Below are 144,179 nucleotides of genomic sequence, written 5' to 3' on the forward strand. Positions count from 1 at the left end.
TGGTAAGAGGATTAAATATTTATTGTGAAAATGTCAGGTCCAGGGTGTGTCACCTAATCAGAAAGCCTTGTTATCAATAGCCCTGTCAAACGTTTAGATAAACTGGAAAATTTCCGGTCTCACAAAGTTCCCAAAACATTGTGCATGCTTTGGGTGAAGTCAAATAATGAGAGAGATGGTTATGTTGTTTAATACGGATATATGAATCAACCTTTGTTTCTAATTCAGAGCATCAGAACCAAGCAGAGCAGAAAACAAACGTGAAATAAGAAAGATAAAAGGATGCTGATTTGGGCAGGGAAGAGGGAGGAAGCAGCAGCAGCAAACAGCCTTGCACAGATACCATCATGACCATCTGGCTTAGAGTTTCCCATGCTGCTTTGCAAACGGCCACGATAAATAAACACAGAGGCTGCACATTGGGGTCACTGATCTTGGCCCTTCTAATAGTCAAAGGAATCAAAGCTTTGAACTGGAGTAACCAAGGCAAGAAAAAGAAATATCAATTTTCAGTCCATGCAGTGCTCTCTGCTATAATTGAATCCTTGTTATCATCAGTTGGGAGCTGGGGGTGGAGGGTGGGGCGAGGAGAAGGAAAACTGGCAAGCAAAAGAGAAAAATCCTCTTGAATGTTCAATGCGTTTTTGTCACTGTTTGCCACAATCCACACAGATGTGTATATCCTTTTCCTCTGTCCACGTAACTACTATTTTCTCTCTCATAGGAACATAGGAATTGCCTTACTGGATCAGCCCAGACTCTCTCTCTCTCTCTCTCTCATAGCAGAGACAGATAAAGTGCCTTTTAAATCAATGGAGCTGTGCTGATTTACTGTTGCTGGGCATCTGGCCCATGGTATGTGGTGCAATGATTGATATATGATATGAATCTGTCTAAACATTTTCTGGGTTGGATTTTCACATGTGCTTAGCATTGTCCAGCACTGCATGCATGTGAACATTCCACCTGGACAGACGTATGTATTTATTTTGATTTATAAAATGTGTTCTATTGCTGGACACACGTATGAAAAAAATAATAGAACATTCAGCTTTTAAAGCCAAAGAGTCAAAGAAACATCCCCCCTCACCTAAATACCCTGCCCTAATGAAATTACTCACAGCTTCTCCCACTGCCGTCCCCAGCCAAAGCCAGTGACAAGTCCGCATGCCATAACCCAAATCCAACGCCAGGATTGCTCTGTCCAGTTCTAGTGTTACTGGGATTGCCGTTCTGCCTGGAAGGGGCCTAACAAGACTGTTGCAGGGAACCCCTGCCCCGGGGGATGTGTGGGGAACTGCCTCAATGTTTTTGCACGCTATTCGAGTCCACGCAGCAGTTTGTCTTGGACCCCGAAGAGTTCAGTCACAGGGATAGGCGGGAGAGATGAGACAGTCCAGCCCCTGTCACTGTGTATGTTTACAGAGGAGTCGGATATTCACAGATCCTCTCCGATAGATGTTCATCAGGATTTTTGCACGAGACTTCAGTTAAGCGTTCTGCACAACATAAATGGACATCAGTGCTGTGTTGTGGAGAAAGCACTTGACTTTTGGGGTTTTATCCTGTCATGTGAACAGGCATGAAGTGAAAGAATGGAACCCAAACTTCGTGTGATTAGATGTGCTGGAAAGTAGTGCTACTCTTAATTACAAGGCACTGAATCCTAGCCCAAACGATGACAGACGATGATCAAGACACAAGCACTGCAAACACAGTGTCAGACGCGCAGACCTCGAATCATAAAGAAGAGCAAATGAGAGATTTTCAAGTATATGTAGGTGCTACAATTTCTTCGCAGACTGTATACATCTAAGTGTTCTTACCACAGATCTGTCCTGGAACTGATAGATAGCTAGTTGGTGAAAGCATAATTCACTATGTTTACTTATTTACTTCAAAGTAAGTGGTACTCTTAGGCTCCAGGGACCTAACTGCACAATTACTGCAGCATTTAAGATCTTCAATAGAAAATGTCAATTACCCGGCTCCCAGTCTGCCTCCTAAAAGCAACAACACCAATCCATCAGGGGTGAGTGAGATAGGAAAGGATGGTTACTCCCATTATATAGAAGGGGACCGGAGGTACAGACAGAAGAAGTGACTCTCTCAAGGTCACAATGTCTTGTCGCAGCGCCAGGAATTAAACTCATGTCATCCTGCAGCCCAGGTTCCTGCCCTTACCACAAGCCATACTGCAAACACTAATGGTGAGGAATTTTGCTGTGTATGCAGTGATTGCGTATTACCCACTTGCCTTGAAATCAGCCCTTCTTATAAAAATAGATATTCCTGTCTTTAGCACAATTAATGCAAACCATACATCGTCTAAAAGCAAAGCATGGAACTGCAATCATTTGGAAGGGATCCATCTGAATATGCCGCTGTTCATAAAAATGAATAATGAATTTGCCACCAACTCTGTATTTTGGAAGCTCCCTTAAGATCCGCAGAACTAACCCAGCCCCAGTTCCTTCTAGGTATTATAACACCATCTCTTATAGATGAAAAAGCAGGTTGTACGTCACCACTTGCCAGGGATTCACCTTCAGATGATAATTCCTGTGTTGGGGAAATAAAAACTAAATGAAAACATGGGTGCTTAGACCTAGAGACTTGCTTGTCAGTTAACTAGAACCTGCCTGCTTTCTCTCCATCTGTCCACAATGCAAATTACAGGCTACACTCTTCTACATGTCTCCTTCCCTTCCTCACTGCCTCCAAGAGAAGGAAGAAATTAAAACTGTAGAGCTAGCATGCTGAAGGTCTCATTTATCAAAGTAGACCTTAAGGTAAAGGGTAGGAGAACTTTGATTGTTACACATTTTAAATCTTTGCCTAAGGCCTCCCTTGCAGCCATAGATTTTTAGCTGGCACCCATTTCACGTCACCTCATTGATTTCTTCTTCCTCTGAATAGCTGGTCCATTGGTGTTGTGTTGTAAACTCTCTAATGATCTATCTGGTAATCTGTTCTTCCTGCTCCAGCTTTTGCAGGGAAGCATGTTTCCCAAGAGCTGTGATTAGGAAATGTCACCGTGGTAACAGTTTGAATACTCTGACTCTCTATTCCCCCCCACCCCCACCCAACCTCTTAGTTTCTAAAGCCTTGTTTTCTACATCGGAATAGAAACTGCAAAGGAAGATGGTTTGTGCTGTACATCATATTGTGACAAAAGCAGATGCCTCAAAAGATCCCCATAATCATGAATAACTCCTTGGGCATTTGCTGTGTAATAACACCAGTCCTGCTGAACTCAACGGGATATTACTGTGGCTATCAGAAGCCCTTCTTGTCTTGAACAGCCAAGCAAGCCAAGTACTGCAAAATGGTGTTATAAAGAGGTTTTGATGCAGTGGGGAACCAAGGCTACCAGTGCAACAGCTATTCTCAAAAGAGAGCCTCCGAACCAAAGTATAATTCTTAGACTCAATCCAATGCAGTTTTAACCACCGATCTCCCATTAGTGCTATAATGAGAGTGTAATGTATACACATGTCTTGGCTTTCCCTCTCGTATTCCACCAGCCAAAGCTGTGTTTTCAGAGGAGGATTTGACTTTTTTTAGGCTTATGTTAATAAGAGAGAGCTTCTCCCTTATCATGATTTCTGCCACACATTGCAAAAGGTCAGAGCTGTCCATCCGAGACCTGAAAAGCCAATTTGCTTTGGATCTGACGCAAGGCATCTCACAGTTCTCAGAATTTACAATGCTCCTGGAAGAGCCATTTCTTATTTATTTTATTTGAGTTCAGCAATGCAGGAGAGATCTGAGCCATTTCAGAGAGGGGCTGCTTTGCAGTCTCAGTCTCTTCTAGGAAAAATGCAAGCAGACCCCAGGGAACTAGGAACCAGAGGAGTGATATAGACTGGACATCTCCCTTTGATGTAGGGAGTCACTGGGGTTTCAGAATCACTTAGGAGATTTAAACACTATTTCTCATGTGTCACCCAAATCCCATCACTAGCTTTGAAAATATCAGGCAACAAGGCTTTGGGGCTGTAAAAATGAGCCCGAGCAGGTGAGAATCTCACCCACCCATTGGCTTTCAACTGGGGGCCAAAACTGATGAGAAATGTTTTGGGAAAATGTGTAAGCTTTGAAGAAATTTCAAATTTTTGAAAAATGTCAACCCATTCTATTGAGCAGCTCCACTTCTTCCCCCAGACATCCTTGTACACGTTGCTGAGACTTAAAGGACAGAATGGGCCCCAGGAAGCCAGATGCTTCTCCCGAGAATTATAACCAGACCTCTAGAAGGCCCTGCAGAGTGGGCAGGCATAAATTCCTCCTTCTGCAGCTGCTCTGGGACTGAAAGAAACTGAGTGTACCTGCCTTATGACTGTGTTACCTTGAACAAACCCTTTAAGGTAACTGTAAGAAAGGCTTGTCAGAAGTGAGAGTCCTGAGAGGCCTCTTAAGCACAGAAGCCCGAGGCTGGCACTTTGTAATACATGGGCCAATTTCTATTTTAACCATTTATTTTCCTGGGCCACATGTTTGGGCTGCATGAAGTGGTGCATACAGATTGTGACTCAGGGCTGGGTGGCTGCTTGCCGGGACTCAAAACACAAATCCCAAGAAGATGCTTTTTTGTCTCCCCAGAAATCATCTCTGTTTGTCAGGCGTGCACACTCCATAATGTTATCTAGTGCCGTTGTAATTCTGGATAATAGGTTCACCTCAGAAAAAAGACATTTTTTCTTTTAGGTCAGTCGCCGACATTGATATTTACAAATTATCACTCAGCCCCATCACTCCATCAATTATGACCCAATACCAGGCTTCAGTGACATAAAAAACTCTTAAGACAGATGTTCAGATGTCTCCTAGCATCCTCATATGTACAATAAGCAATAGGAATTGCCAGACTTCCTCATCAGAATTGTTAATGTCTTGGTCATCCTAGAGCTTTCTCTAATTCAAGGCTTAATAACAGCACCACAGAGATGCTTATATTCAAATAGCTTTTCTGCTTCAGATTTCCTTTCAGTTATGTGGAAAGGTAACTCAGCATTCAAGCCTGCTTGTCCCTTTAACTGAACCCCAGCAGAATTAATAATGATACTTTGCACTTATTCTGCATAGCGCTTCTCATGCAGGGATCTTGAAAACGTTTCACAAAGATGGGCAAATATTATCATCTCCATTTTACAGATGGACAATCAGAGGCTTGCAGAGATGGAGTGACTTGCTCAAAGTCACTCAGGAAGACAGTGGAAAAGCTTGGAACAGAACCTAGGCTGCTTCCGTCACAATGGGCTGACCCTCCACGGGTCTTACTTGGCCCCATAGGTAAGAGGGAGGGAAGCATCCCTTTCTCCTGGGTTTGGGTCCATAGATTGTGCCTGAGGGTGCGGTGGGAAGAGAAGGAACTATTCACCCAATACTCCCTGCTGTGAGCAAGTGGTTGGGGAAAGGGCTGGGAGTAGCTGGAGCCCTGGCTCTTTTTCTTGCAGCTCACGGGCCAGCAGGGATGGGTGAGTTGGGCAGTGTGGTCACCCTGGGCGCCAACTTCCAGGGGATGCTGTGCCACTGGATTTTTTTTTTCTTTTCATTCCACTCTGATTCGCTGAACTTTTAATTTTTGGCTCCACCACTGGGGCGGGTGAGAATGGCTGGGCACATTCCAGCTGGCCAGAGTAGCTAGCTGGGTACACAAGGGGGAGTTTGTTGCCTCATGAAAAGGGATGAAGCTGCTTACTCCCTTCCCAAAACAAGATGGAGAACAGGGGAGGAGTGGTGACCAAGTCATAATTTGTTCTCTGCTGTGGTCCTGGGGCAGGGCAGCCATGCGCCCACCCTGACTCCAGGCAGATTGTCAGGGTATGAGCTAGTGCTGTGAAGTAAGCGAGCCATAAGCACTTAGATCAATGCCAATTCCCCATTCCAGGAGCCAGCCGTCTCCACCCTGACTCCAGTAAGATGAGGAACCAAAACAATTTTTCCTTCATCTTGACTCAATTATGCTATCTATTTTTAAGGCTAACTTTGTTCTTCACCAAAACCATGATTTTCCCAGGATCTCCATGCTTAAAAAAATACATCTCAACCATCGTTAACATTTCGGGCCTTTTTCACATGGGTGGGTGGGTGTGAGGATGCTCTAACAGCTAAACTGGTTACACAGAGAACTTTGAGAGCAGCCGACATGAGCTGCACGAGCAATTGAGCCGGAACAGGAACCCAGAATTAGGGCTAGTGGTTCGTCACAGGGATCATGGATTTCTGATGTGCTTGAGTGGCTCCTTCTAGCTTTGTAGAAATTGACGACAGGAAGAAGCGTTGACCGGCAGCGAGCAGCGCTCTTGCCATCACACTCCTGCACTGCTGCTCCAGGATTGAAAAGGCCAGCATTGACACTGCTGTTTTAAAGGTTATTAAATGGGTTAAGCTGTTTTCGGGGCGTGGTGGAGGATACGTACGTTTCACATGACCCATGACTTTGGGCATTTTTCTCTACTATAATTTCAGGATTTTTGCCTTTTCTCCCAGAACCAAATTCTGGCTTTTCATATAACCTACCCTGCTGAATCCCCGGCTCTGATTACTGGGCCCGATTCTCCTCTTACTTACATTAGTGTGAATCAGGACTAACTCCACTCAAGCCAGCGAAGCTACACCCATGTAAAGCAAGTTTGACTGAGAGGAGAACCAAGTCTATTCGAGTCTTTACAGACATTATTTAATATCGGAGGCTGTCATGGGACACATCACTCACTCCTTGTGGCGCATCTCGCTGGTCAGTCTGGGATTAGCTCATTCAGTTGACACCTTCTTCCACAGTTCGCACACCATCACTCTAACTGTCTGGCCTGCAGCCCCCTCTCCGTTTCAGGAACTGTAGCATCCTCTCCATGACTCAGCCCTCCAACTAGGTCAGTCAAAGTTCCCCCTTCTGGGGTACAGTTCCTCTGCAGTCCTAGGCAGTCTTCCCACTCACTACCTCAGCACCACTTGCTGGAAGGGGAACCTCGGCCCGCCCTCTTCTCCAGGTTCCAGCCCAGAGACCCTGAGCTCAGGAGTCTGGGCTTTCTTTCTCTAGTCTTACTGCTCTTTCTCTGGGTTGCTTCTTACCAGTGGTTCCCCTTTTCTTGAAGGGTCTACCAGTTCCAAAACCTCCTCCCTCTTCTGAGCCAACACACCCTGTGGTCTCCAAACACTCCTCCCCTTCTCCTGGGAGTGTCTGCCCTTTCCCAGTGGCTCTCACTGCTTCCAATTTCCTATCTTTATATGTCCTTCCCAGCTCATTCCTCCACAGCTGGGCAATCTCACCCACTCAGGGGATTACTTGCCTGCCTGATTCCCCTCAGCTGTGGCCTGTAGGTTAATTTGCCTCCTTCTTGGCCCTCATTAACCCTAGCAGTGAGTGTGTGTGTGGGAACACCCCATCACAGAGGAATACCAGGCACCCACGCAATGCCAGTGCCAGTCAGTGCCGTCTTCACAACGCTCACTATCTGCTCTATCTCACTGCTGCCATCTGTTGATAAAATAATCATACCCGAGCCTGTCTGTTAAATGGACCAACCTTCTTTCCTGTCCACCTCCAGCCTCACTGTTCCTTCTTTAGCTGACGATGACAGGACATGGTACTTGCCCAGCATTAAACATTATTTAGGTAACTAGTCCTGCTATTCTGGATTGCTAGCCACTTCCACAATGCACTGCATTTTTTCCTTCCTTTGCATCTATTTCCCATCCGGTTATTATTATTGATGTGCATTGCAGTAAAGCCTAGAGGCGCCAGTTGAGTTGGGGGCTGGATGGTGCTAGGTGTTGTATCTGCAATAATCAGAGACAGTCCATGCCCTGAAGATTGCACAATCGAAACAGACAAGACAGACAAAAGGTGGCACAGATAGTGACCTGTCCAAAGTCACACTGGCAGAACTGGTAATAGGTTCCTGTTTCCTCCTCAAGTACCCTGTGCAATGGACCATGGTGCCTCTTTTCCCATTGCTATACAGTTACAAAACTAAATTAACATCAGTCTCCTTTCTTGACCGGCTCTTTGCTACATTTTAAAGACTTTGAGGTGAAAGTGTATGTAAGTGCCTGAGAACACTTTCAAATACTGTCTAGAACTGATTGACAATTTTCTGTCAAAAGTGTAATTTGACAGAAAACTGGATTTTTGACTAAAGATGTCTTTGGCAGAAAATTTCAACTTGGGGTTGAACTACAAATTTGTTTTTTGTCATAAAAAGTCTATTTTTTACCCCAGGGAACACAGATACATTCCATGACAACTGAGAACATTTTGGCTGAAAGTAGCTAACTTTTTGGTGTTTGATTGAAAATCTTCAGTCTGACATTTTTGGATGAAAAGTCCAAATTTGCTGCAGAAACCCCCATTTTGCAACCAGTTGTCGTATTTTCTATCAGTTGCGGGGACAGAGCAGCCCTTCTGGAAAATAGTGTTATTTTTCCCTATACCTGGACGTCCCCATCAGTCTTGGGCTAGAGGAAGTAGAGTGCTACACTCCTGCTTAAAAATGATACCTTTAAAGGAAAGGACCATCTTTCCCAGAATTCTCAATAACTACCCCTTTCCTCAGCTCCTAGGATGAAACCCTTTAAAGCAGAAATTTGTATGCAAATTTGGAGTCCCCTAAACCAGTATCGGCCTAGCTATGGAGCTGAGGTCCAAACTAAACACTGTATTTATATAGGCAACACATCTAGGCGCACAGAACGACTGCACACATATATCCATGCAGGCATAGCACTACAAGTGAGGGTTGCCAAAGTAACATCTAAATAATCTTGTAACCACAACAACAGGCAGACACCAGCATGCCCACAGTTCAACGCCTTGTAAAAAAAACATTAGTAGAAGAGCCTAAGGTAAGCCTTCTCTCCATGTGCCAAAAAAGGGAATCCTGGGGGGACAAAATCACAACTCTTCATTCTATGAAGATGAATCAAGCAGCTTCTCAGCCCAGCACTGATGGTATCAGAGGGGACTGTTCACCAGGACTTGTTATTTTTTCTTTAAATGGAATACCTGATTTTTCCTGGAGGCTTTTTTAATTTTAACATTCATCTTAATAACCTCAAAGAGGTGGCCGCTTTTTTTTATACACCCCCAATCCATCCGTTAAGTAACAATTGTGTTTGAGGAATGACAGTCACTTTCCTGGGCACAAAACAAAACCTTCTGATTTGAATGTCAATGTTGTAAGAATGATTAAATGAGGGATTCACTTTTACATTCCCCAGCTGCAAAATAAGTTGTACAGTTCAATTAGTTTGCCACGCTGTTGCTAACATAATCCTCCCCCGTCCCCATGGACGGTTGCTATGGCGATGAGGCTAATTAGAACTGGGATGATTCTGGGGTTGGTCCTTTTGAATGCCTCTAACTGTGGGCTGCCAGTGAGGCTGAAACAACATGAAGACTCAGACCCAAGAAGCTTAAATAGTTAAAGGGATCAGAACATTTTTAACTGAATGGGGCTGTGGGTGGACGATTCAGGCAATGAAAGGCTCCAGTTAGAAAGGTGTACAGCCACACCTTGGGAAATATGAACTGAGAGCTTTGGTTTTTTCATTTAGTCTTTGACTGACCGGTCATTTTGCATACAGCTCTTCCGTTGATGCAATTCAGAATGATCACACATAGTGAATATGTCCTTAGCTGGGTGCTCTAGGAACTAAGTGTGTGTGTGTGTGTGTTGGGGGCGGGAGGGGGGGGATCTCCTGGGCATGCTTCGTGTGTGTGATTCTTTTAAAGGCATAATATTTGGTTACATCAAACCCAGTTTACTTCAAAACACACAAAGCAAAAGTGGAGGCTCTGGCATTGGGGTACTTTGATCAGTGCTCCACTCAAAAAAGGAGGATTCAGTCTATAAGAGAAGTACCTTCATCCCAGCTCTGTGCACCATTCACAGCTGTTGATACAGGGGAATGGCTCTTCCAGTTGAAAGATCAATGTGGGAACAGCAGTTCTGATGTCCCAGACCATACAGAGAAAATTCCAGTATGGGGCCATCAGACCACAGGGCTTCATGAACAGCTGTCAGGAAAGCATGGAGTAGTGCTTTCCAAATTCCCTTTCATAACGACCCATCCAATTCCTATTGACTTACAGACTTTCCCCTTGACATCAGTGGGAGCACATGGTGAACTACAGTGCTCCACCTCAATATGTTTTATCAAGAAGATATTAGTAGGGTTTTTCATCAACGTTATTATACAGTTTTGTGTACTATCAGTCCACAAGTCAAGGATAGATCAGGCAATGAATGGACAATGAACAATATTTTTTACCCCTAAAGGAGCTTCCTCCAGAATAAGGCTGAGGGATAGTGGTGCGGAAGTTTGGGAGAACCTTGAAGCTGGCAATGCCTTTTGAAGGTCTCAGGAAGAAGTATGTTATTGTGATAAAGGCACTGAACTGAGCCTCAAAAAGTCTGAATCCTACATGCACCTTAGGTACAGGCTGTTGGCATGACATTGAGCGAAAGACCTCTTTATAAAAAACTGGGCTATTACTTCCCTGTCTCCTCAGGGTGCTGTGAGGAAATGTTCACCAATGGTTGTGAGGCACTTTACGACTCTGGTAGATGGAATTTGCATACACACTCACGCGTCTGGTGCTGTCATTCGGGTGCTGCTTCTTAGGACGTAGGTAGATGCTAAATCTCTTTGCTGAACTGGGGCGTGGTTTCACTTTAAAACATTTTTTAAAAGGTACTGCTGAAAGTACAATGATGCTGAAGCTTGTAGTATGAAAAATAAAGAAACTTATTGAGTATTGTTTTGAAAAAGTGGCTATCCCTATGTTTATAAAATCAAAAGCTTTTTCATTTGAGTTTCTTGGTGACACGAGTAGGTTCTCACCATAACGCAGGCAGATTGCTTGCTATATGGGTTTCCATCTACCTACTAATCCATCTCTTCAAGAACTGGTGTCTGTTACATTTGTCAGTTGGAAAAGAAGCAATGCACAAGAGAAAGACCTCGCCAAAGGGTGGCGTTTCCACTTGTGAACCCTGCAGTAAGATGGGTGCTGTTGCTGCTGTTAAACATCGAGAGAACTGATTTAAAAATAAAAAAGCCCATTGCTATGGCTGCTACTCCGTATTTTTTAGTGCCTCTTGTTCTTCTTGGCAAATATAGTGGCGAATATAGTGCCAATCTATAAAATGGGAAATAAGAACAACCCGGGGAATTACAGACCTGTCACCTTAACTTCTGTACCCAGAAAGATAATGGAGCAAATAATTAAGCAATCAATTTGCAAACATCTAGAAAATAATAAGGTGATCAGTAACAGTCAGCATGGATTTGTCAAGAGCAAATCTTGTCAAACTAATCTGATAGCTTTCTTTAACAAGCGTGGTGGATGGGGGGAAGCGGTAGACATGGTATATCTTGACTTTAATAAAGCTTTTGATACTGTCTCACATGACCTTCTCATAAACAAAGTAGGGAAATGCAATTTAGATGCAGCTACTATAAGATGAGTGTATAACTGGTTGGAAAACCATTCCCAGAAAGTAGTTATCAGTGGTTCAGTCATGCTGGAAGGGCATAATGAGTGGGGTCCGACATGGATCAGTTCTGTTCCATTTCTGCATCAACGATTTAGATAATGGCACAGAGAGTACACTTATAAAGTTTGCAGATGATACCAAGCTGGGAAGGGTTGCAAATGCTTTGGCGAATAGGATTATAATTCAAAATGATCTGGACAAACCAGAAAAATGGTCTGAAGTAAACAGGATGAAATTCAATATGGACAAAAGCCACTTAGGAAGGAACAATCGGTTGCGCACATACAAAATGGGAAATGACTGGCTAGGAAAGAGTCCTGCAGCAAGGGATCTGGGGGTCATAGTGGATCACAAGCTAAATATGAGACAACAGTGTAACACTGTTGCAAAAAAAGCAGACATCATTCTGGGATGTATGGTCAGGAGTGTTGTAAGCAAGACAGAAGAAGCAATTCTTCCGCTCTACTCCACGCTGATTAGGCCTCAACTGGAGTATTGTGTCCAGTTCTGGGTGCCACATTTCAGGAAAGATGTGGACAAATTGGAGAAAGTCCAGAGAAGAGCAACAAAAATGATTAAAGGTCTAGAAAACATGACCTATGAAGGAAGTTTGAAAAAATTGGGTTTGTTTAGTCTGGAAAAGAGAAGACTGAAAGGGGACATGATAACAGTTCTTATTTACAATGTCACCTGAAAGTGAGAACAGGTGTTCTCAGGGCACTGTTGTATCCGTTGTTGCAAGATATTTACTTGCCAGATGCGCTAAAGATTCATATGTCCCTTCATGCTTCAACCACCATTGCAGAGGACATGTGTCCACCCTGATGATGGGTTCTTCTAAATAACGATCCAGAGCAGTGCAGATCAATGCATGTTCATTTTTATCATCTGAGTTAGATGTCACCAGCAGAAGGTTGATTTTCGTTTTTGGTGGTTCGGGTCCTGTAGTTTCTGCATTGGAGTGTTATTCTTTTAAGGCTTCTGAAATCACGCTCTGCACCCTATCCTGATCAGATTTTGGAAGGTAAAAAACACACAGCTGGAGACATACAGTTCTCCCACCAGGAGTTCAGTCACAAATTTAATTAATGCATTATTTTTTAAAGGAGTGTCATCAGCATTGAAGCATGCCCTCGGTGGGGAAGGGATAGCTAAGTGGTTTGAGCATTGGCCTGCTAAACCCAGGGTGGTGAGTTCAATCCTTGAGGGGGCCATTTAGGGATCTGGGGCAGAAATTGGGGATTGGTCCTGCTTTGAGCAGGGGGTTGGACTAGATGACCTCCTGAGGTCCCTTCCAACCCTGATATTCTATGATTCTATGAATGGTGGCCAAAGCATGAAGGGGCATACGAGTATTTGGCATATCTGGCATGTAAATACCTTGCAATGCCTGAGACAAAAGTGCCATACAAACGCCTGTTCTCACTTTCAGGTGACATAAATAAGAAGTGGGCAGCTTTATCTCCCATAAATGTAAACAAACTTGTTTCTCTTAGCGATTGGCTGAACAAGAAGTAGACTGAGTGGACTTCTAGGCTCTAAAGTTTTACATTGTTTTGTTTTTGAGTTCAGTTATGTAAAAAAAATGTACATTCGTAAATTGTGCTTTCACGATAAAGAGATTGCACTACAGTACTTGTATGAGGTGAACTGAAGAATTCTATTTCTTTTGTTTATCATTTTTACAGTGCAAATATTTGTAATAAAAATAATATAAAGTGGGTACTGTATTCTGTGTTGTAATTGAAATCAATATATTTGAAAATGTAGAAAAACATCCAAAATATTTAATACATTGCAATTGGTATTCTGTTGTTTAACAGTGTGATTAAAACTGTGATTAATCATGATTAATTTTTTTGAGTTAATCACATGAGTTAACTGCGATTAATTGACAGCCCTACCTTAAATCACACTAATAAGTTCTCAAGTAGTGTTTGTCTTACTTTGCTTCTGTACATTTCTTTTATCAGTGATAGAAGTGTTTTGTAATCAGTTTTGTAATCAAACCTAGTTCTAATCCTACCAGTCTAGGTATATTCACAGGTGCACGTGGAATGAGTCTCCGACCAATCTTAGCATTCGTGCTAATATTGTTTTAGATATGAATTTTTCTGCCATGGCTCAAGGGTTCAGAAAATCTTCTGGACAAACACACTTAAAACAGCCCTTCATTTTCTGCTACTTTCAACCAGCCACTTCCTTTGTTTCCCTAGGAGAACAAAAAAATAATCATCCAGAAAACCCAGCTCCGTGCCTATTTGAGAACCACATGGTCTTGCCAGACTGTACTCTATCAGGGAAATTTTTATTTTAATGTTCTACACTTGATAAATGTGAGAAAGAACAAGCACATGTGAGACTGATGTACTCCTCCTTGAGACAGATTGCTCGCCCAGAAAAGCCTCATTTGTCTGTTTGCCTTTTTACATTGTATAGTCTTGTCTTTTCTTTCTAACTTAATTCCATGGCCCCTACCCTCAACTGAGCCCAATATGTACAGGATTCAGGCTGGAATAGAAGAAAATGGGGTAGATGCACAGAGGTGAGTTACAGTGTTCTGATCCTTGGTTCTAAGTCACATCAGTCTGTAGCATAATTTAGAGTAGGTTCTGGGCTGCTCTATGCAATTTTGGATGGCTGTTGCAAAGGGGTTTGCCAGAGCATGGTCATGCCCTAGCCAGACTAGTTGTTCTAGGTTTGGGGTAGGGACAGAGTAGAAATGGATATCTTGGCTCTTTGCTGGATGAGAATTCATGCTAGGAGAAAGGCCAGGTGGTTGTATCCATTAGGTGGTTGTATCCACTAGGTTTCTGGCAACTCTAACACAGCACTACAAAAAACATCCAAGGATCTTGGCTGACACTCTAGAGAAAAAGGAGGGTGGATGACTCTGCTGTATTCACAGATAAACTATCCCTGTAAAGCAGTCTCTCCTCCTTTTTCTTCTTATTAAATATGAAAGCAGTGTTAAAATTCATGTTGACTCACATGTATCTGGAACAAGCATGAATCTATCTAGACTTCTGTGTGATATGCTCTGTGTCCAGCAACTCGCCCATCTGTACCTGATTATGACAGCTATTTGGAGACCCCAAAGCAGCAATGCAGCAGGGATATAAGTTGTTTCCCATAGTGCCTATGACATCTTGTGTGTTTTATTTTAAGTGACTGCATTATGATTATAGAAGATCCACAGGAGTCTAGGGCCATCAGGCCCCCACCCGCCTCCCCCTGAGTCCCTGGCAATGTGGTTCTATTAAAGCCATGCTGGCAAGGGTTCTTTCAGTCCACCACTTTCCCATCTACTCCCAGCTGCTGACCATGTATTGCCCTACTGTCTGCAGTTCCTAGAATGGAACCTATTTTATTATACAGTCTGGATGGAATAAAGGAGGAAGGGTGTAATGTCTGATATTGACTAGACCGGTGGTTAACACAAATTGAAACCTTATGAGTGGGAAGGGAGCATGTTTTAATGGCTAGCGAATGAATGAGGAGAGCTGAGTTCTATTCCCAATTCTGTCTCTGATCTGCTGCATGACCTGGGGCAAATCACTTCACTTGTCAGTGCTTCTGTTTCCCCTCTTACCCTTTGTTAGTCTTGTCTATTAGACTACACGCTCTCGGGGACAGGGACAGTCTCCTACAGTTCCTAGCACAATGGGGCCCTGATCTCAGTCAGACAGCTAAATGCTTCTATAATGTTGATTCAGACATTTTTAGGCCAGAAGGGACAATTATGACCATCTAACCTGATCTCCTTCATAACACCCACCATGGAATTTCTCCCAGTGGTTCCAGCATCAAGACCATAAGTTGTGCTTGAGATAGAGTCTTATCTTTTGGAAAGAGACATGTGAGCTTGATTTAACAACTTCAAGTATTATAAATAATAGAAGTATATCTATGCAACTTCAGCCATAACCTATCCAGACCATATCTATTAATATGCCATTGCATCAGCTGCAGCAAAGAAATATGTATGAGAAAACCCGAACAAAATCCACTGTTTGGTATGTACAGGGAAATTACTGTTTTGCAAGAAAACAGATTTCAGTTGTAAGCTCACAAAGGGCTGCTCTCAATAATAGTCAGAAAATAAATCATTGGAAGAGGCCTTGACACATTGTTCCTTTAATTTTCTTGGTTTTGTGTGTTTCAAAATGGCTCCAGACTGTGCTCTCAGTTCCACTGTTATAAATCCAGAGCAACACCACTGAAATCAACAATTATTGTTTCTCATGAGTTCTACGTTGCTGCTACTGATTCAAAAAGGGATTTTGAAGTGTATGAAGTTACTAATAGAATTGAGAATAGAATCTGGATCACAGTGTAGGGTTTAACCCACTTCTCCATTATCCCTGTTAGGGGGCTTATTCCTTCACCTGCTTCCTTCCCTGGTCCTTCTCGCATGAACAGAGAGCAACAATACCCGAAGTCCAAAGGTGCAAACAATTCAATGTTTATTGGGGTGAACTTCCAGCAAGCATGATTCCAGTTTCCTTCCTTAGTGTCCTCCTTCCCAGCTCTGACACCACAGAGCCTTACACCTGTGTCCTTGTTCCCATTCCTGCCCTTAGCCAAACATGATTCCAATTTCCTTACCCACATTCCCTGTTCCCACCTCCCCCTTTAGCAAAACATGATTCCAATTTGCTTACCCACATTCCCTGTTCCCATCCCCCCCTTTAGCAAAACATGATTCCAATTTCTTTACCCACATTCCCTGTTCCCATCTTCCCCATCCACACACCCACCCCCTCACTTCCTGATTGACTGCAGACTATATAGTAAAACTTGAGTTCCGCTTAGCTATACCTTAACTAATCATTTTCCTGAAATTTAACTAACCAATCCTAACATATTGTAACATGATTATGTAACCAATTATATCCCACCACCTTAATTAGTTTACACCCAGCAAAATTAATTATACAGCAGACAGGAACAATCACAGAACCAGACAGAGATTATACAGACAAACCAATAGTAAAGTGGGAACTATAATGACAAAACAATACAGAAGTGAGGATTTCACATCCCAGCTATTGATAAGTGAGTTTTTGCCAGACAGGATGCTATCAAACTAAGTTTCCTTTTACATTTTCTAGGCACTTCCCTTTCTCTGGAGGTGATAGGAATACAGTCCTGTCCTGATAGTGCCTAGCTGCCCAATAGCACCTTATTTCAATGTGACTAATTTGGAATGTGAGGAGATGACCCTTCACTTCCCAGCTTATGGCTGCCTCTGTTGCTTAGCCAAAGGCCTTAATCTAAGAACAGGGCCTCAGACTGTCACAATAAGAGAAGTTTCAGAGTAACAGCCGTGTTAGTCTGTATTCACAAAAAGAAAAGGAGTACTTGTGGCACCTTAGAGACTAACCAATTTATTTGAGCATAAGCTACGAAAGCTTATGCTCAAATAAATTGGTTAGTCTCTCAGGTGCCACAGTAAGAGAAGGAACTTACACTGGCAGACAGTGATTTTGATTCTTTCTTTTATACCTCTAACTAGCCAAGTGATAAGAATACACCTAAATTCTTCGAGTACAGGCCTTTACCGACAGGCCTAAATATCTATATCCTAACAATCCCCTTAGCCTTTCTCCTTCAGATGAGACACGTTTTATTCAAGGGTCTTGCCATTATATGCAACCATCAAAGGCAAGTGGCCTCTTCTGGAACTGGAGGATTGCTTTAGAATGGTGCCAACTTCCAATGACCACAAAGTGTCATCATGGCAATGCTTCCAAACCCTAAGCCACTCACGTGGGAACACAAAGCACTTCCCAAACTCCAAATCTACCATCTATAACTCTCCACTCTTAGAATTATAATCACACTAGGGTAGTATAATGTGATGCCTAGAACAATGGCATTAAGAATTATAAAAATAGATTTTTGGCATTTATATAGGTTGTTTGTGTATTTCCACGGGTGTTGCACTGTAATTTAGTCTGAGATAATCAACTCCTATTAAACAAAATGAGACAACCAAGAAAGGTTCATTGAAATTCCCTCTTTGCCCAAGAAAACATCCCATCATCCTGTATCTGGCGCTCAGCTGCAATAAGCATGGAGCCTAATGAATCAATTTGGTATAATTTACAGTTAGTTAATGATCACTTATGTTGATATGTTACCCATTAGTCTCCAGGTGAAACTTGCACTGGGTATGAATCTCAGCCTGAAACATCTACCTTCAGCCCAACTTATCATGCCTTCACCACTCCCCTCTGTGATTTGGTTATACATGAACTAGACATGCTGTAGGTTTCACCCCATCCCTCTCCCAAGAGTGCATTTGATTCTCTTCTCTAGTGTAGACAATGCCTAATTCAATATGATCTACCTACTTATTTCTTCTTTTCCTACATCCATCACTGGTTTTTAGGCACTGTGTGCCCAATTCAGACCCAAATGAAGTCAACAGGAACCTTCCCATTGACTTGAGTGGGAGCTGGATTAGTACTTATATATTCAAACTAAGCAGCATAAACCCCACCTACATTTTTGCCATTATTTATGCTGTCTCTGCTGGGGTTTGTCTTGCTGCTTAGACTTCAGTAATTGTTAGACTTGGGTAACCCAGGAAGGATGAAGGAGATGTTGTCATGTCAAGCGGCCAGCCTATCCTGATCATGTCCACCTGCATCCTCCTAGTGCCTCAGCCCCTGCTGGCCAAGTTTAGTTCTGCTGAAGCCTGCTTCAGTTTCTCCTTCACTCAATCTCCCTTAAAAAGTCACCACAGGCCAGACATTCAAACCATTCCTCCTTGTGGAGTCCAATTTATTACATCTACCACGACATCTTCTAAAAGAAAACTCAAACCTTCAAAGTCTTCATCCCAGTTTCAGCTGGGTCTAGGCCTCAGGGAGGAGGATCTGTCTGCCTGCTCCCCCAGCACCTCTTGCCAGGAATTTGGCCACCTCCACTGGCCCTCCAGAGGTTGCGTTGCCTGACTCAGGGCCCTGCAGGAGTCTCCCCACTCCCTGCAATATCTGCAGCTACCTGCCAGCCACCTGCAGCAGTCTCCCCTTTTCCAAGGCCAGATGCCTTTTTTAAGGCCCAAGGGGGCAACAGCTACTTGTCTGGGTGCATTGGCCCCTGCTTCCTTTCTTGCAGGAGCCAGTCACTCCGTGGCATGGACAAGGCTGTGGAATCAGCATTTCCCATTCCATGCCCACAGCCCAAGTTCACTCTCAGAAGACAAGAGCTGATCTAGCCCAAAGCCTACAGGCTCGGAATTTAAGTATCACCCGGTGGGATTATAAAGCACTGAGAGAACATTTTCTATATTCTAAATGGAAATCAGCAGTCATAATTTTTCTGCACCACCCCAATAATATCATAGCAGCTCCCCCTGGTGGTTCTGCAGCAGTAATTCACAGCTCAGACAACATTTCAGGACCGTGAACATTCCTGCTGAGTCTGATAACATCGAAGATGCTAGTGTAAATCCAAGGGAGTAAACAAAAAAGGGGGTGTTAATTTGTATCCCTCAGAGGCAAGGGAAAGGGAAATGACAGGTGCGCCAAATGACGAAGCAAAGGAGAAAAAAAATCACTTCCTAGCTTCCTGGATTCCTAACTTCTTGGATACCTATCAGAAAGTAAACACAACATACTGAAGCGTTATTGCAAAAGTAGTTCATGATGTCCTTTTAATGTGGCCGCTTGTTCCATGCTTTGAGCTAGGGAAAGAATAAACAGGCTGAGGCAAAATATTTGCTAAAAATATGTATAACCTTTTTTATATATAAGGCACCTGCTGTTACATAAGCAATTATTTGTGTTTTAAGAACGAAAGGCAGTTATTCTGTCAGCAGGGAAGAGCTGCGTTAAACCCTGTTTTTGAAAACTACGGACGAAAACGTAGTGTGAAATAAAGAGAAAAGAGACACTTCCAAGCCAGATATTGGCTTTGAAATTGAATGGTGATCTTCCAATTATCCCACTTTCATCAGTGACATTGTAGAGGACTAGCATGCTCCAGCAGGAGGTTTTGTAGGAATTGCTGTTGCACACCGTGTGTTTGCTCAAATAAAGCACGTCTCTATTGTTCCCTGTTCATTTGAGGTGATCTTCGGGGTTGGAGAGGTATGGCACACCCCAGCTTTCCTCAAGGTTGACTACTTTGCGCCAGATTCTGTCACTTTTGTATGACACAAGCAGGGTCTTCCAGGGCACAAGTCTGTATAACTGGAGCTAAGGGTCCTGGTTCTATAGCTGAGGGCTGTAGCAGACTCTCATCCTCGATGGATCAGTCACAGAGGGTGACACGTAGGATGTTATAGTTCTATGATTCTATGTCAACCCTGCAATTAAAAACCCATGGCTGGCCCATGCAGCTGACTTGGGCTCGCAAGGCTCGTGCTAAGGGACTGTTTAGCTGTGGTGTAGATGTTCAAGCTTGGACTGGATCCCAGGCTTGACACTCTTACCCCAAGTCCCAGGAGTCTGAGTCAGCGGGCACGGGCCAGTCGCAGGTGACAAAAGTGTAGTTTAGATATACTCGTGGGTTACAGTTGCTAATGGTGTACATTATTCCTCAAGTAGTAGTACTGATTTCAGGGGGACTACTCAAAGAGTAAGGCACTCCTCCACATGAGAAAGCATATCAGAATCAGATGCACTGTTTTAATAAAAAGAAACCCTAGCTAAATCAGGGATTCTGAACCCCTTACAATGAATAGTTCCTCACACCATGATTAGTCCTCTGGAGGTCAATGGGAATATGCATGGAGTAAGGTGCTACACAACATAAGTAAGGGCATCAGAATTTGGTCTTCAGTTTAGCTCCTTAGGAAGTTCCTTCCCTATCCTCCCCCTCATTTATGGGAAGAAGAGGAAACTGGAATTGTATGAAAATAGCAAGTGAATTTTGCTTATTTTTAAAGGGACAGTGTCTGCATGGTTTATTATGAAACAGCCCCTAAACTAGACCTTGCAGATTACCAACACCACATGCAACAGGCAACCTTCACATCCTTTTAAAAAATGAAGCTTCTTGCAATTTCATTTAGATTTCATAAGACAGTTACAGTGGATTAAATACCAACCTGACTAAAAATGCATATTAAATGAGGGGTGACAGCAATGTAATGTATGCAGATTATACACAGTTGCTAATCCCAAACTGTTTTCAGTAATAAATTATTGCTTTAAGATAAATCAGATTTAATTTATTGTAAGTGTGTGTACAGAAGTGTTGATTTTTAAAGTGGTGTCACTATCTAAACCTTGGCAAAACTGTCATGTGGACTGACAACAGTTCCTTCAAACTGGATCTTGCATTGTTTAAAATACCAGGCCTGAGTCATTCAAAGGATCAATATATGGTATTTATATCCTAGCATCTCACAATCTTTAATGTATTTCTCCTCACAATACCCTGGTGATGAAGGGTAGTGCTACTATCCCTATTGTACAGAGGGGAAACTGAGGCACAGACCGGCAAATTTACCTGACCAAGGTAACACAGGAAATCTGTGACTAAGCAGGGAACTGAACCCAGATCTTCCAACTGCTATGTGAGGGCCCTAACCATTGAATCATCCTCCCACTCTTCCTCTTGACTTCCCAAGTGCATGGTCCACAACCTACCGAAGTCAATGGAAAGCTTACCAATGACTTTAGATGGCTTTGTATCAGATCCTGAAGCCTTGGCCAACATAGTAGTGACTTAAAAGTTTCACTGCTAGTCGGTGACCTCTGTGAAATGAACTAGTTCAGTCCAATTCCTAACAGCATGCATCATGAGACCCAGAAGAACTGAATGAGTAGTGGGGAATACAGTCTATGAATGTATCATTTTGAATCCCAAAGCCAATACTGAAGGGGCAGCCATGTTCCTGGCCCTTTTGTGCTCATTTTCTGTATGCATTCAGTATTTATTAGCAAAATACTTGTGAAAAGTAGACTTGAAGCTGAAATGCTCAGACCTTTGTTGAAAATGACTTTAGAATTATTTGTTCATTTTTTAAAATTTGCCATTCACAGTCTATTCTATATAGCGTCTTATACCTTGCTATCACTGTGGTATCTGAATGCCTTCTGGCAGTGCATTAAGCAATGTGACTACACATGTTGTTGGTTAGTTACAAAGGTTTTCCAATCAAGGAAGAGAAACATAACATGCGACTTATGTAACTGAAGCTCAAATCCTACAACTGGACCTCTGTGGGTGTACCTTTGAACTTACATGGAGCTCTGTTGAAGTCACTTCAGGATCGGGCTCTATCAATAATTTTATAATGGACTGGTCATGACCCACATGAATAAATGTGAGACTTTTACCAGCTGCCCATGAAGAATTTGCAGACAGAGAAAAAGACAAAAATTGAGGGTTGGAGCTTTAGGGCTGGTCAGCAAGAGGAAACTTGCATTCCTACTGATGGCAATACTATGGTGATGCATAGGGAATAAGAACCCATGTAGAATAGAATAGCTACTTTCCCACACTGTGTGCTTGTTCTGTGCAGGAATAGAGTTTCATTTTCCAGGGCTCTCAGTGTCGCTCCTTAACCAACATTGAAGTCACTTTGAAAGGAAAAAGAACTCAAAACAAAACAGCAAGGGTGACATACAGTTTCTCTGGATTACAGGTGGTTAAAAAGGAATGTAAATGAATCCTCTTAGGGTTTACAGTCTTATTTTTATCCATTCACAATGCAAAACTTTGTTAAACTGTAAAAAACCTTTCAAATGCAGGATTTCACTGCAAATATGTCTATTCCTGCAGTAGATAACCATGAAGAAAGAGCTCCATGCTGCTAGGAAATGTGTTTTGGATCCACACACATGAAATGCGTTCATTTAACAGCCCTTTTTCTTTAACGGATCACCGCTTTGCTGCTTTTAGGTTTTATTTTATTTTATCATCAGAGATTCATTGGAAAGAGCTTTGTTCCATTTCTCTTTCTATTGTGTTTGGTAAACCAAGCAGCTATTCTTTTAACAGATTTGCTTCTTTTGCTGGTCTTTGTCCGATCCCTCTTTTATCTCCAGGTGGTGGTATATTTCACAGCAGCCCAGTCATTCTGCTTATCCTTCTGGAGCCCTCTCCAAGTCTGGATGAGCACTCCCTCTCGTGCTGCAGGGGAAAGGGAGACCAGATGGAAGTACTGCACAGTCCTCAGGCAGTTGCACCTGCCAAGCTGCCTTGCATTTGCAGAAGGCATGTCCTTCATGGGAAAGGGGGTCAGACCGGGTGGGGAAGGCAATGTTTTCAGCCCCACATGTGAGAATTGGAGACAGGAACCGATCACAATAACCATCTGTCTTTGTAACAGATCAGTAGTTATCTAAGACTTCAGAGATATTGCCATATTGTACACCATAGCCGTTGGTGACACGAGAAAAACCTCTGAAACCACAGGCTGCTTTGGCTATTGGAGAATCTCCAGTATTGGGCTCTATGACACACAGCTGAGCAGTTCTGCTTGCATACAGTAGAGGGCAAAGGTACACATAAACACTAGCCATTTCCTTTCCTTGCACCGTACTCACAATTAGTTACATCAAACACCAGGATGATTGCTTTTAAGACAATTTAAGGAAGTCTTTGGTCTACACACTAAAGTCATACCTCCATTTTAGAGGTATGACTTTCATGTATAAATCAATCCATACTGGCTACTGCTGTGACATTTTTCCCTGTGCAGTACCACTTTAAGGGAAATACTTCTGAAAATCATCCACTGTGCCAGTAACAGACCTCACTAATTAATAGGTATCTAAACTAAATACCCAAGTTATGTCTCCGACCTTGGTGGATGTAGTGCTCGGCCATGATCTCTTAGTGAAACACCAGCTCTACTTGGAACTTCTGGTTGGAGTAGGGCAAATTAGCTAAATCTGGCCCTAAATCCCCAGGAATGAATAACAAAGTTTAGATCCAGGTCCAAACTTCCCCAAAGTTAGCAAGGACTCGGAGACCTAAAGTTTTGCTTTAATCCCCTGTCTAATTCTTATTATTGATGGATATTCATGCAGTGCCTTTCGTCCAACTATTAAAAAGATCTCTGCAAGACGATTCACAAACTACAATAAACAGAGAGATTCTTTCATCCACCACCGAAGGACGATTGGGGAATAATGGCTGTTTAACAATGCACTGTAACATTACACAAGAGGTCTGGATGGAGCTATAGCTCCTTGTTATATAATGTTTCATAGATCACTTTAGTGAGGGTGTAGCTGGGAGTGTGATTTTAACAAAGGACTGAGATGGTTCCATTTTCTCCTATGTTCTGAATCAGAGAAACAAAGAGGGGAAAATTAAAGAAGAGGTGTGAGAGGCAAGGGGGTGGGAAAATATAGTACAAGATGAGAAATCAGGTTTTCTATTGGGTGATTTGAGAGGCAGCTGCAGTTAGAAATTGACTTGGGAGTCATAGAAACCTGGCACAGAGCATGAATGCTTTTGTTTGATTTCCTGAGAACCCATGCTTGCCAATAAAGAGCCTGGCAAAAAGCACTTGGGGCATTTGACCTTTGAGTGCTACTGGCAACTTGAGCAAGAAAACCAGATCAAATCAAAAAAGAAAACAACCCAGTGGCAAGATGTCCACCTGCTTTCAAACCAGAGGGAGAGCACAGGGTGCAAAGGGCTTGCCAGTCTAGAACCAAGCACAGGGTTATTATCAGCTTGCACAATGGGCGTTCCATCTAGTTTCTTTAAGTATCTGATTCCAAAATGCTGCTGTCTCTCTCACCATGCTGGAAGGGAAGCCAACCTCACACCAGGTCTCATGCAGGTGTGGGAACAAGTCACAAGGTATGCAGGACAAAATCACATGAACATTTCAGGATAGAATAACTTCCCCCCATCTCCTGAAAGTCCAGAAACAAGCTACTGCAGTCAGTGATTCATTTTTCTGTCTCTCGTGTCTGTTTTTCCTCCAGTTCACTTAACTCATTATTTTATTTTTTAGGTTTGATTTAAAAAAAAAGTCATTATGCTTTGGGGATGAATTAATTCCAGAATTTAGAGAAGTCAAAGAGAAGAAGATGGGAGGGGACATGTAATTAAATACTTATTCTTTCCCAACGATTGCTTTAGAAAACATCCCAGCTACATGCTTTGCCAGAGGGCTGATCTAGACGAAGAAGCTGGATGTTAAAATGAAGCACATTGCAGCAAGGATGCACATCCAACAAGGAGGAAAAAGCCTAGGTTAAAGGGGAAGCTTGAGCGCTGGTGACACAGCTCATGAGGCGCTCATTCAATGATCGAATCCTGAAATGCTGACCAGATTTTGTGGAAACTGAAATTGCCATTTTGGCCACATTTGGTTAAATTTTGCTCCCTTTTGTCACTGGCCAGACTACCGAGTTTTGCTAAGAGCTAAATTATCACAGCTTTTCCTCTGCTGTGCAAGGGAAGAAGGGAGAGGACACACACCCTTTACCCCTTCCTCCCCCCAACCATTTCCCCTGTTCAGATTGTCTCTCCATCTGCAAGGGGGTGAACTGGAGCTGCAAGCATGCAGTGAGAGGCCACTGAAGGATGGGAGTGGAAAGAGCCCTTGGCTCCTCCCTTACACACACACTCTCCTTGGTCAAAGTACCTGGCTAGGAGTTCAGTAGGGAATAAACTATTCCACAGAATGGGGTGAAATAACTTATGTCTGGCTTAAATAACTTACTGGCTCCCCAGCACAAGTGGGGGGCAGAGGATGAATGGCGACTCTGAGTCGCCACTGCTCATTCTCTGACCTGCTCCTACTAGCAGAGCTCGTATTAAACATGTTCCATTCATTTCAGAAATCCCAGGCATGACTGTGAGTCATCTTGGCTGTAATATCCAGAATCCAATGGAAGATTCATGTCTGGGAGTACTGTCATGTGCACGTTTTCCAGCATTACAAATCAACTCTTGTAGGAATATCTTTCAAATAGCCTTGGAGCTCTGCACCATCCCACGGGATGTACAGTAAATATTCAATGTGTGTAGACACTGCACACCAAAAATTCTGCTGGATGATCAAGTATGATTTATGAATAAGAATGTGTCAGAAAAATTATATTTCATAGGCTGTGCCTACATGGGGCCTGATTCTCCTCCCTTATACTGGTGTAAAACAGGTGTAACTCCACAAAAGTCAATGCACATAGGTGGTGTAAAAACAAGAAGAGGATCAGACCCCAGTTAGTCAATATACATATTTCTAGAGCACATGGGCCCAAAGTCTCTGCTCTGTTAAACCTCTGTAACCAGGTGGCAAGTATCTAGTGAAGACCAGTTAAGCCTAGGAAAAGTTAGCTTTTCTGTAGTTTCCAGTTTCAGTTTTATTCCTTTTTTTACTCATCACATCCTAGGTAGAAGCGAAGAAGTTGTTCTGAATAGTCACTAGAAGTTGTACAACCATGGTACTGTCCCATCGTTAGCTCTGAGTGCTCACCAAACACTTTTTTAAGGCCTTGCCTACATAAGGAAGCTGCGCGGGTTTAATCTAAATCAGTTTTTAAACAGATGTATTCAAATTGGTGCAAACCCCTCTGTGGACAGTCTTATTTCAGTGTAGCTTAAACCTGTCCCCAGCTGAACTGATATAAGCCTGGTTCAAACAGTCAAAGCTGCCAGGAGTCAGCAGTCTCATGCTTGTTAAGCCTTGACTGGGCTTTTTGGGTCAGGACCAGAGAGTAAAGCTGCTTTTCCAGCCTCATCCAGCATTCCTCCTGAGGAGAAGCAGGCACACTTTCTTATATTGCCTAGTGGGTCCTGATTTGCTGCTACTTCCTGGCCCTTCTAGCTGCAGGAGGACCAAGTCTTGTTGGTTCCACCAGTACCATAGCCTGAGTAGCTTCTGTAGGCAGTGATCGGAGATCTAAACTTGCTGCCTCACTTTCCCAGGTGATACTTTTCCTTTGGGTAGGTGTGTCGGGGTGGCAACACTCCAGTTGGGGCAGAGAAGGCCTGGTACACCCTGTCACAGAAATCAAAGTAGAAAAAGACTCAAGAGCATTAAAAATACAGGAACAAAAATACACTTTTTAAAATTGTTAGGTCCCACAGGAAATGAAATCACTTCATTGCAAAAATTCCCGTAGCAACTTTACAATAAAAAAATGAGCAGGAGATCAGACTAAAAAAAAACCCACTGTGTTAAAACAAGCCTTTTTCTAGGTAAACAAAACATTTTTCCAGGTTGATACAAGCTTCTGCCAGGCTTCCAGACTAAATACATTCTTACAAGATTGGTACAGGTCTCTGCCTAAGCCAGCTTCCCAAGCTAACTAACTCTTGCTCTACACACAGCATTTTGTATCAGGATAGCTATTTCAGTTAGGGTGTCATTTATTTTTTTTACCCAAACAGTTATCCCAGTCCAACTCCTAGTGTGGATGCAGTTAGTCTGGCATGAAGGTGTCTTATACTAGTATAGCATATTTCCCTTTCCATATAGGAATAAAGTATACTGGTATAAGGACTTTCATCCTGGTATAACTGCATCCACCATGGGGGCAGGGGACTGTACCACTTTAGCCATATTGGTATAGGTAAACCAGGATGACTTATGGGCATAGCCAAGGCCAAAGCTGGAGCACACCTCTGCCTGAGCTAACCTCCTGTGCTGACAACTGTATTTTTCAAGACCGGAGCAGGCTTTGGCTCCTTCCCTAGTAGGCTTTGGCCAATCAAGCTCCTCCTGACTCCCAATGGAGTGTCCCCACTAGCAGCAAACACTGCAGCCCCTCTCAGGTCCAGGAGGACTCCTTGGGTGAAATCCTGGCTCCACTGAAGTTAATGGGAGTTTTGTCAATAAGGTCAAAGGAGCCAGGATTTCACCCCCGTGAAATGTGTGTGGTGTACAGGTCCTCCAAAAGAAAAGTGTTAGCTTACAAGAGCACGTGCTGAAGCTGGCTTCTACCTTCTCACTTCCCTTGGAACTTAAAAGGCATTAACACCAGTTACGCATCTAGCCTTGTGCCCACAAACCCCCGGGGACTCCCCACTGCCAGTCACAGTCAACTCCATCACAGGCAGTATGGCTAACACTCTTCTTTTATGGTAATGTGACCTTTTGCTCAGTAAATGTCCGGCCTTCATAGCTGAAAAGCAGCGACGCACATTGGATATCTTGTGATTCAGTTCAATAACCCTAGAGATCATCCTTGCAGCCACTTATCTGCTCTGTGGGTGTGATCCAACATCACTGGGGCTTGGATTGAGCCCTTGGCTTTTCTCACATGGTTAAAATTGAAGCAAAGCTTGTCTAATGTACCTAAGACCTCATTACCTCCTATTCATTGTGAAGAAAACTCCGAGAGATTACATTAAGGCAGTGGGCAAAGCAATGGATAAAAGTGAGCCCAGAAATCCTGAGTATCTTTATTACATTGTTGTCTGCAGTAAAGAAGCAATAAATGACACCTTCCAAAGTGATCCACACTTAAAACAGACATTCCAGTGCAACTGGACCCCAGCCCTGATTGCTGGAGGCCTCTGAATGCTACTGTAACATAAATATAAAATAATAATAATGATGTGGCGCTCAGCCATTTTTAATATTGCATTTTGCTGCCAGCATAAGCAATCGTGGTGGCATTTATTGCTGATGCCAGTCCTTAAAGCGGTGCTCGAAATATGTATGCCCTCCCCCTGAAAGCTAGCACGATCTACCTTAAGAAAAAACTATGCAATTGTTCGGCTGGTTGTTCACACATCGGTGGTGAAACTTATTGCTTTTCTCTCTGTTTCTCTGAGTGTATGCCTCTGTTGATGTGTAAGCTATCATGCTACAAAGCACAGTAAAGATGGAGGAGGATTTTCTGCTTGGGAGAGAATAGGCTGATGCAGTATGTTCCAAGAACCTTTGAAAGCCAATATTCTCAACAATAGAGAATGGCAACAGATCAAAAGCACTTGTGTCTGCTACTTTCTGGTTGGGAGATTAGGCTATTTGCTGACTTTTAATTTGTTTTTCTTTTAAAAGGCAGAAGGAAGGGAGGTACAGAGTGATACTGACAACAGTGTGAGGAACAAACATATCCATGTATATTAAAATGGAAGTATATTTCTGTAAATGTCCATCTACAGAGATTCATCCATTTTGCTCTCACATTCATCCAATAAATTCATCATTCTAATAAAAAGATTAAGATTGCCAATTCACCCAACCCAGGACACCAACCTACAATATTCAAGATTCTTGTTGATTTCCATTTTTGCAGTATCATCCTTTTAACACCAGCTGTTTTGCACATAAGGAAATAGTTTTGTGGTCCATTTATATCCCAAATGCACTAACTAGTATCCAAAATGTCTCTAGGGGTATCAGTTGCAAAACAGCAACAAAACTCAAACAAGCCAACATTTAGGGCCAGGTTTTCAACTTAACCTTAACATGCCCTCCATGTATGCACCTTCAGTTGTGAAAACATCCCATGCCTCCTGACTCTCAGTCTTATGTTATAAGTCACAAGATTCATTCCACTCTCCGAAGGCAATAACAACTCCAAATTTCCAACAATTGCCATCATCTTAGGTTTCTTTTCGTTTTTAAACATTCTAGTGGTGGTCATGCCCTGAAGAGAATTTTTTCCTGGATAAATTCCATCTTGAGATCATGGCAGGATGTATTTTTGCTAACATCTCTTGTCCCAGTGTTGCTATCAATGTACAACTTGTATGGATGAATGGATACCATGGTGTCAGTTTTGCCGACCTTGCTGTGACAAAACTAGTGGCTACAGAGGAAGTTTTGTCTGAGTAAGGACTGCAGGATTGGGCCCCCTTGTTGGGTCACAACTAGTCATTCCAAAGATCCTCGGTTGAACATCTATTTTGAGGACCCAGGGGCTTATTAAGAACATATAAAAAACCAGAGAGGGGTGACTGATGATATGATCTGCTTGGTGCTTACTGACTGGCTCATCGATGTCTCATTTGTAAATACTGCCAGTAATTTTCTTTCTAAATTAAAGGATTCTCTGACCTCTAAGAAGGAAGGTCTACCCTCCTGAAAGGGACTATTTTATCTCCTTCTGGGGAAGCTCATGTAAACTAAGGTCTGATTTACACTACGGACCTATATCAGTTTAACTACATTACTGCATTAGTGCAGCTGTTCTGATGCAGCATTTTAAGTGTAGGCTTCCCCTAAATTGTCTCAGCCATCTCATGCCTGGAGCTGCTGCACAAGTCAGTACAATAGGAGTAGTGACATAATTAATGCTTAGTGCCAGTGACAAGAGCACTGGATGCTCATAGGAAGCACATGATATTTGCACTGGCTGCCATCCTACTTGGGGATGAAGCCATGGTATTCTTTCTGACCGATGTACACGTGAATGGTCTGGGTCCCACCTATTTGAGAGATTACGTGTCTCCCAGCACAAGAAGACCGTGGCAGTTGCAATAATCTGAGATGCTCTAGCCAGCAGCCCCCTGGTTGAAGAGGAGAAGGTTGCCAGCGGGGCACTCTCAGTAAGGGGTCCTGAGTTCCATCTCCTTTGGTTCCATTCAATGCATCCGATAAAGTGGGCTGTAGCTCACGAAAGCTTATGCTCTAATGAATTTGTTAGTCTCTAAGGTGCCACAAGTACTCCTGTTTTTTTTTAAACCACTGAATTGTGATGCAAAGCAGGATTTCTTCCTCCGCTAGCCCCTTTACTCTTCTCTGACAGCCCAGGCACTGCTTGGTTGCCATTCTGCGGTGGGAATCGGAGAAATACCATCCAAAAGAAAGTGGAGCCAAGTGTTTGATTTGGATGCTGAGGCACAGCATGTCTCATCAGAGCGGTGGTGCTCTCATAACTAGTTTTGTTCCATCAACCTATGTGCATTTTGCAATGAACACCAACAACATGCCATGGATCAACAGGGGCACTGACAGGAGAGACCTCAGGCAGCTCTGGTTGAGTGCTTCAGTGATTAATTCCCTCAGGAGTTTGAGCTTAGAGTGGTTTTCTTGCCAGGGTGAAGATAAATCGAACTCTGACGTTACATACTATGACCAGTTCCCTTGGGATAATCTCCCAGGGAAATGCAAGACATACTCCCACTTGGGATATTTAAACCCACACCAGACATGTTATTGGAAAACAAACTAGGAAACGAGGGAACTGGACTGGACAATGGACCTGGAGCTTTTATCGCGATTGCCTTTGATCTTCTGAAGAGTCAAGGGAGTTGGATTCCAGAAGGTTGCCATACAAATAACCCAGAAACTAACCATTTAAAAAAATAAACCTTACATACAGTGCATTTTGTCAAACACAATTTCAACATTTATGGCCTATGACACCCACAGCTAGACATCAGCAAGGATAGAGCCTATGACATTTAATTCCAAAGCCCAGGCCTCTACCTTGAGCTAATGAAATAATCCTATTAGCTGGTAGCAGTAGTAGTCTCTTATCCTCTATGTGCTCCAGCTGCTAGGGAGGAACATGGCAGATATAGCCAGTATGCTGCTTATTCTGGAATCACTGTAATCACTGCTGAAGTGCAAACAACTCTGGAGTGAAATGAAGCGAGTGTTAAATGTGCACAGCAACATTGGAAAACCACCTAGGACAGGAATTAAAGAAGAATACTGTATCCACTCAAATCTATGCAGGGAACTTATTTGTCCCGTTTAACACCCCCGCCCCACCCCCACCCCCCACACATACACATGGAGCCAGATTCTGGGCTGCTCCAGAGACTGGTGTTGTTCCTGATGTAAATAAGAGGAGCTTTTTGTTAAAGACATAAAACAAGAAATCCTGATGTGTTGTTATTTCATTTGGCAGTGCTGGGCGGCAGACAATGCAGGGCCAGCAACCAGGAAAAGCTGGAGAAAGTACTCTTCAGTCACTAATTACATTGGCAGTATCCTGCTCTCCAAAGATCAGCTCAGCTCAAACATACATCACCAGAGTTCTAGCCTTCACAGACAGGGCTAATCAGAGTGGGGGCCAAGAAGGTCATTTGGCCTGGGCTTCAAGCTCAAAGGGTGCCTCAAATTTAGACACTTGTTAATTCTGGGGCTTTTAATAAGTTTCACAACTTGTTTTTATGCGCATCCCTATCGGACCAAAATGTGACACCCACTTTCAGCTTAGAGCTGCAAATTTAAGCAAATAAGAGATGTGATTTGGTAAAAGACATTTTTTTTTTGTTAACTGATATAGATTTTGTCATATTAAAGAGTTTAAAAGTTCATAAATATTAATAAAAATATATCGGTTCTGATGGCACAAGATTAGACCATGTGTTGTCATTTTTTATTTTTATTATGGCTAGGAACCTCAAAAGCTGGATGTGGCCCAGGACTCTTGGACCTCTGAGAGGGCCTGTTCACAGACAGCACAACCAATGCAATTCACTGCAGCACTAAGAAGACTATGTCTCATCTTTTTCTCTGATTTTTAATGGACTTGTGATCTGACTGCACAAGATAAAAATCCCCTACCTGATCAAAGAGGTGAGCACCATGAGTTGTCGTCTGAAGTGAAAATTATCAGCCAATATATTTTTCATTGGCTTGTTGTTACATATCCCGGCTTCCCCTCCACCCCGCAAAATGATAGGGAAATAAGTCTGAATCTGTAAAGTTCTGAGTCCCCTATGGCAACACGTGAGTTGTTAAAGTTGTTAGATGTTAACTGGCACAGTACAAGAAAGTCAGAGAGTGGTGGCCTTTCTTTGTGGTAGAGAAGGATGCTTTGGGGCAGTTTTGTAATTAATGTCTGTTTCTTTCTTTCCCTTCCAAACCAGAGTTTGAAAAGGCAGCGGGTTCTCTCTGAATGGCAGATAATGGGCAAGATCCTGCATAATGCCCTGGCTGCATTGTGCCACTCCAGAGGCGCAAAGCAGCTCCAAACCTCACTTACCTGGTTACTTTGAAATTCCCTTGGCCTCTGCTCAGGGGAAAGCTTGGAGGGTATAAAATTATCCTTAGAGCTCCTATGACCCCTTCCTCTCCTGACTCCCCAGGCGGTGGGTGTGAATACATCTGTGCAGACTACCTAGGAACTGACTTGGGGTCTAGCACTTACGTTTCAGGGGTCTGTGTGGGTTTCTTTCAAACACTTTTCATAGACTTGTTGGATGCCTGTGGGGTTTGGAGTGAAATTCATTTTGCCCACGCAATGCTCATGCCATCAGGGTGCTGCAGAGGAAGTGCATGGCTGAGCTGTGAAGGTGAAATCTACTCTCCAGCCCAGCTCTAAGGCATACTGCAGCTGCACCATCTGGCTGGAATAGTGGCTGCTGTCAACCCCAGACCATTTGCACAGTGCATCAGAGCCACTGGCTTTGTGAGTAGATGGAGCCTTCCCCTGGCTCTACCCTCATTTGCCTGTAACACCACCCCCCACAATGGCTTATTCAGGCCCGGCAAAGCCCCCATCCATGGGCACCAGAGATGCACCATGCACAGCTCCAGCATGTAACTTATGATGGATTAGGTCCTGTCCATGAGGGCAAATTTTCTCCTTTCAGCAGAAGTGTCCTGTTGCGGCCCGAAGAAACACTGCAAAGCAACTGAAGGCCTTTCCCAAGTGACCATGTCACAGCTTTCCTTGTTTGTTCCTTAGAAGAAAATATATTTTATATTTTTTTAAAATGGCAATTTTGCTGGTAATAGTCAGATTTGTCAAGGTGCTAGCAGGAGGCTTTACAACCAGCTTGACAAATCTCTGCAAAAATAATTACCTCTGCCTGCTGGTATAAACTGCTGCAGCCACATATTTAAATGGGGAAAATCAAACACAGGAATAACCTAGTAATGGTAGATTGGTCTTCATGGAAACAAACTCCTCTGTTATTTTTGGCTTTGCTGTGGTCCTGCATGGGCTAAAGCTATAAGTGGCTAATGTATGTGGCACAAAGGCCAGGGAAGTAGTTTGGAAATTGGCCTTTTCCCTTCCAGTTCCCCATTCCCAACCCCCGAGCAGTGTATCTCCCCAATTATTATTAAGGTGCATTTTCTTGCACAGTAAAAAACAGCGTCATTGTTTTAAGATAAATTTATCTGAAATGGCAGAAATCCAGCACTGACGCCTAAAAAACGAAAAATGACATCAAAATGTGATGTGTTCACCCCAACAACAGACAAAATATTCTGAATATCGGGGAGCTGTTCAATTTCAATGATTACGTGCAATTCTCTACCTATTTGCTGCCGGTCATTTGGAGGTGTGGTGGTTCTGCTGAGATAGTGTTCTTGGGGGGTGGACCAGCAGACCTGCCAAGTTCACCTCCTATCTCCAAGGTAGGAAGCATGAGAATCCACTCCAGTCAGCATCCCTCCCCATTTCCTAGAGTGAAGTGTATCCCCTTCTCCTGGTCAGCCTACCCCATCCACTCCTGTGTTTTGGAGAGGTGTGACATTCCCTCCTCCAATGAGAGCATTAGGTTGACCAGGGGATCATCTTTGTCATTGACTCCTGGACCACAGCTGTGAAAATGTGCACAGATCATCTCCCCCCACCCCTCACCATGCTTCACCCCAGCTCAGGATTCCTGGCTGCATTTGCTCAGGAGGCTGCAGGCAGAGAGGCCCTTGTGTAATACGCTGATGGAACAAAGCCACTGCATGCTGCTGTCATTAACTCCCATTGTTCCTGAAGGGTGTGAGCACAAATTCCTCTAGTTATATCAAGCAGCAAACAAGTGACTGGAGATGCGGATCTATTATTTGGTCTGAAAGTTACCCCCGTATTGCTCACGCATCCCTGCCTTTCCAGGGAAAGGAAGGAATGACTGTGCTGCTGGCCTTGTTCATGAGATCCCAGCAATTTGGCTAGGGGGACGACTTGTGAGGATGCTGCAGGATCACTGAGGGACTCACGTGAAGGCTGCTGTGTGAGGGCTAACAAGAAATGGCATGAGCTTGCGCATTGGAGAAACAGAGAGCACATCTCTTAACATTGCAAGGGAACCTGCTTATAATCAAGATCTGCCTTGAGAATTAGAGCTGTTAAAAGAATACCTATCTCCAGAGAAAAGCTACAAATATTGGGTCTGGCAGGTCTTCACTATTCCATATGCCTGATATAAGACAAGCCCAATATAGTCCCATAGAATGGTGGCAATGGAGCTGGGGTGACTTCATTTCTCACAATGGGGACAACCCTTGTGACCCCTCTGCAGCTGCTGCCCCTTTCTACAAGTTTTAAAAGTTGGGAGTGAATTGAGGGCCTGATGCGAACCTATTGGGAGTCTTTCCATTGACCTCAATGGGCTTTGGACCAGGCCTTTAGGGCTTATGACAATGAGAGGCTGATAGTAATGGCTACAGCTAGGCATGGTATGGATTACTGCTATTCATGTCTCCGATGGACACTTAGGCCATGCCCTTGTAGTACCCTGGCTGTTCTGGAGCGAGGCTCCTGGACAGCTTTGTCAGTGCATCTCAGTACTGCCCAGTAGTATCCTTGTCCTGCCACCTTTGGACCTCTCCTAAACAGCAGTTAGCATTTACATTCAGTTCTTCCAAATTCCGTGGTGGTTTTGTGATGTGCAGCAGTGAAGACTAGGATAATGAGACACCCCACTAATTCCATGTGCAAGTTCTGAGTTAATTCAGAATCTGAACCCAGATCTCCAAAGCTGAATGGCTAGTGCATTCATTCATTGCGTGACACAGCCCCTCAGTGGCTTCTCAAGTTGAATTTGCTTTTGCTGGATATTCTGTTGAACCATCTCTGTTCACGGCCACTGCATTCATTTTAATTGCTGCTACTTTCACTGCAATCTAAGTGTGAAACCTGGGACAACCAGTGGAGACACAAAGAAACGATGAGATCATATTGGTCAGCATGATAAGCAGTGGTCTCAGCACACCATCTGCCTTGCTATTGTTAAGGCTTTTGTAGTCATCATGGCAAATGAAAGTTTTAAAGGAGACATTTGAAAGAGAACAATGAGGTCTGTGGATATTTATGAGGTGCTCCTATATATATATATCAGTTCATTGTCACTAGTAATATTTGGATACTATATTACATATGGATACCCCCATTCTCTTCAGTGAATGAACAGTTGACTCTTCAGGACACTCTGAATTTAAGGACTCTATGTTCTATGGATTCCTGTTAAATAGCATTGCTTTTTATTATTACAAATGGGCATGAATCAGAATCATATAACCAAATGTTCCTGAACTATGGAGAAGTTCAGATCTCTAATCCAGAGCTTTCTTTCTTAGACTCATCTCTCTCTTTCTCTCATCTACTTCATAGTAAAGACTTTAGATTCAGCTGAGAAATTGGTGTGCACTGCGGTGGGCACAGATGGGGATTTTCTATTCTGTCAATTCAGCTGCTCACTTTCCAGCCATGTGTGCCAATGTGCCAAGTATATTGGGTCTCTAGGAGATGTATGTTGTCTATATGATTGTCCTGATTGACCCAGATGCATTTCATCAGTGCACCACTGAAAGAGTGAGGTCAGGACTCTTAATTCCACTGTACTTGTTAGGTGTTAACTTGGTAGGTAAAGATGGGTAGCGGATGCTGGCTGATGGATTTCTCAGTGCCCTCTGCTCCTAGACATCTTGGGTTGGAGATTAGGAACATGACAGTCTCAGCAGCTGGAGATGGATTTGAAAAGCAGGATAAAGTGAAACTGGAAGGCCAGAAATGACAGAGAAAGCACTGTTCAAAGTCTTGATGCATGGGGGATCAGACCAGAAAGGACTTAGACAGTCCATTAAAGAATCAATCTTTCTGATTTCAGAAAGAACACTTGTAAATAAGACACATAGATTTGCTGCAGAAATAGATTTGTTTCACAGTATGCCCACCATTTATAATACTGATCATATCATTATTCACATCGCCTTCCCTGGATGATCAAATATACATGTATTTTGAAATATGGATTCAGAGAACATTGCTCCATAAATCTCTTGGAAAGGAAACATCCAGTTTCTGATCTGAAACTGAGAAGTTCCTCCTGATCTGTTATTTTCAGGATTTTAAGGTCATTAAGAAGTGCAGAGAAGAAGCTGGCACAAGAGGTAAATTATATTTATGACAGGACATCTGGACTAATACAATGATGAATTAATGGAAGACGAGTGCTTCTGTGAATCCTTTTTAAGAGTCCAAAAAGACAAAGTAATTTGTTTTGTTACTGTCTACTTTTATTAGGAGATTAATTGAGTTTGAGTTAAGGAAGGTCATTAGAAGGCAACGGAGAAATGAACAGAATGCATTTGTGTTGGCAAGAAAAGCAAGAAGCAAACTGTGAGCAAGGTTAATGTGCTAAAAATACACCAGAACAAAGGATCAGACCATCCCTACAGTTTCTCTTTCTTTGTTGCATCAGGTTTGTCTTTATGCAAACTTAGTTATCTCCTTCATTACTTCTTTGTTTACACAACAAAATATGGGCTATTTGGGCTGATCACCTGAACAATCTAAAGGAGTTTGATAATTCAATCAACCCTCTCAAAAATTACAGGAAGTTTCCCCTCCCAGTTACCAGTAATCTCACCGACACACTTATTCCACAAGAGGGTTGAATCCTAGAATGGAGTGAGTAAATAATCACTCAGATTGCCAGAGTATGAAATCTTGGGAGACCTGGTGATCACAATGCATGGCATATTCATGCCTGGACAGAAACCAAGGAGTTGGAAAGTAGAGAGAAGATACCTGTAGTAAATGCATATAATGTAGAGAAGGGCTAACGCAGTTCAATGAACGTTGGTAGTTCCCAACCAAGCAGAGGGTAGGTTTGGTTATATTGCTGTTGAGACTAATCTAAATGATTCCAAGTTAAGGAGAGTTTCCATGTGTAAATACAAGACTTCCTATTACCTCATGGACAGTTTTAGCCACCCCCTCTATAGAAGCATCTCTCTCTCTCTGCACACGCACATACACACACACATTCTTCCCAATATTTCTTCCATCATTCTTTGTTAGAGAGGATATTTATATGAAAACAAACAGCATTCTCAAGAGCTCATCTGCCCCTGCCAAGGAAGATACACCTACCATTGAGACCCACTGCATGGGTAAGTACAGCTAGTTTATAGGACTTGTGAAAGCACAGATCTTCGAAACAAAGTTCCAGTGTGAGGAGGGGGATGGGGAATAGCGTACATTTCCAAGGCATCCCAGGAGGCATTCAGCCTCAGCAGGTTTTATCATTCACAAATGCTGATGACTAAGAACATTTTTACATTTAAGCTCCTGTCTGCTAAGGACCCAAGAGATTTGTCATTAGTGATCTTGATCTCTTTATTTCTTCACAGGTTTCCTTTGCCCTGACTTCAGGGCTCTAAGTGTGTTGGGCCAAATCCTGCTTTCCTTACCCAGACAAAATTCACACTGAAACCAATGTGTGTTTTGTCTGCATAAGTATTGTGACAAGGCTCAAGGATATGGCCCACTGGATAACATTTGAAGAGCTGAAATTTTAATTATGCCCACTGAATATTAATAATGACTTGAAGAGCAGCTCAGACCCTACGGAAATCTCTGAAACACATTTTATTGAGAAAGCATTTCTTCCTATTTTAACAATTAATTCCAGTTCACTTTCCTCTTTCTTTATTGATAAAGATCTTTGTTAAGAGTTCATCTGGTTGTCCATCACTGAACCTTTGGACTAAATTGATAGACTCATAGATGTCAAAGCCAGAAGGGATCATTATTACCAACTTGTCTGACCTCCTGCATAACGCAGGCCAGGGAACTTCACTCGTCATCTCCGCACTGAGACCAATAACTTGTGGTTGAGCTAGGGCATAGCCTTGAGACAGAGAAATCCAGTCTTGATGCAAAGACTCCAAGAGATGATGGGTGAAATCCTGACGCAACTGGAACCTTGCCTTTGACCTCAATAGGGCCAGGATTTCACCTGATGAATTTTCTGCATTCCTTGGGAAGCTGTTCCAATGGTTAATTACCCTCAAATGTTAAATATTTGCATCTTAATTTCAGTCTGATTTTTTCAAACTTCAGTTTCCAGCCATTAGTGCTCATGCCATTGTGTGCTTGATTAAAGAGCCCTCTAGCATCAACTAACAAGTGTGGTGCAGTGGTGTGGTTGTTAGCCTGGGACTCACAAGACTGGTTCAATTCTCTACTGTGCCACAGGCTTCCTGTGTGACTGTAGCCAAGTCACACTCTCTGTGACTCATTTGCCCACCTGTACAATGGTATTACTGCTTCCCCATCTCACAGGGGTGTGGACAGGACAGTAACATTAAAGACTGTGAGGCACTCCGATGCTATGGTAGCAGGGGCTACCTAAGGTAGTGATCAAGTCACTTCTTAACACCACCCAATACCGGAAACCTACTGACCACTATGCTTATCTACATGCCTCAAGCTTTCATCCAGACCACACCACACGATCCATTGTCTACAGCCAAGCTCTATGATACAACTGCATTTGCCCCAACCCCTCAGACAGAGACAAACACCTACAAGATCTCTATCAAGCGTTCTTACAACTACAATACCCACCTGCTGAAGTGAAGAAACAGATTGACAGAGCCAGAAGAGTACCCAGAAGTTACCTGCTACAGGACAGGCACAACAAAGAAAATAACAGAACGCCACTAGCCATCACCTTCAGCCCCCAAATAAAACCCCTCCAATGCATTATTAAGGATCTACAACCTATCCTGAAGGATGACCCAACTCTCTCACAAATCTTGGGAGACAGGCCAGTCCTTGCCTATAGACAGGCCCCCAACCTGAAGCAAATACTCACCACCAACCACATACCACACAACAGAACCACTTACCCAGGAACCTATCCTTGCAACAAAGCCTGTTGCCAGCTGTGTCTGCATATCTATTCAGGGGACACCATCACAGGGCCTAATCACATCAGCCACACGATCAGAGGCTTGTTCACCTGCACATCTACCAATGTGATATATGCCATCATGTACCAGCAATGCCCCTCTGCCATGTACATTGGCCAAACTGGATAGTCTCTACGTAAAAAAATAAATGGACACAAATCAGACGTCAAGAATTATAACATTCATAAACCAGTCGGAGAACACTTCAATCTCACTCGATTACAGACCTAAAAGTGGCAATTCTTCAACAGAAAAACTTCAGAAACAGACTCCAACGAAAGACTGCTGAATTGGAATTAATTTGTAAACTGGACACAATTAATTTAGGCTCGAATAAAGACCGGGAGTGGATGGGTCATTACACAAAGTAAAACTATTTCCCCATGTTTATTCCCCCTTGCCCCATACTGTTCCTCACAGGCTCTTGTCAACTGCTGGAAATGGCCCATCTTGGTTATCACTACAAAAGTTTTTTTTTCTCTCCTGCTGGTAATAGCTCACCTTACCTGATCACTCTCATTACAGTGTGTATGGTAACACCCATTGTTTCATGTTCTCTGTGTATATAAAATCTCCCCACTGTATTTTCTACCGCATGCATCGGATGAAGTGAGCTATAGCTCACGAAAGCTTATGCTCAAATAAATTTGCTAGTCTCTAAGGTGCCACAAGTCCTCCTTTTCTTTTTGCTAAATGTAGTTTCGCACCAGTGCCATATAAGGCAGTTATCCCACCTCCCTACTCCTACTTCATCTTTCCCTGCTTTGCTATGGGGACATCTCTTCACCCCCTTCTTCCTCATGGGGGAGATCTGGAATCTTTCATGAGTAACTTGCTTTCTACTAAACTTCTATAAATCCTGCCTGAATGATTAAAAACTGCTTTATACACATGCACACGCACCCAAATCTGCTATTCAAACTGTAAAAAGCTTCATGGACAATTTTGTTTTAAAATCTGCTAAAAGTTAGACTTGGTCAAATAACAATGAAATAAAAACCAGGGCTGTGAATTAATTCCTGAACAAACCCAGCTTGAATTTGAATTGATGTCATTCGTGAGGGTCACATGCTGCTTGTTAATCATGAATATTCAAGTGGCTAATAGGTTTTTATGCAACATTCCCAGATCCTGAATGCTTCATGGATTTGTCCTGGAAGCGAGCTATTATATCTCTCCTGTTTGAAAGGCTGATGCAACTGGGGACTTCATCCACATGTATCACACTCTTTAAGTACAAATCTTTCAGATGCTGTGATGCTGAATGTGTTCACCTTTCAGTGCATTTGTATCAATTAGCTCATCATTTCAATCAATGTTTAAGAGGATTCCTCAACTGTAAAAATCCATAAAGGCTTGTTAAGCTTTTCCTGGAGCTTAGTAACCTATGGAAGTTTCTGATGCCTTAGGAAAGTGCTACGAATAATATTTCGCCCCGGGGGAGGTGGGGCAGGGGGGAATGATAGTAGAAAAGCCATACATTATGGCATCCCATTAAGCAGAGCAAACAATCTGAGGGTTTCAATGCCAGAATGGGATGATGAGCCCATAGTCTGAGGTCTAGGATGGAATCACGCTTGAATGAATGAATGAATGAATGGACATATCCACTAGTAAAAGGCAAGGAGGGTACCGGGGAAGATTACGAAACACCATTATTTCTTACAAGAACTCCTTGGTAAAAAAGATCTCCTGACTCCCTTCCACACACACAGATTTTTATCATCATCATTTATATTGTGGTAGTGGTTGGCAGCCCCAGTCATGGATCGGGAATCCACTGTGCTAGGTGCTGTACAAACACAGAACAAAAGGACAGACCTTGCCCCAGCAAGCTTACAGCCTAAGTATCCCAAAGAATCCTCTCTCCTACCCTCTTCAAAATCCTTGAGCAGGCCTGGTGCATACTGGTGAGGCAATGGCGAGCAGGAATCCATTATGTTTTGGCGTGGGGCCAAAGAAAAAGCATTTCACACGTAAGCCAGCCCTGTCTCTGTTCCACACAACTTCCCTGAAGCTTTGAAAATGTCCTCTTGCCTCTCCCCTACATTCATACTACGGGCGGCACTTGCTATCTCTCAGAGTACCTTACCTGACTGTCATGATGGGGCCAGATCTTCAAAGCAGCTCAGCTTGTTGGAAAATCCAACCAGAGGATGACAATAGGCAGGGCTGGGTGCTGAGCTCTTAATATGACCCCAGATTCTCAGGTGCTTACTGGCAGCTAAACTCTTTGGAATATCTAGTCCTAATTGTGGGTGCTAGGCAACAGAAAATCTGGGCCTTGGTGACTTTCTGATTTATCTTTATAAAACAGTAAGAGACCTTTAAAACAAAAGGATAATGTGCTCTTCTATTAATGACCTATGTGTAGTCATTAGAAAATAGTTTGCATTGCACTGAAGTTTTCCATCAGTATTGCTCACTATGGGTTTGAATTGTGCTTCTCATATGTACATAAGCTAGTCTGACCTTAAATTGGGTGCAGAGTCATTAACATACATTTATCACTTTAGACCTCAATAGCATTCAGATCTGCTACTCTCTGTGCAAAAGTAAAAACAGTGTTGCATAGAATTTTGCTGGGCAACTTGTAAACACAGTCACGGCGGCTGTTTCATTACGATCAAACAATGCTACTCTAAGTGCTACAAAATCAAGCGTTGCAAAAATCTTACCGCCCTGGCTTCTTCTATGGCACCTGGTACAGAATCACTCATGAGTCATTGCATTGCAAACACAATTTTGTTTTGAGGAGTTTTACTTATATAGCTCTCTAAGAGGCCTAACTGAGGCTTTGTACCACGTCCCCTGTTGTCTTTTGGTCTCTTGCTGTATATAGTGTAGCAAAGACTTCCGTGAGTCTCCTAATAAGCCTTTGGACTCTAGGCTGTTCAGCAGAATCAAGCCTCAAGCACAATTACTGGTATTCTGAGAATAACCAAATAAAATAACAATAGTGAGAAGAACAGGCAGTTCTAGATTTCAGCCCATTGTCCATTGTGCTGAGTAGTTAGACCTGACTGTGTAAAATGACCAATTTTGCGGTGGAGTGGGGGGAATTGCACTGCCACGCACCTGCTGTGGGACTTTGGGCAAGTTTCGGTGCTTCTCCCAGCCTTTGTAAGTCTTGTCCACATAGATGATTAAGCTCTTCAGGGCAGGGATTGTCTCTTACTCTGTTTGCTCAGTGCCCATACAGTGAGGCCATGAGCTCAGCTTGGGATTCTAGGTGCTATTATAATAAATAATAACCGAGCTCCTAATTATGGATTAAAATGAGGTAAAACCCTGTGAACAGTTATGTCTCAAGGCCACCCCTTGTGGTGAAGGCAGGTATTTCACTTACCTCAAACATCGTTCCCGGGCAACGGCAGTCCTGGAGTCTGGGGGATAGCTTTCCCTCTATACTTCTTAATGAGTCCGCACTCACACACGCACCGCACCCTTCTGGGGAGGAGGATATAAAACAGTCCAGACAAAAAAGAAAGTAGTTCCAGGGCCCAGAAGGGGCTGGGCCCCCTCCCACACACAAAGGAGGGAAGCAGTCTCTCAGGCTTCGCAGGAAATGCCGGCCCCCACCCTCCGCGTGGCTAAATGCCAAGAGTTAGACCTGGGCTTTTAAACCAAAGAAACAAACCAGCTCACCTTCTTTCCTTGGAGGGCTCAGGCCAGCGGCACTCCCAAGCTGTTCCTCAGCACATGAGCCTGAGCCCTGGTCCAGGAGCTCTAGCTCTGCTTGTCCCAGGGTGCCACCTGAATTGGGCTGGGCCCCTCCCTTGTGAGGGCCCAGCCCCAGGTCTGACAAGCCACACAGGTGCAGCGGGGTGGGGCGGATTGTGACCACAGGAGTTCTTTAGCCTTTTCTTGACTGGTTGTGAAGGGTTATCTGCCCCACAACACCCCTTAAAGTCAAGGGACAAATTCATCTGTGGTGTACCTGCATTGACTTCCATAGAGTACATTGCGGTTGAATTTGGCCTGTTGTATGGACATGTTAATTTTTTGGGGAGCCACTTTACTACAGAGTTCTTTAGACCAAAATATACTCCACAAGGGAAACAGCATCTTCTCTGGGATATCTGGTCCACTTTAGTAATTCCCCATCTGTAGCTGCATTGAGCTGTGCAGTTCCTAGGGGAAGCCATAGTTTCTGCCCCCAGGGTATTTTTCCTTAGGGCTGCTCATCTCCCAACTGTGAGAAACATTTTGTGAAATTTTGGGTGACAGTTTTCTTTTAATCCGTTTTTGCACCCCCAAAATTTTGCATTTTCATGAAATGGCACAAAACCCAGCCATTTAGATGTGAAAACAAATAAAAGCTGGATAATTTTGCCTTGAAAATAATTCCACTCAACACTTGACCCATTTTAGCACAAAAATGCAAGAGTAAATCAGGAGTAACTCTTATTTCATGTTTCAGAGGAACAGCCGTGTTAGTCTGTATTCGCAAAAAGAAAAGGAGTACTTGTGGCACCTTAGAGACTAACCAATTTATTTGAGCATGAGCTTTCGGCTCACGAAAGCTCATGCTCAAATAAATTGGTTAGTCTCTAAGGTGCCACAAGTACTCCTTTTCTTATTTCATGGGCATTATACCAATATAAACCTGGCATAAGCTAGATCACAATCAGTCCCTTGTGTATAGGGTGATTTGTTTGTCTGTTTGCTTTTCCCAAATAAATATGTGCTTAACCATACACCTGAATGTATAGAAATCAAGAGAGATGTTATAACATAAGTCCTTTTTATCTTACTCTCTGACTTCATTACCCATTACTTCAAACCCTTTTCAGCAAATGAGATTACACAAAAGCCATTGTCTTTGTGAGTTTTGTGCAGTGTAGGAACACAGGGACAAGTATAGTGCTGAATGCTCTGTTTATTTTGTACATCTGATGCTGGCATTACCATCAGAGACAGGGGTATAAGCTTTTTTGTGTGTTTTTTAACAATACAAAAGTAAGATAGCACTGGCTATTTATATCCGTTCTGTTGGAAGTGGTGGCAGGTGTAATTACAGAGGAGAAATTACAGGGCTTATTTCAGAGGCATTTCTTCTGCTGTCCCAGGGAAGATAAAAGATTGAAAGAGTTCCTGACATATCTCCAAAGCGACAATGCTTCAGTGCACAATTTGGGCTATTTTCAGGTTGATTAAAAGCTGCCTCGTCCAACCCTTAGTGGGAGCAAGTTTGCAAAAGGCTTGCCTGTTGACTCCATCATCTGTGGGACCCTGCTGAAAGCAAACATGGAGCTTCTTTGCTCTTTTGGCTCTGGCAGAAAACCAGGAAAGCAGGCATCACCTGAAGCATTCCCTGCTTTGTCAGTACAACCTCAGCTCTGGCCTCCAGCATACTTCCTCGGCCCCTAACATTGGAAACATGGGTTCTGCCCAGACTGCCTAAGGCCAGGCACAGCTGTGCGGTTGCATCTCAGCAATGACAACAGCCCTTTCTGAGCTGCACCTACACTGAGCCAGCACTGGCAGCTGTGTGATGATGACTTTGTGGCCTGGAGGGAAGTCCTCTGGGCATTAGCATGAGTCTACCAACACACTGACACATAAGAGCCAAGCTAGAATGATCCAGGTGCCCAGGGGCAAAATCTGATGTTATAACCCAGTGTAATTTCCCAGCTGCCAAACAGCTAGCTGACTTTGGATGATTCCAGAGCTAAACACTCCAGGACGGTTCTGCGAGTCCTCTGATATCCCAAACTGCAGCACTTCCAAACATTGAACCAGCTGCTTCCAGAGTGACTGCTCCAGAACTCCTACTATACCATGGAAGACCAAACATAGGCTCCCATTTGAAATACAACCAAAAACCCGCCTCCTAATTGAAATAAATTAAAGAGGCTTTTAACAGCTGTGTCTATTCCCTGATCTTTCGACGCAACAATAGCTCAGTTGTTTCACTTACTCCCTGTTGATTGGACTGTTTCAAATAATGTTGGCTTGTTACCTAGCAACATAGATTTCTTATTGCTGAGCTAGTTACAACCTAATTCTCATTTGTCATAATTTGTGTAATCAGAGCTGATCATAAATAAAACCTGAATACAATCAACTGACTTATGACTGCAATTAGAATCAATCTGAATCAGAGGAGGATGTTAACTGCTCACTACTTGATAGTGGATGACTTATTCCTACACTTATACTTTCATGTCTTTATTTACCAGGTTATCCTTTGCCAAAATATCTAGTTAAGGCTGCATATGTTTCCTTTAGCAAACCATCCACCTCTCAATAGTACAAGTTAGTTAAGCAGTACCAGTGCAGATATCTGCAGGCACATCTCACTGCGGTGCTCCATTCACCTTCCCAGCTAAGGTGGTTGTCTTATATAGTCTATTATCAACACCAGTGGGTGATTCATGCCCTTCTAATAACATATTCTGTTCTTCTTTCTCTCTCACATGTCAGTTTCCATCGTTAGAGAGAGTCTGGGCTAGATCCTCAGCTGGATGTAAATCAGCATGGTTCCATTGAAGAAACTTGGCTGCAGCTATGCTGATTTACACCAGCTAAAGCCTTGGCCCTGTGTCTGACAGATAGCCCCCAGTTTAGAGTCATGAATGTTTTCAAGGACATACGGGGGTATGACTTATGTGGCATCAGTGTGCCCCTACGATTGAACAAGATTATTATTATTTATTATTTGTATTACCATAGCGCCTGGGAGCCCTAGTCAGGGACTAGGGTCCCATTGTGGTAGGTGCTGTACAGACACACAACAAAAAGATGACCCCTTCCCAAGGGCTTTACAATTTAAATATAAGACAAGAGACAACAGATGGATAAGGACAGACAGAAGGGGGAGCACAAGGAAACAACGAGACAATATTGGTCAGCATGGTAAGTAATGGTCTCAGCACACCAACTGTCCAATCCGTGTCAAGGTTTTTGTGGGCATCACGGAAAAGGGGAGTTTTGAAGAGGGGTTTGAAGGAGGAGAATGAGGTAGCTTTGTGGAGGTTTATGGGGAGAGCCTCCCAAGCATGAGGGACATGATGGGAGAAAGCACAAAGGTACTTGTGTGGAAATATAGCAAGTGGGCGAAGGAGACTGGCTTCATGGGCCGATCAGAGGAGAGTCGATATCTCAGTAGCGAATGAGAGATGATATGTAGGGTGTGACGATTACTCAAGGGGCAGTCCCGGGTGTACAATAAAGGTCCTAGTGGATTCAAATGAATGATATATATATATATATATATATATATATATATGAACCCTGGGGAATTCTGATTGGTTGACGAGTTGTCTAGGATGTATTTGGTCAGCGACTGTATTATTAGATTGAGATTCCCTGCTTGAGGACACGCACTGTGTCCTTACTCTGTACGGCACAGACCCCCCTGTTGGGATCAATAAGCATTATCACTATGATTTATTATTTGTATTGCAGTGCATCTAGAGGCTCAGTCAGGGACAGAGCCCCCTTGTGCTGGGTGCTGTTGACAGGTATATAACTAAACAACGGTTCCTTTCCGAAGAGCTAACAGTCTAAGGGCTGGCCTTGAGTAAGGGGCAGGGTGTGGCTCCATTACCCCAGCAGTGGGCCAGGGAGCACATTGCCACTCAACATCACAATCTGGTCTTTGGTCCCTGGCTTGCCGAAGGGGAGGAACTGATCCCTGCCAGCCCTATCCGAGGTCTAGCTCTCTTCCCTCAATTGTGCCGGCTGAGGTATTGAGTGGAGGTCCTCCCAGGAGGAACAGACTGAAGGCTACACCCACCTGCACAGGATGGAAAGAGCAGAGTCAAGCATAGAGGCTGTTGTGACCTGACATAGAGGCTGTTGTGACCTGTGACCTGTTGTGACCCGTAGCCTATGCAGGGCAGTAAGAGTGCACCTGGCACCCCCCATACTGACGTGGGTGGACATGTATAGAGACCCACCACCCCTGTAAATATATATTTGTTTTCTTCTTGGAGGATCATTCCATAATAACAAGGGTGTTCTTTCCCTTAAAATAATAAAAAGGACTCTTCGGAGGAAAGTCTCTTTGCAATAAAAGAGAGTGAGTGATTTACAGTACAATAAATTAATTCATATACCCCTTATGGCAGAAGAGTCTTGTCTTGTTCTCACAGTGTGATTGCCAGAATCACTTAACTTCAGAAGCTCCCTGTCACACCGAGTATTCAGGAGACTTCAGGCATATTCCATAAAACGTATTCCCTGCTTCCACTCCTCTCCCTCTCCAATGCTGTTGTTTAAATGGATAAACCATGGCCCCCATTGCTAAATACAGGCATGTGCAATCACATGAATAAAAACATAAGAGGACTAAATTAGCTAGTGGGGAAGTCAGTTTTCTGCCAGTGCTGAAATATCCAATTACAGTTTTGGGTGGTGCTATGCTCCTGCAGAGCTAGTTAAACTGAGGTCCTGTTGGGTTAAACCCAGGCACTTGTGATCTGTTATGTTAGTCTGTGACAAACTGAATACAATCCTTGTCACTGGAAGAAGCCACTTGGGGTGGGCTGTACTTGATTGTTTGTGGCACAGGGAATTTATTAAGGGTTAGATTGTAACTTTGCAACCTGCCCTGAGTCAGGGGCAGCGTGTAGCTGCCCTGCCCCAGGAACAGAGACCCAACCAGGACTTGGTGGTGAGTCATCACTTCTCCCTTGCTCCAGGGCGGGAGTTAGTTACTTCACCCCTTCTAGTGGAGCAGCTTACTCCCCAGCTGGCTGACAAGAAGGAGAGGAGAGCGGAGCCAGGACTCTTCCTTGCCCCCTCTGCCCATTGGAGCACAATGGGTTGTATTGGGTGAGTTGCCCCTGCTCTCCTCCGCAAGGCTGGAGTCACACATTGGGTGTGTGAGTGAGTGGTGGCCTTGTCCTCCCTCACCCCTCCTTTGCAGAGCCAAGTAAAGGCTGCAACACAATCTACCCACAAAGCGGATAATTGTCCGTGGTCTTTTGCTTTATAATATAGGAACAGGGCTCATACACCCGAACTCCCCTTTGGACTGTCGTAAGTCAGAGGGGCCTTGCTAATGTCTTTCCATCTCAGTGGACACATTAACACAAGAGGCCTCAAAATAGCTTGCCTCTTATAACACAGACATTCTCTTCCCCCTTTTGGCTGCCTCGGAATGGTGCTTGTAAACTCTAGCAATCATAACGACTTATAAAACAGTTAGAAGTGTGCCGATACCCCACATGACGTTGCTAGAGGCGAAAAAATAAAACATAACTGATGGTGGGTCTACTCTTGTGACTGCGGGCATGGCCTACAAGCAGAATTCATAAGCCTCACCAGAGCTGTGTGAAAACGGAACAAGCCACGGTCTGAAAAATTAAACATCTGCGATAACCTAACAACAAACACGGTGGTCATGTAACGTGTAATTACAAGGAATGTTATTTCAGAGCCTCTCTCTTCCTCCTCCTTTCTGGATGCACTTACTCAGCTGTTTGAAAGCCAGCAGCAAATATAGCAGCACTGCTTTTGGAAATGACTGCAACATACGGTCTCCTGATGTGAAAAATATGGGATACTTGGGAGCGGTAGCAAACGCCATCGTTCCCTATAGCAGTTGCCAGGCGCCATTCCAAAGAGCGCTATGCTCTCTCCATAGTCATCCCTGTCTGCCGCGATTCATAGGGTTAGCAGCAGTCTCCCCTCCCACAAAATATAATACGTATATAATGGAATGAGTCCCTCTTGTTTCCGGGTCTGGTAGCTTTTTTCATTTTTTTTAAATGGAATATTCATGGCAAGAGGCTGGAGAAGAAGTGGAGGGGGAGCTGAGTCCGACTGTGGCATTGTTTCACAGATGATGCCTATCTTCACTGCACTTAAACCTGTTTCCTTGTGTCTTTTTGGAATGGCTTCTGTTCTCACATGTAATTGTGGAGGTGGAGAGCTGTAATAGGTAGTTTTGGCTTTTTCAAGTGTGTTCAGTTGCCAATCAGAAAATGCCTTGATGGGTATAATGTCCTGGAGATACAGGACTAGATACAGGACTTTGGAAAGTAGAGACAACTGCTAAAGAATTCAGGTGCAGAGTGGGCATTGGACTGGGAGTCAGGAGACCTCAGGGCCAGTCCTGGTTCTGCCATTGACTTATGAAGCACTTAAATCTTAATTTAGGATTCAGGTGTTACGTAGGTCTTGAGCTGGGCCTCTGTAAAGGGTTGAATTTCACTTAGTACACATGAGGACATATTTGAAGGCACCCTTTATTCAATATGGTGTTGCCAACTCACAAGATTTTATTGTTGGTTTCATTGATGTATTCTGTAAGCCCCAGCTCACAGATTCAAGCAGTTATGGGAGAATCTCTGCTTTGGTGAAAAAACAAATTTTCTACCTCTCATGGTTGTGAGGAAACGTCTGAAAACATGACCCTAGCACACCTTAACGGCTCAGACACCAGGAAGCAAATAAAACAATACCCCAAATGTTTCTGGCTTAAAAACCAAGAGATTTAAAAAAATAAAACCTCATGATTTTTGCTGGCCTGACTCATGAGTTGTGAACACCTGGTACTGGCAGTACTATAATGATACAGTAAATGTGTATGTTGTGACTCCTATTCTGTAAGCCAAGACTCTCCTCCCACTGACTGCCAGGATTGTGTGTCCCTGGGGAGGATGGGGGAAGAAAATATGAAGTAACTACAAATCCCTTCCTTGCTGAGAATTTCTGTTTATTTAAAAAATTAGAAGAAGCCAGGAATTGATATATATCTGCATGCTTCAGGGCATCAGCTGACCTCTAACTTGGGAGGTCAGGAGGAAATTATCTCTAGGGGCAGGTTATCACATCCCTTCCCACACAAGGTTTTCTTGCACCTTCCTCTGAACCGCCAAGCTGTGGCTAATCTCAGAGACAGGATATTTAACTAGCTGGACCCCTGTGTGGCAATTCCTACGTGATGCAAAATGGACTGAATCCATGACGGATGGAACCCCAGCGAAGTCAGCAGAGTTAGACCAGGGATGAATTTGACCCTTTGTCTTTCTGATTTCAAGAGAGATTTGGCTGGGTTAAACCCACCAGCTATCTTGGCACTTTGGAGGAGTGAACGCTAAACCACACTCTGGGACATTTGCTGCATGGTAGAAGGGTCCACGTGGCAAGTCAGAGCACTGTAGATTCACACTCTGGCTTGCCCTGCAGTAACTCATTGTGTGGCAGAGCCCTAAGTCTCCCTGAAAGTCAGTAGCACTTGTGCTCCTAAGGGACAGATTTTTAAAGGTATTTAGATGCCTAAAGATGCAGCTAAACACCTAGTGAGATTTTCAGATGTGCCTAAGCAGGTTAGATGCCTAAATACTTTTGAAAATCTGCTCCTAAATACTTGGCTGCTCTGGCTAAGTGTGGGGGGGCTTTTATAATAATTATTTTAATGAATTTCAGAAAGGTGCTTCCCGTCCTTCCTACAGTCTCATGAAATGGTGGTGAAATGCTGCAGAGAGAGGGTGAAAAAAGAACATTCACCTTTTAAAAGATTCATAATGAGCTAAAGGCCAAGGCTAAATCAATTTATTATTCACTAAAGTCTCAGGTTCCCTGCGTGTTTTGTTCTCCTGAATAAAACATACCATCAGCAGTGCAAAGCCTGCCTGGAACAGTAGGGAGAAGGTGAGCTAACAGAGTAATATATATTTACATATTTATTTTTAAAAAATCAAGCAGATAGCGGATGAACAGATCCTATTTCCAGGCTTCTTTTTTCCTTAGGGTTTGTGTTGTGTTTGTATTTGGAGATTAATCCTGAAAGAATGGACTTGACTTGGGTCAGAGTTAAGGGTATTCTGCTGTGACATATTATGCATTTAGGGTAACATTTTCAAAAATGCCTTAGTGACCCAAGTCCTATTGAAAGACAATAGCACTTAGGCTATGTCTATACTAGGAGAGCTTTCCTGGTACAGCTATACTAATATACTGTACTAACAAAGCACTCCTAGTGTGGATGCTGCTTATATCAACAAAGTTGTGCTTTTTCTTGTGTACCTTATTCCACACCACCCCTGAACAAACCAAGCTGTATTGGTAAAAGTGCAGTTTTCCTATTATAGCTGTGTCTTTGCTAGGGGATTCTGCTGGCACAGCTATGCCAGTCAGGGATCACACTTCTTTGCATCCCTGACTGAGCCATGTCAGCAGAAGTCTGCAATGTAGACATAGTCTTAAGCCCCTAAATGACTTAAGCCTTGCAAAAGCTGCACTGCTTTAACTATACAGGTATAGGCAAAGGGGTACAATCTCCCCAGTATGAATGCAATAATACCAGTATATACGAGTTTCTGAGTAACAGCCGTGTTAGTCTGTATTCGCAAAAAGAAAAGGAGTACTTGTGGCACCTTAGAGACTAACCAATTTATTTGAGCATGAGCTTTCGTGAGCTACAGCTCACTTCATATACGAGCTTATACTACTTATCATGCGGTCTGGAGTGGCTCACGACCATGAGTGCCAATCTCAGGGCAGACTGTCAAGAAGCAGGGCAGAAACGCCAAACTGGTTGTATATTCTATCATTAGGCTTCACTAACCCAGTAACAAGTGTGAACTCCTAAAGCACTGTAGCAATCTTACCATGGAGTCACAGATAGTCCCCTTGGGCATTCCAGAGTATCTTGCCACCCAGGCACGCCTGCCTTTGTGTGAGTTCGTCACTTACACCAAAAATCACATCCATATTCGGGTTACTCCTAGTCCCAAAGGACCAGTCAATTTATGCCAGGTCAGCTGTACTCAAGTCTCAAACCAAAGACAACACTTGTAGCCAATCCTGTAATAAACTAACTAAAGGTTTACTAATGAGGAAAAGGAAATGGGAGTTATTTACCAGGTTAAAGCAGGTAAACAATCATGCACAAGAGGTACAACCTTAAATTAAAAAGGTAACAGAAGCTTCTACAATAAGTAAGCTTTTATATCCTTCCGGGCTAAACCAAGCCAAACAGCATGGGGATCTCTTGCTTATGTTTGGGAATCTTGGCCCCTCAAAGTCCAGATAGCATAAAGATATCAATTTCTCCTTAAAAGGCATTTTTATTCCCTTCCCCTGCATTCAAACTGTGATGGGATGTGGGCCTGTGAATGTACCCTCTTCAGAGTTGTAGGGGTAGTCCTCAACAAAGCCTATTGATCACAAGGGGTTGTCTGATGTCTGTAGATCTTCTTTGGTTGAGGAGACGATAACAATGCTTATCATAAACTAGCATTTCACACTGGGTAATTCTCCCCTCACTGCGGAGAATTTAGTCTTAGCAAACGTTTGTATAGTTATAGAGCAAACATTTATACGTTACCTTATAACATGGGATACAGATATTATAAGTAGGATTAATACATGCAGCATCCTACAAGGGGTCCATAAAGTCTAAACATAATCTTATAACTCTAATATCTATTTCAACAATACCAACTCACAGGTAAGCCAGACTGGTTTCCAGTTTATTCCCATATGGGAAGGTGATAGAGTTAAAATTGCTATAAGGCACTTTTAAGACAAGTATAATTGCATCTCCATGAGAGGTGGTACAGGGATAGCTATAGTGATAACAAAAAATCACATCCTTAATCAACACAGTTATACTGGTACAAAATCTGTGTGTTGAGCAGGCCTCAGGCACTTTGGAAAGTGGGACTTAGGTGCCTAGGTCACGTAATGAAAATGTCACCCTACTTGATAAGAATGTGTATTAGAAGGAGCGTGTAAGATTTTTGATGTTCTTTGCTCTCCACTTCCTTCTTTTAAGTGCTTGAGTTTAGTATGTGATGTGGTAGGTAAAGAGAGTGTTGTCACTGAACATCCTTATCTGTTTATAGACAGGAAGGTTTCATAACAACATAAAATCTCTCTGTTGAAATGACATTTTATTTCTGACTTGCTTCTTAAGTTTAAGCCTCATACATAATGCCACTAGTCACCCTGCTGGAGTGAGGTTTCCTCTACACTCTGCAAGTTATCATTGTGTATCCCTGGTATCAGATAAAGAATAGAAAGGAGAAAACTTTCCTCTCCTTCTGTCCCTAACACACGCACATGTGCATAACTCAGAATTCAACACCAGTGTTTTTGTCAGCTTTGCTGATTACAAGCATTGCTTCTGAACCAACTACATGTCCGTTCTGACTAGCAGATCTGCTTAAGGAAATATATACAGATTGAAACCGAAACCACGTAGTTTTCACTGTATCCAGAAAATGGTTTTACTAAACATACTTTTTACCAAATATGGATACATTTTTTTTTCAGGTATCGACACAGCTACAAGATAGATCTCTGAAAACAAACCTGATCCGTACACACACACACACAAACACACATCGTCTTGTAGAAATTGCTGCCACCACCGGAATACATTTAACTAAACCAATGAATTTTTCAGCTGCTCTTCATGGAAATCGCTTAAATCAATTCAGTCTTCTTGCTAAACCAACGCATATCAAGTAAAACCAATCCCTTGCCTGTCTGCATTTAGCTCTGCTGTCATTTAAACTGATGGAGTTTCGTATCCTAAGCAGGGTATTTTTTATTCATAAAGACACATTTTAATCCAATCAATGTATATTAACTGCAACTAATATAAGTGTCGTTTTTGCAGTGTAGAAGGAAAACATTTTTTTTTTATTTACTGAAAGTGGTAGAATTTTTCTTTTAAAAACTCATACGTATTTGATAGCAATAACTTTTCAACCCCATTTAATAGAACGGAGCAGAGATCTAGAACATTTCTGAGCTATTGTTTCAGGCTGTCTTGACTGACATCAGCAGATGGGTGCCACATCAGTTCACATTTTTCATAGTTATTTTCGCAGCCATGAAGGCTGGAGAGAGAATTGTTTGCCTAAACGAAAGCTTAGATTCTAGGGCACAATTCTGCTTCAGGGAGTGACATCTGCCTCAGATTCCTGTGGCTGTGGAATCAATGAATATTTAAGGGTCTGGTTATAAGACCTAATCTTGCAAACACTGACTTCCAAGTGTAGTGCTTAATATTGTGAGTTGCCCCACTGGAATCAATGAGAAGGAAGAGGAGGAAAGGACATGTGGGTAGTCATAGGGAAAGCTAGAACTGGAACATGAAGTACTAGAAATATGAACTACGGGTAAGAAGTGTGGCAGCATCACCAGAGAGAGGTTACTGAGCACAGATGTGCTGCAGAGAAGGTGTTATATAAAGAGTGCTATTGTCAATGGCTCTAGGTGGATGGGTGGAGGACATGCTGGCTCAGAATGATACCAACAACACTGACGTTTTACATGGTGCTTGCTAACACAATCCTTCTGCTGCTTCTGGGGCTTGATTCAGTGGGATTCTTTCTATTGACCTCAATTGGTTTTAGATCAAGCCAATACAATAGATCTATTGATGAGAAGTGCTAGATATTATTGTTTTTGATGACGATGTTGATGATGCTGTAACCCACTGGGGAAAGAGTTGTTTCATATTTCAAAGGTAGAGGGATTGTGCAGCTATTTCAGTTATCCAAAATGGATGGGAGATGTATCTTCGGAAAATGGTCCAAATGACACCACCTTCAAGAATGAGTAGATTTTCTGACCAGCAATAATTTTCACTGTTATCTGGTCCCACCTCACCAGCAGATGCTGCAGTGATGCTTGTCTTACTCTTTCCAGTTTCCCTAATCAGAAAGGGAAGCCATGATGGGCAGAAGACTGACCTTTGTGTGCTCCAAGTTCCCAGGTCTGTAAGATGTTTTTATCTTTGCTTTAAGAACACGAAAGGTATTTTACACGCATCTCAGAAGGTGTTGATCCAGTAGAAGTTTCAGATCGAGGCAGTCCATTAGCGCATTGCAATTCCCAGTTTGGTTTAAACTAGAGATATCAAACTAAAATGGGCAGTGGAATAGTGTACAAATATACTGCACAATCATCAGTTTGTACATTGGATTTTTCCAGTACTGGGAATGGGGGGAAGGGTAATGGGTGAAACGCCTCTTTGTTTCTTAAAAGACCCAGTGTAGCCATCACAAAGGTTAATCTTTTTCAAATGTGTGTCTTTCAAAGTGCTTAATTAAGTGCTAGCTGTCAGAAGTACTTAGAAGAGAGCAACACAGGATCACTCAACCAAATCACTGTTTATAAACCTTCCCAGCTTATAAGTATTTAAACCGAAGCAGGTCTCCAGAGGTATTTAAGCTTCCATGAATCCTTGAAGTTTGAAAGAAAACACTTTTGTTTGAGAATGTTCTGCTTCATTTCACCATAAGCTGTTTTCTTAAACAATAAAGTATTTGCACGTTATTCTTCTTCCCTTTCCCCCACCGATCTTAACTGAATGCTCAAGAAAGGTGCCAGCTTAATAAACGTAGAAAAGGAAATAGAAAGAAAGCTGCACTGATAATTTCTCCACATCTCCCCTCCATCATATCCTAGAGTGACTGAGAGGAAAGATCAAGGGCCTTTCAGTTCTTGGCATCTCTAATGAAACAAAAAGAAAAGGAGGACTTGTGGCACCTTAGAGACTAACAAATTTATTTGGCACCTTAGAGACTAACAAATTTATTTGAGCATAAGCTTTCGTGAGCTACAGCTCACTTCATCGGATGCATTCAGTGGAAAATACAGTTGTAGCTCACGAAAGCTTATGCTCAAATAAATTTGTTAGTCTCTAAGGTGCCACAAGTACTTCTTTTCTTTTTGCGAATACAGACTAACACGGCTGCTACTCTGAAACCTGTCTAATGAAACAGTCAGTGCAGGATGTAGAACTGGTGGTGGCTCTTTATGTTTTGTGGAGAGGAAAAATATAATTGTCCTGCCAGCCCGGGACTTGGGATACCCAGGTTCAGTTCCCTTCTGCACCGCAGGCTTCCTGAGCGACCTTGAGCAAGTTCCTTACCCCACTCTGTGCCTCAGCTCCCTATTGATAAAATGGAGATAATTGTAATTCCCTACCTCACTGGTTTGTGAGGTTAAATACTTTTCAGATTGAGAGGCCCTCAGATACTGCAGAAATAGGGGTCATTTCAGTACCCTAGGTAGATATGTTGCAATCATGTGTCATCGGGGGACTGACTGGGAATAGCAAGACCTTTTGTACAGGCTACTGAGCATATATTGGAGGGTAATGACTATTTTCACCTATCATGATTCTTATTAATCATTTTCTGTAGGGCTGACAATGTGTGGGCAGAGGTTATTCAGATCCTACAGTAGTCAACGCCAAACACTGCATGCCTAGGTGTGTTTGTGTGTTTGAAAAATATCAGTGACGTTAAAGCGCAAAATGTCAGTGACGTTAAAGTTGTGGCCTGCCTTGCTAGGAACATGGGGCATTTTAGACGCAGCATGATGCATACCCTACAGTGGTGACGGATGAGTGGAAACCTCCTCCTATGGCGCTCAAACTATCTTTTTTGATCACACTTTGAGTAACACTGATGTACTCTGCAGTGAGCTCCAGCCAGCCATCTGCAGCGAGATGTGGGTCATTGCAACATTCTGTAAAGCCTTCCTAGGATGCTGCAGGGAAAGAAAAGTGAAAGAATTTGTGGGGTCAAGAGGTTATCTCCAATACATCCTGTTTTTAAAGGATTAACAACTGTTTGATACTTTCAGCCGTGAATTACTCTGACCTGTAACGTGTCAGTAACTCAACTCTCAATACCACAAATGACCCCGCTCCTGGACTTCCAGCAGTTAGAATTCTATTATTTGCACTTGCAAGTGACTGCACTAGTACAAATGTGCCTGTAAATAATTACAAATGCAAATGTAGAAGCAGGTTCCGGCCCAGATGAAAATATGGCCCTTAGTGTATGTCACAATGTATTAGATGCTCTGAGCCAAACGCTTCTCTCCTTTACATCTGTGGCTGTGGCCTTTGCATCTGTTACACAGTTAAATTCTCAGCAAATGTGCTTTAGTAATCAATTGCTGTTTATCTAATCGCATCTCCTAGTCCTAGAAAATCTACAGTAAAAAGTTGATTTAATTTCATTCAAAGCCCTTACTTCAGTTCTGTAGCCTTCAGCATTATAATTTTCTGCTGTTATTAATCAAACCATATGATATGGCACATAGATCCATCGCTCATTGGAGTCTGTTGCATCCGATGAAGTGAGCTGTAGCTCACGAAAGCTTATGCTCAAATAAATTGGTTAGTCTCTAAGGTGCCACAAGTCCTCCTTTTCTTTTTGCGAATACAGACTAATACGGCTGCTACTCTGAAACCTCTCTAAAAACTGATTCACGTTAGTCCAAATGGATTTGTTTTACCTTGCAAAGATTTCTGACCAGTGCTTGACTCTGACAACAGACTCTAAGACAAATGCTTGCCAGGTGACAGAGTTTAGTCCAGGTGGAGAAAAAATGACCCCTACTCCACCCCAACAACCAATACCTCCCACAACAAAGACACTGTCGGCAGTATGTTCCCCTTTTAATGATCTTCGTTTGCTACCTCCACTTCCCTGCCCACCTGGGAACTGTCTGTTGTTAGTTCTGCAGGGTCTTGGCACGGTCAAGGTAAGCCAGTCCTGAAATGAGTCAGTGTGTTTAGAAGGTCTCAGTTGGATTGAGCTAACACTTCCTGACCTTCTGAAAGCTTGTCCAGTCTGGGGGTTTTCTTTGTATCACCTGCAAAATTTGAAACCTCATTGCTCACTCCTCTTTCCAGATTCTTGATAAATATTTTAAATAACACTGATCCCAGCATAGGTCCTTGTGGCACCCTGTCATTAAACCTTTGTCAAGTTCAACATTTAACATTTATTCCCACTGTTTTTCTTAGACAGTTTCTAATCCACAGCAAAACTCTACCTTCTGCCTGACTAGTTTCCTAATAGCTTTTCGTGAAGGACTTTTTTAGAAAAAGCTTTTTGGAATTGCCAAATTAATTATACCAATTATTTTACTGATCTGCTCAGAGAATTCTAGCATATTGGGGAGGTCTGATTTTTTTCACTATCCACACTGGTTTGTCCCTATCACATCATGCTCATCTCACTGTTTTAGAACTCTGTCTTTAAATATCATTTCTAACAACTTTCCTGGCACTTAATTAAGGTCTTGCAGATCCATAATTCCCCAGATCACCCCCTAGAAAATTTTCAAGGACATATACAAATTTCATTCATTTAGCAATGATAATCCACACATTACAGCTGTTATTGAGTTCTGGGTGTTAGTATTTATCTTTCCCCCTTTGCGAGGAGACATTAGAGAATGCTCTGAAAGAAGACTCCATGGTTTGTGCATCTAGTAGCAGTTGGAGAGCATGGGGCCTCGTTCATAGATTCCTGGATTTCAAGGCCAAAAGAGACCATTATGATCATCTAGTCTGACCTCCTGAGAACTTCCTAATATAATTCCTAGAGCAGTTCTTTTGGAAAAAATCCAATATTGATTTTAAAATTGCCAGTGATGGAGGATCAACCATGACCCTGGGTAAATTGTTGCAATGGGTTAATCACCCTCACTGTTAACCATTTACTCCTTATTTCCAGTCTGAATTTATCTAGCTTCAACTTCCCGCCATTGGCTAGTGTTATACCTTACTCTGATAGGCAGAAGAACCCATTATCAAATATGTCTTCCCCATATAGGTACTATAATCAAATGACCCCTAACCTTCTCTTTGCTAAGCTAAATAGATTGAGCTCCTTGAGTCTATCACTATAAAGGCAGGTTTTCTAATCCTTTAATAATTCTCAGGCATCTCCTCAGAACCCTTTCTAATTTATCAACATCCTTCTTGAGTTGTGGGCATCAGAACTGGACACAATATTCCAGCAGCAGTCACTCCACTGCTAAATACAGACACAAAACCTTCTGATTCCTACTCCAGATCCCCCTGTTTATGCATCCAAGGATTACATTAGCCCTTTTGGAACAGTGTCATATTCAGAGCTCATGATCAGCTGATTATCCACCATAATCCCCAAATCTTTTTCAGAATCACTGCCTCCTAGCATAGAGTCCCCCATCAGTAAATATGACCTCCATTCTTTGTTCCTAGATGTACACATTTACATTTAACCATATTAAAACACACATTGTTTGCTTGAGCCCAGTTTACCAAGTGACCTAGATCGCTCTGTAGCACCGACCTGTCCTCTTCATTATTTACCGCTCCCAAAATTTGTGTGTCATCTGTTATCAGGGATGATTTTATGATTTCTTCTAGCTTGTTTAAAAAATATTAAATGGTCTGTGTTTGAAACTTATATCAGTATAAGTATGTCAGTTAGGGGGTGTGATGGGGTGTCTTCCCCACACTGGCAGAAAATGGGGTTAAAAGCAGCCCTAGGGAGGCTGCGCAGGAGGCAGCCAATCGGGGCTGGGCTGGCCCATATAAGAAAAGCTGCAGAACAGAGCAGGGTCAGTCACTCCATGGAGCTTGAGGTGGGAGGTGGACTGGCCACTTTGCAGGCAGAGGGCAGCAAGCACTCTGGACAGAGCAGTGCTGCAGGCAGAGACCCAGGGAGCTAAAGGCAGCTCCTGGCAGGCTGCAGGAATCTGCAGACTGAAGCCCTGACACAAGGGCAAAAAGGGTGATGGAGCCACGTAGGAAGTGGCTGGACAGTAAACTGCAGGTTCCTCTGGAATTGGGGCGGGGGGCATAGGGTGTAGCACGGACATAGGGCAGTGTAACTAAAGAAGATGCTGTGGTCCTAGGAGTGATGTGGGTCCAGGAACCGAGATGACAGCGAGTGAGACACCACCAGAAGAGGGTGCAGTGCTAATTCCCCAGACAGCCAGCAGAAGGCACCGCAGTGGTGAGTCACACCCTGTCACCGGGGGTATAATTTTTATTGTAACAAATTTATTTATACCAGTACAAGCCCTTCTGTGGGTGCAGTTATGCCAGTATACAGGTGCATTATATACCAATAAAGTTGCCCATGTGTAAAGCACCTTTATACTGGTACAATTGCAACCACACCTGAGAGGTTGTACTGCTTGAACTATACCGGTATAGTTAAAGCTGTACAACTTTCTAGTGTAGACAAGGCCTAGATCACAATATTTAATGACATTTCAGGACCTGCCTCATGTTGAATCCTATTGAATAAAATGACAGATTATGGAAGGGCAGACCTCCAAGCAAGATGGGACTTTCCACAGTGACCTTTCAAGCTTTACCCTTTCCCATAGACAGTCTAGACCTAATCCAAAGCCATTGGGAATCTTTCGATTGGTGTCAGTGGGTTTTGGTTAAGGCTCTTAGTAACCATGCTGGATATATTTGCTGAAGATTAATTTTCACCACATTGGAAAATCAGCAAATGTTGATTTACAGCAATTATTTATAACAAGAGGCAAGCAGCGTTGCTTGCTCACAGAGGACATCCAGAGTGTGAATATAATATAACAGAATATATGGCCAGGCTCTTGAGCTGAAGTGCCGATGCTAAAACCAACAGTGTTGCAGCATGTTCTGGAATCTCGCTATATAACATAGGACATCGCTTTCAGCTGAACAGTTCCCGTTCAGAGCAGGATCCGGGTTTTATGTGGAATTAGAGGCAAGAGCTAATCCAGTTTCCTTTAGGGAGGGGCACCCACCCCATGCATGAGTATTCCAAAGGGACCTAGCTACTGAGCCAAAAGTGTAATGGGGGAGAGCACCCAACCAAGAGCTACAGGGGCCCTTGCGGAAGGGAGGTGGTTTGGTTGAGGGTGTGAACTGGTGGCATGGGCCATCTTGAAGAGCATGGCTTGGGGCTATTGCTTCTGTTGCCCCTGCCTAGATCCAATCCTGTTGCAAATAACCACTGTAATATTTTTAGGGCTGTCAAACTATTAAAAAGATCATCGCCATTAATTGTAAGATTAAAAAAACCTCACAATTAATCACAGTTTTAATCACACTGTTAATAACAGAATTGAAATTTATTATAAATATTTTTGGATGTTTTTCTACATTTTCAAATATATTGATTTCAATTACAATGCAGAATACAGTGTACAGTGTTTACTTTATATGATTATTTTCATTACACATTTGCACTGGAAAACACAAACAAAAGAAATTGTATTTTTCAGTTCACCTCATACAAGTCCACTTAGTCCGACTTCTTATTCAGCCAATCGCTAAAACAAACAAGTTTGTCTACATTTATGGGAGATAATGCTACCTGAAAGTGAGAACAGACGTTCACATGGCACTGTTGTAGCTGGCATTGCAAGGTATTTACCTGCCAGATATGCTAAACATTCGTATGCTCCTTCATGCTTCAACTTATTGATATTTGATGGCTCACATCAGTCAGTGGACCAAAGCCTTTAGACTGTTTAGGCTTTAGACAGTATTGATGAGTTTCCAACTTTAAAAGATAAGCAACATTATGTTCAAATGTTGCACTTAGGCTTTGGACAGCGTTTCACCTCAAATCCACTGGAAAACACTGGGGGAAAAGAGTCGTATCCTTGACACAGTCTTCCGTTATTTTGTATGCCAGTGCTACAAGTCTTCCCTGGAGTATCTGATAGTCCACCCTTCTCTGATCCCTGGGGCAGATGGAAGCTGGCACAGCAGCCTCAAGGCTGGTGGTGTTGGCTGGAGTACAGCAATGGCTCAGAATGCCCCCTCTGTTTGGAGTGGTGTGGACGTGAGTGGGCGGACCAAAACTAGGTACTTTGGCTTTACACTATCTGGGGATTTCCCTGCATAATAGGAATTCCCAGTGCCTCCATTTAAGGCAGCTGTAAATCTCCTTTGTGCTTCTGGAGTTTTCAAAGTGAATTTAGCTTGGGTCAGAATTTGGTCCATGATGCTCATTGTATTTCAACCCTTTAATGGAATTAAGGATTATCTAAGTATGCAGAAAGAGAAAGGAGTAAAGAAAATGTCCCATGTTGTACAGGGGGTCAGACTAGAATATCATAATGATCTCTTCTGCCTTTAAAATCTACAAATTTTTGAAAAAAGAAGAGGAGAAATAAAGGGTGGTATTTGTTCATTTTTCTTCTCTCTCCTTCTTAGTGGAAAGGTAGCGAGAAGGGGAGTTGGTGTGCTGGGTTTTCTTTATCTGCTTTTATGATCATTTTTCATTTTTGGACATAGTTCACAAGCACGTTAAAACTTCTAAATAAAAGTATGGAAAGGAGAGGAAGAAGAAATATGGAGCTGAAAGGGAGTTGACATTTGCCAGAGGGATAAGTAATAAATCAGTAGGGAAATGACTTTTCTTTGCAAGTCTCTAAGGAAAATCTATTAACAAGGTTGGCTGAATGGATACAATATTGTGTGCCAATTCAAAGGGTTAATGTGTTTGAATTTATTTCCTTTCACTTAACAAGAATCTTGACATATCTAGTTAAATATCAGTGTACCCTATTAGCTTTATTTACAGCAGCATCAACCTGTCTGGCACTAGGGAGCAATAAGCAATCACCTCTACGTCCTTTCCAAAATGGGTTTAATTCAAGTAGTGTTCTCCTAGAAAATAATTGTTTCTGCCCTTCCCATTTTTTATGCATAGCTCTACTTCTAGGGATGATTTGTCAAGTATCATCTTCCACTAGTTGAAAGATCCTCCATATTTTAATGACTGGGGACTCCATTTGCTGTGCTTTCTAATGTACTCATACAATAGTAATACTTAACATTACAAAGGAGTCTTCCATCTAAGAATCTTCAAGCAACTCCCATACAATGTTGCAGAGATTCTTTTGCTTTCTGGTATATTTGTGGGTATAGTAGATAGACACTTTGCTATGGGTTAACAATCACAATAGGGGTGACCTTTAAAAGCAATTCCTTTGGTCAACCTTGAAGACATTTCATTGAGGAATCCATACATCTCTATCCCACCTTACTTTTCATCTTCTAAGGGTTATTTGGAATGTTCATGGCAACCTATTCATCAGTAAGAGAAGGGGAAAAAAAAGGTCTATCATCTGTGTTGAGCAAAGTATCTTGTCAAAGTCCATTGCCTCCAATTTATCTGCTGAAAGTGGAAGAGTTCCACTTTCTCCAGCTGGAACGCATATAGTTCACCTGGGATGGAAGGCAGAAATTATGGAACCAACCTTTTCTTCCATCCGCCATTACACTCTGAATTGTGAGAAGGTCACCTGAGATGAAGTAGAGCGTACATATGTCAGAGCTTGATTAGGAAATACTGTTATAAAGCCTGAAAGACTTAAAGGTAGAGTTCACTGGGGATTTTTTGTTGTAGTTGTTGGTTCCTTTGTTTTCATCAAAATTTGCCAAGGTTTCCATCAACAACTTTCTTCAAAAGCTCTTTGGGTTTTCACAAAACAAACTAACCCAAAAGCAGATTTGTGTCTCCATTTTCAGCAACTGAAAACAGAAAAAATTCAGCCATATTTTTTTTCTTCAGATGAAATGTTCTAGGCTTTGTTGGCCAAAATATATATTTCAAAAATCAGTTGCCAAATAATGAAAAAAAATCCATTTTGGGTTTGTTTTTTGAAAAACCTAATTTTTTTTCAAAGTGGATATTTCCATAGGAAATGTCCGCTCTCAATTAAAGCTATTTTTCATATAATAAAATGAAACAAAAACACTTGACCAGTGCTAATAATAGGAAATAGATCCATTCGCCACTGAGGGTCTGATTCAGCTACAGACCAGGTTGATAATGACTTTAGGGCACTGCCATCTGATTAGAGGGTATGCCAATCAGTGTTGCTTCTCATATACAGGTATCTACACACACACACACACCCTGCCTGCCGAAACCTCCCCCCCCATGAACATTGGCCGTCCTTTTTGACAATCTCAGTAGACAGTCCAATGCTTTGAAGGGAGAATGAACTTACCCTTTACCCTCTTACCCCAAATATTTCTCTTGATTACACTGATGTCACAGAATATAAGGGTTGGAAGGGACCTCAGGAGGTCATCTAGTCCAACCCCCTGCTCAAAGCAGGACCAATCCCCAATTTTTGCCCCAGATCCCTAAATGGCCCCCTCAAGGATTGAACTCACAACCCTGGGTTTAGCAGGCCAATGCGCAAACCACTGAGCTATCCCTCCCCAAAGCTAGCCTTTTCACCATGTTCACTCTTGTGTACATTAAAGCAGAACTTGTATATTAAAACTGCTTCCTGCAGCCCCCATTGGCCTGGAGCAGCGAACCACGGCCAGTGGGAGCTGCAATCGGCTGAACCTGCAGACGCTGCAGGTAAACAAACCCTCCCAGCCCGCCAGCAGTTTTCCCTGAAGGGTCGCATGCCAGAGGTTGCCGATCCCTGATACAGATGCTGAATAAACAAAACCCTGTAAAGTAACTTAGCCTGTAAATTCTTCAGGGCGGGAAGCCTCTCTATGTGTTTGTACAGCACCCAACACAATGGGGACCCCAGTCTGAGATCAATATTCATGACTGATAAAGAGAATTGCCCTTCCATAGTGAAAATAGAGGTCTCCACTGTCTACTCAGCCAAGCTGGCACCTTTTTTGAATGCTAATAACTTTAAGAAAGAGGAGAGGAGTGTATGCAAAATTGCTGTGGCGGAGTGAGCCCTGGGATTACTGGTGTTTAATAATTGTGAGAATACTCTCTTCAAATACTGACAAGATGATAAAGGAACAAGAGAGGAACATTCTTTCTTTTCTTCTCCTTTAATTCATTTTCAGACATTCAGAGTTTAGTTTTCCAGCTGCTGATACTGTAAAAATGTTGCTTGGCAACATGGTAATGGCGTGGGGGGAAATCCTTTAAAACATTAGGGGGGTTTGTCTTCAGAAATGTACTAGTTCAGCACATCCAACCTCCCATGGCTCAATTTAAGAGCAAAAGAGACACAATGAATAATTTTCTCTGAGCTGATTCTAGCAGCCTTTAATGAGCAGCTTTCAGAAAGGCGAGGCATGAGGAGAAGCTCTGGCACACTGCGGGGGGGAGGGGCACATGGTTTTAGGGACAACAGGCTGGAGGATTGTGCACTTACCTTCATTATGCCCTCGGTAGTGGGTGGGCGGGCAGAGAAATAAAGTGGGGAATGTACAATCCAATCCTCAGCATTCTTACAGTGTCTCCTCTTAGCCAAGGCGTCCGAATACCAAGTGGAGCAGAGGGATGCAGAGTATCAGAAATGTGAGGCACGTACAGGTTGCTGAAGGCTCTGCAAACCTAGGGCTTGATCCTGCGAACAACTATTATTGGTAGCCTCACAGTCTTCAGTGGGCCTACTTACAGGAGTAAGGGTTAGCGCTCCCTGATCACTCTGAATTCCCACTGAAGGGGATGGGAGTTGAGGTGAACCTCACCACACAGCTCATCCATGGGGAGCTATTCTGAAGTGCATTGGTCTGACTCTCCTCTTTTATACCAATGTCAAGCTAGCACATCACTGCTTTCAACAGAGTTATTCCTGATTTACACCAATGAATCAAGCTCCATGCATTTACCATCTGGAAGTCAGTGCCCTGATTTACCTGGGCTAAGATTATCTAGTTCATTCAAAACAAAAAGTAATTTATGTACTGTGAGGTGCACAGAGATTGGGGGTGGGGGGCAGATTTTCCTGTATTTTTCAGGAGTCCCACTGAGAACCCTCCTTTATTTAGCGTAAGTTAAACAATGGGGACCAAACTTGGGGAGTTAGCCTAAAAAAACGACCAATATACTTCAGGATTGTATGTGCTCATACTTGCTGAGATCAGGAGTCTCGATGACAAGTCTCTGATGAGATAAAAGTCAAAAAGGCCTCCAAAATTTGAAGAGCTCATGAGAATGTCAGCCATCAAATTGAGATGAGCTGCACTGAGAAGGAACAGATTGTTCCTAAACCAGAAAAGGGACTTGCTCAAAAGGAAGATATCCCAGAAGAGCTGGAAGCAGTAGAAAAGTCTGATTCTGGGGTAAATCTGATTAAGGATAGCAGTATAGAAAGAAAGCCACACTTAAAGGAAACAACATGGGCCTGATTCTGCTCTCACAGCGGAGTAAATCAAGAGTAACTCTGTTGAAGTCAATGGAGTTGAACTGGTGTAAAACTATTGTGAGAGGAGAATTGGGCCAGATGCATTTAGGCTGGGGAGTAATTCTGCACCCTGCTAGGCGCTATAAAAACACGGGGGGAAACGCACTTCCAAGGGAAGATCCTTGAATTCAGACAACTCGGCAAGTTTCTCCTGCTGCAGGGCCTCCGCACAAATTGAACTAATGTGTTTAATTGTTGAGAGATATGCAAGAAGATTATTCAGCTGCTTCTTCCTTTCTTACTACTCAGTGCATTACTTTGCATGAGGCTCAGAAAGCAAGATGAATGAGTATAGTAGCTCTGTCTCGTCTGTGCTAGAGGAGGGGAATCACACCCAGTAATCTGACTTTGATATACTGTCTTGTTTTTACAGTTTATATAAATATCCATGTGTGTGCTAGTGAAAGCTAATGAACTGAATGGCTGCAAAATGAAGTCTGCCAGTGTCTCCTCACGTCACATAGACTTGCACCAATACTCTCCGCTCCTGCTAGCTATGCCATGAAATACGGCCAAAGCTAGGGCTGCAAATTAGATCAGTCCTGTGAATGCTCAGTACTGGACTGGGTCTGAACAAATTAAGCCTCTGATCCCACCCATACCCACTTCCCAACACTTCCAAGTGCTCAATGAGCTTCCCAGCCTGGCTAAACAGATTTCACTGAAACAGCCTAATTTGCTGGGCTCTCTAAATAATAACGCTATGAGCCTTCAACCATGTGGCAGCATGTATAAAGTTAGCCTGGGCTCTTACTTGGGTGTTGCCTCTGATTCCCCCTGCTGTCCACACGCAAAAACCTCTAACCTGAGATAAGTGATGCTTTTAACCTGGGTTAGCTGCCCTTGCTGTCTGTATGGATTGGAGCTCAGTTTCCGCTTTCCCTCAGGCTCCCAATCCACTCACTTTGCAGTGAGGATGCATGCTAAACCACTTGAGTGCAGGTATTCCTCCAGTGCTTTCCCACAATTCCTCCCATGTGCTCATTAGGACAGACAAGTTCTCCCACAATTCACTGGGAAAGAATCATAGAGTTGGCTTAGCTTATTGCAGCCAAAGAAACCCGGGCTGTGTTCCCAGACATCCTAACAACACCCAGGGAGGACAACAGCACCAATGAGGACACACTAACTTGGGTAGGGCTTTGTGGTGTGGCTGCTCACACCTGGCTAGGCTAACCCCGGGAGTTCAGACCCAGGTGCTGATTACCTGGGCTAACTCCACAGTGAAGACATTCGCTAAGAATGAGTGAGCTGAATTCTAGTCCTTTTAGTGTATCAACATAATAGAGTGCTAAGAACTAACCTTCACAAGTCTGCTCAAGACTATGGGCTTGTACAGGGGACAGTAAGGGTCTGATCTGAAGACACGAGAAGTTGCACAAGTGTACCTCAGGCCTAATTTACCCTTTATCACTTGTGATGATGGCCAAGGGAGGAAGAACCCAGCTTGATTCTTGGGCCCTGATTTTCAAAATGGCTCAGTTCTCTTGGAGAAGAGTGGGAGCTACTGGGGGATTAAACACTTCCGAAAAACTGACTAATTTGTTGAGGCCCCCAAATATGAACTGCAATGTTTCGAAATTCTGGCCCTTAGTACCCAGGCTAAGTTTGGAGTGTTGGCAGTTTGGGTTGGCAGAGTCCATTATTTAGATGAAAAACTCTTTGAACAGGGATGGTCTTTTACTATTTGTTTGTACAAGACCCAGCACAAAGGGGTCCTTATCACAGTTGAGGTCTCTAAGCACCGCTTTAATATAAATAATAAAGTAAACTGAACACATTTGATCTGGAAGTGACTGAGGGATGAGAAACACTGTATCCAATGATCTTTATACCAAGCCACTTTTCAGAGTAGAAACGATACTTAAAAAAAAAAATACAGAATTCTGTGAAGCCTAAGTTTTCTGGTCTATACCTCATGGGGATTTGCTTATCAAATTGCTCAGTGTTTGACCCTTAAATAATTAGATGAATAGCAAATTATTCTCATCAGTGGTTATTGTCCTCATTGAATAGTAAATAATTTCAAATGTTTCTTATTCTTTTCACAGTGTAAAGTTTGGCGTTGTTAGCAGATGCATATTGCCCTCTGAGGAATCAAACTACTTTGCCTGGTCATTCCACTGATTTCTTATTATTATTTTTAATTTCCTACTCATGTAAATGAGGGAAATCTTCCATGAACTGTAATCCAGCAGAACGTGGGTGGGTATGACACAAAAGAACCTTGCCACTGCATCTGAATTCTGACCTATAAGACACACAGTGGTTGAAATCCTGGCCCTATTGAAGTCAGTGGGAGTTTTGGCATTGTTTTGAGTGGGGCCTGAGTTTCACCTATGGTATATGAGCTTTGGGCCCCTCTGTAACTCTGTTAATACAACCACTCCTAATTTGCAACATTCCCGCTCCCTTTCCAGTCTTCACCCTCCTCTGAATAGTGATTCTACATTATTGTATGAGTTGATTTCATAAAAGCTCGGAGGTAAGTTTTCCCTGCAGTTATATCCTTGCAACCCCACTGTGGAGCAGAATTTGCCTCTCAGATGACAACCCACCAAAGAAGTTATCTGTGACAGGAATCAGGATTTGAACCCACATCTTTAGCTGTGAAGGAATCCTGCAATAACCCCCTGTACCATGAAAGACATATGCACGGCACCTGACTCATTGTTAAAGGGAACTAACTGGTTATACTGTGGGTAACATTTATAGATTCTATGGAAGTAAAACTAACTTTGGCGTTAGCCCTCTTGTGATACCAAGTCTCAATATGATTAGATTCAGCGATGAGCTGCCAAAATCTTAACAATGGGTTCCCTCTTCACCCCACGAGGGGGTCGTTGCTCACCCCCGCTCCCTGGGACTCCTGCCCCATCCAACCCCCTGCATTCCTTGAACCGGGCAGGAGGGTCTCGTGGGCCACCGTAGTGGGTGCCCACCCCACCCCTAAGAGCCAGAGGGACCTGCCGGGGGGCGAGGTGCGGAGTCCTGGCGGTGCTTACCTGGGGCAGCTCCCAGGAAGCATCCGGCAGGTCCCTCTGGCTCCTATGGGCGGGGGGCGTAGCTAGAGGGGGGAGCAGGGGGAGCGGCCGCTCCCCCACTGATCACATCAAAAGTGGCGCCTTAGGCACTGACTCTGGGGGTGCTCCGGGGCTGGAGCACTGCCCCCCCCCCGGCTTCCTGTGAATCAGCTGTTCGGTGGGAAGCCTGGGAGGGCTGAGAAGCAAGCAGCAGCTTTGCCCTCAGGCCAAGGGTGGCGGAGGTGAGCTGGGGCGGGGAGCGGTTCCCCTGTGTGCCCCCCGGGTTACCTGCTGCAGCGCGGGCGGCCCTCCTCACGCCCCCCCTGCCCCCCAGCTCACCTCTGCCTCTCTGGGCCTGAGTGTGAAGCCGCCGCCCGCTTCTCAGCCCTCCCCGGCTTTCCGCCGAACAGCTGATTCGCGGGAAGCCGGGGGGGGGGGAACGGGGGCAGAGAAGCAGAGCGGGGCGGCCCATTCAGGGGAGGAGGAGGAGGTGAGCTGGGGCGGGGAGCTGCCGGTGGGTGCTCTGCACCCACCAAATTTTCCCCCTGGGTGCTCCAAGGCTGGAGCACCCATGGAGTCGGCACCTAAAGCGCCACTTTTGGCTGGTTAAATTTAGCCCTTGCGGAACAACTGGTTCTAAAAGGGCTTCTAAATTTAACAACCGGTTCTAGCGAACCGGTGCGAACCGACTCCAGCTCACCACTGAATTCCATCCATGCTATAAAAGTTAACCATAATGCAGCTAAGCCAAGGGCCCTGATATAGTTATGTTTGTAGTGGACATGAAGCATTAAGTAGTCTCATTTTAAAAAACAACTTATAAATAAAATTGTGCCCTCAGCTGTACCTATGCAACCCATCTGTGGCCAAATTTTCCCTCTGTGGAGTCAGGCTAATGACCTAACTATAAACAACTTCCTAAGGATGTTCGCTTCAAGAATCTCAGAAAAGAGACTACTTCGGTTAAGTCAACTGCTGAATGTTACACACAGAGGTAAATACACACACACCACCCCCTCATGGGTTCTAGAACACTTTAATCTTAATTTTCCAGCATTGTGTTAGTACAGAGTTTTTTTAATCAAACAATTTATAGCTCCAATTTCTGCTGTTCTAAGATTTATTGGCAGATATAAAATTGATTCAGACACATACAGCTTTTAAAACACAAAAGGAAAACATCTTCTTCTTCATGAATATTTGTGTTTAATTTGCAAATGGAGCCTGAGCGATTCCCCAGGTAAAAATAATAAGAATTGCCTTTAGTGTCTTATTTAATTAAGCATAGAAGTTCTGATGCAGTTTCAAATACACGTGTTCCAGAATGTGACTTCACCAAATTATTAAAGAATATTATCTTATGCTGTGGAGTTATTTTGCACCGAGTTGTCAAACTGCTTCTGTGTTCTACCATCGAGACGGCTGCATTATACTACTGCGTGAAGTGACTCACATATACAGCTAACTAAGAGTGCAATTTTATGCTGCACATTTTAGAGGCAAAAGTCATATCCCTTTATCACTTTAAAGCCATCTTTGGGCCTTCCTGATTCTGGGCTGCTATGCTCTGGCAGTCCAACCAGGCTGCTTGTGAGCAGCTATTGCACCACAGATGCAACCCCACTGTGCACTAGATAGCACTAGGAAGTATGGCCCCACTCTCTCCAGCCCCCCCAGCACACTCCCTACTCTAGGCTCAATAGGCAGACTTGTAGAGCAGCCTGTACTGCCTAACAGAGCATCTGTACTGTATGGAACTTGAAGGACAGGTTGCAGGGAGGAAGAATTTGGAGAAGGCACCAGGAAACCCATTGGGGAGCACATGGCTCGAATGTTGTGCGTAGTTGCAGCATCTCTGTAACCAGGTCTCTTCATAAAGAGTCAGTGTAGTTTTATAAGCATTGGGTCCTTTCCGGTTATTAACCAGCATGGGCTACAAAGAAACGCTCTCTGGCTTGTTCTGGGGCTGCAACAAGTGTACAGGGGCCATAGTAGGGCTCAAAATTGCCTCCCCAATCTTCGTTGATGGTGCTGTATTTGTGGAGAAGCTGTATTTGGAAGATGTAAAGAGAACAGAAATGCGGTTCACACTTCTACAGGGACGGGGTTGGCGACTGGTGAAATGGGGCCTGGAGCTGTGCTTGTTTTATTACACGGGAGGGTCAGCGGAAGCAAGCCCCTTTCCTGTGCATTCTAAACCACGAAGTAACCATTTGACTTGTATATCTGCCAAGTTAGCAGCCTACACACTATGGTGTGTTGTTTTGTTTTTTAAACTATCACGCTGTTACACATCCACTGCCTGCATGGAATGGTGTCCATGAGAATGGAGCTACTGGTCTCTCTTTAGTAATGTTGATGTCCAGGGTAGGACACCCAACTGAATAGCGAGTCTGTTTTAACTAACCATTGGAGACAATTTTAGGTCTAAAATCTACACCTGGATGGAGCCTGTTGAATGATTAGATGAATATATATTGTTATGAGAGAAGTGTTAATGGTTTGCACCTCGGGTCTTTAATCAGCGTTGTTAGGAGTGAGGTCTCTGCTAGAGCAACCTACTTTGGCAGTAAAAAAAACTCTGAACTTCCTTTATGTTTCGAGAAGCTTGAATAATATTTTTCTTGGGATGAAATGTGTAACAGAAGTCTCCAGTGGCTGCCCAAATGCAATGTAAAGATCCCACAGCCCTTGGCAGCAACAAAGTCCTCTGGCCTGTGTTATACAATGTCAGACTAGATCACCACAATGGCCCTTTCTGGTCTGTGAATCTACGACAAATGGAACCAGGGTCCTGTCTGATATGCCCTCTCTTAATAAAATAGTTTCTAGTGTCCAGGACTATGGATGAGCCACTGTCAGACACATCACAGCTGTCACCTTTGTCCACACAGTTGCTTCTCCTAGCAGTATATTGTGCTTTGTGATATCCAGAGTGTGAAGGCGGGCATACAGCTTGTTCTACATCAGGAATCACACCTAACAGGTGCCTTTTTGTCAGAAGAGCAGCAAAGCAGCTGGTAAGCAGTTAATTTATGACATGCACTAAAAAATGGATGGCTATGGTGAGAATTACCCTGTAAGATGAGCTATAGAGAAAATAATGCTAAAATCTTTATAAAGATGGTTTGTTCCAGAAAGCGTTAAGAATGATGTCCACCCCCCACCATGACACCTATTTCGAGTTTTCATTTATTTTTCCAAATGTAAAGTTTGTGTCTTCTCCCTCTTTTCCCTCATCCCCTTTACAGTTTTGATGGCATCATCAACTTTCTCCAAGCTGTTTCACAAGGCAAAAATGGAGTTGGTGAGCTATTCAGATGCTCTTTTTAATATTCATGGCATAGCACAGTTGAACTAGGAAGTTGATTATTATTCTGCTAGAACAAAGACAGTTTGGACAGCTAGATTGGCGCTGTTAAAAACAAAACAAAAATCTGCAGTGGAGAAACGAAGAATAGCTTCTGCTAGGTCAGCTTCTGTGCATCGCCTCAGCTGCTTGCCTTGGGGAAAGTAGCTGGCTCTGTTGATCTTGCCGTCTTTGTTCCTTGACTTTGGAGAAAAGCACTAGGATGAAACTGTGGACATTTTCACTTCAAGGAAGTTTCACTTTTCAATCTGGTGTCTGTGCAACAGGTTCCTTCTGAACTCTCATTTACTTCTGATCTTCAGTAGTGGAGTGTTTGCCTTTTAATTCTCAGCAGCCAAATTAGGCATGTAAATTCTTGAGGGGGTGCAGGGCAACCAATGTGAAATTAATTCCTTGAGCTGCTTTAAAAAGGAAGAGTATGCACATAAGGACAGGTTTCTGAGCATCTTCCATCTACTGCTTAGCATCTGGGTCATAAAAATAACTTGAGTCTGGTGACCTAACAGCTCAGTTCTATTTAGACTCAAATCAGTTTCTCGCAGCCAACTTCTCTTTCTGGAGGCTTGTGACAGAGTGCTGGGCAAACTGCAGCTGGACCAGCACTCTGATCACTGGATCAACAATTAAATTGCCCCAGAATAAATCTGAGGGCCAGACCTGTACCTAACTGAAAGATTGGGATGGGCTGAGGAGAGCCCCAAAGGTTAATTAGAGCATTAGCCCAAAAAGTAGAAAAAACACAGGAAGGAAGTGCTTGGTGGGGAAGGAAGAGAGAGATAAGACAGGACGGGATAAGATAGGCAGGCTTTTGAGAGTCAGAGCCAGATGAGCTCTCTTAGGGGGAAAATAGCCAAGGAAAAGGGAGACAGAAGGTGAGTGAGCTAAGGACTATATGCTTCTAAATAGAGAGCCGCACACATTTCTAAAGGTGTGGGGGAGAACACTACATAAATTGCACAAGGAGTTTCACCGGAAGAAAGTCTCAGACGGGACAATGCCCTGTCCCTGAGGCATATGATTAAGTTGTAATATTTAAATAAAAGATGCTGATTTCCACAACTTATGGACATCACACTTTTTGATATACTGCTACCTACTGGTAAGAATAGCAAAGTATCAGAGGAGCAACTAACAAGATGTGCCTTTGATGGCTCAGAACATTTAACAGTTCTCACATATAAAACCAGAGCAGGACTCCAGTCCTATGTTCTATAGTCACAGCAGGCCAGGACCCCCTAGATTGCGAACCAATTTTCCTACCAAAGTGCCCTGAAAGGAGCGCAATCATGGCCATATATAGCTCATGGTTCCCTCTGCCAACAGATGTCTGCATCTCTATGAATTGCTGCCAATCTTTTAAGTTCTCACAGTGGGCCATTTGAGTTACTGAGTTCCTTACTGGCACAGCATGATTTGCCTTGTTTAATTCTTATCAGACATTAACAGCCGGTAGCTTTTTCAGAATGTCTCTAGTTACCCAATGGAGAAAGAGATAATGTCTTCAACCAGTCTTTCACATTGCAAAAATCTAACATGATGGGTACAGTCATATTAATTTTATCTGATCTAGTATCATGGGAACAGAGTTCTGGACACATCAATAGTGTATTTAAAAATGGCTAACATATCTGATAAATAACTTCTTCCCCTCACCTGCCCTACAGTTTTATGGGGAAGGAAAGCAAATTGATAGAATATGACTAATACAGAAACCATGGACTCTCACATTGTAGCGTATGTAAGAAATGTAAACTGGGCTTTTTCTCTTTCCTGATTTATCATATTTATTCAAGTTGTATTTTCACTGGGTTAGTTAAATAATTATCCTTGTGGTTGAATGTTTTTCCAAGATTAATACAACAGAGTCTGTGGACATTCTGGATTGATTCAGCCTGGATCAAAAGTGCCTCCTATATCAGAATAATCCTCCCCCTGTAACTTGGACATCACAGAATTTCACTATACCACAGTCAAACCTCAACCCAGACCCCAAGAGCCAGGCAGAAACCAGTGTTGCCATACTGTGATGGGGTCGCCACCCACCTCTCACAAGCTCCCCCTCTGGTTGGGTGTGTCTACATTCTTTCAGTAAGTAGTCCTAGCCCTGGTATGGAGCGGTATCCCCACAGATCAGTTCCTACTCAGTCTCTGCAGCCAGCCAAGAGCTCCCTCAATGCTCCCTTGGTTCCTGCTAGCAAACTATCTTTGGCTCAGTCCTAGCAGCCAGCCAGGAGTCTCTCATGCTCGTGCCCTCCCCCTGGCCACCACCGCCAGCTGACTTAGCTGTCCGTAGTCCTGCTGCTTTTCCACCCAAGCATACAGTCCTTTCTTCTCCTGCTCCAAGCAGCAACTGCTGCTCTATTCTGCAGCTCCTTTTTATAGAGCTCTCCTGGCCCGGGATTGGCTGTTTCAGCAGCCCCTCTGATTGGTTTCTTCCTCATAACCACTCTCAGCCACTTGAAGAACCTCTCAACTGCTCATTTCCTGGGATGGGTGTGGCAGAACCCTGAGGCCTCCAGCAGGGGGCCTTTGGGCCTAGTCCACCCCATCATACATGCCAGTGTAAAACTCGAGTAATACAGAGGTGTAAATATAGCCCCAAATAATGATGCATATCATGAAGAGTCACCACAGCCCCAAGAGTTTTTGTTTTGTTTTTTAAAATTTTTCCTCTTTGTAGTTTTCTAGTTATATTTCTTCACAAAGCCCAGAGGGAATCACTGCAGACCTGCAGCGTCAAGGACGGACAAAACTCTTCTAGTAAAAGAAGAATAGCCCTGAAAATTCAACTTTGAAAGGAATTGAAAATGTTTGGTTCACTTCTGCTTCCTTTCTCCCCTTCTTCATGTTTACACACTTTCTAGTTCCAACCTGGCCTAAAGGAGGAAGTGGTGAAATTACCATAAGAAAGTCTGTGGTCCTCATGGTGTTTCCAGACTTACTGGAATGGAAATCCCATTACACAGACTATCCTCGCAGAATGTCCACCTTATTTTTGTGGTCTACAGAGGTTTGGATAAACATCCATATTTTGAGTGCTTATCCAAACTGAACCTGTAAAACTGTGTATTCTTAAGACAACCCCTAAGCACTGCATTTATCTTGACAAAAACATTCCATGCTGCATTCTGTTGTCATTTCCCAGTTTGATCAATGACTATATAATCTCCACTGCTTGTGGAAAGTTCGCGTTTTGATGAAAAAGTTTCATAAAAAAAACAAAGTTTGATTGAAAAAACAAACAAACCAACCTGAAATTTTTCTACACATTTCCATTTTTTGGTTGCTGCTTGTTTTTGCAACCAGTTGATTGAAATGTCTCAGTTTTTCAAAAAATTCATCAACATTTCAAAACATTTTGAAAAACTAGTCAAAAGATTTAAAAACATGTCACAGAACGTGTTACTCCTTTTATGAACAACTCTACCTCTAACTGAGTAGAACTGCTGACCCGTCTACTCCAATGCACTGGTGTGCCAGAGATATAAGCACCAAGTGATCCCCAGGCCCTTCCACTGAGCCAGCGGAAATCAAACATGTGAGCCGATGTAATACCCTGGCTTAGCACAGGAAGGTCATGCCTCCCTCTAGTGGCTGACCCTAATGTGGATAAAAGCCTGCTACTTAATCACAACCAAAGGAGCTTTTCCTTAAACTCAAGTGGTTATGGCCTGTACCTCCCCTGTCCCCAACCCCCAGACATATACTGATGGCCAGGATGGATGTAGTATGTGGATACTGACACCAAGGAGGCAGAGTACTGCTATTTTAGATATTCATCTAGGAGCAAATCCTGTCCCTACGCTCCATTGCTCTAGAAGGCCCTGGACTGATGTGGTCATACTGCCTAGGGAAGAAGGCTTGAGTTAAAGAGGCTGTGAGGTGCCTCCTTCTGGGTATGTCTATACTGGAATAACAGACCTGCGGCACAGCTGCAGCTGGCCCACATCAATTGACTTGGGCTTGTGGGGCTAAAAATTGCTGTGTAGATGGTCAGGCTCAGGCCCTGGTACCCCATGAGTGGGGAGGGTTTCAGAGCCCTGGCTCCAGCCCGAGCCTGAATATCTACACAGCAATTTTACAGATCCGCAGCCCAAGCCCCGTGATCCAGAGGCAGCAGATCAGGGCCAGCTGCAGGTGTTTAATTGCTGTGTAAACGTACCTACTGTGTCCACAACGCAGCAGTTGACACAGCATGGTGGGCTCAGGGAGAGTGAAGGTGGAACTGGTGAAATAACTGCTTTGCAAACACACAAGCCATTGTATAGAAACACATGGGGACACTGCAGCCTCAGGGGTTGCAATAGCAACCACGGAACAGTCTATTACCATCCCATAACCAACGGGAGAGGCGGGGGTAAGTTTGGAGGGTGCCTTCTTCACCTTAGGTTCTTACAGAACACTCCTGTATGAAATGCCACACGCTCAGGCCTGGTCTGGGTGAGTAGAAGGCAGGCAAGAAGAGGGAGTGGGAATGATTAGGCCTTTATCCTCTGTTGATTTTTTTTTATGTCCCATCCCGGGTTTTACAATTCATTTGTGTAATTTCTTTTGTCCTCCGTGCTAATGTGTCATTCCATTCTCTGTGGCAGTGGCTTCATGACACAGTTAAAGGAGACAGATCAACATTCCCAACCTTCCTGCATTTCGCTCACCCCGTTAATGGTCTTATTTTTTTTTTTTTTGAGATTTGTATTTAATTAATATAGAGAGCTGTGATGTCTCTTTGGAAGGCTATTGGAATGTTCTCTCGCATCTGCAGAAGTGTTTATTGATCTCCTAATGACTCCTGCCTTCCTGGTAATTTCTGATGTTTTATGTTACACGTTTATCCCATAAACAAAATAATTATGAAAAGAAAAAAAAGGACAGGAGTGTTGCTCCTTTTTACTGGAAATTTAGAAACAGCCAGCTGACTGTATGGTCTGATATATTTAGCAGAGAAGGACTAGGTAAAATCTACTAAACATATAGAAAATATCATAAGAACATAAGAATGGCCCTACTGGGTCAGAGCAAAGGTCCATCTAGCCCAGTGTCCTGTCTTCCAACAGTGGCCAGTGCCAGGTGCCCCAGAGGGAATGAACAGAACAGGTGATCATCAAGTGATCCATCCCCTGTCACCCATTCCCAGCTTCTGGCAACAGAATAGTTTGAATTTAGGTTTTCCTGCTCTCAGGATTCCATGGGTCTGTCTTGATTGTGAACTGAGCAATTACCACTGGCATATGCACCATTTGCAGGTATTCTGTGGCATGTCTTGGAAGTTAAAACCAGTTCTTCCCCCATGCTGCTCAAAATTCTAGCTGGACTATGATTTCACCTAGGCACCCAAATGAACACCCCATATAGCAATTGCTGTCAAACCGTGACTGTTATTAGTATGAGGAAGCTGAACTGTGGACATTAGGAATAACTACACACTACCCCCACCACGTCCTCCCCACTATAAATAAGCATCTCTAAAACAGATGTACAAATACAGCTTTCCAGCAGCAATCTGGTTCTTTAAGAGAAACCACCTTGAATAGATTCACATTCACGCAAATGAGTCAGATCAACTAGCTCAGAGCTACTTTGAGTCCCAAGCACACAGCATCCGGATAGCAGTGTCTTGTGAGACTTTATTCTTTGGCTCTGCAAAGCATCCAAAGAGCAAAACAGTAAAATGCAGAAATGTTGCAACTTGGAACTGGCTGAGGCTTCCAAGATCTTGTGCAACTGAACCTGGAGACAGTCTGGGGCTGAGGTTGGTATTCTACTCACAGCAACATGCTTTAGAGAAAAACAAACCAGTCTTGTTCCTATTATTGTGAGTGTTACTAGCAACCCTGTGTGCTCAGGCATGGTGATTTGACCCTGAGGGAGAGAGAAATAAGGCCTCACATGAGCTCTAACTGCACACAGCGCCACTTGGCATGAACTGACCTATCCTCTCTGTCCACTGAAGGAGACGGAATAGCAGATAGAATTAAATCAAGGGTCTGTAATGTTGAAAAGGGCCCTGAATGAAGCTTGGAAGTTGCTGTGCTTATGTCTCTTGCTTTTCCACCTGACCTCTCCTCTGTTCAGAAGTTCACAGTACTGCACTAAGATTACAACAGGACGTGCTCCACCTCGAGCACCACCCGAGACCCATTGTCTCTGTGGGGTTATCTTCAAGAGAAGGGGCCAAGGGCTTGGGAGCTCAGAGCCCTATCAACACTCCCATCTCAGTGACAGTATCATTGGACAGCCTACTGTTAAAGCTGTAGCTCTGATCATAACACAGACCCCAGCCAATTCACCAGGACATGTGTATTTTTAAATACAAAAACAACAACTCACCTGAAGCAACCCCTGCTCCTCCAGAAAAGCCACTTACACAAGTCTTCCCCTTCTCTCGCAGCAAGGAAGAGAATGGCCTGATGACACCACTTAAAAGGGAGGAGCTTGTTGTCAGGATCCTGGGCAAAGGTAGGCAGGACTAGTGGCAGGAGCTTGGGAGCCAGGAACCAAAGCCAGGGGTCAGAGTCAAGCTAAGGGTCAAAGCCGGAGTTGGGGTCTGGAGTCAAACTGAGGGTCAGAGACAGAGCTAGGAATTGGGTCAATACCACGTAGCAGGGTCAGTGTCGGGGTTCCAGGGATCGACGGAGTCAGAATCCAAGTCAGAGCTGAGAACAATACAGAGTTCAGAAACAGGGCAGTCATGGAAGGAGCTATAGATCCACATGGTTGCCTGAATGCTTCCTGGTACGTCCCATAGGCTTATGTAGAACCAAGGAGCCAATCAGGGATTGCTAAGATAACTGTCACTCAGATCACTAGAGGCAGGTATGCAACCTCTGCAAAACTGTGGCTTTAAGGGGGCATCCGTGGTATAGCTTCCCCTAGGTGGCAGCGTGGGGCAGTTGTTTGCTTGATAGACCTGCAGGCCCAGATCCTTCCTGCTGACCTTCAAACTTGTTCTATCAGCATCTCCCTTTTAAAGTGACTTAGAGAAAGGTGACAAACTGATGATCTGGTCTCTCAGCAGAACAGTACAAATTTCCTCATACTGATCCAGTGGTGTGCCTCACACCTAGGGCTTGCAACCAGTTTCTGCCTCCAGGCTGAGAATGCCAACAAGAACTCTAATTAATGGTGCTTGTAATGATGGTGATATAATAGGCATGGCATCAAGGCCACTGCACAGCCGTCAGATGGTAACAACCAAGTGGGCCTGGATTCCAACCAATGACCTTGAGGTGAAAGGCTCCTTACTCCCTTGCCTACCCCACTAGCTTTTTTTTATCGGCCTTGTAACAGCTCTTCTAAGAAGTCAGGCCAATACCATTAAGGATGTAGACACAGTAGCATTTCTTTTTCATTACGTTTTAATCATCTAATTCCCTCAGTAAGATAGCTGGTGCTAAGAGAGTCCCATTCCTTGGAAACCTGATTTGAAGAGATATGTCTGTGTCTGGGATGATCAACTTTTCCAGTGATAATAGTTGATAACACACAGATATAAAAAGGAAGAGTTCATCCAAGAGTTGGGAGCTTCAGTAATATCCAGCCTTCCTGTAAGTGAGCTCCAAAATCTGAATCTGCTCCGACACACGGGGGAAATCAGAAGTAGCATCAGTGGAGTCAATAGAGTTACACGGGTGTAAAACTGGAGTGAGAGAAGAATGAGAACCTGTGTCCCTGACCGGTGGGTAAATATGGGATTCTTGAGGCTATGAATTGCTCTTACAGAGAGATGTAAAGTGAGTACTTTCCATCCTTTCTCTACCCTGTAAAGGTGCTTTCTAGGGTTGTTCTCATATCCAGCTTCAGTGTACACCTTAACTATGCCACGTTGCTGTACAAATCAGATAAGATCTAATAGGATAAAGCGCATAGGTCTGGGTAAATCCTGCTCCAGGTTTAAAAGCGAATCTGGTTGAGTTATTCACTGAATTACCCGATGTAGTGAGCTGTAGATAACGAAAGCTTATGCTCAAATAAATTTGTTAGTCTCTAAGGTGCCACAAATCCTCCTTTTCTTTTTGCAGATACAGACTAACACGGCTGCTACTCTGAAACCTGTCACTGAATTATGAATTTCTGAAGCAAAGAACGTGATTTTGTATTCAAAGTCTGAGGAAACAGCCAAAGGCCTTGATCCTGTAAACAACATACACATGCGTAGTTATTTACCCACATGAGCAGGCTCACTGAACTTAACAGGACTATTCACGTATTAAAGTTACTCATGTGTGTAAATGTTTGCAGGATCTGAGCCAAAGTGAGCAGCTGTAGAGGATGAAGATATCATATTTATTTATTCCGTATGTATTTAGACGTAAATAATAAAAATGTCACTTATACGGGACTCTAGGCTCCCTAGCACATAATAATACAACAACATCCTAGTGGCATAACAATTCTCATTCAGACAGGAATTCAGCCAGCCAGCCACCTTCAAAACCTCCTGTCCACCTCTTCATCATCGATTGTTTTCCATCTCCACTGAAGGTAGGACAAGAAGCAATGGGCTTAATCGGGAGCAAGGGAGATTTAGGGAAAATATTAGTAAAACCTTTCTAAATAGAAGGGTAGTTAGGCTCCGGAATAGGTTTCCAAGGAAGGCTGTGGAATCCCCATCACTAGAGGTTTTTAAGAACAGGTTAGACAACACCTGTCAGGGATCGTCTAGGTTTACTTGGTCCTGCCTCAGCGCAGGGGGCTGGACCTGATGACTTCAAGGTCCCTTCCAGCCCTACATTTCTATGACTCTATGATCACTGTGGCAGGCATACCCTCGGCCCCCTCCAAACACCCTCTCAAACTGGTATCTTGTGCAGCATTGCCAAATCTGGGCGACTTGAACCATTAGCTGCTCCCTCTCTTTTGATACAAGAGGGATCCAATTCAAGGATCTCTGTTTACTGCAGCTGTGGCTGGATAGCCCAAAGAGATTGGCAATCCCTCAGGTAGGCCCGTCTAGGCCATTTAGGGTTTTATAGGTCAGATGTCTCTTTCTGTCTAATCAAGGAAAGAAAGGAAGAGGCCCATGGAAGAAAATGGAAAAGAGAGAAACCTGGAAAGCAAGCAATACAGATTAATAAAAAGAAGCAAGCCTGGTGTTTTCATCTGGCCAAGAGAGCTGTGACACTGGAAAAGGGGCACAGTTGGGGTTGTCTTGCAAACTAGAAATTGCGGGGGGGAGGGGAGGGTCTTTAATTTTCTCTCTCAATCAATAGTCCTTCTACAGCTCCCATAACTGCATAACTACAGCTCCCATAACTGAGTGCCTCACAATCTTTGATTATTCGCAACCATTGTACAGATGGGGAACTGGGACACAGAGAGACTAAGTAACTTGTCTAAGGTCACACAGGAAGTCTATGGCAGGGCAGGGAATTAAACCCACTCTCCTGAGCACCCAAGATAGACTTTAGCCCCTATTGAACTATGTTGCTGCCCACTGGGCCCCCCTTTCTCCCAGCACTGAGAGTAGTCCAGCTTGGGTCTTATTTTTTCCAAACCTCCCAAAGTTCTACAGTGACTTCTGATAAACAATTTCCGTTAGCCCTATTTCTACCGCCAATATGAGCTTTTTTTAGTGATGTACTATGTAAAGTTACCATTATGTAAAAAACCCAAACAAATAAATATAGTTTGTATGGCCCTCTCTCACTCCACCAAGTTACTTGTTCCCTTTACATCTCACCTCCAGAGCTTCCCTTTCTCTTTGGCTCATGTTTCATTCTCTCTGCAAAGCATCTTTGACACTTTTAACATGAAGGATGCTATATAAAAAAATACATTGCATTGTATCATGAAGGGATTGGAGAGCCAGCTACTTTCTATTCATTTCCAATTCACACATACATACCAGGAAGGTGAGTTAAGGTTTTGTCTGGATGGTTCAGAAGACCCTTAAAAATTAATGAGCCTCTCTCTAGAGCAAGGCTCAGGTGAGTAGCCATCTTTGTGGGCTTCAGCTGGCAAGCATTGTTTCAATATTTCATTAGTTTTTTCTCCCATGTTTTGCCTCCGAGGTCCTTTTTGTTCTTAGAATCGCTGACTCACCTGCCTTCCGCTGCTCAATGAGCTGTTCACCTGAATCAAAATTGCTGGCCATCTGGAAATCTGTTTGAATAAGGAACCCAGGTTGGGTTTCTGAACAACTGCCCTGATTCCCGCCCTGCACTCCAATGAGGCAGAAAAAGGCCATCAGGGAGACAAGTGCGAAAGGTGGTTATCTGCATTAGTGCTGGGCTGTGATTATCACTTCCGAGGAGCACACCTTTGATAGTCTGCAGATGCCATCCTGTGTACAAGCTTTGGCTACCCTGTTTCAGCTCCTGGATGACAGCTGCAGCTGTCCAAGGGCAGAAGAGGCTGAGTGTGCCGTAGCTGTTTGCAATGTGTTTAACTCACATCGATATCCCTACAGTCATGGTGAATCATGCACTGGTAAAATGCACAAGGTTGCATCGCTTGAACACTGAAATGCCTGTAGCTGGCACAGGGAGTGCTTGAGGCAACTCTCACCCAAGCAAATCCTTTGACATCCCAAGAGGTAAGTCTTTAAACGACTGCTGAGGCTCTTTGTTTTCTGCAGCCTGATGGCCACTCTTCCGTGAACACTCCAAATTTGCTAAAGTGAATCCCTTCCATTAGAAATCTCTCCCTGCCACAGCTGAGCCTTAACACACACAGATACAAATAACTGGGGGGAAATTTGATTGTGAGAGGATGGAAAAGAGAAAAAAGTTAAACTCTCCTAATAAGAAAAGGAGGACTTGTGGCACCTTAGAGACTAACAAATTTACTTCAGAATAAGCTTTCATGAGCTGAAGTGAGCTGTAGTTCACAAAAGCTTATGCTCAAATAAATTCGTTAGTCTCTAAGGTGCCACAAGTCCTCCTTTTCTTTTTGCGGATACAGACTAACACAGCTGCTACTCTGAAACCTCTCCGAATAAGGTTCATTTCTTCTTTCCTGATACGCCAAAAACCTCCACATGCAGATGGGAAAGTTTTGGCCCTTCCAATCAAGAATTGTTTTTGAACCAAAGTAACCTTGATCAAGTTTATGTGGAGAAAATGGTTTTGTCTTCCCACCTCCCAGCCCATGGATAAAGAGAATAGAATGGAGAACCCAATCTGGGATTACCAACTGCAAGGAAGTACAGCAGCAAGACCAGTGCCTAATTTAACATCACTATTGATTGCATGAGATAAAACCACTTCAACCAGGTATTCTCCATCTCCACCACTGGGAAATTAAGTTGTCCATCCTGTGGTCTTATTTTGGCCCTCTAAGCAAAATATAACAGTAAGAACAGAACAAACAAAGATAAAGCCCAGAGGATTCCAGTATTTGCTGATGCTGAGACTGCCTTTTACATGGAGGATGCTAATTTCTAAGGCCTAATTCAGCAAAACATGTAAGCATGTTTAAGTGCTAGTTACATCAGGGACTAACAATGCTTGCTATTGCCTCTGCCATCACTTTTCTGGACACAATGGTTTTGGAAATGGCATTTTCATGTTGTGGGAATGTTGTTTTGTGTGAGTGCCTTCTGAAGGTGTCAATCCACGGTAGCCCAGCAAGGCAGGACAGCTGGCAAAAGTGAGAGCAGACCAAGGCAGAAAGCAATTTCAGGAATTACACCATTTTTTTTTATTGTTTTTATTTATTTTTTTATTGTTTCATATTCTCTGTGTGTGTATAAAGTCTGCTGCAGTTTCCACGGTATACATCTGATGAAGTGAGCTGTAGCTCACGAAGCTCATGCTCAAATAAATTGGTTAGTCTCTATGGTGCCACAAGTACTCCTTTTCTTTTTGCGAATACAGACTAACACGGCTGTTCCTCTGAAACCATTTTTTCCCCTCTCTAGCTGGCGTGTGCTGTCTCGCACATACGTTATAAGACTTGACTGAGCCATGCTTGAGATATACACATATCTGACAATCTGCAAGTTATAATAGGCCCCAGAGCCATTCCTAAAGCATGTAAGAACCGCTGCTTGTTACATTAAAATCTGTATCCAGATAACGTTTGCTGTCAGATTCAGATAAACCAGTGCTGACTATTGTTCCTCCAATTCTCCTTCGCTTTTTATTCCTCCGGCGACTGCGATCATGCAGCCTTGGTGCAAACGTTCCTGCTTAACACAGTCTGCTAAAACAGAGCTAAAATATTTAGATTTTGTTTCTCGAATTCTCACACTCTCTCACTCCTGGTCACTGTAATGTTTTTTCCATGTGTTTTTCTCTCCTTTTGTACACAGTACATTTCAGCCTAGTGCCCTCTCCTTGACTTTACATGCCTGGAACAAAACTCTGTCTCGGTCAGGAAAGTAAGAGGGAAAGTACAGAGAATATCACCAGTGCTGCTATCCTTTCTTCTCCCTCCCGCTGCACAAAATTCAGGATATCATTCAAAGCTCAGTTGTGATCCTCCTCTGTAACACCAACCCCCTGAGTGGGTTATTAGCAGTGGGGCTCAAACCTTGGACCTTGATGTAAGAGCCTCTATTGCCTGAACTAAAATGTATGCTTCACAAAGTCAGAGCTGCAGCAGCCTCATCGATGTCAAGTTGGCCTGGCCACCACTGGAGAGGGACAGGGCACACCCTGGCGTGGGCATGGCTTACAGATGTACAGGGTACTGCCTCACTCGCCTGCATGGGCTACGTGCATTGCTGATCCATGCAGAGGTTGGGGAAGAACACACGGGTGGGAGAGGGAATGGGCAGGCCAGGGTGGGGAAAGGGTGGAGCCTTGGCTCTGTTCCCCATACACAGCTGCCAAGTCAGCACAGAGTGAAAAGAAATATGTGCCAGGGAAAGGATTGGCACAGCTAATTTCCACCATGAACCAAGGGTGAATCAGGAACTGATTTGTGAGTCAGGTACATGTTGCCTCTTAGACAGGGCAGATTCCCAAGCCGGCCTTTGGATGCAAGGTGTTGGTACCACCATGTCCCCTGATCCAGTGCAGATCTGGTTTGAGATGGTGCATCTTTTTTGCCTGGCAAAATGTCATGCAGGTAAGTGTCTTTTTATCAGACACCACATCCCCCTGGGAAAATGGGGCTGAAACCACAGCGACGCCCCAAAACCAATGCAGCAAAACATACTTTGTGCAGTAAGAATTGGGAAAAAAACGTGTAGTGACTTTTTGAAAAAGGTGCACTGCTCCCTCTGCTGGGCGCCTTTTGCTGCCAATGCTCTCCTGCTGCCGCCAGCCAAGGTCAGGCTGGGCAATGCTGGCAGCCAAATTGAGCAACAAACCCAGGCCAAGGAGGAGCAAGAAGAAGGAAGCTGTAGTTGCTGGAGAACAGATTAGAGCACAGCCCCTCTCTACCATTGCTCTTTTCTCTTTCACTCACCACCATTGACTAGTTAGTTGTCAAAGCAGAGGGCTACTGGATGAAAGGGAGAAGCATAGGGTAGCGATATTTCTAGAATGAAAGCACAGGACATAATACCATTTTATCCAAAGGAGAGTTACAGACTTCCTTTCAAAGAAGAAAAGGAGGACTCGTGGCACCTTAGAGACTAACCAATTTATTTGAGCATAAGCTTTCGTGAGCTACAGCTCACATCATCGGATGCATTCAGTGGAAAATACAGTGAGGAGATTTATATACACAGAGAACATGAAACAATGGGTGTTACTGTACACACTGTAACGAGAGTGATCAGGAAAGGTGAGCTATTACCAGCAGGAGAGTGGGGGAGGACGGGACCTTTCGTAGTGATGATCAAGGTGGGCCATTTCCAGCAGTTGACAAGAACATCTGAGGAACGGGGGGGGGGGGGAGGGGGAGGGGAATAAACACAGGGAAATAGTTTTACTTTGTGTAATGACCCAGCCACTCCCAGTCTCTATTCAAGCCTAAGTTAATTGTATCCAGTTTGCAAATTAACTCCAATTCAGCAGTCTCTCGTTGGAGTCTGTTTTTGAAGTTTTTTTGTTGAAGAATTGCCACTTTTAGGTCTGTAATCCAGTGACCAGAGAGATTGAAGTGTTCTCCGACTGGTTTTTGAATGTTATAATTCTTGACGTCTGATTTGTGTCCATTTATTCTTTTACGTAGAGACTGTCTACTTTGACCAATGTACATGGCAGACTTCCTTTCATATTTGTATGAGGATGGAGGAAGGAAGGGGCTCTGTTCCCAAAATCTGCAGCTGTCAGGAGATCCACCAGAGGCTCAGAGAATCTGTGTGGAGTTCCTTCATGCCCACACCTCATGTGGCTGTTGCTGTCAGATTGGCAACCATGCTACCCAGGCTGTCTTAACCCCTGAATGGCTGCTTGCTTGCTTGGGAGTGAATGATGCATGTCCCTCCTAGCCTCACCCTCCTATTGTGCTGACACTCATGGACCTTGGGGTCCAGGTGAAAAGCAGTGGCATGAAGGCAGATAATTCCCCCCCTTTACAGTTGGTAGGGGAATATCAGGCACAGAAGGTGCCCTCTGCATGCATGGTCTGGCCCTATAGGTCTGTGTTATCAGTTCATAGTCTGAGAAAATAGAGGAGTCACACTGGATAAAACCTGTTCACGCACCCGTTCTCTCTTCCACCTTCACCACGGCTGAATGACCGAGAGGAGCTGTGGGAAGAGAAAACACAATATCCAGGCACTGGTACAGGATGATGGAGATGGGAGCCACCAGGCATTAAAGTGAGAATGCTCCAGAACCTGACTCTGTTGCCATAGGGTGATGCAGGAGGGAAGGAAAGATTGCTGCATACTCTGAAAGGAGGAATAATAAATGAGATGCGATATTAAAGCTGTAAATAATTCCTCGGCTGCATATCTCAGTACATGCACTCTCTCTTTCCGAGCCCAGCTGCTACTACTTTGATTTGTTTAAAAAATAAAATAAAATCGAATTCCCTGTTAGCATGCTATTGAGTGAGCAGAATCCTGCTCATGGCATTTGCTGTGTTTTGACAGGAGACCCAATGTACTCAAAACAAAAGGTGCCGCTGTTCTTTGGGACGAAGGAGTGGTGGAAACTTGAACCCATACCACTTGCATCCTTTGAGCAAGCCAATAAAATGTAATGGGACAGGCCAGGGGAAGTATGGGAAATTGGAGGGTGTGAATTTCACCCTCTGGTGTGTAGAGGCCTGAGAGGGGATATAACAAATAATAGTAATAGGGAACATCCTTATTTAGGGCCTAATCCCATTCCCTACTTTAAGCCAAACCAAGTTTAGCCCAGGAGTTCCTGCATCAGGTAGGAGGAAGAAATCTATTCCACACCAACCCATTACTGATCATTACCCAGTGTCAGCTTTGTACCTCTTAGTGAGGTGTCTGGGTGTCCAGGGAGCGGGTGGTGTATCTGCATAGCTGTGTCTTTACTGGTCCCATCCTGACACTCACATTTCAAAGAAGGACAACTGCAGGGAAAGCAGGGTTGCCAGCTCGTGTGATATTTGAGGATTCTCTTAATGTCACAGCTATTGAAGTCACATGAATACATCAGAGCTTCTTTCTTTTTCTCTTTCTTTCTTAGTAAACTTCCAGCCCTTGTGGTTGTGAAAAGCTTGAAAACATGACCCCTAAGGTCTCAGAACACAGAAGGCACATTAAAAAAAAAACAAATTTGTTTTGTTTTTAAATCTCAGAATTTTTAAGCTGCGCTCAGCCAGCCAACTGCATGCAAACCCAGCAAAGAGGCTAGTCAGTGCATTCCAGCTCAAAAACCAAGAGGCCAAATGCCAACCCAACATCAACTGGTTTGGGATGAAATTTACTCCTTCCATTAATCCCGTATACCTCAGTGTTACTCTCTACAGCACACTCCCCTTTGGAGCCCACATCGAGAAAACTAAAGCCAAGGTTAGCATACAAAACAGCCTTCTCCACAGGCCGGTTACATCAAAGTGGGGTGCAGGCCTGCTCACTATGTTATCCACAAAACTGGCACTTTGCTACACCCCTGCTGAATACACTTGTGCAGTGGAGGCATGATCCCCTCACGCAGGGAAGCTAGATCCTGAATACCTTAGATTACTTTACATTGCAGGACATGGCCATAAATATATGTAATGTAGTAGAGCAATTAAAATTCATAAATATGGACACAACATTATACTGATCTTTCTAAAGGAGATCGAGAGGTCGATATGTATAGGGGGAGAAGGAAGCTGTCCATTAACCAGTCAACCAATGTGAACAGTAAGCTAGCGACTTCCTGAGGCCAGTAGCTCAGCTGTTATTTCTATTACCCTTCACAGAGATGGGGGGAATTTTTATTCAGACTGATTTTTTTTAACCTATGTCTGCGGGAGATGATTTATTCCGTTTCTGCCCTTCTAAATTCCTGATATTACTATTCAAGTAGCACCCAAATATGCGAAGTGCTGTACAGACATAAAGCAAGACAAACTGCCTGCCCCAAAGACATTCCGACAATAAAGATGAAAAATAGATGCAGCTTGATGGAAAGGGATACAACATACAAGTCAAGTGTAGGAGTAATGTTGAGAGCTGTTCTATTTTGGTTTTACATATATAAATTAGATTCAGACGCTGGCAGGATCAAATCCCAAAAAGGGATGCATGTGAGCAGATCCTGAGGTTCACACTAGTGCATGGAACACTTTTCCAGGACTGAGGTCTTGCATTTGTAGTTATTTATTTGTAATCCCTTGCCTATTTACTAACTTTACCTTATCGTCTAACCCTTGCCTGTTTTTACTCATTAGTTCTACCTCAACTGTTATTTTATTTGATGGGTTTTTTTCAATCCTAACCTTGAAACACTGTATATTGCCATTTCCTCTTTTCCATTTTTCATCCTACTGGAGTAAAGCCAACAGCCTAACACCCATGCTTAGCCTTGATGCAGGCAAAGGAAAATGACACTTCCCTTGCCCCAGGGTTAGCCAAACATTTACAAAAGCTTCACACAGTTGGCTTATCCCTGCTCCTCACTGTAGAGGATTTTACAATATTTCTGTATGAAAGCAAATACATCAGAATGTCTGTGCCCTGAATACAACTCTGAAGGTACACCCATTCTGTCAGCTAATGAGGAGTCCCTGTTATTTCACAGTAGTTAAGATCTTTGAGATCCTTGGTTGAAATGGTCTCACAATTGCAGCTGGGTGAAATTTATTGGCTGAAACTCTATTTTGGCAAAAAAAAAAAAAAAAGCAGATCTGGTGACACTAAAATATTCTGTGAATTCATGGCTCTAGTGAGGCGGTGTGTGTCTCCACCACCCAACAAAGAGATAGCCCCTCCGGACACCAGAGTGGGCCAAGCCAGGGAGCTCTGAGCCCACCTTGCAGAGGGTCGGGGTGGCATAGGAAGTATAAAGGCCCGACCCCAGAGCTCACAGAGAGCAGCCGCAGGGGAGACTAGACGCCTCCGTCCTACCTCCCAGTTGGGAAGCCACAGCAACCTGCGGCGGATCCAAGGGCCGGGCCCGCCCGCCCGGCGCCAGCTACCCGGAGGAGTTGCCGGGCCCGCCCGCCCGGCGCCAGCTACCCGGAGGAGTTGCCGGGCCCGCCCGCCCGGCGCCAGCTACCCGGAGGAGTTGCCGGGCCCGCCCGCCCCGCGCCAGCTACCCGGAGGAGTTGCCGGGCCCGCCCGCCCCGCGCCAGCTACCCGGAGGAGTTGCCGGGCCTGCATCAGGCCAGCTATCCCAAGGAACCCATGGTGCTGGACCCCCCTGAGGACACCACCCTGACCCAGGTACCTCAAGACAGGGAGTCTGGCTGCAACGCTGCCAGATCCCATGTCAGTGTGTCGCGGCCAGGATCCCCACTGACGCAGCAGCTGGTCTTCTGCCGCTGCTAGGGCCCCGGGCTGGGGCGCGGTGGAGTGGGTGGGCTTGCATCCCCCCTGCCTGAGGAGTCCCCCCCTCTCCCAGGCCTTTCGGACCTTGGGCCGGGCTCACTGTGTATACACTGTTATTGCTCAGCCCCTGCCTGAGGGCCTGAGCGCCTGACTCACCATTGCCCCGCTCTGACCCAGGGCTGGGGCTGACGACTAACTGTGTTGTTTCTGCCCTCACAAAGGCCGCGGAGGAAGACTCCTGCGGTCGGACTAATTCCCTGCTAGACCTCCTCCCGAGCTTAGCGAGGTGATGAGGGTCCCCACCGCCCCAGAGAGAGACGAGCCCCGGCTAACCTCATTACAATGGCACAAACTCTTTCAGCTAAAATGAACAAGCTAAATCAAGAATTCAGACAAATTCAGAATGTTTCATTTGCAGTATGAAATACTCCGCTCTTGTGATGTGAAATAATCTTTTGTTTCAAGATGTCCTTTATTTTTATTTAAATAAATAACAGACATTTTCACCGGGCCCGAATCTAAACTACACATTTAGATTTGGTCAGAACGAAACGTTTCATTCAACTCAGAAGCTTCCGAGCATATAGGAGGAGTATGCCCCCTGCTACGCTGCTTTATGAGTGCTTCTTACCGCCTTGAAAATGTTGCCGATGTGAAGTTGGGCAGGGACGGAGCCCCATCCCCTTTGGAGTCCCAGTGGGCAGTAGTCCCAGCAATTGTGTGTGCCCCTCCACAGATCATGCAAATGAGCAGGTGGGGGGTGAGGAGGCGGCAGTTCTTTTACCCCTCCATCCACTGCCCTCCCATGTAATGGCCAGTACCAATGTTGTTCAGAGAGATATGCGGAAAACTGGGCTCGAGCCAACCCCAAACATTCAAAATTCATATTTAAGTCCCCCTACCACCAAAGAAGTCAGGAGACTGGCTTAAAAATCGTGAGGTTTTAAAATAAAGAAATGTTGGGATCTTTTTATTTGCTTTCTGCCTTTGGAACCTTTTGGGTTCACATTTCCTTTGTAACCCTGTGCTAGTAACTTCCTTTTTTAAAGTCGAGATTCTCACTGAATCACGTGACCCCAGGAGCTGATGCTTTAAGAGAAAACAGCAAATACCATGAGACTTGGCAACACTGTGACAGCCAATCACAGAAGGGCCAGCCCTGCCCCAAATGCACTTTGTACCATAATTAGTCCCCTGTTCCATGAACAGTACCATTCCATGCCAATTCTACCCTTGGGTTCCACAGGCCTGCTCACAGAATGAGCTACTACTCAGCAGGTGTAGTGGCAAAATCAACCCATTTCATACTTAATTGTTTGGTTCTTAGAAGTTACTTTTAATAACCAGATCAGATACTGTTTTAGAAGGATTAGAATGAGCATTTAGAAGCCAGGGATTCTATTCCAAAGCAAAATAATACATTTCTCGCAAGTCCAACAGTAGCTCGATATGTTACCACATGACCACATAGGGAATAAAAACTGGAGACTTAAAGGAAAAGCAGATGACTCTGTCATATTTAAAAGATCCTAATCACATCTCATTACAAAGGGCAATAATTCATAACATGGTTGATAAGTATCTGAAATGTACTAAAATGAAAGAAAAGATCAATGACCCTTTGCAGCTATGTTGCTCCTTCTATCCAAGGACCATAAAGTCCTTCGCAGGCATCATCGTATGTTGTTACCAGACCTCTTGGGGAGGTCCAGATGATTGTGTCTCTTTCACAGGTGGGGAACCAGGCACAGGGATGTCAAACCTGGACTTTTTTGGCCACAAAATCACTATTGCCATTAATGTTAGTTTAGCTCTATTAGGGGTAGCAACAGAGGGGAGTCTACAGCAGGCAGGGATCCAGGAAGCCACTTTTATCCCAAGCACCATGTTATCTAACCCTGCTTAGAGCAGGCCTATAGGACACTTATTACTTGTATTACAGAGGCCACAATCCTGACATCAGTCTCCCTTTGTACTATGCACTGTGCATACACACAGGGAGAGGCAGTCCTGTAGATAAGTCGGATATTGGGTGGCAGGAGAAAGAGAGACACAGAGGTGAAGTGACTTGCTCAAGGTCCCAATGGTCAGAGGTAGAGCTGTGAATACTACTCTGATTTTGATTTCGCTCTGCCAGGTCTCTTGACTCCCATTCCTGTGACTTAACCACCAGATCAGCCTTCTTCCCCAGTTAAAAATAACCATCTCATCATTATAGTTAGCAGCTTTCTGTTTCACTGTTATCTCGACAGTCACACGAGACAGATGAAAGTCCCAGTTCCTCATTCTTTATAGATGCAATGCTCCCACTGGTGACAATTGGAGTTTTACCTGTATTGGGAATATAGGGTCACATTGTAGGACTGATAAGGATCGAATTCCTGTTAGAAACCCCTAAGAAACTGTTTGAAAATGACTTGTGGCCAAATTCTTCTTTTAAAAGTTTTTGATTAATTTAGCTGCAGTTAGTCATTCAAAAACACCGAGAATGGAAACGGCCTGAAAAAGCCTCTTTGAAGCTCTGCGATTTCCATCACTTTTTAATGGGCCAGAGATATCTTAGAACGAATGGCTCATGGGAGAGCCTCCTTTTGCACAGTGCAATGCTATGTACTTAAGATCGCAGCTCTCTCTTAGCCAGACACCAGCCCCGTTCACTGCATTGAGCTATGAAAGCAGCCACAGGTATCTGTGATACTGTTTAGAATAATTCTTCTATCTATATTCTGATTCAGTAAATAATGATTGTAATGGAACCAGAGCTGCCTGAAATTTTGAGACTGAAAACATCCATCAGTGACAAATGACCTTTTATTGAAAATTAAAATTTTCACACACACCCCTGAAAAAAATGGGTTTTCAAAATTTTCTGTTATGACAAAAACAGAAAACACTACCCCCCCCCCCGCCGTTCCATATCCAGTATGGTTTCCATTTCTTGTCCTTTTTAAGTGGAATGGAATAGGAAGGGAAAAAACTAACTGCAAATAATAATTAATAATACACAATAATCCATATAATCTGAGGAAACGCCTTTCTTGCATTTTCTCATATTGGGGCCATGAAGTAGACCTTCCTTCTGTGTCTCAATCTGTCCTCGGTCCTTCTGGCTGCACAGTCACTCTTCTCTGGGCATAGAATATGCTTTGTGTCCCCCAATTTCCCCCCCTAGTCATGGTCTCTGGATCTGTTAAGAGTTTGCCTTAGTTTTGCATATGTCACTGCTAGGAGGAGAGTTTTGTGCAGGAATCTGGAGCATTCTAGCTTGCTATTGTTTTTGAACCGTTCACAGAGCACAGAAAGCACAGTGTCTTCAAGCAGATGGTCATGGCTTTCCGTGGATCCTTGGTGGTCCTCTAAGTTTTGGGAGCTTGGCCCACAGTTTGTTCTGTGGGGGACATATACCCTAGTTCCCTCCAACAGTGGAACAATCAGGAAAGAATTCTGCAACAGGAAATCTTATAGGCATTTCCTCCTCCGAGGTCCCTCCCTCAGCACCTCAAAAGATCGAGCACTTGCTGCTGAACAACATTATCTGCTAAGAAGTTATTTTGAAAGCAGTAGCATTTGCATAAGTGTCGCTGATGTTGCAATTGACTGTCCTGGACTTGGAATGAGAGTGGACCAGTTAAAGCCTGGGTTATTCATGAGAGGATGTGAAATGTTACAGTGTCACATGGGTAGGAGAGTGGCTCCCCCCAAAAGAACCATTCAGGATGGACTGAAAGCTGCGTGGAGCTTCTCCCTTGCTTCATTGGCCCAGATGCAGAATCACCCTGGTGCCGGTCTTCTGGCTTAATTTCTGACATGCCCCCTCCCTACTTTCTCCTGCCCATCCCTCGCCTGTAACTGGTCCAAGTACACCTCCCTGTGCCCAAGGCCTCTGGAAATGGCACAAAGTTGGCAGGGCTGTCTCTGTACCAGGCAGACAGCTCCCCCTAGGTCAGGGGGTATTGCCCAAGGCAGGGTTATGCCTGCTTTCAGCTTGCCTTTTCTCCCCAGGGTAACCCTGAGCACCCTATAGAATGTTATGTCACAGAAGCTCATCTGAACTTTCCACCTGGTGCTCTCTCTCTGAACACATCACACCAGCTTCATACCCTGCTCATGCCTCCTGGCATAACAGGAAAAACAAACCCTCAAGAGAGGCAGCACCCGAACCACAGCTCTCTTTCCCTGTTTGTCCAGCGCAGCTGCGTCTTGGCTGCTGCTCCAAAGTGAGCTGATCCCTCTGGCCTTAACACTGAACTTGGCTAGAAAATTCTGCCTAACCCTGGAGAATTCTGCATTTCAACATCTGAGAGAGGAAGAAAACCCAGAAAACCGTCTGGTTCCTCACAAGATTTTGATAGCCAGAGAAAAACAGCCAATGAGACAGAGCCCTTTCTTCTCCTTCATATTTATTTCACAAAGATTTTCTCTGAATGTTTCTCAAGCCACACATTTCTTTAAGGCAAGTGAGCTGTTCAACACAGCACCTCATTTGATGTGACTGTGAGTTAGTGCAAACTGGGGGTCAAATGCTCAATCCTTTCATGCTCATTCTCTGGAATGATATGTGGCATTTCCAGTTGTCTCGTTAACCTCTGGCCAGACTCCCCTAACAACTACAGTATAAGGCCTAGTCTATGCTAGAAAACGTCCTCGTGTGCATACAATGCATTTGCTGGTATGCCAGCTTGCCAAACGAAATGAGCTAGAATGGCAATAGCGTTTTTTGCCAGCTACATCTACAGAAGGGCTTGTGCCGATATGAAAACATCATTAAAAAAAAATCACACTCCTACCTGACATTGCTGTACCAGCAAAAGTTTTAAGTGCTGACTCTCTGATGCCAGGATCCAGATCTTTAAAGCTTTGCTTCCTTACCACAGGCCATCAGTGGTGAATTCTCAGCAATGTTTCAGGATGGAGAAAATCTCTTACACTTTTTAGTCTCAGTTGTGCTTTGTCAGACAACCAGCCTGAGAAAGCTTGAAGGAGAGAATAAGTTTGTAAAGAAACCACTCTTTGGTAACAGTGACTACCTATGAAATCCAAGTGTGGGGTTTCCCAGCCTAAACCACAGTTTGGAAAATGTTCCTTCTGTATAAAATTGCATTAAAACTTATCAGTGATATGGGATTGCACTCATGAAAGAAGCACCAGTTTACAAACATTTTATCATAGATCAGTCCTAAATTGATTGTGTGTGAGGATTGTATACACACAAGAGGATTGTATATACATGAGATGCCAATGAAAGGTTTTATCCAAAGGCAAGGAACTAAAAGTTAGGAAACCTAGGGTCTCTTCCCAGCTGTGCCAGTGACTCCCTGCGTAATCTGGGGGAAAGTTATTCTATCTTTGTGCTTCATTTCCACCCATCTGCAAAATGAGAATGATAAGACCTACCTCACAAGTGTGTCAAAGGGTTTTATTAATATTTGCACAAGATTTTGAAATGCTCAGGTAGGAGGTGTTAAAGAAATGCAATGCATTTATTATTCCCATGTGTGATTCCAGATGATTCAGAATATATCTGTTGGTTGACTAGGGTCTGACAAAGGCTAGAAACAAAGGAACCCACTTTCTTGGGAGGATAGGAAAATGAGTATTACCTCCTCAGTCTTCAATGGCTCCAGCGGTGGCTTTGGGGAACAAAGAAAACTTTAACTACTACATTTTCACAGTGGTGTCAAGTTTTAGTCAAGAGAGTCACACTGACCTTTGAGAGAGCCATGCAGCTACAATGTCATGTACAGTTAGAGGAAAGAGGTCTCCAAAATTTCTACTTCACTAAAAGAATGACAAGCTCACTGGCTCAGCTCATCCTCATAATTCTCTCCCCAAAAGAACTCTTCTCAGTGTAGGGCTAACCTGCAGAGTCAAGGGTGGGAAGTTGTTAAGCCCCGTGTATACTGACCATTTCATCCAACAAGAGCAGCCTGCAGGTGGCATTTGCATTGTTAGATTCATCTCATATCCCTTTTCCTGGAGTCCTGGGCAAGGAGACAATTTCCCCTGCTGCTCTTAGGGAAGTCTAATGATTTATTCACCTCCCTTGGACGAGCTTGAGGCCTTGTAGCAGCTGTCCAGACTTAATCATTTTTGACAGTGCACATAATTACTCAGTCTTTACCGATCACAGCCGGCACAGGGGAAATATCACAGGTGGGGCTATTCCCTTTCTCCTGTCTACTTTGTCAATATCAGTTAGAACCTTAAGGAGACTTGAGGCCTGGTTTGGAATTATAAAGGGGTAACTGCTCATGCTAATTAGCAAAAAAAAACCACACAACAACCAAACCTTTGAATCCAAAAGTAAGTATCCAAAACTAACACCCACCCTGGACTGCCCTTATCTGGCCCTTTTCTTTCCTGAACCCCATGGGTGGCTCTTGTAGGTCAATCCAGGCACAGGTGAGACAAGGCAGTAAAAGCTATTGAAATTGACAACTGGTTTGCTGGGGAATCCAGGTCAGAAAATGCCCTGCTAATATCCATTTGTGGTTTGCTAATTCTATGGGTACCATTTCAAACTCATCCAGCAAGCAGCCATCAGGTGGAGATTTCTCAGAGGTATTCCAGACATAAGGGATACAGCTGTTGTGAAGATAAATAGGGTATTAAAAATTCACTGGCTATCTATATCAGCTGTAAGTAGTCACCCTAAAAATCTTCTAAGTTCTCTTAGATAACTAGATGGTACTCTAAGTATTCTCTAGACAGCACTCACTATAGGGAATTATATTTAGAAAATAAAGCATTTGTTGATCTAATGCAGGGTAGTTTCCTAAAGCAAAATTGGAAATATTTTAATGGCAACCATTCTGTGTGTGTGTACTGGAAGCCCTATACATATGGCAGGCCCAGCTATATATGGTGCATGTTCTGCTTCCATCCGAACAGCAACCTCTGTCACCTGCTAGTGTGGTTTCCACTGGGGACCATTAAAATACTTCAGGTTTATGTTTTCTATTTACATAATTGCAGCTTCCTATGAGGAAGGCTGAGATTTTAAACTTCTGCTTGGTATGATCTCTAATGCAACAGCCAGCATGTCATCAGGAATTGTCTATCCATTGGCTAGTCAGCTACTAAGCCAGATGGTATACTGATTGCTTTCAGTTCTCTGAGAAACCTACTGGCTAGCACTTCCTATCACAAGTTTGGATTAATTTCCTTTTTTTTCCCTTTTGCATTTGTTTGACTCTCTTAAAACAATTGTGTTTTTTTTTTTCAAAAGCCAAGCCTTTATATACTGTGGGATAGTTTAACAGATATGGTTTGTTTTGAGTAATTTCTGCTCCTTTCTTCTTTCTCCTTGTGTTTCGCTTTCAGCACCGTCTCTGATAATTTCTCGCCCCAGCTCCTGCCATGTGGTCCTCCCATCTATTTGAATATTAGTGGGGCAGAGTCTCTGCCCCACTCTGCTACCTTCATGCTACTCGGACAGAACAAGGGGAGTGGAGACTGGTCACAACTCTCCTGCTGAGGATTGTCCCAGAGATGGGAAGTCCCCAGCAAGTATAGAGCTGTCAACGCTGGCTCCTATCCCATGCTCCTGACACAATGTTATCAGGGACAGGGAGGGCCATGTTGGGGGTGGAGAGGAGGAGTGGCCAAAATACACTGCACAGTGCCCAGCTGTCGAATTTTGCTGGGTCTTATGTGTATCACAACTGGCTGGTGGATCCAAGAGCAGCACCCGAACAGTTCTAACTTGTGCCCAGGGCTGGGGCGGAGAATCAGGGAGCTGGAATTCCCTGAGGGCTCCACCTCTCCATTGCACCCAGCAGAGAATGTGGTCTAGTATAGTTTTATTGTTGTCTGTCATATATTTTCCCCTATGGATCCTTTTGATCCCCCAGGGACACACCTCCTAATTTTTGTAGTCTCCCTATCTCTTCAAAGGCCAGGCCTTATGTCTGGTTCTCTTTGATAGAGAAAGAAAGGATTCTAATCCTTCCAGAGCCCAGCAATGCTGTTTCATTCCACCATGAGAGGGAGTCACTACTAGAGGATGATGCAAAGAACTCTCCCCATTCTTTCTGTTAAAAACACCCCATTCTCTGCAGAGTGCGAGGGAATGTGTCCTGTTCACTGCTAGGTATTGAGGGCGGCTGTTAGTGAAACACACAGTCCTAGACACACACACAGAAACCAGATCTCCAGGGCTGTCAGTTTATCAAAAGCAGGTGCCTTCTAGTTAGCTTTGTCTTTTTACTGTTTTCACATGTGGGTGCAAAGAGCTGGACAGGCAGCTCTGGCTATTGTCCTCTGTCCACACAAGGCAGACAGCATGGGCAGTAACAGCAAAAGGTTACCAACAATGCGCTGCCAATATGCATTAACTCTGACGTGAACAGTCCACAATGTGAAAGCACATTTCAATCTCCATACCATTTTTCCAGCTCATTTCTCTGATATTACCACCAACCAAGATCATCAATTACTGCTGGTTGGAGAGTGGAGGTTTTATGGTTTAGGAACATGAGTACTAGGAACTGCACTGAGTCAAACATTTTCGTCTAGAAATGTATTGTGCTATAATTTCTCAGCCCACACCCATGGGCGGCGAGTCCTGTGGGCCCGTGGTGCCTGGGCCAGGGCCCGGCTACAGCAATGTCTGAGGCCGGGTCTCTCCCTTGGCCCTGCCTTCTGCCTCGGGCACCCCTGCCCTGCATGTCCCCCCCCGGGCCATTAAAAACAGTCCAGGGCCCCCACTCCCCACTGGCAGCATAGCGGAGCTGAGCGGCTTCCTGCCTGCTTGCTCCACGTGGCTGCCGGTCCCTCCCTGCAGCCCCTGGGCGGGATGGGTCTGTCTCCCGCCCCAAGTGCCCCTGCAGCCTATGGGAAGCTGCGGGGGCAGTGCCTGGGGGTAGCAGCACATGGAGACTACTGGCCCACCGTGCCTAGGAGCCCCAGGTAAGTGCTACACCTCCCTACCCCCTCCCAGAGCCGGCACCCCCCCTTTGGCCCCCAATCTCCCTCCCTACCACCCCCTCTCTCCGCACCCCCTCCCATCCCCAAACTCCCAGAGCCTGCAGCTCCTCCCTCCGCCCTCCCTCTGGCCCCCAAACTCTTTCCCAGAGCCTGCACCCCCACCCCCAGCCTGCAGCCAAGCTCCATCCCAGTGCCTGCACTCCTCATCCCCTCCTGCACCCCCAGCCCCTGTCCCAGCCTGGAGCCTGCACACAGCACCCAAACTCTGTCCCAAAGCCGCACCACCCCCTTCCCACTCACCCCCTCCTGCCCCCAAACTCCCTCCCAGAGCCTGCACCCCAACTCCCTCCCAGAGCCTACACCCCTCACTCCCTCCTGCACCCCGACCCCTTGCCCAAGCCCAGAGCTTACACCCACACTCCATCCCAGATCCTGAACCCCCACCCCCTCCTGCACCTCCAGAGCCTGCACCCAGCACCCAAACTCCCTCCCAGAGCCCATCATCTCACCCATCCTGCACCCCAATCTCCTGCCCCAACCCTACATTCATGGCCCTGCATACAATTTCTCCTCCAGATGTGGCCCTCAGGCCAAAAGGTTTGCCCATCCCTGTCCAGGCAATAGATCAGATAACCCAAAAGGTTCTTCTTATCTCCAGTGTCTGATTCTATAGTGCATGCTGCCTTATGAAAGATCCTTCAGCTTTACCACTTGGGAAAAAAGAAGCCCTGTCAGAGAGCATTCATGTGTGGTCACTGAGGCAGGAAGACCAGCCATACCATGGCATCTTTCTGGAAAGACATTGACAGCTGCACATCTCACTTACTCGGTAGCAACTGTAGGATCATAGGCTAATCAGCATCCTGGCTGGATCCCCATCTAATTGGATGTCAGTCCCATAACACATCCTTTAGGACTGGCTTGCTAATGGCAGGAAAGACCTAGTCTGCTACAAAGGTCACTCTGCTCTTGCTGGCTATCTGCTTTGGGAGCACAATGTGGCTACTATATAGCTGGTTACCACAGTGTATTCCTCCAGCAAGAAGAAAAAATATCCCCCTTTCAAAAATTATACAACCCTTTATTATGAAGATATAGGGGTTGCCATAAGATAGTAACATATGCATTTAGGATACAGTGTGTGTGTGTTTGACAATGAAAATCCTAGAGCCTTTCCAGTGTCACCTGTGATACACACTGCTGTGCTCTGATTTGAATTCCGTTGTCTGTCTACACCCTTCACTACACTCATCACTGTACTGTGTGTTATGCCATAGAGGATGCTGCTGCTGTGATGAGCACAGTTTAGACAGATAGATAATGTAGATAAACTTCTGAAAAGAGTGACTGAGTTGCAGAGATCTTCCTCAAAGAGAACAGTGAAGAGGGACAGAAGAAACGACTATGGTAAAACCAGTACACTCAAATTCTTTCCCTTGCAAACTGGAAATTAAAGCTATCCCTGGGGGACAGGTGCCATGTGTCCATGAACTGGCACATCGGTCGTTAATCTTAGCAGAATAAATTGACTGTGTACAAAGAATCTGCCTCTGACAGTTTCCCTGTGCAGATAAACCCTGTAATTGCTCAGCTAACAGATTCACTAACATGGAAAGGGTGTGGGAGGGGGATTTCCGCATATTTTGGAGTTGCAGGGCCAATTTAGCAGTTTTCAAACCATTTGACTAAATGTAATATAGCATTCCCCAATGTCAAAAGCAACCCAACTGAATACTAAACAATACGGTCATCAAGCATGAAAAAATCAAGTTAAGCAAACGGCCAGGCTTGCTGGATCAACATGCTGCTGGATTGGTGCTCAAGTATTTAGTAGCAAAACGAAAGAAGGTGAATTGGATTTTTTTTTGGCTGATGATTCCCCCAGAGGCTTTGTGATCTGAGGTGTGTGTGTGTGTAGATATATATGTCTGAGTGTTTGTTCTTTGGCTAAGTAGATGATTAAATGGGAAGATTCAGAACACTTGTTTTCACGCCACAAAAGGTCACATTTCCAAGTGGCAAGAATGGAGATATGTATGAAGCTCCTGGAGTGGATCAGTTGTCACTTTTCTGCTTCACTAATGGCCACTTCGGAATTATACTTTGCACTACAATGTTGCTCAAAATTCTCTAACATGCCACTATTAAGCCAACAAAGTCAGTACTGCTTTATTTTGGGCTAGATTATGACCTAGGCTCTGAGCCCAGGCAAAGGAATGAAGATCTCTTAAACCTCTGTGCAAGCTACCCAGCCCTTTAGTCTTGGTCTGAAGAAGTAGGCAGGGCTACTTCCCCACGTTCTCCTTTCCTGAAGCAGGTGGGTGGGGAGTGGGTAAAGCCCACGCTCCATAATCTGTGGGGAGTAAGATTTGAAATAAATCATGCAAACCCCTGCAGAGGGAAAGCGCTGACTTTGGCAGGTCTCTAGTAATTGTAGGGTTATGGTGCCATGTGAGGAACAAGCACCAGGAGTAGATGAACACTACATAAATAAAGACCTTATTTTCATGCTGATATCCTTAGTTATGAAGAGCAAGGAGGGAGAAACGTGGAAAATTATTTAGTTGTCAGGAAATAATTAAATGCTCCTATGATGCTCAGGAAGGTAATGACTACAAAAAGCAGCACATTAATGAGATTTTAAAGTTGCTAAACCCTTGTAAAATCAGCTGCTACCCGTGTATGCATTTTCTCCAGCTCATTTTACAAGATAGGCTGGGACCTGCAGTGTCCTATAAAGAAAAGGAGTACTTGTAGCACCTTAGAGACTAACCAATTTATTTGAGCATGAGCTTTCGTGAGCTACAGCTCACTTCATCAGTAGCTCACGAAAGCTCATGCTCAAATAAATTGGTTAGTCTCTAAGGTGCTACAAGTACTCCTTTTCTTTTTGCGAATACAGACTAACACGGCTGTTACTCTGAAAAGTGTCCTATAAGTGTCCTATGTCCTGCAGTGTCCTATGTAAGGTCAGGATCCTGATCTCTGTTTGCCTAGAGAGATGGCCCTGGTAATTGCCAACTGCAGCTCAGGAAACCTGATGTATCGTCAATCACCCTGCAGCAAGACAGAAAAGAGTATTGTACATTAATCAAATAACCGAATTGCACCACTCTGCATGTGCTGCATTGGTTGCTTCGGTCCTAGCTAAACGGGACCATAACCTCATTAAACTGAAACCAGCTAATTTTCCAATTGTCTTTTATGAACAGGAGGAAATCGCCCTGCTTCCTTGGAGAGCGGGAAACCGTATCAAAACTAAAATGAAGATGCATCTTGGTTGACCTCGGTGTGGCCGCACAGCCGGGGAATCACAGTGTAGTGAGACTGAGCCCCGGCATGAGGCAGTGCTAATAATCATAGAATCATAGAATATCAGGTTTGGAAGGGACCTCACGAGGTCATCTAATCCAACCCCCTGCTCAAAGCAGGACCGATCCCCAATTAAATCATCCCAGCCAGGGCTTTGTCAAGGCTGACCTTAAAAACTTCTAAGGAAGGAGATTCCACCACCTCCCTAGGTAACGCATTCCAGTGTTTCATCACCCACCTAGTGAAAAAGTTTTTCCTAATATCCAACCTAAATCTCCCCCACTGCAACTTGAGACCATTACTCCTCGTTCCGTCATCTGCTACCACTGAGAACAGTCTAGAGCCATCCTCTTTGGAACCCCCTTTCAGATAGTTGAAAGCAGCTATCAAATCCCCCCTCATTCTTCTCTTCCGTAGACTAAACATCCCCAGTTGCTTTAGCCTCTGAAATAGGGGTGTGGAGGGGCTGTGTCTGAACAGGTCGGCAGAGCTGGGTTGGTTCTGGGACACAACGTGCTGCAGCCCTGTCCAAGAGTGGAGCAAGGCCTGCTCCAACCTGAGACCCTAGCAGCAGGCTCCCCATGGGCAGGCCATCAACATCCCCGGCTGCAGGCGGTATGTACCATTTCAGGGCAGGGAAGCTCTTGTTCCAGGAGAGCCACTGACATAAGAGGGGGCAACAAGTGGCAAGGTGGCAGTTCTTGGGGTCAAGGATTCTGGTTCAGTCCATCCTAGGTGCCCAGCCCCTAAGCTCAGATCAGGATCCAAAGTCTGAAGATGGTTCCATTTGAGGCCTTCATCTCTAATGGAAACAGTAAGGGGAAAATCTGTCTCTGTCTCCAGGCTCTCACGGTATACGAGCTCAGCAGACTTTGCCATGTCTTTGCTGGGGTGGGTGGGCATCTCTTACCCTGTATTTACTCACACCTATGTCAAGTCCTCCATTTAACAGCAGTATGCCTCAGTTGCCTTGCTGTCTCTTTCCTGTGGCATAATAAGCCTCAGTTGGGAAAAGACAGATTTATGCAATTTATTCCAGATTACTGCCCCTTGTTGGACAGCTGCTCACTGCCTAGTGCTCCCCAGAGTTGAAGGTGTCTCAGAATTTCTGTCTCGAACACCGCACTGGCTGGCTGGGAAAGCTTTGAGGCTCCGTTCAGTGTGACAGCGGTTTCTGCTGGGGCCTTGGGGCCAGATGGCACAGGTGAAAGCAGAACCTCTCAGCCCCCTGAGCCGCTGTGAAGCTCTCCTGGGTGAGCAGCAGGAGAGAACACCCCATTTTTTCTGCTCATTGCTTGGAACAGTTTAATTCACATCATTAGTACTGTAATCACTGCGAGCTAGACTGTGGCTTGGACTACACGCCCACCCAGGCCAGTCTGAACCCCCTTTACACTCCTCTGTGGGCTGCCTGAGCATTGGCTCTGCTTGCACAGCAGGTGTGTGGAGTGGGGCAGGGAATGGGCAAAGCTTGGCTCAGTTCCCCCAAACATGCCGGCCAGTGCAGCTATGCAGGGAGTGATATAATTTTCAAGCCGGTGAGGTGAGCAGTTAACTATTACACCCCTCTTGTATCCCCACAGAACAAGGGAGATCATGTGCCAGTAGTATCCGTCTACCATGTACATTGGCCAAACCGGACAGTCTCTAGGCAAAAGAATAAATGGGAACAAATCTGACATCAGGAATCATAACATTCAAAAACCGGTAGGAGAACACTTCAGCCTCTCTGGCCACTCAGTAACAGATTTAAAGGTGGCAATTTTGCAACAGAAAAGCTTCAAAACAGACTCCAACGAGAAACTGCTGAGCTTGAATTAATATGCAAACCAGATACCATTAACTTGGGTTTGAATAGAGACTGGGAGTGGCTGGGTCATTACACATTTTGAATCTAGTGCCTTGCATAATGACAGGTTTCAGAGTAACAGCCGTGTTAGTCTGTCTTCGCAAAAAGAAAAGGAGGACTTGTGGCACCTTAGAGACTAACATCTGATGAAGTGAGCTGTAGCTCACGAAAGCTCATGCTCAAATAAATTGGTTCGTCTCTAAGGTGCCACAAGTACGCCTTTTCATTTTGAATCTATTTCCCCATGTTAAGTATCCTCACACCTTCTTGTCAACTGTCTTAATGGGCCATCTTGATATCACTACAAAAGGTTTTTTTTTCTCCTGCTGATAACAGCTCATCTTAATTAATTAGCCTCTTACTCCACCTTTTCATGTTCCCTGTATGTATATATATATATATATCTTCTTACTATATGTTCCATTCTATGCATCTGATGAAGTGGGCTGTAGCCCACAAAAGCTTATGCTCAAATATATATTTTCGTCTCTAAGGTGCCACAAGTACTCTTGTTCTTTTTGCGGATACAGACTAACACAGCTGCTACTCTGAAACCTGGGAGGTAACTGTGTCTGCGAGGCACAGGGTTACTCAGAGGTGGAGCAGTTTACAAACACCTCTTGTTCAGGCCTATGCCTAAAGGCACAATCTAGCCCTGTATATAGGTAGGACACATGTACATTTGGGTCTGTTAGGATAACTGTTTATAATTCTAATATCAGCTGATAATGTTTTCATTCCAGACAAAAGAGGACAAAAAGAATAGTTAGGACCTAACCATCCTACCAATTTGGACCCTGGGCCTTCACTTCCACAGCACAAGCCTCTACCTCTTGATCTAAAAGAGTAATTCCACTGCCTGCTAGCAGTAGTAGGCTGTTATCCTCTTTTATCCCACTACTAGAGAGGAACATTACACACCAGTGTTTTACACATACCCCTCATCTGTTCTTCAACATGAGGTGATGCCCCTCATTTAATTTCTTTTTAGGATCACATTCTAACTCTCAATAAACTGCAAAGCCCTGTATCTCATTCAAGCGCATGCAGAATAATTTCCCGTTTAGGTTTCCGGTCTCCTTCCTCCCAGTAGAAAATACAACAAATTACCACATTTATTCTCTTTTATTCTGCTCCCATTCTTCATTCTCTCTCTCAGCAGCTCCTACTCTCATTTACTATCTGCCACCAGGATTCTTGTGAAAATCCTGGAAAATTTCCCCCCGTAGGACTGCACAATTGTTAAACTTTGCAAAGCTTTCACTCAGGAATGCGAGGTGGTGCAAGGTGGTGTGAAACACCTTTGTACACCTTTTAGAACGTGCCAACTCCAACCTCATTCCATCGTTCTCTGGGGAACGCCACTGAGGTGTGTATGCGGCAAGTAGGGGGTTGAGCTGCTTGCTAATGTGTCTATATGCAGCCACAAAAAATCAATGTGTGCCGGAACTCAAGGTTCTGTATGTCGTCCGGCAGAGACCTACTGACCATGGAGAAGTTCCACGTGTTGATGTCATCCTTACTGTCTGATTGCCTGCTCAGAATCATCCAGTTGGAGCTGGCCAAACAAAATACCTGGCTATGCATGTGCTGGTCTTCACCTGGCACCCAGGATGGGCAACGCAAACTCAAGAGACAACAGTGACAGCATGATAAAGTTGAGATAATGCAGTGGGAGGACTTGGCAGCAGCCAGTCCCTGGGGCGTATAGAGAGGAGAGATTCCACTCCTGCACCATGAATGCTCACAGTACATGGCTCTGAATAAAGTGTTGGGGGAAACCAGCACTTGGGCAGAAGGATGCATCCTCAAACGATGAGGTTCAGTTTCCCATCTGCCCGCTGTGTATGCCCCCAGCCCGCCTCTCTGTTGGTACTCTAGCAGCCCTGGTCTGCTTTGACTAATGCTCCACCCAGACCCTATTCTGTGTGTGTTGCAGGGAGGGTAACGCCATGTTGACCATTCTTCTGGCTTGCCCCTTTTTGTATGGGCATGACCTTTTCCAATTGATTGCAATTCCTTGATGCATGACACAGCAACAGGACAACCTGGCCTATGGCTATTATGGCCTCCTGGATGGCTGCAATTGCCTGCCTCACATTAGGGCATGAAAGCTGGAATTTGTTACTCTTTTCTACTGTAGGTTCCTCTGTGATGGCTTTCCAAGAACTCTGGAGAGGTCCCCTGTGGGTTGCCCATCTGCAGGCAGTTTGGTGGTATAAAATAAGCACAACTCACTTCAGCTCTATTCTGCATATCACATACCCCTGGAGTAGTATGGAGGATGGGGTTTAAATGGGTTAAACCAGGGATTCTCAACCCTTTCTATACGGGACTCTCTCCCGCCTACCTGAGTCCCCTTGATTTAAATCAAGACTAACCTTGATTTAAACAAAGCACAGCCCCATTGATTCCAGCCGGCATAACTTTGTTAAGCCCGTGCCCACAGAAGCCATAGACTGAGCCTTTGCTGTGTGAGGGTCCTGTTCTGCTTGTAAGGTATACATATGTAACTCCCCCAGACTTCCAAGGTAGCTGTATGGATTCCTTCATGCACAGAGCTGGTTGCTTTTCGCTGTCTGTTTGGGTCTGGTGCGTAGGTCATTTATTCTTCCAATAGGACTTTAAGTGGCTCCTCTGTATTTATTTCAGATCCAATAAGGGTCGCTTAGGCAACAATCTCCATTGCATGGTGATATACAAGGTAATAAACAGCTGAAACAATTGATTAAATTGCACAGCAAAGCCATTTACAGAGCACATGGCACAAAGCAGCCAAGACTCTTCTTATTACTAAATATATTCTGCAGCTGGTTTCCCTTCAAAGCATTCTCCCAAACACAAGGGTGAAGGAAACGCCCGGTGCAGGCTCCAAAGGATGGCTTTGGAGGTGGGCTGTGCTTGAAAGGACTCGGAGGGGGAATCACTGAAACACAAAGGCTTCCCTATCAAGGAAAGAGAAAGGCGCTTCCTCTATTGATGTCTCTGAAACCTGTAAAACTAGGTCTTGACCCAGCACAGTAACAGTGTGGCCTGAATGGCCAAGGAAAGCATCAGGGCAAGGGAAGGAGTGGCTGTGCTGGTTAAATCACTGTGCTCTGGATTTTCTCCTCACCCAGGCCACCCGAAATGTTGCTTGTTCCACTCCTTGGTTCTTGGCCATTTGTTCCAGTAGTGCCACCGAAGTGGCAGGAGCAGTTCAGAGTCCAAAGGGCTGCAGCCACTCCTCCCTGGCGCGGCGACACTTTCTGTTCAAGGAGCTGGTTCCCGTTGCCCACCCATGGCTCCTCTGGAGCAGGGCCAACACTTCACAAGCCCCAGCCGCCAGCATGCGGCTCTGTCACTGTGAATAGCGGCCACACGGCTCAGATGCCCCTGCCCAGCCTCTTCCTTAGGTGCTGCTGCTGTTCTTCTTCCTGTCTGCCTCTTCGAAAGTACAACCACACTGCCCCACAATCACTGCACTGGGGTCTAATGCCTCCACCCTCGCCTTCTCCATTTCGTATAGAGGGCTCATTATTTACAGTGCTACATTACGTCCATCTCCCAGCAGGGTACAGCTCTTGGTCCCACTTGGGTGATTTACAGATGCTCGTTATAATGTAATCTGGGGATTTGCTATACACTGGTACTGATTTTTGGTCTTTATCATGCTACATTCGCCATCCTTTCTGCGATCAGGCAGCCCGCTCTCTGTCCCCGCCCAGCCGCTCTGGTAGTTCAGCTGTCACTTGATCTCTGAATCCATCACTCTGCCCTTCTCTGCGCATGTCGGGAAAAGGGTCCCACAGCTGGTGCTGCTAATGACAGGTGAGGGGAAACATGCTCTCTCCCACTGTGGCATTCTGTAGCAGAGATTGGAGCTAACTAGCCCTTCTGGGACCTGGCTTCAGACGGAAGGCAGCCCTGATGAAACTGTGAGCCTGCCAGTGGAAAAAGGGGCACGAATGAAAGAAATAGATATTGAGTGATGTTTTTATTAGCGTGTGTGAGCAAGTGTGTTGGGAAGAATAGGTGACAGAGGAAGAGAATAACAGTCAGCTCTCGACTAGGCATCCGGATTTCCACACCTCCTTCCGGCCAAAGACTGCAAGCTAGAGTCAAAAAAGAATTTTTTTAATATACCTATATTTAAAATGTTTTTGACATAATTTTTTCATCTCAGAAGCTCCTAAAAACAAGCAGAGAAAAGCTTAGCAGCAGCCTTCCCGGAAACAAACACCACCTTTCAGCCCCAATAGGACCAGCGAATCAGCAAGAGAGGCTCAATGTTTTTCAATAAAAAAATGTCAGCGAAAAACTTTTCTCCCCAACATTTTTCATTTGTTTGGCAAAACACCAAATTGAGAAAACCAAGGGTTTCAGTTTTTCCTCTCTCCAGCCCTTTCCTCCCACCCTTCTTTTTTCATGGCAAAATGGCAGAAGGAAAAAAGGGGTAAAAAGGAAGAATCAAAACCACAACAAATGTCAGTCAAAATGTTCATAAACGTTTCTGAATAAATGAAAACTGATTCCTTTTGAAACTCATAAAACAAGTTCTTTTGAGAAAACTCCTTACCGTTTTTTTTCTAACTGCATCCAGTCTCAGCAAAGTATTGCATTAGCAAAACTGGCAATAAATTCTTTTTTTAAAATTTTACCTACAAAACTCCGGCCATCAGGCGCAAAAGGCGAAAAAAGAACCTGATACTTCTATTTATGTAGACTTATTGCTCATTTAATATTCTTCCACTGATCAATTACATTGAAAAGGGCTGAAAATATAGTTCCACATTTGGTTTGTTTCAGAAAAGCTTAAGGGTCCAGGTCTGTAAGGTGCTTGGTTCTCTTGGCTCCTGTTGAAGTCACTGGGATTTGAATTGAATCAGCACTTTGCAGGTTAAGTCCCTAAGTTCTTGACTACTTGAGCCAGATCCTCATCTGATGTACCTTTACACCAGTTTACAGCAGTAGTGGTTCTGGACCCCCTCCCCATCTTGATGCTTTTTGTCTCCATGGCTGTTTTAGTCAGCAATGGCTGAATGCTGCTATGTAGAGAAGTCTGGGCTTTCACCAAGCTGGAATTATGATCTTAGCTAGGGCTCAGTCTTGCAGTAGCTCTGTGCATGCAAATCCCACTGAAGTCACTGGGGAGTCTCCATGTAGATGGGTTGGAGGAGCTATACCCTGCAGAGGTGCTGGCTTTTCTATAAATGTTCAAGCACAGCAATTAGCAATACTGCTAGAAACAGATACTTGGAAACAGGGATGCTGGGTATCTGATAATCATCAGCTTGTTCTCTGCAGAGAGCTTGACTGGGCTGCACAGGTTGCAACGAGGGGCAGTGCTCAGCAGTGTTACCACAGAGGGAACACTGGGAGGCATTCCACCTTGGTCTTGCTACTGTACAACTTTATGGAGTTTCGGTTACTCCCCTTCACTAGCCTCTGCTCCCAACTTTGGAGGTTCCTGCAATGAGGGAGGGAAGCTCTGGGGGTATCAAGCCCTCTGTGAAACTAGACCAGCTGCACTGTTAGCAAGAGAGTTGGCTCTTTGGAAATGTCTGGTGTCCAGATGGACAATATTTAAATGTCAAGTTGCTGGGCACTGATCAGATCCTAGGGCTGCCAAGTCCAGGATTTGGGAATCCACTGGGCTTTTGAGGATTCCCATCATGCTCTTCTTTCAAACCAGAGATGCTAAACTAGTAAAAAGGACATGCTCGGGAAGCATCTTTTCAAGGTGTGTAGAGATATATACAGAAATGTAAGCTGTTTGTGCACATGATTTAGTCTACATTTCTCAGTGTATTTAACTGCTGCATACGTTGTGGGGTGGTTCCAGCTAACAAGTACAAACTACAGTTATACTCAATCAGAAAAATCTCTTATAGAGTGCTTTTCAACTGTAGTCTCAAAGCACTTTACAAAGGGGGTCAGTGTCATTAACCCAGTTTTACAAATGCAGAAACTGAGGCACGGAGAGGGGAAGTGACTTGCCCCAGGTCACTCAGCAGGCCAATAGTATAGCCAGTAGTTGAACCCAGGTCTCCTGAGTGCCAGTCCACTGCACTATCCACTAGGACAGACTGCTTTCTGTTGTGGTTGTTCCCCACGTCTTTGTCACTTTTGCAGCAGGACTCAAAAATTGTTCTCTGTCTTCCTCTTCTTGCTTTTTAAAGGCCCGGCTTCTCCTCCCACTGAAGTAAATGACAAAGCTCCAATTCATTTCACAGGCATAGAACAGGCCTGACAGGATTCTGGGCCTGGGATACCCTATATTGCAGGTACAAGGCTGTTCCTGTTAAATTCAATGGCAATTTGGTTCAGGCCCTTTTGGATCAGGCATTTTGATAGTGACAGGCTTTCCTGGATAAAACAGAAAATGGATTTCAGGTTTGGATCTTCTTGAAAATAATCCCAGAAACTCCTGATTTGCTGTTGTTATGTTTGCTAATGGTCCTGCTCTTTGCTCTAGTTCTGTGAACAGGCTCTGCCATGGGACAGCAAACAATATGCACCAGAGACACGGTTCTGCTTCTACGGCAGCAGCTTGGCAGAACCAGCATCTTGCAGTGTCAGAACTGAAGAGTAGGATATATGACTCCCCCTTGTGAATTGTAGTCCGACAAAGAGCTTATTTAATAGCCAAGCATATGGATGTGTCATAACTCCACCTTCAGGAGAGATGCCAAAGGATGCTATAATTGCTTTGTTTTCCTTGAGAGATCTATTTTGAGCCCCATCCATTATCAAAAACAGCCTTACTCAGAACTGTTCCAAGTGGCTATTAGGTGGTTTTGGAGTAGAAGGAACAGCGAATGAATCATCTCATGAGCTAAGAACCCAAAGGCACAGAACTGTCATTTTGTACCTGGATATATGGTTAGCCAAAAAAAAAAGTAGAGCAGAAAACAGTTTTAGCCCTCAGGGACATGGCCTCATCTCAAACAGGTTCTCATGTCCAAGGATGCATGTGAGCTATTGGTGAATGGCTGCTGCATTTCTTCTTATACAGCTGCTAACACAATGCAATCTTAGTTAGAACAGTGCACTTTGACATAAACCAGAGTCAAGCCACATTGTATCCCATTGTACATGGAGTTCAAGGGGAAGCCCCTTGTAAGAATATATTGAGTTCCTGGGATTATAGCATCTGGCATCGATGTTCAGAGACCACAGTGGTAGGGACTGTAGAAGAACGTGGTTAGCTAGTCCTGGGGTGAGCAGCGAGAAAGTGTGGAGAAATATTGTGTTAGCTGGAGCCTGGCAGTGAATTGAACATACAGGATTCAGATGAACATAATAAAGTATTGACAGGTAATTTTTGCTCTGTGTTATGCTATTTCTGCAATGGCAACTGTCATTGTGAAAACCATTATGTTTGTTACCATGACATTTGCAATAATTACATGCCAGGCTCTGCAGTGAAATGTGGCAGAAATATTGATTGAGGTTCCTAGCTTTCATGGGGCTTTGGGTCAGTGACAACTCATTTTCAGTCTCCAATGTCTTGGGAGAGAAATAGACACCCATGGCACATGCATACACACACACACAATCTCCTTTGTTGCGACATAATCTGAGAGGTAGCTAAAGAGGTCCAGCGAAGTCTGAGCAGAGGAAGCTTAGGCCAAATTTAACCAGGTAGAGAAGGGCCATCGGTTAACATTTGCAACGTTTCAGCTAGCGGCAGACAAACAGATAGCCCCTCCGATTTGTCAGCTCTGTATGCTATCAGCTGTCGAGCTAGGCTGCGGACCTCAAGGTGCTGTGCCAGGCAATTGCACTCTTTAACCATCGTTATAAGCTAAGCTTTCTCTGAACAACTGCACGATTTCTGGTTGCCTCCCTCCCCAAGATCACATTAGCATCTGCTATAACATAGCTACGCTGCAGACATTGCTTGGCAATGGGTAGCTGATTCTAAGGAAATTATAAATGCGGTGCAGATCTGCCCTTAGTAGAATGAGATCAGATACTATTGGGATTTGAGCTGTCTCTCCATGGACCACCTCTACTGTCGGCTTCAAAATTAGGGTCACCCCACATCTCCCTCACCTCCCCCCGTAGATGTAAGTGCAGCAAATTGCAAAAAAGGGGTGAACAGGATTTGGGCCTAGATATTTGATTGATGCAGGACCAAATTTTGCCTTTAGTTAGAGAAATCGTTGGGGTTTTACAAGTGTCACTAAGGATGGAATTTGGCCCTGTGTCTGGTTTGTGTGGGCATTTTTAGTGGAGCATCTCTTCACAAGATACATTGGAAGTGGTAATTCCCTTGTCTTAATAAATTAATATATTATTAATTAATTATATGATTAAGGGTCTAGAAAACATGACCTATGAGGGAAGATTGAAAAAAATGGGGTTTGTTTAGTCTGGAAAAGAGAAGACAGAGGGGATATGATGATCATTTTCAAGTACATAAAAGGTTGTTACAAGGAGGAGGGAGAATTGTTCTTCTTAACCTCTGAGGATTGGACAAGAAGCAATGGGCTTAAATTGCACCAAGGGAGATTTAGGTTGGACATTAGGAAAAGCTTCCTAACTGTCGCAGTGGTTAAGCACTGGAATAAATTGCCTAGGGAGGTTGTGGAATCTCCATCATTGGAGATTTTTAAGAGCAGGTTAGACAAATACCTGTCAGGGATGGCCTATAATACTTAGTCCTTCATGAGTGCAGGGGACTAGACTAGATGACCTCTCGAGGTCCCTTCCAGTCCTACGATTCTATGATATTATTGAATGATATTTACAAACACCCCCTCTTCAAACACATAATTGAAGTCTGTGACATTCTGTACCTCAAAGTAGCACCCTGGAACCCTCATATTCACCACTGTATCATAATTAGGATATGTTTTGTACAAAGTATACCTTGTGAGGTATCATTTTAAAAGTTTTGATCTGTTTAATACTAATACCCTGTTGGATTGTATGTGCTGTCCGTATATTGAAGATATGAAGTATTGCTAGATGTGTTACTGAAATATATTGTGTGGTTGGGACCATCCAAACCAGCCTTTCAGTTATAACAAAGGAGTAGCCATCCATATCCAGACAGAGTTAACGGCTCATCAACACCCAATCCATGATCCCAGGGTCTCCTTGGAGAAGACATGTATGCCATGGGGCGGACTAATACACCTCACTGCAAAGATCTTTCCAGCCTGCTGGAAGAAGGTATAAAAAGAGAGACAGTGACATCATCAGTTGGCCTCTTGCGCCCCCCGCTGCCCCTCCATCTCAACACCTGGAGGAACATCTGGAGGAAAAAGACTTTGAACTGGGGAAGAGTGGTCCCAGGCTGGAAAGGGAGTCCAGTTTATGTGCTGAGGAACTGTAACCTGCTTGTACCATCTGTCAGGGTGAGAAAAGTGTTTGATTCTACTCTTGCATAGACTAAAAGTTAAGGATTTAGAAAGTGTGTTTAGTTTTTATTTTCTTAAGGTGACTATCTCTGACCTTTATACCTACCACTTATAATCACTTAAAGTCTATCTTTCTGTAGTTAATAAACTTATTTTAGTGTTTTATCCTTACCAGTGAGTTTGTCGAAAGTGCTTGGGAAATCTGCTCAGGTTACAAAGGCTGGTGCATGTCCACTTTCCTATGAAGATGTGGCGAGCTAAGTAATGAATTTACACTGGTGAGACTTCTGGCCAGTGCAAGATGGTACAGTTGTGGGGTGTAGGGCTGGAGCTAGGGGGAATTGGCTGGAGTGTCCCTATCATTGGTTCATGAGTGGCGGGGAGACCATTCATGTAACTCAGTTGGCTGTATCCCTGCCTGTGAAGGGCTGTGTAAGTGCGGTGCCTGCCAGAGGCTTGTAGCTTGACATTAGCATCACAGTGTGAGGGATACCCCAGGCTGGCGAGTTTTGGAAGGCTCAGCTGTCCCACAGTCCAGGTTGCACCCCAGGGACCCCATCACAAAGTCATTCATATTAGCAAATATCCTCCTTTTAAAGACAAAAATCCCACCCGAATGAGGAGGTGGCAGGGTGGGTGATGGTCAGCAGTTGTGTAGTTTGTACTGCACTTCACATCCGTGTCCTGGTGCTTTCCAAGGAATTTCTGGCCACGCTTTCTTTGGCTGAGGCTATATTTGGAAGTGTCTAAGGCACCCAGGGAGGAGTTGCTTCTTCTCTTTTGTTCATAGATGTTTGGCTGGATTTTCAGGGGTGTTCCCAATGGGACCTGCAGGTGCTCAGGTGCCCATTTGAAAAATCAGGCCAACTGCCTTTATTTTTATTAAGGATACTTACAAATAAAATAAAAAAGCCCTGCTGGGTTTCAAAGGACTTTCGGTCACTAGGTCTGAATTGGCTTAGAAACCTAGAGATAAAAGGTTCTGCATCCCATTCTTAATTCTCCTGAGCCAGCCAGTCCCCTCCCCTGTGCCCCCTTTTTATAATACTGGAGTTTTGTTAATCCTTGATTTGAAGCAAATATTTTAACACAACTAAACAAATCCTCTGACTGCAGTGAAAATGGAGGACTTCTGCAACTAGGGAGAGAAAAGCAGAAAAAACCCCTCAGAGCATATGTTTTGTCTTGAAATCAAGTTCTAGTTAAAGAATTATACTAGAAGAACCCAATTTAGCCGATCTAATTGGGGCCAGGGCCAGATCAGATAATCAAAAATTCGGCTATTCCAGAGAATGGGAAAAGTGCAAGGCTGCAGTGCTGTCTAGCAGCCACAGGAGAGATCACCAGCTTCGGGACCTGTGCGCACTTGTTCGGTAAATGCGGAGAGCTGGATAATGGAGGGTCAGCTAAACGGTGTCCTACTGTATTCAGAACCTGCCTCCCGTGAAAGTGACACCCGCAGTGGCACAGCAAGTAGCCTGACAGCCTCTTGTCAAAGAAAATAACAACAGTCAAGAATCCCAATTACATTTTCAACAGGTAGGTGAGTGCCTATAAAAAAGTGGAAGTGTAAAGGGTTCATTCTTTTTAATAATACAGGTTGTATTATTATGAGGTGGATTTCGAATTGTAGACCAAAAAAAAAATATATGGATCTCTCTAATTGGCCCTCAATGATCCCCATTAAATCCCAAATCCTGTTGTCCTTACTTTTGTTTGTAAATTGCATTTCAAAATGGCAATCAGACAAGCCAGGCCATACGCAGCAGAGTGATTATCACCTTTCTCAGGCAGTGAAAGCCTCTCAGCATCAACGATTATAACAGTCTCTGAGGGAATCACCTACATATACACAGCCTGGCATGTCCCATTGCACATATAGTATGTGGTTGGGGATGCTCCCAAAGAGACTGCGCTGCTAAGACTTGAATCAAGATGCAAACCAGCACTGAGAAAGGGCTGCTGGGACTTACCTTGTAAAAAGTTATAAGCGAGTGCTGTTAAAATAGGGCCATGGTTTGCTGGGGGGTGTCAAAAATTGTTTTTATAGGTTAGTGTGATAGAGAGCCCAGATACATCACCTGTCCCAGGGAATTCCAAGGAATAAAGACTTTGTTCCTTTCCACTTCACCAACCCAGTTTTGTTCCCACTTGGAGAGACATCAGGCGGCACAGAAGTTGTGCATTTACCTGCTCCTGACTGCTCTCTGAATCAGGCACCTTGTTTGTTCAGAGACAAAGACAAAAGGGACAGCCGTCTGTTTAAAGAAGAAGCCCCTCCCCTGAGAGGAATTATGCTAATGAAGGAGGGTGGGACTTTAACATTTGAGTGTTTAATTTTGCAACCTTAATGATCTTCTAATGTTGTTTTGTGTGTAAAATTTCTTGGCTTAATAATAAACAACCTGAAAAAACAGAAATTCCATCATGTAGTATTACCTTTAGACCCTGGTCTCCAGTGGGAGCTCGCGGGCCGGCTTAAAATGGCTAGCAGGCTGGATCCAGTGGGTTTTCCCAGTAGGTTTCCAAGATATTTGCTGACAGCAGAGGAACGTTGAGGCTGAGGAATTTTGGGTTCCTTTCTAGGCTCCTTCTGCCCCTTTTCCTTCCAGCCTGGTTCTGTCTCTTGCCCCATCACCATTCTTTATCCCATTTCCCCCCACCTCCTCCCTTGGCTTTTCATCCCAGTCTGTCTCCTTGTCCAGCGAGTCTGAGTTCCCTATCTGAATCCCAGTCTTCCCCATAACCACGATTCCACTCCCAGTTTCCCCATCTCTCAGGCTTCTTGTCCCATTCTGCTCTCGACTCCCTGACCCCCGGTCTGGCTCTTGTCCTTTTGACATGCCGATCAGACTGGTTTTTCCTCCATGCTGCCTGAATACCGGCAGAAGTGGTGGGGTTGGAGAGGTGTCATTGATAGCACAGGAGAGACAGTCTCCTGACTCTCAGTTCCTGTCCTTGGCACTAAACTGACCCATTGAAGCTGGAAGGAACAATAGCAGGGAAAGGTCTGTTCAGTCCCAGGCTGGAGCTTGCCCAGTGCAGACAATCTTTAGATAATTTAGCTGCCAAACTCTAACAAGTCTCTGAGCAAATGCGAACTGAGAATTTTTCCCTGCAAAGGCTTATAACTTGGCCACATGTGGATGTTTTTTCACAGCAAGGACAAAAAGCGCCTTTCTGAAAGTGGGCCGCCCCCCTGCCCCTTCCCAAACTTCAAGTCTCTGCTTCAAAGTATGGAGCACTAAAACTTCTCAGTGAAAAGGTTGCATGATTTTTTAAAACATGGGCAAACAATGTATTTTCCCTTTTCTCATGACCTCCTGAGGTCCCTTCCAACCCTGATATTCTATTCTATGAAGCAGCTGAACCATTTTTGTTAAAGCTTTTTTAAAAAAAAATCAGTCTGCATGATACCCCTGGTATGGAACATTGCAGCCCATATATTTAAAATTTGGAAAAGTTGTAAAAGAAATTGAAAACAGGGTCAAGCAACCAGATCCATCCATAATTACAAAATTAGGATCTAGGCTCAGGTGTAGATTTTAAAGCTCCCCTGTCTCCTAAAGTTTGAGATTTGAAGTTGATTTATATTATGGAAAGTTGTTTACAGCTTCTGGCTATGGGTCCTGCTCTGCTAGTATCAGAAACGAGGCCAGGGTTGTTAGCAAGATGCTCCTCACCAGCAGCAGACCGAGCCAATTGTAATGAATTCATTTTCGTATACAGTTCAGAGCTTATTTGTGGCCAGGACAAAACCAGCATTCAGTTCAGCTGGCCTGTGCTAGACTTGTCTGGAAAAACCGGCTGCTGAAAAAAATATCTGTCCTTAAGGCCAGGGATCACTAACAGCCCTTCTGCAGTTACTAGAGAGCAGATTTCTAGTAATACAGCCTGTCTAAATTACCATTACTTGCAACTATTCATCACAGCCCTACAGGCTCATAATTCCTTAGAGTGCAGAGACATTACAGCCTAAAGGACATCTGGACTCAGGGGCTGGACGCATAGCTGGGAATGGAAAATTAATGAGCAGCATGGCTTAATTGCTGTTGTTTTGGTCAGCATGAGGTCTATCCTAGTATGAGCTCTGTGATGTCAAATTCTTCACTGACAATCTAAGAGAACTTTTGCTGTTTTGTGGGTGAACTCGGAGATGGTTGGGGGAAGAGCACATCCTGTCTTGATCTTTAACTGAGTGGACAAATGAACTTCAGTGGTGAGGCATGGGTGTGGGCCATAGGAGGATCAGCCCCAACCACTCTAAGCAGAGCAGAGTCTAAGATGAGAAGCCTTCAAGAGTATGTTCTCTAGTGTGGAGGAGAAGCACCAGTGCAGTGGATTGGGCACTGGACTGAGAATCAAGAGGCTTGTGCTTTATTCGTAGGTCTTCCACTTTCCTGTTGTTTGACTTTGGCCAAATTATTTCCTGTTTCCTCTCCCTGTCCTTTCTAATTAGATTGTAATCTCTTCAGAGCAGGGTCTGTCTCCTACTATGTGTGATCTCATACATACTATGTGTGACCTCATATGGAATCTCTGTGTTTGGGTGTAATGCAATACAATTAACAATGACTTCTATGCAAAAGCAGTTTACCAATATTTCCCATTGCTGTTAGGTCACGTTTGTCACTGAGGAGCATTCTTCCTCCCTTGTAGTCGGGCATCTCCTTCACTAAGAAGGCCTGATCCAGAGCTTAGTTTTATTTGTGGCTGCTGAAGTTTGTGTGTCCATCATCACAGCCTTTGGGTACATTTGCGTAATTAAAAATAACACCAATAAAATCATAGTGCTGACAATGTGCTCTCAAAGCTTTCACAGTGGGAACTGGAGCTGTGCAGAATTTTAGCTTCATGAACTTCTTGATGAAAACACAGAGATGCCAGAACTGTTCATCTGCCTGGCCTCACATGGAATCTTGCTATTTCAGCAAGTCAATATGGGTTAAATTTTGTGCCTGCATCTATCCCCTCTTCGCTCCAATCTCAGCCCGTCCCTGCAATTAGTGGGAGACACTCAGAAGATCCCACACCAGATGAACATACAGCAAGAACACACACATTTCTGGGAGCTCTCAAAAGGCTTTTTCCTTTAGAGGTGTTTTCTTTTTTCCTGTAAAGAGTCTGATTCAAGTCCACGTGTTGGATTTAAACTATGGCTCTGTGACTGGCATGTTTTTGGAGCCACAGTTTTCCTCTGTCCTTCACAACAGCCTTATAATGTTGCTTACCAAATCAGTATTTGCTAATATGAAAAAAGCTGAAAATGTGAAATGAAATCCAAAGGACATTTTTTAGTCTGCTTCCGAGTTATATAAAGGTCCCTTTACATTGAGCTAACAGAGGGGCCTCATCTCTTCATATCATTTATTGCCTATCAGTACTGGGCCAAGATGTGGTGGCTGACTGGCACTCCTGAAAGTTTTGGGTTCGAGTTTTGCTCAATTTCATCCCATTCATTCAGCTGCAAAATAGGTACCTGATACATCAGGTTAGGGCAATCAAAGGCAGTCGGACGTGATGCTGGCCACATTGCGCCTTTGTGTAGCGGTGACTATGAAACTGATATGCCTTCCCCACATCCACCCAATGAGTGATTGGCTTGGGGAACTCGGACTCTGCACCAGGTGGTACCCATTGCCACTCCATCAGGCTATTTGCATATGCCTCTTCCTTTCCCCACCGTCCTGTGGTCTCTGTTTAGGTGATGGGAATTTTGCAAAAAGGCAAATTGCAAGGGCTCAAAAAACACGTTGGTGAAAATTTTCAGGTTGAAGTTCGTGAATGGTTTCTCACCAATTTTGCCCAGTCCTACCCCTTGGTACTGGTATAGACACCAGAACAACGAATGTTTTAAAAGGACCACGGTGAGAACTGTTTTGTTCATTGGGCCAAATCCAGGCTAGATACTTTGCGATACTTGTTACACACACTGCAGGTGTGAATCTAATCTCTGCCTATACTCCATAGCTAGCTTCACCAGCATGGTTAGCTTCTTTACCTTCTATCCACTAACCATCAGTGTCAGAGAAGGAGAATTATTATTCTCTTCCTTGTCATCTGGCTTTTGGGGAATGTACTTAGTCCACTATTTCTACTTTGGGAAACTAATTAAATAGAATGCAAAATTAATTTAACCGAACAGATTAAAACCAAGGATTTTGCATATTGCTCAACCCCGCTCTCCCATCTGCCTTCAGTAATGGATGCAGTATGCTAACCAAATGCACTGGGAGAAATCAGCTGGTGATTTGCTGTTTCAAAACATAGCCTTTGGCAATACAAACTGCTGGGGTAGTGCATCTGATCCATTATCTTCCCGAAAGCCTGCCTAATGTGCGCTGTCTGGGAATAGCAAAGTTTCTGACAGGAACCAGAGAGGGATGGGCACCAGGGGCCTTCCATCACCTTCAGTCAAAAATCTGGGTTTTCTGCCGGGTTCTATTTTAAATCAATTATTGTTAAATTCGTGCGAGAAGGCAGAGATAGCACCATCATACCTGTAAACCATGCGGTCCGCTGGGCTTCGCTCCTTAGAAGTCTGGTCCCTCTGTACTCGGGATGATTATCTCACTGTGGTCTATTGTTCCTCCCTCGCAGTTTCTGTGGTTTCAAAGGTTAGGGCCATTTGATGTGTTTTATCTCAGATGTATCTTTGATGTATTTGAGAAGCAAAGAGGAGGCCAGAGAAGCTTTCAGGTTGGGCAAGCCCAGTGGGAGTCAGATGTGTTTGAGAACCTCTCAAATTAATATTTGTATTGGGTTCAAAACCCATGATTCAGTTCACACACCTTTCTCCAGCAATTTAAACCAGTATTTTTTCCCCAAAGGGAGATTCAGCTTTTTTAAAAGAGGAATTGTGGTACTCCAGCTAAAGAGAAGCGCTTATGGCTGATGCTACCAGGTGCTCTTTACACAGTCTATGGGCTATTTATCTGATTATTTTGCTTATTTATTTCCCTTTGTTTCTGTTTTCATGGCCCATCTGTATTAGCTTTACGTGCTGGTTCCTTTTTGCTCTGCCTGTGTTCATTTTCCATCTCCCAGGTAGGGATAAACCCACTAATGAACAAAACCAAACTGAACTTTCCAGCCCTTTCCAAAGCCACAAGGGTTTTGTGAGTTTGTTTTTCAAGACTATGTTGTGGTTTTCAGTCTGTCTTTTGATATTTGATCTCCCCCTGCCTATCCCCAGTGGACAATTAGAATAGCCAATGGCCCCTTTATTGGAGGGAGGAGGTTTTGGCTCCTGCAACAGGAGCTCTCCCCCCCGTATCTACCCATCCCCTACCCAGCAAGTAATACTTCCCTCAACCTACAAATCAGTCATGTCCTCCTAATCCCCATATCAGTTCTGCCATCACCCTGCCCGCACCTCAGCCCAATCCCTGCTCTTCCCATCAGTTCAGCCCTTCCCCAGCTTCACCCCTGCTCCTCCTGGGGTTCTTCACCCCCCCTTTCTCAAGTCTGAGTAGGGGGGTCAGGGATTGTGGCATGAATCTTCTTGCTCCCCCTTGCCATTCCAGGGGCTCTTCTGGCCCTTCCCACATTGGGTATCGCAGGAGGAAGTGGGGAGCAAAGGAGACATCTCATTGATCGTGGAACGCAGGAGGGCAGAGCTCCCCTGAGATGTGGAGGCTCTGCTCCCCCATCTTTTACTGTAAAAATAGGACACCTGGTGGGCGAGCGGAGGGTGCACATGTGGGAGAGCTCTGCCTGCCCCTCGTAGCAACCCTGATTGCCTGCTTTTCATGGGGTGGTGGCAAAAGCAGACAACCAGAGGAGTGCCCATAGGTGCTGGAATTAGGGGTACTGGGGGTGCTGCTCCACCCCTTGGCTTGAACTAAAAACAACCCAAATACATGGTTTCTGCCTTCAGCACCCCCCTATAGCAGACTGTCTGGTATGGTTTGTCTGGGAAAGACCGGTATATCACCCCCCGGAAGGGGAATATGTACGGTGACCCAACCGGAGGGCCAAGTCACGGAGAGGAGGCTGCTGTTCCTGGAGTGAGAGGGGCCGCAGGGTGAGACAGGATGGGTGAAGACAACACCAGAGGAGGGTGCAACACCTGGCACAGTTAATCCCCAGGACAGCCAGGAGGAGGCACCACCAGAGGTGAGTGGACCCTGTCACAACACCCCATTACGATAAGATAAGAACATGAGAATGATCATACTGGGTCAGACTAATGGTCCAACTAGCTCAGTATCCTGTCTCTGACAGTGGCTGGTACCAGATGCAACAGGGGGAAATGAACAGAACAGGGCAATTTTGAGTGATCCAGCCCCTGTTGTCCAGTCCCAGCTTCTGGCAGTTAGAAGTACAGAGACACCTGGAACATGGGATTACATCCATGGCCATCTTGGCTAAAAGCCATTGATGGACCTATCCTCCACGAACTTATCTAATTCTTTTTTGAACCCAGTTATACGTTTTCCCTTCATAACATCTCCTGATAAATGAGATCTTCAGGTTGACTGTACATTGTTTGCAGAAGTACTTCCTTCTGTTTGGTTTAAACCTATCGCTTATTAAGGTCATTGGGTGACCTTTGGTTCTTGTGTTGTGTGAAAGGGTAAATAGCACTTTGTTCTTCACTTTCTCCACACCATTTTTGATTATATAGATCACTATCATATCCCCCCCCTTAGTTGTCTTTTTCTAAGATGACTGGTCCTAGTCTGTTTAATCTCTCCTCAAATGGAAGCTGTCCCATACCCCTAATCCTTTTCATTGCCCTTCTCTGCACTTTTTCCAATTCTAATGTCTCTTTTGAGATGCACTAGTCACAGACTCCTAAAGGGAAGCACCACAGATGCCAAACCTATTTGAGCCTTCTGGATTAAGCTCAGTGGATACCCAAGCTCCTGTAGCCCGTGGTCTAGTCTAAGCATGGGAGAACTGTGAGATTTCACTTGGGATAGGTAAAGACCCAAAGCCTCACAACTGAGGGGATGCTCTCAAAGAGACCAGGAAGGGGACAGAGGAGCAGTGAGCCTTGTAACTGTAATTCATTTCTTAATTTCAGGCTTTTGAGATCCAGAGGTCCCAGGGACATCCCCTCTAGGGGCATCATTCCATAAGGCTGCATCTATACAGGGAGCTAGTGGTGTGATCCCAGCATGAGTATCAATAGTAGCAACGTACCAGTACCATGGATAGCAGCAGCGCCGCTTAGCCATGCTGAGTAGGTACCCACAGGGCTGAGGCGGATTTGTACTCAGTCTACCTGCAGTAGCACAAGCAAGAGCATACTAATGCTGGGTCTCACTGACCCTGTGCAAATATGGGTCTGAGAGTTGGCAATCACCCCCCTGCCTTGTCGTGTCGACGTAGCCATCCAAATGCAGTCTGCATCTACGTCTCAATTTTTGCATGAAACGAATGTAGTCAACTAATCTCCTATACCATTTTGGTAAAGAAAATGTGGAGCCCAGTTCTGAAACTGTGGCTGTCTCTGCCTCCTGAAGTAGGGCTGGTGATTTATCAGGAAGCTTTGCTACTACTTAGTTTGGAATTCTGTGACCTGGAAATCACAATTAATTCACGTTCTTATTTCTGAAGGTGTTCAGCCAGCTTTTTCTTTTTTTGCTTATTTATTTATTTAGTGCTGCCAACCCCGCCAAAGTGTGACAAGTCCAAATGTTTTCATGGTGTTCCTTCACTTCACTTATCTGAAGAAGCTGAGGATAAAGGAGAAGAAAATAATGAGGTAAGAGTTAATAGGCAGTAGCCAGTCATTCCAAGAAGTGAGGCATCCAAAGATAATTGGAAATAACGGACTGTACCAGAGAGTGTCTACTGAAAGTGTTTATTGGATCAGATGTATTTATTTAGAAATATTCAGTTTTTTGGATGAACTGGTTGAATTCTAGTGCTCATGTACCATATGTAAAAGGCTGATAGCCTTGGCACGGCATAATTGAAAGCAGGTGCTGTGCAAATTGTCCCTTGCTGTTCCACTAATACCTCTCAGACCTGTCCTGTAGGATCACCACTTATACCACTCCTAGGCTTCCACACAAGCTTGCTGTATGTACATCTGTGACAAGGAAATCCCTTGGCAAAGGTTCTCCTGTTCTTTGCAGACAACTCAGACCTCAGACCTGACAAACTCACTACACCGAACGCATCTTACAGGATATTTTTCCATACAGAATAACATGTAAGGTTATCTACAGAAACCTTGTAACTTGTCAAGATTCATAATCATTGTGAACTGTATATATAGGTAATATTTTAGGAATAATGTATTTATCGTGAAAGTGTGTGATATGGACTTGGAATAGAAATCAGTCACCAGGGGATAACATGTCTTGGTGATGGCCTGTTCAAACAGGAGGGAGTTGTCATTCCTCCCTTGTTATCTGGTGGTATAATGCAAGGCTCAATGGTCTATTATTGCCTCAACACAGAACAAGAAGGGAAAACCATTAAAGATAACTGCAAGGAATCAAAATCACTTGGAGGTAAAAAGGAATATTATAACAGACGGAGAACCACTCTGACGATGAATCAAGACAAAACTGTTTCAGTATCACAGAGGGTGAGAAAAGCACTCTGCCTCCATGCACTGAGGAAACCCCTTGAGGAACGGGGGTGTCTTTGTGGAAGTTTGGATCCTGGTTCTTGAGTAAATCAGCTAGCTTCTGCAACTGACTGAACTTCTAGAGGGAAAACCTACTTTATTAGATGGGAAAGATAATCATTATTAAATGTAGAACCAGGGTCACATTATGTGGCTTTGTTTTGTAACCAATTGTTTCCACCACTCTCTTGTTTCTAGTTAAATCTTTAGTCTCTCTTAACCTACTTTTATTTTATTGTTTTTTTAAGTGCTCACAAGTGCTGTGTGGTTTAAGGTTAAACTGGGGTACACTGCACCTGTGGGCACAGAGGATCTGGACCTTCTTTGAGTAGCCAGTGTCAGGGACTGGATACCACAGGGGAATGCTTCAAAGGGACTTGGGAGTGGGGTGCACCTATTGCTAACCCGCAAGGCGAAAATGGGGCTAGCATAGCCCAGAGGAGTGGCTGAAAGGCTAGTGGTGATAGGGAACTGAGATCCACCCAGGCACAGACAAGACTCCCTCAGCCCTCTGGCTACAGTGTAACAAGGGGTCCCACTGCCCTGGGTACCCCATCCATCCAGATCTGCAACCGTCCTGGCCACTGCACTACCTGGGAACTCGTCATCTGTGGTGAGCTGTGTGATCATTTTGTTGTCTTTAGTACAGCAGACTTATCATGTACAGTACAGTTTGGCCTGCAAAGTGTATCCTCACCAGCATTTCTGGAGAGGAAAGGCCTGTGTGTTAAATAGTATCTGTGAAATATAGGTAGAATTGGGAAGTAGTTTGTTTATTAATAGGAATGCCATGAGTCCTTTTAGTTCTCATTATATTCATGGGTTGAGCATTTTAATAAAGTCAGGTTAGCTGCTTGAGAGGACTATGTACTGCTATTGAGTGGGCCCTGGTGGGATTCTCTCTGAGAACTTGGTCAGAATAGACCTACAGCCCTGTGTACCTGAACGAGTATCTGTGTGAGGGGAAGGTTTCTTGGGTCACCTCTGTGATGGTGTAGAAGCCACTCACAATCTGGGCCTAAAGAATTAACCAGGTGTGCACAAGGGTTTATTGCATATTATGTTTGAACAATGAACATTAACAGATATAGGGAGAATTTCCAAAAACACCTAAGGGATTTAGGTGGTCTAGCTTAATTGACCACCGTGGGACTTTACCTTCTTTGTTATTTTTCAGCTTTATGCGGGAGGTTTTCCAAAGTGTCAAAGGGACTTAAGAGCAAAAGTCCCACTAAATTCCTCTTGGCATTTTGGGAAGAGCGTCCCATAAACGTCAAAAGCAGAAGAAATCATCTCTTTCCCCAGTAAAGCTGAGCTCAGATTCAGCATGTACTTTTCAGTGAGGTTCCTGGTCGTGTATCAGGGAGTCAGATGATTGAGCCACTGACTTGCTGAGTGACTTTACACAAAGGTCTCTACTCAGTGTCCTGCCCTTTGGCTGTAGTAAATGGAGCACATAACACCCTTATGCACTGACAGAGGGTGAGATTCAATCTGAGTTCCAGGAGGTCACCCGACTTAAAGCCTAGATCACTGCGGTTTTGACTCGCTACTGCAGGGTCAGCAGAGGGTTACAAACCCTGGAAAGGGCAGATCAAGACAAAAATATCAAAGCCCCATTCCTTGTGCCCAAGACAGTCACAGATAAGAAGTGGGGCTTTGGATTGTATTTTGGACACCACCTTCACAAACCCAGCTCCTGAGTTTTACTTGGGCAGTGGCTGCTTGTGAGCAGGCAATTTCTGCACCCGTGCAAAGACATGGGCAACATAAAATCCACTCTGACTCTTTCTCCCAAGACTTAGCTGCTCCTAGCTTAAGGCTGCTTAGCCCACCTCCTAGGTCTTCTCTGCCTCAGGCCCAAGATCCTTCTGTCACGGTAACCAAACTCTGAAGCCTGCTGCTTTCCTTTTTAGACCTCCCAGGCTTGACACTTCCGGAGGATGTTATGGGGCTGATCATCCCCTGTCTCCAGGCCAGGCTATTAACTCCTTCCTGGCTCAATGTCGGTTTGTCCACCCAGGCACACTGTTGACTCATTCCGATTTCAGAACAAAAACAAATGTCAAAATGTCAGAATTTCCCGTGGAACAGAAATTCTGAGTTTTGCCCAGCTCAGGTCAACATATACCAAGTTCCAGCTTGCTCCCAAGGCAATTCATAACACTGTAGCAAGAAAACAATGTAAGCAGTTACTGGTTAAGGGGAAAAGAATGTCAGAATTCCTCCATGGTCTCTTTGTTTCTGTATTTGATAGGAGATTATGTCCATAAAGGATGTGTTTGTGGGTACTAAGTAGGATGGGAGAAAGCGAGATTACGAAAATAGTGGCAAGGAAGTATTTGAATATGAAAGAGATAGATTCAGCACTGGGGTTACAACTGGAGCCCTAGAAGAACCAGAGAGAGTTGAATTGCAGTGGGATTCATGCACTTAATTCTCTCAGGGACCTTGAAATATCTCAGATCATATTACTGGGTGAGGTCTGAGGTTAGGGAAGAAATTGCTTAAATATTAACTATTGATACTGGAGGAAATCCTGTTAACTCTCCTAGCTTGATTGAAACTCTTGTACCATCTTTCCCCCCTGTCAATCATTGACTGGGTTTTGGATAGAGCAAGATGAATAGTTTTACTAATTTCCTTCCTCTTCTCTTCATGAATTGTCTGTGAACAGAGAGAAAGGTGTATCCCACAGAATAGTTCAGGGACTGTGGCCTATTTAATCAACCCCCCTGCAGGGTGTCACTCCGAGTGCTGTGTTGCAGGAGTCCCTGCTAGATGCCTGGTCGTGCGCTCAGTATAGCACAGAGGTGGCCAACCTGAGCCTGAGAAGGAGCCAGAATTGACCAGTGAACATTGCCAAAGAGCCACAGTAATACGTCAGCAGCCCCCACATCCGCTACGCCCCTCCAGCCCCCAGCACCTGCCGCCCACCGGCAGCCCCGCCAATCAGTGCCTCCCCCTCCCTCCCCACGCCTCCCGCCTGGCGCAATCAGCTGTTTTGCAGTGTGCAGGAGGCTCTGGTGGGGAGGGGGGAGGAGCGAGGGCATGGCAGGCGGGGGGGAAGGGGTAGGGGCCTTATGGGAAGGGGTGGAGTGGTGGCAGGAGCTGGGGCAGAGCAGGGGATTGAGCAGTGAGTACCCCACAGCACACTGGGAAGTTAGCATGTGTAGCTCCAGCCTCAGAGTCAGCGCCTATGCAAGGAGCTGCATATTAACCTTTGAAGAGCTGCATGCACTCTGGAGCCACAGGTTGGCCACCCCGGTCTAGCACAAAGCTCAGACGCAGAATCTGCAGGTGCTGCATGAACAATCTACCAGCTCCAGCCCTTTGATATTACCACTCACGCGTTTTTAGTTAATAACACAGGATTACTTCGCCGGGGCTGCCAGAAGTAAAGGGTGCAAATAATGAACAAAAGATGGTTACAACCAAAGAGCAACCCAACCGTTCCTGTCTCAGCCCCTCAGGGCATTCCTGTTCAGGAGTATAAGGGTAGCTGTTTCCATGTAACTACACAGCACTATCCTTTTGCCCTCCGCAGGTGCAACTGTAGGTGGCTGCCTTGCATTCCCTTCCTGCTGACCTACAAGCTTCCAGTCCAGAAGAGAGAAAAGCAGCAGATTCACTTCTCAGCTGCTTCATCACACTGTTCTCTGCCGAGCTGGCCTGCGATTGCTCAGTGGGTTCATCACACTTATTTGCAAACAGCCTGTAATGAGTGTGCAGTATTTGAAACTTGAGCTGTTTTGCTTAGACACTCAGGCCACATGGCACATGTTTCTGGTCCTTGATTGGATGAGAATACTTCTTAGAATGAGGGTTTCAGTATATTATTGTGCTTACGAATTCAGGACCTTCTGCACCTCTGTAAACTAAGAATCAATGGTAATTTAAAGGAGAAACAAGCGTTCAGCATTTGTTTTGTGAATATTCTGCAATATTCCCTTAACATTTGCAGTGAAGAACATTCTAGCTAGTAAACTCATTCACTGGATTATATGCAGAAAAAGAAGAAAAAAGGGACTGGAGTCTACGTAAATCGATTTTAAACTTCAGATGAAAATCTGCAGGAAATTTGGGGTGTTTATTTACCCACTGCCTGTTTCTGATGTAGCTGAATCTCCACTAGGACCCAGAGCGGGATCACCAAACACATTTCCCTTTTAACTTGCTCTGGATTTCAAAACTCTGAAATGATCTGGTGACGGGCACTCTACAAATACCCAAGATAATAGCTAAATATGAATCCAGCTCTCCAAGGGTGTACTCTTGAAAATCATGGCTCAGGTGAGGAAGGATTTGCAGGATCAGGAAAAGAAAGATGAATGCCATCTCCTGTCCAGCCCATCGTTTCTGCCTTATTTCCTTTCATTCTGTTTGTGTCAAATATCAGCAGAAAAAAAACTCTGAAAGTTCAAATTTTGCACGTGTGTATGGAGACTCCATCGTACTCAGCATTCTCCAGCACGAACAGTGTCTGACTGGAAACATTTCACTCATCTTTGATCTTAATAGCTTTTTGAAAGTGGCAGCCCAAATGCCTAATATCAGAGCAAGGGCTTTAGAGTCCATGACTGAGCAGAATGTATTTGCCTTTGATTTTAATATCTCTGACTTAACGTGCCCCATCAGCTGCCCCCCTTCCCTACCCTTTCCCTGTCCCTCTTGAATCCTGGCAACTTAAGATGCCTGGGAGTGGGGATGCAAAATTTTAATTAAAAAAAGATACGTGTAAGCATTTTAAATCTTTTTTTAAACACGAAGTCCCTGTGCAATAATTTTAAGAGGAGCCTAGTCAGGGAAATGCAAAAAATTTCACATGAAAATATTCTCTTCTCCCTCTTTTCCTCATCTTAATAAGAGTCAAACGCATTCAAGCCTCCTAAGACGTCCATCTGTAAAAGGCTATAATGGGGCAATAAAACAATTATGCAGCTACTCAGTGGAAGCTATATTATTTTGAAAATTTGGATTCAATTGCTCATTTGTTTCCATAGACACGATTACCACTGGCTCAACTGGATTCATCACTGTGTGGGAGCTTATGGAAATGCCTTTGATTACAGCATCCTCACCAGGGTCCTAGAGGTTTGGTGTTAACCCTGTTTGCCATGTGAGAATTTCTTTTTCCTCCTGCAGAACATGCAGAGAGCGATTTGAAGGAAAATCATCTGAAATTAGACTGCATTGATGTGGATGGTTAAATTACAAGAAAGAATGTTCTCCAGACTGGAAGGCATGGAAGGAAGACTTGTTAAAGGAAATTTAGCAGGGGCTGGAGATGGCAGGACTGAGAAGACCTGTTCTTCCAACAGCTAGCAGGGTATAGGCTCTTCCATGGCTATGCCAACTGCCTTAGGAAATAGGTTTCTGCAGCCTCTTACCTCAAGCTCGTATGCAGTACATATATGAAGGAATGATGGTCATGTGGTTGAGTCACTAGATCATGATTCAGAAGATTTGGTTTCAATTCCCATCTCTGCTACAGACTTCCTGTGTGACTTTGGGCAGATCACTTAATTTCTCAATTCTTCATCTGTGAAATGGAATAATCCTTCTTCTGTCTTGTCTACTGAGATTGCAAGCTCTTCAGGGCCTGGACTGTCTCTTGCTATGTCTGAGTACAGCACCTGGCACAATACACCTGGGGCCTACAGAAAATACAAGATGAAGATGGCATACCAGCACATTGTATTTACACTGGTGGTTTACCACATTACCAGGTGAATAATTCTGGTTACTGTTGTTGAGGGGCAGTTTAGTATTATTCATCCCAGAAGATTAGAGGTATGGGGATGGGGCTTTGTGCACAAGACTTAATATCAGGGCTTTGCAGCTAATGGGGAAACAATAGCTTGTGAATCATGGGAAGATAAAGCCAGAGCCTGTATTCAGGGCATGGTGACTGATTATTTTACTGGCTTTAATATTACTGCCACTCCTGCAACCTCGTTCCTTCAATTTCAAACTTCCTGTGCTCAGTAGAAGTGATGCAACAAAGAATGAGGCTTTGAACAGATGCTGTCTGCAGTACACCTTGCTATTCAATGCATTCTACCTAAAAGAGATTATTTGAGAAAAGCCAGGGGATAGAGGGAGGAATGTACTTCTTGAACCACATGTAGGTGCAATGTACCTGGCTGAATAAGACAGTTGCTGACAGCAACAGCAAATATAACAGAATTTGATTTAATACAGGACCTTTCATACTCCAGGGGTCCCAAACAGCTTTACAAAGCAACATGTTTTAAGTTTAGAAGTGTGAGCAACAGGAGTGATGTAGTGGTGGGAGTCTGCTATAGACCACCGGACCAGGGGGATGAGGTGGATGAGGCTTTCTTCAGGCAGCTCGCGGAAGCTACTAGATCGCATGCCCTGGTTCTCATGGGTGACTTTAATTTTCCTGATATCTGCTGGGAGAGCAATACAGCGGTGCATAGACAATCCAGGAAGTTTTTGGAAAGCGTAGGGGACAATTTCCTGGTGCAAGTGCTAGAGGAGCTTTTCATGACCTGCTGCTCACAAACCGGGAAGAATTAGTAGGGGAAGCAAAAGTGGATGGGAATCTGGGAGGCAGTGACCATGAGTTGGTTGAGTTCAGAATCCTGACACAGGGAAGAAAGGTAAGCAGCAGGATACGGACCCTGGACTTCAGGAAAGCAGACTTCAACTCCCTCAGGGAACGGATGGGTAGGATCCCCTGGGGGACTAACATGAAGGGGAAAGGAGTCCAGGAGAGCTGGCTGTATTTCAAGGAATCCCTGTTGAGGTTACAGGGACAAACCATCCCGATGTGTCGAAAGAATAGTAAATATGGCAGGCGACCAGCTTGGCTTAACGGTGAAATCCTAGCGGATCTTAAGCATAAAAAAGAAGCTTACAAGAAGTGGAAGGTTGGACATATGACCAGGGAAGAGTATAAAAATATTGCTCGGGCATGTAGGAATGAAATTAGGAGGGCCAAATCGCACCTGGAGCTGCGGCTAGCGAGAGATGTTAAGAGTAACAAGAAGGGTTTCTTCAGGTATGTTGGCAACAAGAAGAAAGCCAAGGAAAGTGTGGGCCCCTTACTGAATGAGGGAGGCAACCTAGTGACAGAGGATGTGCAAAAAGCTAATGTACTCAATGCTTTTTTTGCCTCTGTCTTCACGAACAAGATCAGCTCCCAGACTGCTGCCCTGGGCATCACAACATGGGGAATAGATGGCCAGCCCTCTGTGGAGAAAGAGGTGGTTAGGGACTATTTAGAAAAGCTGGACATGCACAAGTCCATGGGGCCGGACGAGTTGCATCCGAGAGTGCTAAAGGAACTGGCGGCTGTGATTGAAGAGCCATTGGCCATTATCTTTGAAAACTCGTGGCGAACGGGGGAAGTCCCGGATGACTGGAAAAAGGCTAATGTAGTGACAATCTTTTAAAAAGGGAAGAAGAAGGATCCTGGGAACTACAGGCCAGTCAGCCTCACTTCAGTCCCCGGAAAAATCATGGAGCAGGTCCTCAAAGAATCAATCCCGAAGCACCTACATGAGAGGAAAGTGATCAGGAACAGTCAGCATGGATTCACCAAGGGAAGGTCATGCCTGACTAATCTAATCGCCTTCTATGATGAGATTACTGGTTCTGTGGATGAAGGGAAAGCAGTGGATGTATTGTATCTTGACTTTAGCAAAGCTTTTGACACTGTCTCCCACAGTATTCTTGTCAGCAAGTTAAAGAAGTATGCGCTGGATGAATGCACTATAAGGTGGGTAGAAAGTTGGCTAGATTGTCGGGATCAACGGGTAGTGATCAATGGCTCCATGTCTAGTTGGCAGCCGGTGTCAAGTGGAGTGCCCCAGGGGTCGGTCCTGGGGCCGGTTTTGTTCAATATCTTCATAAATGATCTGGAGGATGGTGTGGATTGCACTCTCAGCAAATTTGCAGATGATACTAAACTGGGAGGAGTGGTAGATATGCTGGAGGGCAGGGAAAAGATACAGAGGGACCTAGACAAATTGGAGGATTGGGCCAAAAGAAATCTGATGAGGTTCAACAAGGATAAGTGCAGGGTCCTGCACTTAGGACGGAAGAACCCAATGCACAGCTACAGACTAGGGACCGAATGGCTAGGCAGCAGTTCTGCGGAAAAGGACTTAGGGGTGACAGTGGACGAGAAGCTGGATATGAGTCAGCAGTGTGCCCTTGTTGCCAAGAAGGCCAATGGCATTTTGGGATGTATAAGTAGGGGCATAGCGAGCAGATCGAGGGACGTGATCATCCCCCTCTATTCGACATTGGTGAGGCCTCATCTGGAGTACTGTGTCCAGTTTTGGGCCCCACACTACAAGAAGGATGTGGATAAATTGTAGAGAGTCCAGCGAAGGGCAACAAAAATGATTAGGGGTCTGGAACACATGACTTATGAGGAGAGGCTGAGGGAACTGGGATTGTTTAGACTGTGGAAGAGAAGAATGAGGGGGGATTTGATAGCTGCTTTCAACTACCTGAGAGGTGGTTCCAGAGAGGATGGTTCTAGACTATTAGACCTCTAGAAGAGGACAGGACAAGGAGTAATGGTCTCAAGTTGCAGTGGGGGAGGTTTAGGTTGGATATTAGGAAAAACTTTTTCACTAGGAGGGTGGTGAAACACTGGAATGCGTTGCCTAGGGAGGTGGTGGAATCTCCTTCCTTAGAAGTTTTTAAGGTCAGGCTTCTCAAAGCCCTGGCTGGGATGATTTAGTTGGGGATTGGTCCTGCTTTTGAGCAGGGGGTTGGACTAGATGACCTACTGAGATCCCTTCCAACCCTGATATTCTATGAATCTATGATTCTATGTTAGCTACAGCTAGTGCTAACGCAGTGACTATGTAAGCAAATGCCAGAGCTATTATTCATTGCAGCAGTAACTAAGGTTATTTAGACATTAGTGGCTAGAGTCAACCCCCGTTCCACCAGCTGAAACTCAGGGAAGGGGCTCATGAAGGAGAAAGTCTACCAGAGGAAAGGTCGCAGCCATAAATAGGTGAATGCCCCTATAATAAAGAAACTATTTATTGCAAAATTCATGTGACTCAAAGAGTTCCTGGAGAGGGTTGATGAGAGATTCTAGCTTAGCGTACATGTCTGAGTCAACTTAAAGTATAGAGAACTGAGTGGGATCCTTGAGGATAATCGGAATTGAAATACATTTTATGTATTTTACCAGCACACAGTACCTTGGAAGTGGTTACCTCACTGGTCTTTAATGGAGCTCTTATTTCAAGAGTTAATAGAGACACTCTTTTAGCTTTTATATCCATGGACAATGACTCTAAATTCAGTCTTGATTGCGTGAAGGCTGGTGGAGTTAATCAATTGCTTGTCAACCCGCATGTTGAAATGAAAGGACAGAACAGTGAGCACAGAACACGGGATGCCTGCTGCAGGGTCCGTTTTCTGTAGCCCCAATGAAAAGCTGCAGCCTCCCGCTTGTGGAGAGCGAATTGTTTTCAGACCCGCCCCTCACTTTCCCGTACAGGAGTTGAGATACCAGGATGGTGCTGTGTGGTGAGTTATGGGCAGGAAGGGGGATAAACACAAACAAAGGAAACTGGATCCTAAATTGTCTCAGACAAGCCACTGACTCACCTGCATGTGACCTGAGATAAATCCTTTGACCCCCCTGAACCACCCTCAATCCAGTTGGCAAACTGCCAAAAAGCAGAGAGGACCTAATTGAAAACCAGCTGCTGAAGCCATCCTGAGCTTTCCTTAAGTAGTGTTTAATGATCCATCAGGTTCCTTCATTGCATAAATGGTGGCATTTTACTTCCTGCAGAATATATGTGCTCTTCAAGGGGATGGAGGGCCCTACATTTTGCCATGTGTGTGTTACCCCTCCACCTGTCTCCTTTGGGAATCAGACATTGGGGTGCCCTTCCTACCCACTGGGTTGTCTCTAGGCTGTGGCAGTCACCCCCTCGCTTTTCCAAGAAGAAGCCACAAATTCGGAGCCCTGTGGCCTGACGCAAGTGAGCCCAAGCACAAAGAAAAGCAAGAGCCCAGCTCGTTTTCTTCACAAACTCAAGGGCGTCCCTATAACAGCCCCATCCCTCAGGTGGCAGTGTTGTTAAAGAGCTGCAAAATTGGAACATGATTTCTAGGAACTAGAATCCAGATAAACCAAAGGAGTAGGGTCTGCAAAGCCCTTGTGCACCATAGGGCTGTGGGCACGCAATAGAGTAAATTTTAGATTTCACTAAGATTCAAATTGTCAGGGGCTCAGAACAGCGACCTTCATTTTAAATCCCTGTGTAATAACGCACAAGCACTTCCAAGTACTGATGGAAGAATTTCTAAGGCTTGAGGCTCCAAAAAGTATTCAGAAGTTATGGGATTTACTGAACCAAAGGAGATCGCCAGGAGCTCAGATGGTCTTCACTCCCCCCCACCCCGAATTCATTCCTTTCCCCATTTTTTATATCTATTTCTACTTTTAACCCCAGCAGACATGGCACTGCACACAAGGGTAATGCATTTGTCCTATCAATCTATGCAAAACAGTACTTTTGTTTTCAAGAGAGAGGGAACTGACAGCAAAGGTGAAAAAAGAATTTAGGACATAAGGAATTGTTTTCAATGTGTTGCATTAGAGAGATGGCATCAATTATCAGGCAGACCAAAAATATCTCCTAAACCTACACAGTTTAATTTCAGGCTGGTGGGCTAGTTACTGTTACACTTTGTGCGCAGCTGTAAACGTTGACCTACAATGTTCAAATTTAAACATGTTGCATTTTCCTTATAGCTGATTCTCTCCGGGGGGATTGGTGCTCACACAAGGAAGTCAACACACAGAGCAATTACATTTATCTCCATTCCAAATATGGCACCTCCTCCCCTCAAGCCTCTACCAAAAAAAAAAAGCCAAAGTCCGACCTTTGCTAATGACAAATGGCCTAGAGATATTAGGATTTTATTCCTATTTCAAGAGGGTTTCTCAGACAATGGGAAGAAGAATGAAGTAAACAACTGATGGAGCCAGAGATGGGATGTAAAGAAAAGCTAACTGGAGGACGAGTGACAGGTCCATTTCACTGTGAATTTCAAGGTTCACAATGTGTTTTTGTTCTGCATTGGAATACAAACAAAACCTTTGTGTGAAGACGGAATTGTATTTTGTGTGTGTGTCTCTCTCTGTAGCTGGGGGCGTTCAAGCGCTAGCCTTGGATTTTGGAGATGTCTGCTTAACAGCAGAGTTTATCATCACAGATCACTCCAAATCAGGGATTTGCTCCTGGGTCTCCAATTGCAAGTTAATGCCCTAACTAACCATCTGCAGGGTCCCTCTGAGCCAAAGACCTTTCCAACAGCAGTTGTGTGGAAACTGTTAAGTGTCACAAAATGTCTCAGCTATGATGAAACAGCAAATTTTGCAGAAAATGTTCTGATCAGCTCTAGCATCCAGGTCTTTTGGCACCCTGTGGAAGGATCTACAAGCTCCCCAGTAATTACTCTCCACACAGGCCCTGCAAAAGCTAACTAGAGACCTAGGGCATGGGTCAATTCCAGTCCAAGGTTCAGAGCCAACTTAAGGGAGACTGTTGCGAGCTGGGAGATAATTAAGTGCTACTGAGGCTATATGGTTCAAGGCTTAAAAGCAGAGTGCAGGGCAGAAGGTAGGACAGGAAGAGCTGGTGTGAGAGAAGAGCTAGGCAAGCTGAAGGATATATTTTGTTTCTTGGCCAGTACTTCTTGTCGGCCTGTGTGGAAGTAATGCAGCAGCCATGGTCCTTTGCCACGTTTGTGATGTTCTGGCTGAACCAGAACCCCTGGAATAAACTTAAAACCATGAATCAGGTTGTTAGTGTTTAAAAGGCACCTCTAAATTTGCACCCCGCCCTGACCCTGGTGCTGTTATAGGGACCAATCCTGAGCAGGGGTTACATGAAACATGGCAGAATGGGTGAATCCCAGCAAGGAAGCTGACTCTTTCCAAAGGGCTAGACTCACAGCCCATCTTTGGGTGTATAGTGGTATAAGGCCTCCCTTATTTCCTGGCTTGGCTCATGACAATGGTCATGGTGAAGAGAATAGGGGCTTCTTGCTTGATACTCCTTCCTCTGAGTGAGAGGCCAGGGGGGATCAGGAGCATAGGCTCTGACTCTGTGGGTACTCCAAGGCTGGAGCACCCACAGAAAAAAATTAGCAAGTGCTTAGCACCCACCAGCAACCGAGCTCCCCTCCTCCCCACAGCGCCTCCCGCCTGCACCGCTGATCAACTCCTCCCCCTCCCTCCCAGTGCCTCCTGCACGCCATGGAACACCTGAGAGGAAGTCGGTGCCTATGGTCAGGAGTAGGAGCAGCCCTGACTTTGCCCCTCCCACCATAGTTGCAAGGCACAGTAGCTAGCCTGCTGCAAAATGAGGAGTTAGCTGCTCCATGACAAGTGGTGAAGTTGCTTTATTCCCTTCTCAGAATGGGGGGAGGGAATGGTGACTCTGAGTCAGGGCTAGCCGTACACCAAATGGTGCCCCGGAAGAAGAGCATCTTTGGCACCCCCATCCAATTGTAAAACTTTTGAATAGCTTATTTTTTATTGCATTTGTAGCTCATTTCACGACTTTGATGCACGATTTGTGTGCATGATTTATCCACAATTACACAATAAAACAAGGTTCACAATATTGCAGCTGGACTCTTACATCTCACTGACTGACTGGCAATGCCCCCCACCCCCTTATATACCTGCAAGGGCATGGCTGACAACATTCTAGGATGTTCCAGGAAAACATAGTTCTCAGAAAGTCTGGAAAGTTCCACAAGATTCCGCCGACGTGCACGGGCTGAAATTGTGGAAAAGCAGCATCACTTGCCCCATAACCTCAGCCATGCGGAACGCAATGCCATCCACAGCCTCAGAAACAACTCTGACATCATAATCAAAGGCGGCTAAAGGAGGTGCTCTTGTCATCATGAATAGGTCAGAATATGAACAAGAGGCTGCTCGGCAGCTCTCCAACACAACTTTCTACAAGCCATTACCCTATGATCCCACTGAGAGTTACCAAAAGCAACTACAGCATTTGCTCAAGAAACTTCCTGAAAAAGCACGAGATCAAATCCGCACAGACACACCCTTGGAACCCCGACCTGGGATATTCTATCTACTACCCAAGATCCATAAACCTGGAAATCCTGGGCGCCCCATCATCTCAGGCATTGGCACCCTGACAGCAGGATTGTCTGGCTATGTAGACTCCCTCCTCAGGCCCTACGCTACCAGCACTCCCAGCTACATTCGAGACACCACTGACTTCCTGAGGAAACTTCAATCCATCAGTGATCTTCCTGATAACACCATCCTAGCCACTATGGATGTAGAAGCCCTCTAAACCAACATTCCACACAAAGATGGACTACAAGCCGTCAAGAACACTATCCCCGATAATGTCATGGCTAACCTGGTGGCTGAACTTTGTGACTTTGTCCTTACCCATAACTATTTCACATTTGGGGACAATGTATACCTTCAGATCAGCGGCACTGCTATGGGTACCCGCATGGCCCCACAGTATGCCAACATTTTTATGGCTGATTTAGAACAACGCTTCCTCAGCTCTCGTTCCCTAAAGCCCCTACTCTACATGCGCTATATTGATGACATCTTCATCATCTGGACCCATGGAAAAGAAGCCCTTGAGGAATTCCACCATGATTTCAACAATTTCCATCCCACCACCAACCTCAGCCTGGTCCAGTCCACACAAGAGATCCACTTCCTGGACACTACAGTGCTAATAAACAATGGTCACATAAACACCACCCTATACCGGAAACCTACTGACCGCTGTTCCTACCTGCATGCCTCCAGCTTTCACCCTGACCACACCACACGATCCATCGTCTACAGCCAAGCTCTGCGATACAACCGCATTTGCTCCAACCCCTCAGACAGAGACAAACACCTACAAGATCTCTGTCAAGCTTTCTTACAACTACAATACCCACCTGCGGAAGTAAAGAAACAGATTGATAGAGCCAGAAGAGTTCCCAGAAGTTACCTACTACAGGACAGGCCTAACAAAGAAAATAACAGAACACCACTAGCCGTCACCTTCAGCCCCCAACTAAAACCCCTCCAACGCATTATTAAGGATCTACAACCTATCCTAAAGGATGACCCAACACTCTCACAAATCTTGGGAGACAGGCCAGTCCTTGCCTACAGACAGCCCCGCAACCTGAAGCAAATACTCACTAACAACCACATACCACACAACAGAACCACTAACCCAGGAACTTATCCTTGCAACAAAGCCCGTTGCCAATTGTGCCCACATATCTATTCAGGGGACACCATCACAGGGCCTAATAACATCAGCCACACTATCAGAGGCTCGTTCACCTGCACATCCACCAATGTGATATATGCCATCATGTGCCAGCAATGCCCCTCTGCCATGTACATTGGTCAAACTGGACAGTCTCTACGTAAAAGAATAAATGGACACAAATCAGATGTCAAGAATTATAACATTCATAAACCAGTCGGAGAACACTTCAATCTCTCTGGTCACGCAATCACAGACATGAAGGTCGCTATCTTAAAACAAAAAAACTTCAAATCCAGACTCCAGCAAGAAACTGCTGAATTGGAATTCATTTGCAAATTGGATACTATTAATTTAGGCTTAAATAGAGACTGGGAGTGGCTAAGTCATTATGCAAGGTAGCCTATTTCCCCTTGTTTTTTCCTACCCCCCCCCACAGATGTTCTGGTTTAACTTGGATTTAAACTTGGAGAGTGGTCAGTTTGGATGAGCTATTACCAGCAGGAGAGTGAGTTTGTGTGTGTATGGGGGTGTGAGGGGTGTGAGAAAACCTGGATTTGTGCTGGAAATGGCCCACCTTGATTATCATGCACATTGTAGGGAGAGTGGTCACTTTGGATGAGCTATTACCAGCAGGATAGTGAGTTTTTGTGTGTGGTTTTTGGGAGGGGAGTGAGGGGGTGAGAGAACCTGGATTTGTGCAGGAAATGGCCCAACTTGATTATCATGCACATTGTGTAAAGAGTTGTCACTTTGGATGGGCTATCACCAGCAGGAGAGTGAATTTGTGTGGGGGGGGTGGAGGGTGAGAAAACCTGGATTTGTGCTGGAAATGGCCCAACCTGATGATCACTTTAGATAAGCTATTACCAGCAGGACAGTGGGGTGGGAGGAGGTATTGTTTCATATTCTCTGTGTATAAATAAAGTCTGCTGCAGTTTCCACGGCATGCATCCGATGAAGTGAGCTGTAGCTCACGAAAGCTCATGCTCAAATAAATTGGTTCATCTCTAAGGTGCCACAAGTCCTCCTTTTCTTTTTTATGAACTAGTTTTTCATCCTCTTTTTTTGCTCATGAGCTTGATAATGGTTGTAGTCATTTATCTGTGAAAATGGGACCCTCTTGTATCCCCTACTACAGCGAAGTTGGGATGCCAAATGTATGTTTGGACCCTGGCCAAGGAGAATAGCAATTCAGTGGGCAGGCAGTGTTACTATTGAGTGCACATTCATGAAGGCATGTTAATGAAATTATAAGCCCAAATGAACCTCTCTTCCCCTTTATGAGTCCATTCAAAGGACAAAACAAAGGCTTCTTTAATGCAGGGGACGATAGAATGATACAGGAAAGAAAATTGTATTTCTTCTACAGCCTGGATGGTGCTAAATGGCTCTAAACAGCCATTTAACCACCCACAGAGAGAAACTAGGTTTACAAATTTTCTGTTTTGCTATGCGCTCTCCCCATAGCATTGGCATTTTGTTTGTTTTCATGCTTAGAGAAATGGATGGTTCCAATTTGCAACCTCAACAAGAGAGTAGACATCATTCCCCCCGTTTGCAGCATGGCTGGGTGCAGATAAAAAAAATTAATCTGCACCAAAAGACACAATTTATATAAGAAAAAAACAACCTGAGGAACCTTTTTAAATAAGTGTCACAAAGATAATGCTGGGAAGAAGGGTGTGTTAACTTGGAGCACAGGGGTACAAATGAGAACAACGGGAAAGCAATAGTGTGTGTTTATTCTCTTATCGGGTTCGTGGATGTATAGTCTCCTCACCAAGCTGGAAGACTGAGTTTTGTATGTATAAAGCTTCCTTCAGTGATGCCTTATGATAGTGTGACTGTACTTCGTGGATTCAATCCTCATTCCAGTTGAGAAATTCCCCTGGTTTTGCCTATTCCTTCTCCATTATGCTCTTTTAGTTTCTATTCCTGCCAGTGGTCCCCTGAGTTGGCAATTTATAGACTGAGGGAGAATCCCAATTGCTTTTAAATTATCATATTACAGTGGTGGGACAGGATAGTTTTTATTCCCATCTGTCCCTGGCACCAAGTTGTGATCTTTTCTCTTAGATGTTGACCCTGCTACCGTTAGCCATGCCTGAATGACTTCATCATTAGCCTACTGCAGTGTGCTTAACATAGGATAATATCCTTTCCGAAAATGAAGTTGGTGCAGAATGCACCTGCCTGCTTGTTAAACATCTCATCATGAGCACATCAGAGACCAGGTATCTGCACAGCTGTCTTTTGGTTCCAAGTAGACATTACAGTACTGGTTGGGACCAATTATGTAAAGCTCTAAATAGCGCCAAGAATTGTGGGATTGGTGTATCCTTGTATTTAAGGCCTTGATCCAGGAAACCACTTAAGTATGTGGGTTGTCACATCTAAGTCAATGGGACAACTCACATGATTAAAGTTTAGTACGTGCTTAAATGCTTTGCTAGATAGAGGCATAAATCAAAGTTAATATCTGCAAATAAATATGAAAAGTGGAACCCAGTGCAGATGTTAAAAAAAAATAAAGATTGTCCTGAAATTTTCAGGATGAGAAGCAATCTTGGACCTAATATTTCAGCAAAAACCACGAGAACTACCTACCTACTTTCCATTCTTGTTAATGGTCTTCCCCTGTCCAAATGAAAGACTCATTTAAGTCTGATTTATATATGCCTCAAGTCATTTTAGTGCATTTAAGTCTTAATTAACATTCTTTAATTTTTTTGTCACTTCCTTTGAAAGGAAGATGAGTATAATTAAGGAACTAACTGTCAACTTTATTTTAGTCTTAAGATTTTTTTATGTACTTTGTGCAGGTTTGCTTTTTGGGTCATTATTGCTTTTTGGGTCATTATTGCTTCTTTGGTCATTATTGCTTTTAAAAACTTTTTGGAGGTTCGGTTATTATTGCTTTCTAAGTCTTTGTAGATTTAATTTTCCAATTTCTTCTCGACATGTCAGTCACCACTTTGAATGTTTTTCATTTTGCTTAGCTACAATATTTGGACCAATTTCAATGCTTAATTTCAGTGAGAAATGTAGATTATGCTTTAGTAAGTATTAAGGGAAGATCTTTGATTCTATACCTGACATTTATTCACTGGCCTGGCCACGCTATATACAGCATATACTTTCTGTGTATGGAGCTTATGGAACATATCTCTTTTGGTTGTGTGGCTTCATGTGGATTTTACGTGGGGGATCTGTACACTCCAGGAATATTGAGGCACTTGGAGCAGGGACAATCAGAATTCTGCTGCTTACACTTTGTCAGTGAAATCCATTCCATCCACAAGGAGTCTGAATGAGTAACTGGGCTTGATGAGAGTAGACTGTGGGTGGGGGCTTGGAGTTTAGGGAGATGAAACCCACCCATCAACCTGGGACCAAGGCAAGGGAATTCAATCTAACCTTGGTGTTGCAGCTTCTATTCCCGCCTTTGGTCTTGAGCGACAGCCACCGCCTTTCCCTGCCAATTCAGCAGGGGACTGTGGTCTGCTTAAACATGGATCCACTATGTCCCCTCCTCTTGGCTTCCCCATCCCTGAGGTTGTCCATGCTGGCCTATGTGCAAGGAGGCTTTGTGCCTGGGAGGGAAAATTTCTGTGACAATTTTGGAGAGGCAAGGCGGGTGAGTTAATATTTTTTATCAGACCAACTTCTGTTGGTGAGAGAGACCCGCTTTCAAGTCACACAGAGCCCTTCTACCGGTCAGGGCAATGAGCTCCCAGGGTCACAGCTAAATACAAGATGGAACAGTTAGTTTAGCATAAGTAGTTAGCACCTATTCGAAGGGATCATTTCAGGTGAGTGGCCCATTAACACCTCAGCAGTCATAGGACAAAAAGGGAGGTTAATGGGGTAGCTAGGTCTACACTACAGCCTATGCTGGCAAACTTTATGTCACTCAGGGGTGTGAATATTCCACCCTCCTGAGGGACATAAATTACACCGGCGGCATAAAGTGCTTGTGTGCACAGCACTATGTCAGCAGGAGAGCTTCTCTTGCTGACACAGATTATGCCACTCGGGGAGGTGCGTTCTTTATGCCGATGGGAGAGCTCTCCCCCGTCGGCATAGAGCAAGTTCAGCAGATGTGCTGCAGCGGCCCCCTTGTACTGGTGCAGTGGTGCTGCGGTGCAGCGTTTTACGTGTCGACACGGCCTTACAAATTGTGGCAATAAGCCATAAATCCAGCGTCTTTATTAAGACCAGGATTTTTAGTGGCTTGCGCACTTATGGATTTAAGCTCCCAGGCTCGTTCTTTACCCACTTTGTCTCTCTAATATCCTAGGACCAACACAGCTACAGCAGCACTGCGTACAATGTGACAATTTAGCACAGAGTTTCAGAGGGGTAGCCCCGTGTTAGTCTGTTTCAGCAAAAACAACGAGGAGTCTTGTGGCACCTTAAAGACTAACAAATGTATTAGAGCATAAGCTTTCGTGGGCTATGACCCACTTCTTCAGTTGTTTTATGTACTTCACGTGATTGGTTTGTAGGTGCATTCTGGAAAGAGGCCAGCCCTGTGGCAACATGTGGCAGGCCCATGGGCTTGTGCAAATCTGAACGGGCAAAGGTGCCGCACTAGAGAAGAGGAGGCAAGCGTCGTACCAACGTGGTGGCAACAGTACCACCTCCATCAGCTGCACAGCTCGAGAGAAGCAGCCCAATGTAGTCGGCCGAACAATACTTCTCTCTGCCTTGCTATTTGTTTGGCCCAGTTAGTGGGGAGAGCTCATGCAGAATCTGTGGAAGGTGGAGGAAAGTGTGAAGGAAGCCTGAGGACGGCAGACAGTGTCGGCACATTAATGGCATGTGTCATAAAGATAAAGGGAAGGGTAAACCCCTTTGAAATCCCTCCTGGCCAGGGGAAAGCTCCTCTCACCTGTAAAGGGTTAAGAAGCTAAAGGTAACCTCGCTGGCACCTGACCAAAATGACCAATGAGGAGACAAGATACTTTCAAAAGCTGGGAGGAGGGAGAGGGACAAAGGGTCTGTCTGTGTGCTGCTCTTGCCAGAGACAGAACAGGAATGGAGTCTTAGAACTTTTAGTAAGTAATCTAGCTAGGTATGTGTTAGATTATGATTTCTTTAAATGGCTGAGAAAAGAATTGTGCTGAATAGAATAACTATTTCTGTCTGTATATCTTTTTTGTAACTTAAGGTTTTGCCTAGAGGGGTTCTCTATGTTTTGAATCTAATTACCCTGTAAGATATCTACCATCCTGATTTTACAGGGGGGATTTCTTTATTTCTATTTACTTCTATTTTTTATTAAAAGTCTTCTTGTAAAAACTGAATGCTTTTTCATTGTTCTCAGATCCAAGGGTTTGGGTCTGTGGTCACCTATGCAAATTGGTGAGGCTTTTTATCCAACATTTCCCAGGAAAGGGGGGGTGCAAGTGTTGGGAGGATTGTTCATTGTTCTTAAGATCCAAGGGTCTGGGTC

The sequence above is a fragment of the Caretta caretta genome, chromosome 8, assembly GCF_965140235.1.
Source record: "Caretta caretta isolate rCarCar2 chromosome 8, rCarCar1.hap1, whole genome shotgun sequence".
NCBI classification, from domain to species: domain Eukaryota; kingdom Metazoa; phylum Chordata; order Testudines; family Cheloniidae; genus Caretta; species Caretta caretta.